This window comes from Natrix helvetica (assembly GCF_964273705.1).
Source record: "Natrix helvetica genome assembly, chromosome: 4".
NCBI lineage: Eukaryota > Metazoa > Chordata > Lepidosauria > Squamata > Natricidae > Natrix > Natrix helvetica.
The window spans coordinates 142800227-142944405 of NC_138550.1; the positions used below are offsets into that span (position 1 = coordinate 142800227).

General features: G+C 40.9%; 2 protein-coding genes across 2 annotated transcripts; both read right to left on the minus strand.

Moving 5' to 3' along the window:
• Positions 1-44781: 44781 nt before the first annotated feature.
• CDH17 (cadherin 17) lies at positions 44782-96307 on the minus strand. Its single transcript, XM_081952791.1, has 17 exons — positions 96210-96307; positions 80199-80306; positions 79867-80004; positions 76016-76154; positions 74311-74472; positions 72957-73159; positions 70412-70540; positions 69628-69778; positions 66811-67026; positions 65132-65208; positions 62244-62435; positions 60349-60593; positions 57618-57748; positions 55503-55727; positions 51809-51925; positions 51594-51707; positions 44782-45590 (listed from the first exon to the last, which is right to left on the minus strand). Exons 1-17 carry the CDS (start codon positions 96258-96260, stop codon positions 45484-45486), a joined length of 2505 nt encoding a protein of 834 aa, XP_081808917.1. The 5' UTR covers positions 96261-96307; the 3' UTR covers positions 44782-45483.
• Positions 96308-111343: 15036 nt separating this feature from the next.
• Positions 111344-124042, minus strand: GEM (GTP binding protein overexpressed in skeletal muscle). The gene is made up of 5 exons (XM_081953072.1): positions 123867-124042; positions 121526-121878; positions 117289-117365; positions 114592-114796; positions 111344-113596 (listed from the first exon to the last, which is right to left on the minus strand). The coding sequence occupies exons 2-5, from the start codon at positions 121866-121868 to the stop codon at positions 113319-113321; spliced, it is 903 nt and encodes a 300-aa protein (XP_081809198.1). The 5' UTR covers positions 121869-121878; positions 123867-124042; the 3' UTR covers positions 111344-113318.
• Positions 124043-144179: the final 20137 nt, after the last annotated feature.

Consider the following 144179-nt stretch of genomic DNA (forward strand, 5'->3'; position numbering starts at 1 on the left):
ATGAGAAAGTTAAACAACATCACTGTAGAACCAAACCACATTTTTAATGGCTTATGGCTTTGTTTATATCACAGACATCAAATATATTACTGTGAAATAGTATTATTTAGATATTGTTATGTTATGTACAGAGAGACCTGGGAGGTCATTCTTCCTTGTATGGAACAATTGATGGGAAGATTGTTATCCTATGCTAATTGTTTCAACAACATCTTATATCCATCTTCTAAAAGAGCTTTCATAATTCCTAGACTCAATGCTCCGCCCTTCATTTACTCAAAGGAAGATTTTGTGACACTCTTGTGGAAGAATATTTGCACATGCTCTTATCCTGCTTTTTTATTTGACAGGGAAAATAATATTTTATTAGAAGGGGAATGGCCTGGTAGGCAAATCGAGTATTTCCCCTTCTAACCATGATACTGCGCTATTAACCAATAACTGCCTTCTAACCTGCCTTCTAATCAATAACCATGCTACTGTGCTATTGGTTAAATACTATTGTTATATTAGATAATTGCACTTATGTTGACTTCTCTATTCTAATTTTATTGCATGTTGAAATGTTTGCATTTAATTAATTACATGCAGTCTTCGCAGATGATGATATGGTATATTATATATGCTATATGTATTAGAGAATGGACTATTCAATTCCTGTGTCATAAAAGATGATGGGTAAAGTGACCACATAGATACAGCCGTTTGGTTTTCCAGACAGCAATACTGGTTTGCTACTCCTACCTTAGGGGATTCTCTGACAATGTCTCATCCAGGACCAACCTAATTTAGGGTCCCAGCCTATCCAATCTTGACCTAATGCTGCAATCTATGGAGACTGTTGTTCCTTATATAAACTGGATATAAACTGGAATAATATATTATTAGAAGTAACTGTAATGCAAAGCATTATATAAGCCTTTGAGTTCTCCAGAATTGTTCAAAATACTTTTAAACTGTACTTGAAGAGTTCAAGTTCAGGTAAACTAAAAAAACCTGCCTTCCGGATTTATAATTTCCTTAGGAACTAGACATCAATCTTGTAATATGGCATGAGTGTCAATGAATATATAAAGTAAGGTTCAAACCTCACTCCAAATTGCCAAACTCATCCAAAATCTTGCATGTTTTTGTGAGATTCTACCTGTGCATGTAACAAATGATTATAGATGTTTTGTTATTTTTCAAGTACTCTAACTTTTAAAGATCAACAATACAGTTATATAATTTTTGCTGAAACCTGCAGTTGGAGTCTGCACTCACATAGCTCTCAGAGAAAAGACAAGACATACATGCAATGCATCACCTCCTCCTCCTCCTTGACCATAAGCCAATGGAAAGGAACACATACAATATCAAACAGCATGTGATTCAAGAAAGCAAAAAATAGCTGATTTATTATGGAGGTTACTGAACAAAACACAGGGTATCAATGACTGATTTCATGTAGTGTGCTCAATAATTGGCTATGAATTTGTGTTTGAATCCTCCCTGCTAGAGATGGGAGGCACAATTATATTCTGTTTAGTTGCTTTCAGCTCAAAATCTAACTACCTATGAAGATGAATGCAGTCCACCAATTGTGTATGTGGGCCTACACAGACAAATGAAGAAACTTCTTGTTTGTTGAACCAAAGAAAATGTGAAGTCCTTCGTGTTCTCTGAACTTGGTTGTTTGTTTGCAGACAATCCATTATCCAACTAGGTAACACCAGTTGATATGCTTTGTTTCTAGTAATGTAACAGCTACTATGTACAACAAATACAAGACTAGTACAGTGTATATATGAACACTAACTAGTAGTCAGAAAACACAATAAAAAGTCATTTATTTGACAACACATGGGCAGACTCATCCATAGTTTCAACTCGGAAACAGTAAGCATTCTAGACCAAACTAAATCCAAAAACATTTGGAAATTCCCAGAAGCCTGGCATTCTGACAAATCAACCATTGTAGACACATAGACATATACTAGATTCAAAAGAAGCAATAAAAAAATTTAAGAAGGAAGCAAAAAGCCCAAAACACATCCACTCCAGCAGTCATCATCTAAATAAGCAGACTCAAGCAGCAAAAAAATACCCTAATCAAGGAACTACAAAGGCAAAAACAAACATATTCCCACCAAAACTGGCAAGTCAAGCTACTACATGTAAACAGGGAGAAAACCCCATAATCATCTGCACGCAGACAACCAAGCTCAGAGAGCACCAAGGACTCCATAATTCAACCCTGAGCTACGTATATTCTCTTCAAAGAAGATGTACCAGGCATCTGACAAGCCATGATCCCCTGCTGCTGAGCTCCATTATCTTGGTGAGTCACTTGGGTTATAGAGCAGTCTTAAGGAAAATAAAATTTTAAAAAATGAGTTGTCAGGTTGCAAAAAATTAAAAACATACAAGTTGCTTGGCAAATCAATTTGAAAAACACTATGACTTGTTCACTGGAGCCTTGGCTTTGCCACTGTAATTAATTGTGTTATAAGAGGGTAAGTTGCTATAGACATTAAGTAGGCATCATTGCTTGTAAAGTGTAGAATCATCTCCCAGGAATCAGAATTCTGTGGATGAAAAATATGCCCCTTTGTTCTCAAGGACCGATATCATTGCCAATGTGCCACTACGCTTTCATTCTTTATCTGCTATCCACTGCCAGATAAAGTGAAGGAGTTTAAAAAGTGAAGGAGTTGATTTGATTAAAAGCCCCATTAGTATAATAGTTACAGTACATAGGAATGTGTGTAATGGTCATTTGAACTGCTATAGAGTACAAAACCATTCAAAATGGCCATTACAATGCATTACATGAATTGCTAGAAATAGAGAGACAGTCACAAAACATAATTAAGATTTAATTTCAAGAGACACTTGCCCATAGTCTGAGTAGCAGATCCTATTTGGATTTCTGCATATAAGAGCAATTAGACAATGAGTATACATGATGGGCCTTACTCATTGCTAGCTTCCTGCTTGTGACAATGTCAAACTGAACCTTGCCTGTCTTGTCATTTCTAGCTATTAAATGAACCCTAGGGAGTCACCAGCTATTGTTGAGTCAGCCGCCAATGACATTAGTTTTAGCAATTAATTTTGTCTCATAGCAAAACAAAATTAACATATCCTAGCACAGAAAGCATCTTTTCAAAAGTGAAGGACCTTTTGGGCAGTGTTGAGGATTCAGTAACCTGGTCCAGACAACAGATTATAGTCAACATATAAGTTTTTGTTTTCCTAATAATTCATACGGTATACGTTTCCTAACAATAATTTCCTAAAATTATTAGAAAAGCATAAAGCCATCTACAGTCTAATTAAGAAAATCAGGAGCCCAGTCAGTCCCTTCTCAATTTTATTTTCCAATAAAGATTCTGAAGTTAATATCAAAGCCGAAAGGATACAGTATTTGAAAACAAAAATGATATCAGATTTGCAATGATCTAGCTTACACCTTATAAAATTATCATTTTAAATTGTAAACAGGTGGATCAGAGAGTCTGGAAGGAGCCCAGAAGGTTATTTGTGAGTAACAAGCTTTGTGGGCCTCACGTTGTAGACTGTTATGTGTCATTAATGTTCTGTCTTGGTTGCATGATGGTCTTTAAGGGTGAACAAAGAACTTTTGCTACTCTTAATCCAAATAAAGAAAAAGGAAGATCATATCTGCATTACCAGGTGATGTTCTTCTCATCCACTACATTGAACTACAATGACATTCATTGTTGGCAAACGTTACCTTCTTGTTTCAGACTTCCATTGTCAACCAGATGTTACAATCTCTGACTAGCCAGAATATTTTTGATGTAATCCTTTGTTCATAGAATCATTGGATATAGAGATTGAAAGGATCTTGGAAGTGTCTATTCCTACATCTTGCCCATTATGTGAAACCAATATCTCCAAAAGATGACTATTCAGTCTCTGTTTAAGCACAAACATTCTCTGAAATGCTCCTAGTAATTTTATTGGTTATTCTTCTTTGCAGAATCTCCAGTTTGTCATGGGTCCTCATTTTACCCACTTCGGAAAGATGGAAGGCTGTGTTAACCTTGAGCAGGTGGGATTTGAACTGCCAAACTGCAGCTAGCAGTCAGCTGAAGTAGTCTGCAGTACTGCAATCTAACCACTGTGCCACCTCGGCTCTTTAGTTAGTTAGACCTGTGCTTATTTCATGTTATCTTAGCCTGCCACCTGCCTGAAGAAGTTAGTCTAGTTGTACTTGGAAAACATTCTTGAACTTTCTCAAACTGGAAAATAATATGGATAGAATAAGGGAGGTTGGGGGATCTTCTGCAATGTATTATGCTTGTATGATTTGTGCCAACTTTCTACAACTTGAAACTTTCCAGACACATGTGAGACCAACTCTCAGCATTTCCCACTAGCATGGCCAACTGCTTTAAGATTGAATAGTTAGGAGAGTTTTAGAAAAATGAGGCATGCAGGCCAGACCCTTGATGTCTCTGAGCTCTCCATACTGCATGGAAAGCAACATGCAGATGGTTTCTATTGCGATTGTCGGAAATCAAATGAACCTTCACATGATTGGCAAGCCGCCTTTCCTGGTTGCTCAAAGACTTTTCTACTTGCATGTGTAAAGAAAAAAGAAATAAATCTTTGGCACATCTTTTTGTGCAATACAAAGAATACAAGACTTAACAAGCTGTTGGGACATGTACAGACATTGGTGGCAACAGTAGCTTGCAAGGCCTTTGGCCTCTTTCATGTGTTTTCTGTAAGAGAGCATAAAATTAATTTTAAAATCTCCCAAATCCCTGTCCAATCTGATCCATTAGATCAAAGACAATTTGCTTTTGAAATTGTTTCTAAGGAGAAGAGAATTTCCGTGAAATGCTCATAGGGTGGAAACAAATGATTTTGCACTGCTTCCATTTAAAGGCTGCCAAGAGGGCTGGGTGGGATGGTGTGCAGTTTGTAACTCCGCATTTCTGTCTCCAGCAATCTGCAGCCAGTCTGTCCAATTTCTCACACTTGGATGAATCTGCGCAGGGGTAGGCTTCAAAAATTTTAGCAAGGGGTTCTCTGCCTGGTTGCTGGGTGTGCATGGCCATGGTGGGATTGACCTAGTCTGCTTCCTGCACCACGGTATGTGTGGGGCGGGGTTGCCCTCCCTGGGTTCCAGAGGACCACTGGAAGCCATAAACGGGCCCATTTCCAGCCCTCCCAAACTTCCGGTAGGCCCGTTTATCGTCCTCCCCGAGCCTCTGTGCATGCCCTGCACTTACCTGCATCCAAAGCAGTCTGCATGGGGACTCCTGGGAGGGGTAGGGTGGGTAGGGCCAGCCAGGAGTGGAGTTTGGGGGTTCTCTGAACTGCACAGAATCTTAGCTAGAGTTTCTCCCAAACCCTTGCAAACCCCCAGCAGGTCGCACCTTCTACAGGCATGTTTTCATTACATAATGCTTTTTGTTGCATTTATTTTCCATATTGGAAAATATCAGCAGCTAGAAAGGCCTCTGAGTGATGTAAACCTGTGTAACAGAAAACAGTGATACTGCTAATCATACCACCTACCACCTCCAAAAATAAACTATGTTCAAAAACACCACTCGTGACAAGGCAAATTCAACAGGAATTTTTGAGCGCCCTGGAAACGTAGGAAAAAAACAAGTCCCTTTCACACAGAGAGCACACTATTGAGAAACTGCAGGACAGTTTCAGTGGTGGGTTCCTACCGGTTCGCACCGGATCGCACGAACCGGTTGAAGACCGAACCCGGAAGTAACCGGACCCGGAAGTAACCGGGAACCGGCACCGGTCCTGTCACTTTATCCCCCTTGCCATCCCAACGGAGCTCGCTCGCTCCCCCGCCCGTCCGCACTAAGCTAGCTAGCCCAGCTAGCCGCTCATTGATTGGCTGGAGTTCAGCCAATCAGTGAGCGGGCTGGAGGCGACCCGTTTAAAAGCGGGTTGTCCTCCATTTCAAAACTCCCTTCTCTTCGCTGGGAGCTTGCTGCTTCCTTCAGGTAAGCAACTAAGCGCGAGGGGGGGCGGGAGGCTAGCTTCGGCGAGGAAAGGCCTCTAGGCCTTCCCTCGCTGAAGCGGCGGGCTGGCGTGGGCCGTGCGGGCGGTGGGCAGCTAGCTTCGCCCAGGAAAGGCCTCTGGGCCTTTCCGGGACGAAGCGCCGGGGTCGTGTGGAACGCGCGGCCGCCGGGAAGCTAGCTTCGCCCGGGAAAGGCCTCTGGGCCTTTCCGGGACCAAGCGCCGGGGTCGCGTGGAACGCGCGGCTGGCGGGAAGCTAGCTTCGCCCGGGAAAGGCCGCTGGGCCTTTCCGGGACGAAGCGCCGGCGTCGCGTGGAACGCGCGCCCGCCGGGAAGCTAGCTTCGCCCGGGAAAGGCCGCTGGGCCTTTCCGGGACGAAGCGCCGGCGTCGCGTGGAACGCGCGCCCGCCGGGAAGCTAGCTTCGCCCGGGAAAGGCCGCTGGGCCTTTCCGGGACGAAGCGCCGGCGTCGCGTGGAACGCGCGCCTGCCGGGAAGCTAGCTTCGCCCGGGAAAGGAAGCTGGGCCTTTCCGGGACGAAGCGCCGGCGTCGCATGGAACGCGCGGCCGCCGGGAAGCTAGCTTTGCCGAGGAAAGGCTCCTGGGCCTTTCCTTGATGAAGCACCGGGCTGGCGTGGGCAGCAAGCCTCTGCGAGGCTAGGCCAAAAGCCCCCCACCCTCCCCTCTCCAGCCTCGCCTGGCTGGCTAAGCCCTAAGCAGTCTTAAACAGTCTTACCTGTCCTCCTGCCTCTCTGCCTGTCTGCTGCCTGTTGCAGCATCGGAGAGCTGCTGATTCTGCCTGCTGGTAAGTAACCTGGTTTTTTTTCTTTTATTTTTTTAATGTATTTTAAAATAATATTTTATTTATTGTGCATAGAATTTTTTTAAATAATTTTACTTAAAAGTATTGAGTATAGAATATTTTAAAATGGTTTACTTCAATTTATTGTGTATGGATTCTTTTTTTAAATTGTCTCAGACTATTTTAAAAAAGATTCTATCCAAAATAAATTAAAATAAACCATTTTAAAATATTCTATACTCAATACTTTAAAATGTATTGTGTATAGAATTGTTTTAAATTGTTTTATTGTAATTTATTGTGTATTGAATGTTTTTAATGCTTTCATTTTAAATTATTGTGTGTGGAATAGTTTGAAATGGTTACAGTATAAATTATTGCTGGTGGAATAATGGTTACAGTTGGTACAATACCTTAAAATAGTTATAGTATAAATTATTGCTGGTGGAATACTTAACAATGGTTTTTAAGGATTTTTTTTTTATTTATAGAATATCTTTTTTAAATTATTGTTTGGGAATTTTTATGTTTTAATTGTTTATAAAATATATTTACTACAAGAAATGTTATTCCTTTTTGCAAATGTTTTCTCTGTGGTGCAATATGTTGCTTAAAAGTGTTCAGACCAGGTTTGTATATCTCAAAGTGGGTGCTTTTCTATGGGCAGGCCAGGTTTGCCACATTTAATGTGTTTCACCCTGGTTGTTTAGGTAATTCTGAGGTGGTTGCTGGTTCTGTGAGCTTCCTGGCACTGTCCTTTATAATTTCCCACAATGCCTTGATGGTTTTTATTCCAGTGGCTTTGTCTTTCCTGTCCTTAGGGTTAGGGGGGAAGAAACACTGGTTTCATTTGCAGTCTTTGGGGGGGGGGGACAAAAAGGAGAAAGAGGGAGGAGGTGGGGGAAAGTGGGATCCTTGCTGCTTTCTGAGCTTGGTGGTTTTTTTTACAGACATTTCACTACCAAACTAGGTAACATCATCAGTGCTAGATGGGGTTGTGGGGAAAGGAGGAGGAGGAGAAGTCGAAGGACAAAAAGGAAAAAGATAAGGAGGGAGAGGACTGTGGGGTCCTTTGGTGTTCTCTGAACCTGGTGGTTTTTAATTATTTTTAGGGAATTTTTATTTATTTATTGTTTATAGAATGTTTATTACAAGAAATGTTATTCCTTTTTGCAAATGTTTTATTTGTGATGCAATATGTTGCTTTTAAGTGTACAGGTTGGTGTATGGTATGTGTCTCAAGGTGGCTTCTTTTCTATGGGCAGGCCAGGTTGGTGCAAGGCAGCTTTGCCAGATTTTGTGTGTTTCTGTGTGATACCTGGTTGTTTAGGTAATTGTGAGGTGGTTGCTGGTTCTGTGAGCTTCCTGGCACTGTCCTTTATAATTTCCCACAATGCCTTGATGGTTTTTATTCCTGTGGCTTTGTCTTTCCTGTTCTTAGGGTTAGGGAAAAAAACTGGTTTCATCTGCAGTCTTTTGGGGGGGAATTGTTTTTTTTTTTGTGTGTGTGTGTGTTTTCCTGGCACTGTCATAGTTTGTGTTTGTGGGTATGTAATGTCCTGCAGTTATCTACACATTAATAATGATCAAGTACTAATAATATTTCCTTATACATTTTAATGACCTTTCCTTTCATAATTGGTGTTTTCTTTCATACTTTTAGATTTCTAATTGCTGTTTCTGTTAGTTAGCAATTGATAAAACAAATTCCACGTGAAAAAGTATTCAAAGCCTTCTTGGTTTTAATTGTCAATTTATTCATTCTTGCACATTCTAATATTTATTCATTTTCATATCTTTGTTTTTTCCACTGTTGTGCAAACACAATTCCAACAGCTGTTAACATGTGTAAAATTAAATATGTATTTATTCCCTTTGAAATACAAGTAGTAAGTAGTAAGCTACTTACCTTCTGTAAGTAGCTCTTTTATTGTTTTGTGTACTTATTTTAATCTTATTTAAGTAGTAAGTGCACAAAATAATAAATTTCCTTTTTTATATTTTCTTTTTGTAGATCATTCATTGGGGCAAAAAATTCAGTGACATTGTCTTGGCCACTCCCATCCGGTCACATGACTGCCAAGCCACTCCCACCCGGTCACATGGCCGGCAAGCCACTCCCACCAGGTCACATGGCTGGCAAGCCACTCCCACAAAGGAGGCCACACCCACAGAGTAGGTTCCAAAAATTTTTGAAACCCACCACTGGACAGTTTTCTCTGCACTGAGTCTCCCACCCAAGTCAGATCCAGAGGGTGGGATTTGTTTTTAGAACAGCCAGTTCTCACAATCCTCTTGACTCTTGGTTCTAGAGTTCACAGGATTAAGAATATGAGATGCACCTAAATATGAGTATAAACTGGGATTTTGCAAGATGTTGACTAATCCATGTTGAAGACATTTGTGGTACCATTGAAAAAATGCACATATACACTCATTTGAATAGTGGTAAGAATCAGGTTGAACATCAGGGAAAGCAGTTTTTGTACAAATCATCCAATAGGTTTCTTTGTTCCATGTTGCTTAAAGAGTGTTTGCAAAGACCTGTCACAAGACGCATTAGGAATGGTTTCTGCTGTTTGTCCTCCGACAGTATGGTTTTGATTTGGGAACACTCTGTGTTTATAGCTGTGAAAGTTTCCAAAGTTTGAGAATATTGAAAACAATCTTTAGTTATAAAACAATTATAACTGTATAGTTATAGTATAAAAACAATTATAAACTTCAGAAAAAGAATGGCTAGGTTTGTGGCACTGGAGAAACACATTAAAGCATGACTTGCAAGGCAAATGTTTTCATCCACAAAGAAAACACTGTCCACAGATTGTAGATGTTGTGGATTAAGTCCATTAAACTGCAACAACTAGGAATTGCAGAACTGAAATCCAATCCACCTGGGATTCATCACACAGAGAAAGTTGTGCCTCCCATAAAATAGATCAAAGCCTTTAAATCTTAATGTTGAAATTTATTAGATCAATCCACTATTTCCAGCAGATCTGATCCAATCTGGGTTATAGCTTAATTTAGGAGATGGTGAAGCTTCCATCTGTAGTAGATTTTTGTTAAGGAAGATTTCTGCTGTCAGGATTCAAGATAATAGAATTAGACCAAAACTCAGACTTATGATCCATATGCTACCCTCCAAGTCATTTTCTGAAAACTGTTATAATGCTGTTTGGGCACTGACAATACCGTCAGATCTCCAAAAAGAAGAGTGTTATACAGAGGTGGTATTCAGCAAGTTCTGACCAGTTCTGGAGAACCAGTAGCAAAAATTTTGAGTAGTTTGGAGAATCGGTAAATACCACCTCTGACTGGCTCTGCCCTCATCTATTCTCTGCCTCCCGAGTCCCAACTGATCAGGAGGAAATGGGGATTCTGCAGTAACCTTCCCCTGGAGTGAGGAGGGAATGGAGATTTTACAGTGTCCCTCCCCTGCCACGCCCACCAAGCCACGTCCACCAAGCCATGCCACGCCCACCAAGCCACACCCACAGAACCGGTAGTAAAAAAGTTTGAATCCCACCGCTGGTGATATAGTAATCTAAACAGCAGGTCTTCTGGCACTTGTCAGGCCTCACTATTTAGTCAATGCCCCAGGACTTCTCACACCAAACAGCACCAGCCTTGGGAACTCTTGCTTGCTCTTTCACTCTCTGGTGGTAGTTGCCTTTGAGATGGCACTGGACTCTCCAGGCACGGGCAGTGGAGGCTTAGGCAAGGAAAGTGGGAAAGGAGGCTAGACCTTCCAGAGAGGAGGGAAGGAGGAGGTAATTGAGGAGAGGGATTGGGTCATGCAACCCAATTGTGAAGATCTCTCTGTCAGTCAAGACAACATCACATAAGCAAATGTCTGTGGAGATTCTCAGTCATCCAGGTCACGGTTGTCCCAAAGGTGCTTTTGCAAAAGGTTACTGGGCTTTCTTAGAGGTTTTTTTTTCCTTTGAAAACATTTCACTCAAGAAATTTCTTCCGTTCTAAGAACTGAACTTCTTAGAGCTGAAGAAGCTTCTTGGATGAGAAGCAAAACATTTTCAAAGACGAAAACTAAGTCCAGTTGCCTTTGAAAAAAGTGCTTTTGGGTCATCAGATAAGCAAGCCTTTCTGAGGAAGGGGAGGGGAGGGGAGGGGAGGACAGGAAAGGGAAGGGAAGAAGGGAAGGGAAGGGAAGGAAAAGAAAGGAAATGGAAAGGAAAAGGGAAATGAAAAGAAAAGATAGTAAGATCTATCTGCTCACCAAGGATAGAGAAGAAAAATAAAGCAGGGTATAGGAAGTTCTAGAATGAGTGTCCTAGATTATATTAGGATAATATGATCAAGATAGGATCTTGAACAAATATTACATAATTCCCAGTAATAAAAGTATCAATGTTCTCTTGGCTAATGAAAAACACGTCAAGTTAAGTATCCAAAGTGAAATGATCTCTTCTCTTTCACAAGTAGCTATTTGGGAGTAATGTCTGTTATTATTACTGTTAAATAAATTTAATAGAGTATTATGATATTATTCATTTTCATCATTTTTGAAATACTTGACATTTTGTATGTCCAAGCTACCAAACTAATCCTCGTGTAGTATATGGGACATGTTGAGATCAGCTTTGGCCCAAAGTTCTAGACCATTTTATGATACGATGAATGAAAGTTGATGGTACCATTTTTCATTAGTTTGAAGCAGGAAACACACCATAACTGCAGTGAGAACAGATTGAACATAGAAGTCTACCTTATGAGAAAAAACATACAGAGAAAATCTTGTGGTATCAAGAGAATGCAAGCAAACAAAAATATGACTATTCTGTAGTAGTCTAACTAACTTCTTTATCCAGCTAATGCCTCCACATAAAGAGAACTTTCTAGTGCATGCACATTTCTCCTCTGCTTTGCTTCATCACTGGAGAAACTCGGTCCCAGCTATGACTCATGCTTGAAGTCTCCAAAATTTCATTTAGCTGTGAGCAAAAGCAAGTTAGGGATAAAACCGCCTTGCAGACCTCAAGGGTTACAGAGTGACAGGCTCTCCAAACTCTTCCTAAAAGCCCAAGGGACTGGGGGGGAATACACAAATCCCAAATGAAAATGTAATTTTAATCAGGGCTAATTCTCCGTATCATAAAACAAATTAAAAGTGCCCGTATATGAAAGGAGCTCTTAACTAACTCAAAACAAAGTGGCTCTCTAACTAAATCAAATCATTCTTCTAACGTGACAATGCCTTTTAAAGTAAGAGCAGTGGGCTGATTGCACGATATTAGTCCTGTTGACATTGTATGTTATGAAAGATACTCCACAGCAGGCTTATGTGATTCTTTGATCTAGACTACTGCAACGCTCTCTACATGGGGCTTCCCTTGGGACGCGCCCGAAGACTGCAGCTAGTCCAGAACGCAGCCGCGCGGGTAGTCATGGGGAGTACTAGGTACTCCCACGTAACACCTCTCCTGCGCGAGCTGCACTGGCTGCCTGTAGTCTTTCGGGTGCGTTTCAAGGTTTTGATCACCATCTTTAAAGCGCTCCATGGCATAGGGCCTAGTTACCTGCGGGATCGCATCCTCCCACATACATCCCTGCGGCCAATTCGCTCTCACAGGGAGGGCCTTCTCCTGGTGCCGTCCACGAGGCAATGCCAACGGGCGACACCGAGGAGTAGGGCCTTCTCTGTGATGGGCCCAACCCTCTGGAATGACCTCCCCCCCGACATTAGAACTACTACTGACCTCCGCTCCTTCCGACAGAAACTGAAGACACACCTGTTCCGACTGGCTGGTCTGGCATAATTTATAACGTCTACCTCCTGGCATACACATTCTTACTGGTTTTTAGAGGGATAGTGTTTTAAATTTGATATGATATTGGGATTTTAAATTTTTGTATCGATTTATTTATCTAGCTGTACAGTTTGGCATATTTTATCCTCCTCTTCACATGTATTTATGTAGTTATCACTATGTTTTAATTGTATTTTGATACGGACTGTACACCGCCCTGAGTCCCTTTCGGGAGAGGGGGCGGTATATAAACGCTAATAAATAATAATAATAATAATAATAATAATAATAATAATAATAATAATAATAGAGTAGGAAACCTAGTTTGACGTACACTCCAATCCTTCCAGTCCTAAGCCTATGTGTTCCTCTTAACAACATTCAAAATAATTTCATATCTGGGCAATTTGCAGCACAGGAGCCTTATGCACGCTTCAGTGTGCATAGGCCTTCAGTGCAGCCCACCACAGGCAACCAAAACTCCCTATTCCTGCTTCTTCTGTGCTGTTTCTATTGTCTGCCTACTTTCAATGATCGTACAACCATAAACTTCTCTACTGACATTATCACCCATCATTATCTGTATGCTGTCTCGCCATTTCCCTGATTCATCTTCTGTTGCGGCTACTATCATAACAGCCACCTTCATCTTAAAAGGCCTTCTTAATAGAATAGAATAAAATTCTTTATTGGCCAAGTGTGATTGGACATACAAGGAATTTGCCTTTGGTGCATGTGCTCTCAGTGTACATAAGGAGAATAAAAATACATTCATCAAGAATAAAAGATACAACACTTAGTGATCGTCAAGGTTACTAATAAGCTATCGAATTGTACTAGGAAACAATAAAAACAATATAAATTGAAAGATACAAGCAACATGGTTATAGTCATAAGTGGGGAGAGATAGATACTAGGAAGGAAGAGAAGAATTATAATAATACATTCTTGGTAAATTATTGACAGTGTTGTGGGAATTAGTTGTTAAGCAGAGTGATGGCATTCAGAGGAAAATCTGCCCATTTGTCTAGTTGTTCTGGTGTGCAGAGCCCTATAGCATCGTTTTGAGGGTAGAAGTTGAAATGCAAGACTAATAACCATTGATTGTTCAGTCAAAGATGCAGTTAAAGCAACAGAGAATAAATATACAGCAAAGCTTGTTTAAAATTCCACATAACAGCAAAATGCAAATATAATAAAAGCTTTCCCCTCCCCGCAATGGTATTTCCCTACAAAGTAAACAACAACAACAACAACAACAACAACAACAACAACAACAACAGAGCAGGAACCAGGTGAATTTCTCTGGAACTTATTCAGAGTTGATGGCTGTTATTGAAAAGTTCCACTTCTAAGTCATCACTTAGACAATATTGGTCTGACAGCCCTTTCAGATATTAGTCTTGGAACTTGGAATTAAAAATCTTGCCTCAGGATTTGGAAAGAAATATATGGGAAGAAGCATTCCTTCAGTTCAGTCCTTCTCAGATCATTCATCATCCAGATGTGTGCACATCAACTCCCAGAATTCTCAGCCATGATTAAAGTGGCTAAAGCGATTCCTGGGAACGGAAGTCCATGCATAGAAAAACATCCAATTTAGGGTGAAGCTGATTCAAATACCTCACCTTCAATCCCTACTGTATTATATAATTAATACTAACACTTGAAACAGAGAATAGAATTTGTTCTGAAAGCACAATAGCTTGAACCTGACAAAGATATTATTCCAACCTCCAATGTTTAGTCAGAAATCTAAAAACAACTGTTTGTGTATTTATCACTTTTTCCTGTGACCTTTTTTAGCAACCCGAATTGTGCATATCATCCCACTCCAATTCAAGCAAATATAAATACAATTTCTCTTCACACCAACTGACAGAATAAAGGTTTAATTAAATAAGGAGTGCTAACTAAGTGCAGTATCCTACAGGTTTTTTAATCCAGTTGGAAGATTCCACATATTCATCTGAACGCTCAAAAGAAAGGTGAAAACATGCCAAGATTGATGAACTTTCCCAACTATTTTATTATATTACTTTTTAAACTACCATTTGTATTCTTAATACTGCCAACTACTGAATGCCAATTTATAATTTCAGCACAAATAGCTTTTTTTTTTTAAAAAAATGACTTCTGTTTTTATTTTCTAGCAACCGCAAAACCTAATTTTTTTTTCTGCTTTCCTCTGTTCTGCCTTCCCGGTGTCACTTCTTAACAAGCTGAAAATATGTTCTCAGACCACCAAAGAATTACATTTTAATTTTTGTGAATAAATCAAGAAGACTGTGAGAATTTTTGTGCTCATTAATATTTCATTTCCTTGTGTTAAAGCAAGGGGAAGAGTCCAGCGGTGGGTTTCACATGTTGTTACCACTGTTTCACCCCCTGCGCACGCGCCTGCTTCACCCACATGCTCCCGCTTCATGGGCGCCCACGCACCTTCCAGGCATGCCTCTGGTCTTCTGCGCATGCAGCCAGCCTCAAAAACATGCCTAAATAGGATGGCATAGCGCCAGGGCAGATGGGCAGGTCCATCCATGATTTCCACTACCAGTTCAGACAAACCAGTCTGAACTGGCTGAATACCATCTTTGGACAAGTCCCCATAATTGTACATCTGTAGCAGCAGAATTTCACTGTTAGGTCATGTAGCTTGCAGAGAGAAACAGTGATGAATAAACATATGTGACATCATCTGTGACATCACCATCCAAATGACACCACTACATATTTGTGGCAGATATCTGACTATACAGTAACTATGTGATGGTGTCACTTGCATGGTGATGTTATAGTATACATTGGCATAACTCTAGTTTGCTGCAGAAACCACAATGTTGGATCTAATGCAATAGAACAGGGGTGTCAAACTCATGTGGTCACGGCAGCGTCACGTGACCTATCGGGATTATTTTCTCCTTCAATGAATTGGGTGTGGACGTGGCCATCATGTAATGCATCCAGCCCGTGGGCCTTGAATTTGACAGCCCTGCAATAGAATCTAACTTCAGTACCCAAATTATTTAATAACAATCATCAAAAATGAATCAAAATAGATTTGTTAGGAATATTGCAAAATAATTGATGAAGTCTTTTGCCATTCTCATCTCTTCATTTTTGGCAGGCACCAAAGACCAGGACCACAAGTGAAGTTCCAATTAAATCAATGTTTTATTAATCATGCCTATGCATAAGAATCTACCCAACTAATTGTTAGTACTATCTTGATGTTAAATAAGGGTCAACAAGAAAATGAAAGAAGAGTTTATTTGTTTATATCCCGCCTTTATTGGCCCAAAGTCATCCAATTTGCTTTCATGGCTGAGGCAGGAGTTGAACTCACAGTCTCTGACTTTCTAGCCTGGTCCTTGAACCATAGATCACATTAATTATATTACTTCATACTTCTCCTGACTGGAATTGAAAATACATTTTATGGGGAAGATATCAGAGGGGGGTGTGTGTGTGTGTGTGTGTGTGTGTGAGAGAGAGAGAGAGAGAGAGAGAGAGAGAGAGAGAGAGGGAGAGAGGGAGAGAGGGAGAGAGGGAGAGAGGGAGAGAGAATGAGTGTAATATATAGCTACTATACTCATTGCAGTTCACCTAACTTCTCAGTTTTAGCTTTCTAAATGTTTCAAACACAGAAATTGTCTCTGTGTTGTATTGTTATCTGAAGCATGTTTATCTGAATTACAATGGGGGATTCTAATATGCTGGATTTTCTCTAGTAAATTACTACCTTTTGAGGCAGAACCACAGGCTGTTGTAGTTGTGAAGATTACTGAAATCACGTCCCCTTATTTAAGTAGTTATCTTCTTTCACAGGAACATTTAAGCTTTTGAGGGTGACAAATTGGACATATCTAAGCATACATAAGCCAGTTCCAAACAGTTGTTTTAGTTGCATCAAAGTTCTTTCCAAAAGTAAACCCAAGGTTTTCTTTTTTAGCCTTTATGTTGTTTTCATTAGCAGTCAGGCTGCTTTAAAAAATAAACTCACTTACTGAAGTTGTTAGATCTGGGCAACGAGAGACAGACTGTGGACACGAAGTGACTTAACAGCTCTTTATTAATAGTAGTAGTGATCCAGCTTGCTCTGTGGTCGGAGGGTTCCCCTTTTATAGGGATCGGGTACGCCCCTCGACCAATCAGAACTATACCTGTTTCCCGCTGTAGCAGCGGACCAGAGGGGAGACTTACTACGATATATGCTAATATCTAACACCCCTCCCCTCCTAGATGGAACGTTGCGGTAGGTAACATAGTCTTTTAGGTATGTGGGTGTTTGTCTTGCTCGGGAGGAGCGTCGCAGTTCGGGTTGGCTAGAAGTGGTTGCAGGATCGGGTGCTTTTCCTGTTTCACGTTCGGGAGGTTTTGTGCCTTCGTTGCTAGGGCGTTCTGAAGTCTGCTCGGTTGCGTTGTCTGGGGTTTGCTCTGCTTCGTGCGTGTTTTCTTGTTCCCCGCTTGGTTCGCAGGTGTCGTAGTTTTCTATGATGGGGCTCTTGCGTGGCTGACTTTCTGTAGGTAGGAAAGTCTCGTCTTCGTTTCGAAGGTCTGAGTGTGCTAGGCGACCCCGAAGTTGATCGATGTGCCTTTTCCAGTTCCGCCCATCTTCTAGTTCCAGCAGATACAATCGTGGACCTGTGATGCCAATGACCTTTGCCGGCATCCACAATGTTCCCCCTGCATAGTTGTGGGCGTATACTGAATCCCCTATGCTGAAAGACCGAATTTTGCTTGTGGAGTCTGGGGGAGCTGTGGCAGAGTAATTTGGGTGAAGACGGTCCAGGTGAGACCATAGACGGCGGCCCATGAGTAGTTCAGCGGGACTCCTACCCGTCGTTGCGCTTGGGGTAATATGCTGAATTAGGAGGTAATGGTCAATGCGTGTTTGCCAATCACCTGGACCCATCCTAGCGAGGGCCTCTTTTGCGAATCGCACCATTCTCTCCGCCTGTCTGTTTGATGCCAGATGGAATGGCGCGACGAGGGCATGCCGAATTCCCTGACCTGCTAAAAACGTTTCGAAATGCATGGCCGTGAATTGGGGCCCGTTATCTGAGACTAGGAGGTCGGGCAGGCCATGAGTGGCGAAAAGTCGCCGTAGAACCTTAATGACTGCCTCTGCCGTGGTTGAAGTCATTAGGACTACATCTAGCCATTTTGAGTATGCATCCACAACTATAAGGAAAGTCTGACCTTGGAATGGCCCTGCGAAGTCGATGTGTATTCGCGACCAGGGTGCTTTAGGTTTCTTCCATTCTGTAGCGGGCGCTTCCGGGGGTGCTGGTCTCGATTCCTGGCATGGGTCGCAAGTGGCCACCCACTCCTCTATTTCTTTGTCCATGTTTGGCCACCAAACGTAACTTCTTGCTAACGCCTTCATTCTAACAATCCCCGGATGACCCACATGTAAAGCATCTAATACATTCCTACGTAAAACATACGGAATAACAACTCGATCCCCCCACAACAAACAACCTTGTAACACTGAGAGTGCGTCCCGTTTTGCCCAAAACATTTTGAATTCCGGGCCCACGTTTCCCTTCGGCCACCCCCTCCAAACCCAAGTTTGAACTTGCTTTATTACATTGTCTTTAGAGGAGAACCTTGCAACGTCGTATGAAGAAACCGGTCCAGAATCCAAACAGTCAATGAGCAATACCGGTACTTCTGGAGTGGGGTCTGGCAGAATGTCAGGTAATGGGCAACGGCTGAGTGCGTCTGCGTGTCCGAGAGTGGAGCCCGGTCGATGAATCAATTTGTATGAATACGCAGCCAGGAAAACAGTCCACCTGGTCATGCGTGGAGAAAGGGAGGCCGGGGTGGGGCGGTTTCCCGCCAAAAGTCCCAACAACGGTTTGTGATCTGTAATTAGTTCAAAATCGCGGCCGTAGAGGTATTCGTGGAAACGCTTTATTCCAGCTACAGCAGCCAGCGCTTCCCTGTCCATTTGGCTGTAATTCCTTTCGGCCGATGAAAGAGTTCTGGAGTAGAAGGCGATGGGTGCTTCTTTTCCGTCGGGCATCCTGTGGCTGAGGACTGCTCCAACTCCGAAGGGTGATGCGTCGCAGGTCAATACCAGCGGTAGGGTCTGGCTGTATTGGACAAGCAGTGAGTCAGTGGTGAGCAGGCGCTTTACCCCGGCGAAAGCTGCAGCTTCGGATCGTCCCCATTTCCATGGTGCGTTCCTCTGGAGTAAACGGTGTAGTGGCTCAGCAACGGTCGCCTTCTGCCTCAGAAAAACGCTGTAGAAGTTAAGTAATCCGAGGAAGGCCTGCAACTCGGTCTGATTTCGTGATGTGGGGGCGTCCTGGATCGCCTTAATTTTCTTTGAAGTGGGGTGTATTCCCTGACCATCGATTCTATAACCCAGGAATTCTACGCTAGGTACGTTAATTTGGCATTTTTCCTTTTTAAGGCGGAGACCCTTTTCTCTGATTCTGGCCAAAACAGTTCTGACTCTTTTATTTAATTGCTCCTCGTTTGCAGCGGACACCAAGATGTCGTCAAAATAGGGGACGACTCCCGGTATCCCTTGCAAAAGTCGTTCCATGACGCTCTGGAACAATCCTGGGGCAATGCTCACGCCGAATTGTAGCCGGTTGCATTTGAATGCTCCTCTATGCGTCACTATAGTTTGGGCCTCCGCTGTGGCGCTATCAACTGGCAGTTGCTGGTAAGCTTGTGCCATGTCTAACTTAGCAAATACCTTTCCTGGCCCCAACGAGTGCAATAAGTGCTGAACTACAGGCACAGGATATGCGCTCTGTTGTAGCGCGACATTAATTGTGCATTTATAGTCCGCGCAGATGCGGACTGATCCGTCTGGTTTGACTGGGGTCACGATGGGTGTTTCCCAGCGCGCGTGATCTACCGGCTCAAGGATTCCTTGCTCCACTAACTTATCTATTTCCTTATCTATTTTTGGGCGGAGTGCAAAAGGCACTCATCTCGGTTTAAGTCGGATTGGCGCCACTTTGGGGTCTAAACTGAATGATATTGGTTTACCCACATACTTACCAAGACCGGGGCTGAACACATCCTCGAACTCCTTAAAAATCTGTTCAGCGCTGCTGTTTCTCACGGCGTTGATTCCGGTGACTTCTAACCCCAGGGCTTCAAACCAATCAAGCCCCAGAAGGTTCTGTAATGGTGCGCTGGCGATGGTCACGGGCAGCTGGGCTTCGATGACCTTGAAACGGATGTGGAATGTGCCTTGGCCCACGATGGGGACTTGGTTCCCCTGGTAGTCTCGTAGCAGGACGTCTGGAGCGCGTAGTTGGCTCTTTCTGAGGCTAGGGATAGCCTGTTTCATGGATGCCCATGAAATAATCGTCAGGGTCGATCCTGTGTCAACTTCTAGCTCGCAGGGTGAGCCCTCCAAGAGGACTGTGACTCTCAGTCTTTTGGGCCGCTTAGGGCGGACCTGATGTATTGTGGTGAGATACGTTCGCAACTCCTCTCTCTGGGTCAACTCTATCTCATCGTCTACATCCTGAAAATACTCTCGTTGAGCGTCTTGATAGAACGCTCTTTCAGCTCTTTGTGTGTATTCTCTCTGGGGATACGCTCGCTCAGCTCCTTGTGAGTAATCTCTCTGGGGATACGCTCGCTCAGCTCTTTGGGAATTTTCTTTCTGGGTATACACTTGTGGATTTCTCTCTGGGCGCCCTTTCTGATTCCGCCAAGCCCCTGGGTTGGGCTTCTGTTGGCGGTACATGGGTGGCTGCCATGAGGCAGGGACTCCGCTCCGGCACACTCGTGCGATGTGCCCAAGTTTGTTGCAGTGCGAACAAACAACGTTCCTGAACCTACAAGTAGACCTGGGGTGATTCCCTCCGCAACTTGTGCAGGGCGGCAAGCGGGATCCGGGTCTCCCCCCAGGCCTCATGTGACTGCTCCGCATCAGGTGACTGTCCTCGAACTCGGGATCCTCGTAGGCGGGGCTTGTGTCCTCGTAATGAACTTTGGTGTGTCTTGGCGCTGGCTGGCCAGTGTTGAACCCGCGTTGAATTGTTTCCGCTGATCTGTCTGCTGCTTCTGAAGCTCTTGCCTCCTCGAGTACAATCTGTAGGCTTAAACTGGTTTTTGCTAACAGCCGCTTTTGTAGGGAAATGTCTCTCAGCCCGCTAACGAGTCGATCCATAATCTGCTCATCCAGGTCTCTGAATCCACAATGTGTGGCTGCTTTACGTAGGGCTGCAACATATTGGTTGATAGATTCTCCCGCCTTCTGGTTCCTCGTGTTGAACGCTTGGCGGCAAACATGGCGGGAGGGTTTTGGCGCGTAATGAGTCTGTAGAGCTTGTTGCAATGTCGCCCATGATACTGCCTGTATTGGAGTAGGCGCGGTGAGGTCTCTGGCCGTATTGAAGACTTCCTTTCCGCAGTAGCCGAGGAAAATGTTTTTCTTCCTTGCGTCGGTAATCCCCGTGTATTCGTTCGCTTCGAGGAAACACTCGAAACGAATCATGAAGGCTTCCCATTCGTCATTTGCTGGGTCGAAAGGAGCGGGGGGAGCATGCATCGCCATTTTCTCTGTTTGAATTTGCCGCGCTGCGGTGATCTGATATGGCGGCCGGAATTTCTGCCGAATTCCTGGGCTGGATCAAATCCGGAGATTCTGGAGGTAGCGTTCTTCATCCTATCTGCCTCTCGATCCCACCTTCGTCGCCAATGTTAGATCTGGGCAACGAGAGACAGACTGCGGACACGAAGTGACTTAACAGCTCTTTATTAATAGTAGTAGTGATCCAGCTTGCTCTGTGGTCAGAGGGTTCCCCTTTTATAGGGATCGGGTACGCCCCTCGACCAATCAGAACGATACCTGTTTCCCGCTGTAGCAGCGGACCAGAGGGGAGACTTACTACGATATATGCTAATATCTAACAGAAGTGGTATGATGAAGAAGGAAACAGAGCAAGGATGAACAATTCCCCTTGGATGCAAAGCCTGTGTGACTAACTATGAGTCTTGCTTCCTTTCTTCTGTGTAGTCTCAGGCAGCCTGAAATCAGATTTAGATTTAGAGGAGATCCGCCTGAAAGCCTTCCATGGAAACCCATATATTCGCCTTAGTTCTAGGTTGCTTCTCTCTTTGATTAATTTTTCAAAGGTTGGGCCTACTATTCCTAGATGGTTTTTTGGCCCTGCTGGGTCAATCCCAAGTGTTGCAATCTCAAAACTTCTAGAAGGTTGGAAAACCTTTGCTTTAGAATATAAAGAACGTTGAGTTCTCATGAGAGTATGGTCCCGGCATTGTCAGTAAATGGCTATGATTATCTGGATTTGAAAACTAAATGAGTTTGTTTCTCATTAGTGCTTGGATGGCAACCAGAGAATTGCAGGGTATTATAAATTAAAAACATACCAAAACAAAAACCCTGAAAGATAACATTTCCAGGTTGTTTTCCAACTGCATGGGTGCATCTATAAAGGTTAAAGGGCATGTCCACAAACTTTGACTTGAGGGAGGCTTGGCTTTGTTGTAAAAAGGAGAGTACGGCTTATGTTGCATGGATCCAGGTTTAACGTGGTGCATTCAATAAATGATATAAAACAAACTGTTGGAGGATATGTCCTTCTGGGTTCAGTTCCAAGTGAGGAAAAAGACACTGGAAACATGGAGGCTGCTTGGAAAGATGGTTTAATGATGAACAGGATCACGTGGCTTGAGCTCCTGAGCAGAAAAGGTGATCACATGCTTCAAGATGTTGGGTGAAGAAGAAAAGACGCCGAGATGCTGAAAGATCACTGGTTTTATGCCCTCTCTGGCCTTTGATCTTGATCTTGTATTCTGATTGTTTGTCAGACTCCCATGCAGGGTGCTAACTTCCTACAAAAACATAGTTCTATTACTCAACCAGCAGTTTTCTGCATAATGTATAAAAAAATCTTCTTGCACAATTTCTATGTGCAATTATACCTGATAAGAATTGGCAGTTTGTTTAGCCAGCATATTAATCATTCTGTTTGTTGTGCATCCAGCTCTTGAGAAAAAAAGGTCAGTTTGGCTGATCATAGAAAATATAAGTCCTATTTGTACATATAAAAAAAAATCAGTAGTTACTTTTTAATGAAGTTTGGGGTTTAACCAGTGTGCAATAAAAATTGGGTATGGAGCACTGCAAGTGTTTGTGCCTTTAGTCTCAATTTAATGCCACTGTCTACCAATGTGATGTTTTTCATCTAGCAAGCTGTCTCAACACTGCCGTGCATCTGGTATTTTTAAAGTTTAATGTCAAATTAACTGGCACAACTGAAACCAGACCTTGCAGTATCCAGGCAACGGTTCCAAAACAATGGTTAACAAGAGATTTCAATGTGTGAAACTGTATGCAGCAGAAAGAAAAGATGGCCTACATGACATATTTGTCTTCTTAGTCCTCTATGAACAAAGTTATACGTTTTTGTGCACCTGGAGTGAACTTTCCTACTTCTCTTCTGAACTGCAATACAACGTACCACAAAATGATTCCTGGCTCATGCTTTATGAGTGCCAAAGTGCTTTACAACAGGGGGCTCCAACCTTGGCAACTTTAAGACTTGTGGACTTCCACTCCCAGAATCCCTCAGCCAACTGGCTGAGGAACTCTGGGAGTTGAAGTCCACAAGTCTTAGAGTTGCTGGCTGAGGAACTCTGGGAAATGAAGTTCACAAGTCTTAAAGTTGCAAGGTTGGAGACCCTGTTTTACAAGCTTTCAACTGTACCAAACTAGGATCAGCTTTAAGATACATCCTGCAGAGGTTTATCTGCCTTTCTTTCACCTGGATCCATGCATGTTTCTCCAGGGTCTAGTATATCCATCCAAAATAGCAGCCCATTTCAATGTCAATGACAATGCATGAAAGAAAAGTGGACAGAAGCGCATGATCTTCCCCTGATTAAAAAAAAGGAAGGAGGGGCAATTTTTGAAGATGAAGAAAGTGTTCTTGATGTCCTGTATAGACATCAATTATAAGTGGGGTGTAGTAATTAAGGCATCAAGTTGCAAACCAGGAGACTGTTCTAATCCCACTTTAGGCATGAAAGTCGGTTGGCTTAATTTGGGTCAGTCACTCTCTTTCAGTCCAATCCAATTCACAAGGTTGTTTTTGTAGGGAAAATAGAAGGAGGAAGGAGTATTAGGTATCTATGGAGATTCTCAGCCACCTTTGGGACAAGTCATGATTGTCCCAAAGGTGCTTTTTCAAGAGGCAACTGGACTTTCTGGTTTTTCTTTTAAGATGTTTCACTCCTCAGCTTCCAGAGCTGAAGAAGCTTCTTGGATGAGAAGTGAAACGTCTTCAAAGAAAAACCAGAAAGTCCAGTTGCCTCCTGAAAAAGCACCTTTTGGGAGTATTAGGTATGTTCGCCACTTTGAATTACTTATAAAAAGAATAAAAATGAGTACAATAAATAGCAAGGAGAATGTCACAAGAAATAATGAATTTGAACTCATAAAAAATCAGGTTTTTCTCATATGTGTGGTACAATTATTCCAACTTTGACTTGTAGCAGCTCACATAAGTTTCTTTTTACTTCAGTCAAATGATACAGTTCTTCTAAATGAAGATACCAGGATTAAATCTAAGATTTGCATGAAATCCAAAAGAACATACGAAGCATTCTGCTGAATCAAGCCAATATTTGGTTAACCATAAATGTTTAGGAAGCTTAATAGCAGAACAAGTTAAGTGGTATTTAGGTATGCTGCCTATAATCAAAAAAGAAACAGAAAGCAATTATGACTAATAGCAACTGACAATCTACTCCTCCATGAATTTACCAATGTCTTTTTAGAACCATGCACATTTTATCACTTTTACCATCATTAAATAGTGTCTAAATAAAGAATGGTAGAGAAGTGAGTTCCTGCTCCAGCATCACACTACTATTTAGAAGACTCAGTCAGCTGGGGAAATAGCATGATGATGATCTTGAAAATTCTTCTGCTTTAAAATAAAAGATTTCCATGAAGTCATACAAAGATAAACAATAAGATAGCTCTTGTCCCTGGGCTCAAGGAGCAGCTGGAGCAGAAGCAGTAGGAGTCACTACTACAAGTGTTCCTAAACTGTACTATAACCCCATTCAAGTTAGAGGCGACAGTATGCCTGTTTTGACCAAGAAAGACTTAAAAAGGGATCAGGTAAAAGACCCTCTTTGTGGCCTGTCTGCGAGGGCCCTTAGAAGTGATCAGTGAGAACCTCTGCTAATTGACTCCCCAAGAGAAGCTTGGTTGTTGAATAAAGAGTGGGACCGGTTGCAGCTCCGGGGAGGTATGGTTTATTGGAAGAGTCCTTTGGATGGGCCCAAGGAAAAGTGGCAGCTGTTACTCCCAGGAAAATACATGAGAAGCAGTACTGATTGCGCTACACGATGAGCATGGGCGTCTGGAGCCCAAGAGGACCTTCAAATTAGTGAGAAATCAGTTCTACTGGCCTTGTATGAGGAAAGAGGTGGAGGACTACCGTAAACCCTGCCTGCGTTGTATCCAGCGAAAGACTCCACCTTGCAGGGCTGCATCGATGGGTCACTTGCAAAGTCATGGACCTGTAGATCTAGTTTGTGTCAACTTCTTGTGTCTGGAACAATGGTGGGTTGCAGGCAGTACACCCCGGTATGGGCGTACCGGAGCCAGCCCGGAGCACCGGATACCGTTCCGGTATGGTGCTCCAGAGGGCCCACCCGCCCAAACTCCTTACTGGTCTTTTAACTCTTCTGCACTTCCGCGCATGGCACATACAGCACCTGTGTGATGCTCCGCTGAGCAGCTGGAGTGCGCGGAGGCACTAAGATCCATGTGTGTGCTACGCATGTGTGCACGCGCGCTGTGTGTGTCCATGTGGATGCCGCCGGGCCCTTTCCAACCATACCAGTGGGAACGGGATCCAGAACCCACCACTGGTCTGGAACCTGACACAAGTGGACAGGGGAATGTATTGGTTGTGACTGATCATTCACTCGCTATGCCCGGACCTTCCCAACAAAAGGAGAGGAGAGAAGAGGATTCTGTGGGGCAAACAGAGGAATCCATGAAGGAGCAGAGACGGTGGAAGGAGAGCTCAGGAGGCCGTTCAAGAGAGGGAGAGAGGGAGAGAGAGAGAAAGGAAGAAGGGCTGACCAGCCACATGAATACCATTCCATTACATGACCCACCGGCTGGGAAAAGACTGACCATCAACCCACCACATGATCTGCCTGCTGAGAGGAGACTGACCCTACATGACCCAGGCCAGTAAAGGTGCCTGGGCGAGGGACCAGTGTGGACCGGTGGCCTTACCAAAAAGGGTCAGGAGAACCCAGACTCCAGTGGCCCTTTCAAGGGTAGCACTGCACTAGTCATTCTGATTATGTCTTAAACTCAGTTCACAATGTCCTCCTGATCCCTTCATCGCTTGTCTCTGCAGTTTTAAGTCTGCCCTTGTTGCCAACTTTCCTGATCCTGAAACCCTCTCATAATCTTCAGCACCCCGTGGTTCAACGAAGCAGATCTCCCTAACTTTTATTAAAATGTAAAGACAGAAATAAGGCTCCCCCACTGGCACTGGGCAATAACAAAGTGCAAGAGAGACTGGAGTGTAACCCATGGCAGATAACAAGCAAATTTTCTTGCTCTTGCAATGTGCAATATTATGTAGCTAAACAAGTTGGAAATCTTTTTTCCTGGAGAAGAGGAAATGCCTGCTTCTCTGATTTATTAAAAGGAGACAGAGTGAAAAGCTTGTTATGGAAACTAGGTATTTATTAGCGTAATAGAAAATGAATTCCAAATGTTGTAAGATCAGGACTGTTTTTATATTTGAATGTTGTTGTTGAACATGCTTTTTTTTTCTTTTCACTTGGCCAGAGGACTCCGAAAACCATTGAAGTGGAGTTCAGTGGGCCTCTCTAAAAGTGCCAAATGCTTTAAATCCAGCATTCCTCTTTCCTTTCCAGTTTCAATCATGCTCCTAAATTCCCTTTTATAGGGCTAGGCTGTCAAGAGCCACTTGGTTCCTTCTTTTGTGCGGTTCCACCCTTCCTTCCACTGGCCAACTTTTATCTTACAATAAAAAATTGTAAGTATGCATTCTGGAGTTTTGTCACCTAATAATTGGCCCGACTCTTTTTATCACAGATTATTTTAAACCAAGAAGAAACAGGATAGGAATATTTGGTAGAAATATTGGCATCAGTGGTGGGTTCCGGATCCCGTTCCAACGGGTACGGTTGGAACGGGCCCGGCGTCGCCCACATGGACGCACACAGCGTGAGCATTGTGCTCGCATACTCATACCTGCCTGTGACGCCTCCGCAAGCCTCTGTGACACTCCAGATGCTCGGTGGAGCGTTGCGCAGGTGCCGTATGCGCCATGCACATGCACGGAAGCGCCAAAGGCTTAAAAGTCAGGTAAGGAGCTTGGGCGGGCGGGTGGGCCCTCCGGAGCACTGGAATGGAATGGTACCTGGTGCTCCGGGCAGGCTCCGGTACGCCTGTACCGGGGCGTCCTGCCTGCAACCCACCACTGATTGGCATCCTGGTCTATGTCCGTTCCCTTGATTATAGCTTCTTATTTGTTGTCGTACCACAACGTTGTGTGCATCCAAGAACCTCTACAAATGAACTATAATTTTTAGAGGCGCAAAAAGAAAGAAAAACAATATGTGGCACATGAAAGATAATCATAGTAGCTGTAATTAATTTATTGCATTTAATTCTAATTACATTTGATATAAAGAGCCAGTAAGATGCAGTGGTTAAGGCACCAGGCTAGAAAACTGGAAACCATGAGTCTAAGTCCCACCTTAACCATGAATTTCAGCTTGGTGACTTCATGCCGTCTCAGCCCAACCCACTTCACGGAGTTGTTGTTCTGGGGAAAATAGGAGGCGGAAGGTGGGTTGGATATGTTCTCCACTTTATTTATAAAAATAATAATAATAAAGGTGGGATACAAATAAATAAATAGCAATAGCACTTAGACTTATATAGCCTTTCCTAGTGCATTACAGCCTTCTCTAAGCTGTTTACAGAATCAGCATATTGTCCCCAACAATCTGGGGTCCTCATTTTACCCACCTTGGAAGGATGGAAGGCTGAGTCAACCTTGAGCCCCCTGAGATTCTAACTGTCAGATTGCAGCCAGCTGGTAGGCAGCAGAAATAGCCTGCAGTACTGCACTCTAACCACTGCGCTATCAGGGCTCATAAATAAATAAATAAATAAATAATAAATAAATAAATAAATAAATAAATAAATAAATAAATAAATAAATAAATAAATAAATAAATAAATAAATAAATAAATAAAAAAATAAAAAAATAAATAAATAAATAAATAAATAAATAAATAAATAAATAAATAAATAAATAAATAAATAAAAGTAGATATATCACATATAGTTTTTACCCCACTTATTTTTGGGGGAGGGGCCCCAGTATTGCATATTTTGACTCTGTAGGTCCTGGAATATTCTAGATCAGCAACCCTCAACTTTTTCGGCACCAGGAACCAGTTTCTGTGGAAAGAGGTTTATCCGCAGATCAGATAATGGGGTGTGGTTTTGTATGCTGTCTGTATCCTGCAGATGGGGCTTTGCTTGTTTGTGTGCTCTGGTTGCTGGCATGCAGGGTTGGGGACCCCTGCTCTAGATCAATGTCCTGGAACAAAATATATATTGCTAGTCCTTGACGTATGACCACAATTGAGTCGTGCTCAATGTTATGACCTTTATGCCACAGTTGTTATGCAAATCACTGCAGTCATTAAGCAAATCCAGCTTATCGCATTGACTTTGCTTTTCAGAAACTGGTTAGGATCACAAACGGTGATCAAATGATCCCGGGGTGCTGCCACTGTTGTAAAAACATGCCAGTTGCCAAGCAACCCAATTCTGATCACGTGGCTGTAGGTAATGCTTGCAATGGTCATAAGTGCGAGGTGCAAGAAAGGGGAGGGACTTCCTGTTTCCTTTTGCACATCCAATCCCTATATTATTCAGAAATCTGTTTCAAAAGCTGTATGTCTAATGACCTGTTTCCCTTTTCAAAATATGTGACTCTCTGGCAAGCATAACTCATGCTTTGCAGAATCTACTTCAGTCTCGCACATAAAATGCAGCCAATAACGTCAGACAGTTCATTCAGACTTGGGATCATTCCCAGCATTATCTAAGACTGGCACAATGCTAATGGGAATTGTCTTGCATGACCCTAGAGGGACAAAAACATTAATAAACCCACCTGCTAAATAAACTCGCCTTTTTAAATGAAATCAAAAAGTATGAAGTCATCTGATTTCAAAACGCTCATCCCTCCGGGGATCAGAAGTAAGAAATGGCTCTCTCAGTAAGAACTGAAGGTCATAGCAGTATCTAGCAACTAAAGAGCAGTCTTTTTATTGGAATTTTATTTGTTAAGCATTGATGTCACCTCCTCCATGCCACATCTGTATATTTGTTTTGATTGTACCTCGCCCCGAGTCCCTTTGCGGAGAGGGGGCGACTGATAAGTCAAATAAATAAATAAATAGTCCTTTTCTTGCTAATTTGTCCTATATTTTTTCCTGTGTTTGTCTATGAATCCCGATAGCATAAGAGTAGGATGAGATATCAGCAGGGGTGAGCTTCAAAAATTTTAGCAAGGGATTCTCTGCCCAGTTGCTGGGTGGGCACTCCTATGATGGGCGTGGCCTAGTCTGTCTCCAGCACCATGGCGAGGGGGCTGTTTTTGCCCTCCCGAGGCTCCGGAGGCTTTCCTTGAGCCTCTGGGAGGGCAAAAACGGCCTCCCTAGGCTATGGAGGCTCTCTGGAAGCTGGAAATGGGCCCATATCTGGCCTTCCCGAACTTCCAATAGGCCCGTTTTTCGTCCTCTCCGAGCCTTTGTACATGCCCTGCACTTATCTGCATCCAAAACGGGCCGCATGGGGACTCCTGGGAGCGGTGGGGCGGGGTGGGCAGGGCCAGCCAGGAGTGGGATTTGGGGGTTCTCTGAACTGCACAGAATCTTAGTTAAAGGTTCTCCCAAACCCCTGTGAACCCCCAGCAGCCCACCCCTGGATCAGTAGTGCATACATTCACCATGTTGTTCTTCTCACCGGCCAATAAAGCCACCAAGTGGGATGTTTTCATGCTTTTGGATTCAAATCTTTTTTTTTTCATCCTTACCCAGAAAAACTGGAAACTCCAGAATACTCTTTATCTAATTAATCTGTGTATTCTATGGCTGAGCTATGGATTTTCCTCTTTTCTAGGCTGCGAAGCTTTCAAACGTCTGGGATCTGTTAAGCTTTGCCATCCATTATGTTGGAACCAAGGCAGAGAGTCAGTTTAGTCTAGTGGTTAAGGCACTAGGCTATATAAACCAGGAGCCTGAGTTCTAGTCCCACCTTAGGCATGAAAGCCTACTAAGCCACTCTGAGTCACTGTCTCTCAGCCCATGATGTTGGGCTCAGGTGACAAGCCAATCCGTCAATTCCCAATGATCAAACTTCAGTTGATCCCCCCAAAAATGGACCTTGCATTTGAAGGAAAAACTAGGAAGAAAAACAATGTTGGGGGCAAGGTCAGGTGACCAATGGGTGGGTGACAAAAGTGTCTATTGGCCATTTCATGCTGATGATATAACCATGCTGTCTTCTCTTTGGCTACTGGTTAGCCTCATCCATATACATTTGCTTTGGCCCAGAGGTGGGTTGCAAATCCCAGCGCTACCAGTTTGCTTGTGCTCACGCGCACACAACACTTCTGCGCATGTGCAGATGCATCCGGGCAGGTGGGTAGAGCCTCCCGCCACCACCACTACCGGTTTGCCCAACCCAGGCTGAACCAGGAGCAACCCACCTCTGCTGTGGCCGTAAAGAATTGGATGTTGCATTATGTTTAAACACCACTCTATCAGAAGTGTTGAACAGTGGAAGACTGAAGACTGCTTCGCTAGTAGTACTACTACAAATATGTTAAGATTATGACCCTTGACAGTTTAGCATACAAGTGAAATAGGTTAAAAAGCAAGATGACAAGACAAGTGTTCCCATTGCTCTATCTCAAAGAGAACACAGAGGAATCTGGGTGTCCAAATAGAAGTGTGGCTTAAGATTCAGTTTCTTTGTGATTTTAACAAAAAGAAATTAAAATTTTATTCAAATTGGAATCCTCTTTTATCCCCCAGTTGTTTATGAAAAATTGAATAAAGTAAAAAATAAAGTAAGATCAAGGAGAGGAGATGAGAAGTAAGGAAATGAGAGGAAAAGAAAAGTGCAACATTTAAGAACACAAAAAGAAATGAGCTATTTAAAGAAGCAATGACCCGTTTTTCTTACAAAAGTTTCGAATATATTTATAGTATTGTGACTCCTCCCTAGCTAGCTTACATTACATCAGGGGTGTCCAAACTTGGGAACTTTAAGACTTGTGGACTTCAACTCCCAGAATTCCCCAGCCAGCCAGCTGGGGAATTCTGGGAGTTGAAGACCACAAGTCTTAAAGTTCCCAAGTTTGGACACCCCTGCACTACATACTTCACTTCTTCCCATGTTCAACCATTTCCAATCAGCAAATTCAGAAACCATCATTTTTATCCGTTTTCAGCAAAAAGTCTAGAGTTTCCAACCTTAACCTTTAAGATGTGCGGACTTCAACTCCCAGAATTCCCCAGCCAGCCATACAGCCATATGAAATCCATACATCTTAAAGTTGCCAAGGTTGAAAAACTCCGCAGTAGGCATAGGATTGGAATCACTACTAAGGACAGGAAATATCACACCGGTATAATTTTCTGCTGACTCAACGATGAGTGAATAGTGCTAACACAGCAGGAGGAAAAGACCAAAAATGATGCACATCCTCAAAATACAAATGTTAAAACTCCAGATGCATAGATCACGTTGTCTACTTATAACTTACAGAGCAAAAACAAAGTTTGGAGTGCTAACTGCATTCTTTTAGGAAGCTCCATTTGTCTAGAAGATCTAACCATCCTTAGGACGAACTGTTTTTTCCCTTCCATCAAATAACCTCAAAAGGTCTCTGCAAACAGATGTATTCCAGTCTTATTTGTTCCTGTGGTGCATAAAAGAAGGCAACAGCATAACTTTAATGTGTTTTCAAGCATTCCAAAGATTATGTAATGGATAAAATTGAGCATGTTTCTATGAAATATGAGCAACAGTTCTAAACTCAATGACCTCTCCAGCTACAGTTGAAAGTGTTTATTATGCCAAAGAATATAAACATATTCTGGATTATGCTCTCCCACTGTGATTGATATCAAACTGAATGTTTGCTATAATTTGAGAAGAAAAACATTCCATGTAGGGTTGTCTTCTTCTTTTCTCTTATGTAATTAGTTCTGCTGTCTATTTTGTTATTATCTGATAATGTTTCATTTTTTGTCAGCATTATGATAAATCGAAAGGAATTAATAAAACGGGAGAGATGAATATGCTGCCCATAGATGTTCACATAATTTAAGTCTTCACCAGATCTGCCCTTAGAAAGGTATGGGTAGCTCCCATCAAAGTAAACAAATAGTTAATCAATATGTAGGAAAAGGCCATCACAGCTTTCTACTTTCTTAAGTAGTAACTTCCATCATAGCCAAGCATCCAAGAGCATGGGAAGCTGCCTACAGCTCATGCTACTGAAGGATACCCATCCTTGGTTTATAAATTACTCCATTCTATTTAGTTATATAGAAAACAAACAATTAGATAATATTTCTTTATTAGGGAGGCATTTATTTCATTGTTAGGGAAAGGGGGTGAAATATTGTGCCAGTAACATTTCAGAATAATGCCTGTAGGTCAGAAATATTACAGCCAGATGCTTGCACTAAAAGACTGTGAAACATAATTTGCATACACATTTAAACTAATGCAATACAATTCCTTCCTTCCTTCCTCCTTCCTTCCTCCTTCCTTCCTTCCTTCCTTTCTATCAATCTATCAATCTATCAATCTATCAATCTATCAATCTATCAATCTATCAATCTATCAATCTATCAATCTATCAATCTATCAATCTATCAATCTATCAATCTATCAATCTATCAATCTATCAATCTATCAATCTATCAATCTATCAATCTATCAATCTATCAATCTATCTATCTATCTTTCTTCTTCTTCTTTCTCCTCCTCCTCCTCCTCCTCCTCCTCCTCCTCCTCCTCCTCCTCCTCCTCCTCCTCCTCCTCTTCCTCCTCCTCCTCCTCCTCGTTTTTCTTCTCCTCTCTCACCCGCCCCCCTTTCATTCAGTTGTGTCCAGGTCTTGAAGACTGCTTCCTTCCTAAGGTTGAGAAAAAGCAGCTAGCCCAAGTTACTCAGCTTTGCACTTAAAACAGGTCCTCAAACTCACAAGCTTCCGGTTTGTAGCCTGATGCCTTCACTACTACTACACCAAATTGGTTCTCCAAACCCAAACATCTCAGAATAAATACCAAAATGTGTACTTGGGCCATTTTAGTCAGTCACACACCACTGTTGCATTTTTTATTCCACTGACTGAGTGGGCAATGCATCTTCTATTCTATAATCACAGCTGCTTTCCAGAACATTGCGTATTTTGTTTCCAAGAGAAAAGGAACCTTGCCTTTCTGTGCTTCTCACAAATTTCTTTCATTATTCAGTCAAGAAGGCTTTCTTCTTGGGAATCAGTGAAAATGTCCTTTAGCATTAATATTCATCAGAAATGAGCATGAAGTCCAGAAGTTTTCTTTGTTATGTAGTGGACAGAGAAGATGAGTCACTACTTGCATCTCCCTGTCCAAAATTTATATTCGGCAGCTTCTGTGCTCATTTCCTTCAATTAAGCTAATCACTACAAACACAATGCGCTAAATTGGCATGCAGATCACTTGCAATTGCCTCTGGTTAAGTTCCTTTGAGGTTCTAACAGGGGCATCCATAAGCATATAAAAAGAAATGCAAAACTTAAATGTGAAATAGTTCAAACTATATTTTGATACCTTCAAATTATCAGCATGTACTGACTTTCATTGTCAGTGCCTTTAAAGAATATTATAATTGTTTCTCCATGATATCACCTAAAAGGGGCATCATCTGAAATACTTCTATGAATGAAGCAGCTTCTACTGGACCAGATCTAGAAAAGCCTTGCAAAACTCCCATCATGCACCATTTTTAGGTTTTCCAGAATTTCCAGAATCCAGAATTCCAGATTGACCAAAGCCATGAGGGCAGTAGAGACCAATATCTGTAGAACCATCTGAGGATGGCCAGGGAGGGAGGGTGGGAGAAAGGGAAGGAGGGAGGGATTGGTTGACAAAACTAAGAGAAAGGATTCGTGTAAGAGATCCAAATGAATGTGGTCTAATCACATGGAGATAATTAATTGATTCAGCCAATCAGACTCCCAGATTATTGTTTTTGTGATCATCTCTTTAGGAAAAGATCTGTTTGGAACAAACGTGGGTTAAGCATAAGTTTGCTAATGCATACATATGAAAAGGGATTAATATAAAATCTAAAAGCAGGATTCATTTTATTATTCATTATGCAACACTGAACGAAAAGGTTAGAAGGATAATAAGACGTTCTGAATTGACCCAAACCATTTTTATAGCTATTAAAGAGAAACATTGCTATTAAAAATGGGGGTAGAAGATATTGTACAAAGTATATAGAAAGAAAACATTACAAAGGTTATGTAGCCAGAGAGAGTAAATTACAGTTAAAATTAAAAAGGCAAAGAAAATATATAATACAACAAGGAAATATTTTTTTAGAATACAGAAATTTGTTTTAAAAATGAGTTTAAAAAGTCTAAACAAGGAGCTTCCAGTGCGGTGAATAAAATTAAAAATTAAACTGAATAAATGATGTGGATGAAACTAATCTAAGAGAATTCTGGAAGAATTTTAGAAGTGTGTGAAAGAATGATGGGTGGAATTGACACAAATTCTATAAATTTTAGTGGCCAAGAAAATTAATCCTAAATAGAATGAGAAAAACAGGGTGGTTGCAGACTGGGAAAAAATTAAAATATGGATGTGACTTGATTATGGAATGGCTGTACTCTCCATTTAAATGTTTGTGAAGACTGACAATTCACAAGCGCTGGATACCCACTATGTCAAAAAATGGGTAATGGAAGACTGTCATTACCGGTTCCTTCTGCAAAGGGAGGGTGGCAGGAGTGAATGAAAAAACCTGCAGGGGAATTTATTTGTGAAGTGTGCCTGGGAAGCTAGCTGGATATTTTTGGGCCCGTCATTCTCTTTCAACCCAAACCACCTCGCAGTATTGTTGTTACAGAAAAAATAGTAAGAATATTGGGCATGTTAGTCATCTTGAGTAATGAATAAAAATAATAAAGGTAGGATTAAAACGAGAGAACAAGAGGTCAACATTAACGAAATGAATAGTCTGGAATTAAAGGACATTTTTCACCCACACGAAGCTGCAACATGAATGCAGTACATAAGAAATGGATATGGTTAAAAAAAGAAGAGGGATGATTCAGAATGAGTGTGAACAGAATATTAAAGTGAGTGACTATTGTCTTTAATCTGCGTGTCAACACTTAATTTAGAATTTGCGGGATGGATATGAAAGAACAATAACACTAAGGCAGATGCCAGAACAGTAATAAATCTTGAAAAAGATTTATTAAGAGATTACCCTTGAATATACATAGAGCAGGGGTGTCCAAACTTGGGAACTTTAAGACTTGTGGACTTCAACTCCCAGAATTGCCCAGCCAGGAGTTGAAGTCCACAAGTCTTAAAGTTCCCAAGTTTGGACACCCCTGACATAGAGCATCAGAAGCATACGTATGACTGCCTAGTGAGCCCAATTGGCAGACAAGTGTTTCAGAAGACAGCTTTGCTTTGCTTTGCTTTATTGTCATTGTACATATGTACACAGTATACACATACAACGAAATTCACATAACACCCAGCGACCAGGCCCAAAACACATAACAATCCCCATACACACCCCCACCCACCCAAAAAATTCCCCACCCCTAAACCACCCAAGCATCCACACAACAGACCAAGTAGTGCTGTCCAATAGCTCACTGACGGTGACCATTTAGTTCATTGTCGAGTGCAATTACAGCTTTGGGGATAAAAGCTATTCAGAAGACGGTGTGGTCCTAGTTTTAATGGTTCTGTAACCTCTGCCAGAAGGCAACAGTCTAAAAAGATTGTAAGCAGGATGGGAAGATTCTCTGAGAATGTTATGCAACTTCCTCAAACAGCGAGATGCGAAGATGTCATCTAGGGCTGGTAGCTGGAGCCCGGTGATATTCTGGGCAGTTTTAATGATTCTCTGTAGAGCTTTTTTATCCACTGCAGAGCTGCTCCCATGCCATGCAAGAATGGGACGCTCTCAATAGTGCTGCGAGAGTAGGACAAAAGTAGATGCTGAGATAGATTTATCTTCCTTAGCATTCTCAGGAAGTACGGCCTCTTCTGTGCCTTCTTCACAAGCATGTTAGCATTCATGGTCCATGAGAAGTATTCTGAGATATAAATGCCCAGAAATTTAAACCTACCAATCCTCTCCACCTCCTTGCCATTTATGTACAATGGTAAATGTACACCTCTCTTCCTCCTGAAAGAGGTTGCTTTCATCGGGCAAGTTTTCTAGCCCTACAACCTATCTTTCTCCCTCCACCCTCAAATGCTCAATTTAGGCATCAACAAAGGAAAATTAGGTATGAATGGGGATAACGTGTAGAGTAAGCATTGGATACCCCTATGTCAAAAAAGGGAAATAATTACATTTAACTGGGGTTGACGTTGGAAGTTTGATAACTCATAACTTGCCAGAGTAAGTAGAAAGACCTAGCTTATCGAAGCAGCTTCTCTTCCAGATGTTAATGAAAGATGCATGTTGGTCACAGAGCAGTGACCACTCCGAAAAGTACTGTAGCCCTATGGAGAAAATGAATGAAGATCAAATATAGGAAGGAAGTGTGAATGGATCATTAGGAAGAGGAAGACCAAGAAAGCACAGGTTGGATAGAACTGATACATCCTGAAAAAGAGAGAATGGCAATATATGAAGAGATGCTAGGGGTGTCCACAAAAATTGAGGGCCATGACAGGGGGATTTAAGCTGTACTATTTTTTATGTGCAACACATAAGAATAGAATAGAATAGAATAGAATAGAATAGAATAGAATAGAATAGAATAGAATAGAATTCTTTATTGGCCAAGCGTGACTGGACACACAAGGAAATTGTCTTTGGTGCATATGCTCTCAGTGTAAATAAACAGACAAGAGACTTTCATCAAGAATCATAAGGTACAACACTTAATGATAGTCATAGATAGTCAATGCGCATTTAAAAAATAGCCTAAGATTTGATTTCACTATCGTGTCTGCTATATCTGAGAAGTGTCTGCCAGGGAGTAATTAAGAATGACTTACTTAAAAAAAACTATAGAGAGAGAAAGTGAACTATGGTATATCAGTATGAACTTGCTTTAATTATGTTTCCTTTTTTTCCTGAAGTTTCCATAACATTATACCTATGTTAAAAGATAATAATGTAATGGCCATGTCTTTAGTAGAGAAGTGGATTGGAAAGGCAATGTCAAATTTTCTCTTTGATGTTGGTCTTACTCCAATAGGGAAGGAGTAATCCAACAACCCTGAACTCCAGGATGCATTGGAGATTGTCTTAACCAAGCAAATATTTCATTTATCTATTAGCATGGGGGGGGGGGGTTCTGCTTTTTGATCCAGGTTTCACAGCAAACAACAGAATGCAACAGCAGTACAGCCTCACTATAAGACAACATAATAAAAAAACAGCAATTAAAAAAGCACATTAAATTCTGAACGTCTGCAAAAGTAATATTGGTCAATTGGTTTTGTTCTATGTTATTTGCTATTAAGTATTAAATCGATTTAAACAACCACCCATCTCTCAGATACAATTCTGGCTGGCTAACAACACGTTAAAACAATATAAGGACAATGTCAACAAAGCATAAAAATGTATGATGGTTGAAATGAACACATGCAATAAATGTTTCACAGGACAATAACACTAATGGGCCTTCAAACCATCCACTCCATTCCCTGGAGCACATCCAGGTCTTCAGTGCTTTATAGAAGACCAGCAGGATCAAAGCCAATCTAATATCAGGATTATTGGGTTCAATAGTGAAGTTTAATCTGATGTCATTTTGCTTCTTCACACACCAATGGCACCTACCTATCAAATGGACAATGCCACATGATTTCCTTTGTCTGTTTTACTGATTGAGTCATAAAGCTGGATTCATGACTCAACCAGTAAATTTGTGTTATGCACAAATAACACTGAACCATAAACTATAGTTTACAAATAATGATAGCTGAGTTTATTCAGCCACCTAAACCCAAATTGAACTAGCCACCTTATAGACTTATATACAAGTCTCAACCTGTAGATTAATTGCCTGGGACAGATGAGATCTTGCTTGATATTTGAGCATTAAAGGAAGGGCAGTCTGTTATTTTTTGTGCCTTCTCCTCAACCATAGGTACAGTAGTGTATTTGTCACTCCCTCCCACAAAACATTGATGGCTGCAATGTTTGTCATGGCTAACTTTTCTATAGCTGTTGTTACAGTTTGACAGTTTGTTTTAAAAGGGCCCATTTCTAAGCGTAAGTATTTACATTTGAGGAGATTTTAAAAAGCCACGAAGCCCTGTTTCCTTTGGAGTTCAACTTTATCCAAACTTCATCTTCAGAAACATAGCTGGAAGTATAAACTAAGTAATCCTTCTTATCATGAGTGCAATGATGGAAGAGATGGGCTTTCAGTATTATTTATTTCCCCTTTATGCCTCTCCCCCCAAGGATTATTCACAAGTACCAGTTTATTTTGTGTTTAGTGTCTTACCATAATGAAGAATATTAAACACACTGGTAGATCATCAATAGACTACCATTCCCTTGTTACTTAGTCAATGTCAACCAGAAACCGTTATGACAAAGGTTTCATGTAGTTTTATGCCTCCACCCTGAACCCATCCTGTACCACAAGGGCAAAGATAACATTAATAACAGAATATATCTGGATTAAAGCATTAAAAATACATGACTCAGAGCAGCTTCATGACATCATTCATTTCTTCTTAGGAACTGAAGATAAGGAAAGTCGTCTTCTTTACACAACAGGGTAAAACTAACGTCTTCTACTTCAAATTAGGCAGTACAACTTATTAAAGTAACTACTACTGCCTGAGTTTACACAACATGCTAATAAATTTTTAACTCATTTTGCTAATTCAAAACAAACATCTTACTGTAGAACAGGGAAGAAGTGAATTCAGTCCTCAAAAATGACAACTAGATATTAGGACTGAGCTGAATGGAGAATTAATAATACTTATAATAATAAACACATTGCAATCAATAAAATAAGACCATTGATTTAAATAGAAGTTATTTACATTTGGCTAAGTCTGGATGCAAGCTGAAGCTTGATGCAAGTTCTTGCATCAAGAACTACCAAGATAAGTAATTTGGATAGTAAGTAAAGGTAAAGGTTCCCCTTGCACATACATGCTAGTCATTCCTGACTCTAGGGGGCGGTGCTCATCTCCATTTCGAAGCTGAAGAGTAAGTGCTGTCCAAAGACGTCTCCATGGTCATGTGGCCGGCATGACTAAAAACGCTGTTACCTTCCCACCAAAGGTGGTCCCTATTTTTCTACTTGCATTTTTACAAGCTTTCGAACTGCTAGGTTGGCAGAATTTGGGACAAGTAACAGGAGCTCACTCTGTTATGCGGAGCTAGGGATTTGAACCACCAAACTGCCAACCTTTCTGATTGATGTCTTAGCCATTGAGCTACCCTTCAATTTGCATAGTGAACTATCACAATTAACAGATGGGCTTTCAAAATTACTTGCCTCGGTGCAGTCTATCAGTTTCAAAACAACAACAACAACAACAACAACCAGTCCACATAAATACCTTCCTTTGACATCACTTGAACAACTAAGATCTTTTAGGATGGAGATTTTCAATCAGCAAGGTCTGCCAAATGCTGCACTTAGTGTAGTTGATGGATAATGGGTGACCTTCAAAGCTTGCATTCTCAACTTTTGGCAGCCATAAAAGTACATCCATCTGAGGATTTATTCTCCTTAATGCCAATATCAGGAGGAATTTTCTGACATGAGAACTATTAAACAATGACATAACCTCTCTCCTGCAGTTGTGACTACTCTGGCTCTGGAAGTTTTCAAGCAAAGATAAACAGTTATTTGTGGAGAACAGTATGAGAATTTCTAGCTGGGGAAAGGATTGGATTAGATCAGTACTTCTCAAACTTGGTGAGTTTATGGTAGGTAGACTTCAACTCCCATACTTCCCCAGCCAGCATAGGGAATGGATTAGTGGTGGGATTCAATTTTTTTTAGTACTGGTCCTGTGGGTGTGGCATGGCTTGGTGGGTGGGCAGGGCAAGGATATTGCAAAATGTCCATTCCATCACCACCCCACTACCCCGCTTTGCAACTCCGTTCTTCTGTGCTGGGCAACAGAAGAAGACCCAGCCAATCATCTGGGACTCGGAAGGCAGCAAATAGATGGGGGCGGAGCCAGCCAGAGTGGTATTTGCCAGTTCTCTGAACTATTCTAAATTTCCGCTACTGGTTCTCCAGAACCAGTCAGAACTGGCTGAATACCACCTCTGGAATGGACCAGATAGACCTTCTAATCCTATGATTCTAAGATTCTATTAACTTACCATACTTGTCGGAGTATAAGACGCACCAGAGTATAAGATGCACCAAGGTTTTGAAGTGGCAAATTTTTTTAAAAAAGGTTTTGCGCTCTGCAAACCTCCCAAAAATAGCCCGTTTTTTTTCCCCAAAAAGAAAAGGTCATGAATAGCCTTTAGGAAGCTTGTAGAGTGGTCCTATGGGGTGGGGTGGGGGCAAAAAGGAGCAAAACAATGGCCCATTTTTTGCTCATTTCTGCCCTTCCCAGCCCCCAGGAGCTCTCTGAAAACCTCCTAAAAGCTATGCACAACCATTTTGGTGAAGGAGGCAGGGTATCGGGAGGCGAAAAATGTATTCTTATGGGTGCATCTTATACACTGTATTATGACGCACCCACATTTTCAGCCTCTTTTTTGAGGGAAAAAGGTGTGTCTTATACTCCGAAAAATACGGTATATGGTGTAAATGCACAAAGCTTATCTTGGAATAAATTTTGTGGTTTCAAGCTATTATCCTAAATCTACTCAGGAGTAAACCTCATTTAAGTTAGTAGTAATAATTTGACCGCAATTGTATTTTTTTGTTTTTTATATTGATGTTCTAGGCATATCTATTCTTGTTTAACACAGGACTTATTCCCAAGTACATATACCCAAGATTGTTGCCTCTACTTTATAGCTTTCAAAATAAGCCTCAAAAATCTTCTGTGCAGTACTGTCATTTAATTTTCCCTCTCCCTTTCCCTGAAAAACGTTTGCTTCACATCTCTCATATTCTGTTGCTTCTTCCTTTGACTATTAGAATTCTTTCATAATATTTATATAAGCCTTTTCTGGCATTTCTCAAAAAGCATGGAATGCATGGTTTTTGAAGTGAGTTGATAACAACTGTGGGAAAAACAAAGTTATCCAGCAAATGGTACGCATTGTCTGTCGGAAAGATTCAGAAGAAGAAGAAGAAACTAGTCATTTTATTGGGCTCTCTGAAAATCAATGGTACGGTTTAAGAACTTAACAAAAAAAAAAATCCTAAATTATATATCCAATCTTTTATTTAACAATTGGAGTCTTCTGAGGATGTTGTAATCTAATTGTTCCATACGCTCAAAATAGGTACAATAAGCCTATCAAAAACGTAGCATGACTATTTTAAGCAAATGCCCATGTGCATGCACAAACATTTAAAGAGAAAAAATACTGCTACCAAATATATCTATGAAAGTTGGGAGGCTCTGGGAGTACAAAATCTGGATGAAGCTGATACTATTGTAGTCCCTTGGATTGTACACCTTTTCTGTGGGCCGATTAGAGAAATAAAGTTTTTTGATGCAGAGAAATACATTGCACTCTTGTCCCACCACAACGGTTATTAATAGGCAACGTTATATGATTAACCTTCTATTAAAAGCATAGATGTGTATTGTTGTTTACTAACCCAAATACAATCTTTTCCCTTTTAGCCATAGTTATACAGCAGGGGTGTCAAACTCAAGGCTCACGGGCCAGATTTGGCCCGTGGGGTGCTTAGAGCTGGCCCATGGAGGCACCCTGGGAACAGCAAAGGACTGGCCTGTGGTGCCTCTGCCAGCGAAAATGGAGCTCGGAAGGAGAAATGTTTCCACTTTTGCATTTGAGCATGCAAGAAGGGACAGGAAAGGAGAAAGGGAAAGAAGAAAGACAAAAACAAAAAGAAGGGAAGATGGGAAGAGAGCAAGGAAAGAAAAATAAGGAAAGAGGGGAAGGAAGAAGAAAGAAAAATGAAGAGGGAAGGAAAACGAAGAAAAGGAAGGAAGGAAGGAAGGAAGGAAGGAAGGAAGGAAGGAAGGAAGGAAGGAAGGAAGGAAGGAAGGAAGGAAGGAAGATTATAATGAGAGTGAAGGAGGATCTGAGGGAAGTCCTGCCTTAGCACTTGGCCACAACAGGTGCCCCCAACATCGTGATGTCGAGCAGGTCATGCCCCCCCATCCCTCTGAGATCAAACACAACCCTAATGGGGCCCTCAATGAAATTGAGTTTGACTTCCCTGCTATATAGCTTTCTTCAGAGTTCAAATGTGGTCTGAATTTATCGGGCTTTACAATGAACACTAATTAATTACACTTAATTCAGGCATATGGTAAATTCTAGAGTTAATATTTAAAGTTTGATGAGGAATGATCCAATTTACAATGGGGACTGGTTCTGTCTTTCTCTGTTGCCTTTGTGTCTAATAAAAGAAGCCCAAAGGCAAAGCTGTCTAAGAAAGGGAGTCATGGAACACATTCCCCAATGATTCCATCAGCAGGTTGGTTGGGCTATAATATTGTCCTTGGCAGAAAATCTGCAGTTAAGCTAAACTTAGAAAATAGCTAAAGTTTTTTAAAAAGGAATAAAAGTAGATCTCATAGGAAATTAAGTCTGGCATCCTATATTAAGGCAGTTGTTCTGACATTACTCCTTTCTTTAAAAGGCTATTAGCTATGCTACTTCAATGATCTGTAGATTCCAGTATTCCATGGTAGTTATGTTCTACCAGGGATGGGTTCCAGCAGTCGCTATTGCCGGTTTGCTCATGGCTGCGCCATGCACGCTTGATGTGGGATGCATGCACATGCGCAGTGCAATTTAAATTGCTCTACGCATGTGCAGGAGCAAAAACCAAGATGGAGAACTGGTTTGGGGACATGGCAGGCCTAGGTTGCTGCTGGTTCCAGAGACCCAGGCCATCAAACCATTACCAGTTAAAGCCGAACCGGGCCGAACTGGTAGGAACCCACCACTGTGTTCTATATATGTATCTTGTTGATGAAAGATATTTAAAGCAATCTAGCATAGAAAGACTTGACAATCCTCAGAAAAGCATTCCAAATCTGTATCTGAATTATTATTTTACTACCATATTTTTCTAAGTATAAGACGCAGTGGAGTATAAGACGCTCCAAGGTTTTGAAGAGGCAAATTTAAAAAAAAGGTTTTTGCACTCTGCAAACCTCCCCCCAAAAGGGCATGCATAGCCTTTAGGAGGCTTGTAGAGTGCTCCGGGGGGGGGGGGGGATGAGCAGAAAATGGCCTTGTAGAGTGCTCCTGGGGGCTGGGGAAGGGCAAAATTTAGCAAAAGAAGGTCCATTTTTCGTTCATTTCTGCTCTTCCCAGCCCCCAGGAGCATTCTGCAAGGCTCCTAAAGGCTATGCACGGCTATTTTGGTGAATGGGGTGGAGTTTCGGGAGGCAAAAAATGCTGTATTCAGTGCATAAGACGCACCCAGATTTTCAGCCTCTTTTTTGAGGAAAAAAGGTGCATCTTATACTCCGGAAAATATGGTATTTATCTGTGGGAGGCAACCCTAGTGTGACTTATCATCTTTTTTTTCCTATGTTTTTACTTGATGTGGAAACCAGTTGGCCTGAAAAATATGTACTGTCTTCACTGGTAACATTCATATGATCTCAGAAAAGTATACATGTAGCAATTTTCATGGATGACATGGGGGGGGGTGTTACCTGGCATATTTTGGGATAGTAACATACTTTACAGGAGCACTTTCTAATACTTTCTAAATTTGGCCTCAAAGACAAATCAGAACAATGAAAAGAGAGAAAGAAAGAGAGAAGATGGAAAATATTTGGACAAGATCTTGTGATACAGTATATCTAATCACCTTTCTTATTGCCATTTGAAGGAAGTTACTTCATTGGTTGTACAGTCGTTTTGATATTCCTTAATAACTATTAAGGATAAGAAGCTGTAAACTACAGACCTGAAGAATCACGTCCTGGTCTCTTCTACTTATCAGTTGTGAGAGGCTAAAGTACCCAGAAACAGTCCAGAATAGCTCATGTTATCAGGAAAAATATGACATAGTTCTAAAGAAATTTCACTTGCGGTTATCCCAAGGTTCAGTGCAATATAAAGTTAGGAGAACTCAAAATAGGCATATTAATTCCCTTTCATATTTGAATTTGTGTAAAATTGATAAGGCCATCAATAGAGAGCAAGCAGAGCCAAGGGAAAATGAAGTTTATCTTTTAACAGTCAATATTTATTAAAGGGGGTTAAGGAAAAATGACTAATTTCAGTGACATCATGGAAGATTACTTCAACATATGATTGCTGCAGCAAGATTACTATATACACAACAGCAGAAAGATTCAGCATTACCCCTCATAAAAGAATCATCATCTTCATTTAACAACCCCATAATCCCTTGTGGGGTGGAGTCTGGGCGACTAAATGGAGCTAGCAGGATGTTTTAATGGCCAGATGCCTTTCCTGTCACCAATGCGGAGTTTTGTTCAGCAGAAATATTCTCAGTGTGCCCAGAAAGAGAAATATCTATCTAGGATCAAACTGTCATGAAAGAATGACTGGTGAAATTGACAGAACCCACTGAGATTGTCAAATTGACATTTTTTTATTTGAGAAACTTCATTATTGGCATTCATAAACGACTGTAAATCCCCTTCCTTTTGTGTAAAAAATGAATTTTTTTATGACTTATGATTTTGATGGCTAGAAGGAATAGGATATAGAAAGAAAGGAATTACAGGTAATGACCACAATGGGACTGCCACGTTCATCACTAAGCAATACGGTCATTTAGTGAACCATGCCTGATTTGATGACTTTTTGTTTTTTGTTTTTGCTGAAGTTGCTAAGTGAATCACTGCAGTTATTAAGTAAATCCAGCTTCCTCCATTGTCTTCGTTTGACAGAAGCCCCGGGAAGGTTATAAATGTTGATCACATGGCCCAAGGACACTACAACCATCAAAATACATGTCAGTTGGCAAACACCCAAATGTTGATCATGTGACTGCAGAGATGATGTGACAGTCGTAAGTGTGAGGACCATTTGTAAGACTTTTTAAAGCACCAATCTGGCTTCAGAAGGTCATTAAGTATTGGTTGTGAGGAATACCTGTGTGATGAAATCCTGGAGAGAAAGGTTTGAATTGTATGTATAACTGACATGAGGAAGATTAAAAGCCATTTCTTTTATTTTTGCATGTGTGTGGGTGTGTCTGTCTGTCTGTCTGTCTGTCTGTATCTGTCTGTGTGCCTACATGTATTTTTTTCTTTTATTTTCTTTTTCTATCTTCTTTTCTCTTTTTTTTCCCTTTTCACATTTTTTCACTGTACTTTTTAAATGTATTTCTTGTTACCTATGTAGATTGTTTTAATAAAAAAACTTTTTTTTAAAAAAATAGGAGAGATCAACTATGACAACAGGAAAAACATGAATGTCCACTTTCATTTAATCCTTTAAGTCAAAGCTTCCAGTTCAGAGGTCCTGATGGCAACAGGGACAACGTTTTGCTCATTCTTCTTATTACGCTTGATGTGTAAAAACACCAGTCCCAGAATGATACCTAAACAAAGAAACAAACATGAAAACAAATTTAAATTTTATTCAACCCAGTTTTTCTCAAACTAGAACCCTCTAGATCCGTGATGGCAAACCTGTGACACGTGTGCCAGAGGTGGCATGCAGAGCCCTCTGTGGGCACATGCACTGTTGCCAGATGCTCTTCCAGGCTCCATCATGTGCATGGGTGCCAGACAGCTGGTTCATTGTGCATGAACACTGGCCAGCTGCTCTCTTTTGGGTTGCGGCACTCACAGGTGCGCCGGCCAACTGGTCTTCATGCATGTTCACACCGGAACCCAGAAGAAAACAGCTGGCTGGTGCGCATGCATGTGATGGAACCCGAAAGAGCAACTGGTCGCCATGCATATGCACACTGGCCAGCTCCTCTCTTCTGGGTTCTGCCACTCTGGCCTGCCCACATATGCATGTGCTCACGCCACACTCCAGTTTCAGCACTCGGTGTCAACCATCACTGCTCTAGTTGTATCCTGCCTTTTCCCCTGATAGTCTATGGTCTATGGTCTGTGCTGGCTGGGGATCATGGTTCTCGTCACCTAAGACATCTAAGAGGTGCTAGGTCCAGGAAAGTTGCTTTACGCAAAACCATATTTTGCAACCATGTCACAAACAAAATATTATTTCCACAGCGCTTATACTGTATGTGCTTACTCTATTAAAATCTCATTGTGTTCAACAGAGCTTATTCTCCATTAAGTGGGTCCCAAAATAACCTTAGCAATTGTCAGAGCTGCACAGATTTCAGGAAGGCACCTTTAATACTAATCTGGGACTAAATACAAAATCTTGGAAATGGTAGGAGGGATGTCTCCCTCCTGGTTCATTAAGACAGAGTCTGTCATTTCTTCCTAAATTTCTTGTAACTTGTGCGGAGCTTATGAGATACGCTGCCCATAAACCTGCCTTCTCTTTCCTGTGTTTTTCTGTCTAGTCTTCTTCCTTTCTCTTCCTCCAATTTCTCATAACAATGTAATCTTATTGTTTGTGTGTGCTGCTGCACACTGCTGTGAGCTGCCAAAAAGCCAACACAGTTCTAGGCTGCATAAACAGGGGGATAGAATCAAGATCATGTGAAGTGTTAACACCACTTTATAATGCCTTGGTAAGGCCACACTTGGAATACTACATTCAGTTTTGGTCATCATGATGTAGAAAAGATGTGGAGACTCTAGAAAGAGTGCAGAGAAGAGCAACAAAGATGATTAGGGGACTGGAGGCTAAAATATATGAAGAATGGTTGCAGGAACTGGGTATGTCTAGTTTAATGAAAAGAAGGACTAGGGGAGACATGATAGCAGTGTTCCAATATCTCAGGGGTTGCCACAAAGAAGAGGGAGTCAAACTATTCTCCAAGGCACCTGAGGGTAGAACAAGAAGCAATGGGTGGAAACTGATCAAGGAGAGAAGCAACTTGGAACTGAGGAGAAATTTCCTGACAGAACAATTAATCAGTGGAACAACTTGCCTCCAGAAGTTGTGAATGCCCCAACACTGGAAGTCTTTAAGAAGGTGTTGGATAGCCATTTGTCTGAAATGGTATAGGGTTTCCTGCCTAAGGCAGGGGGGTGGACTAGAAGACCTCCAAGGTCCCTTCCAACTCTGCTATTGTTTTGTATTGTATTATTAACAATCACTTGGGATTAATCTAAATGATATCAATGAGTGTTGTGTCCTAAGAATCTTATATTAAATGTACTATAATATGGTCTTAAGCCAGGGTTTGAATGGGTTCATATATTGCCCAAGTACATGGTACTCTCCAGACAAAGCTCAGAATCTTTTATATGGTTATTTTTGAAAACATATGAAGTCAACTCTCAATGATCAGTTTAATGCTTCCGAATGTAGTGGTGGGTTTCTCGGTTATTAGACAATTAATTACAACTAGGTAATTTTATTTTATTGTTCTTAATTTAAACATGAACCTAGTTAGCAGGCAGTCAAATCAGTAAGAAAACTACACCATAGCATCTTCTTCACCAAAGTTTCAAGGGCCTAGTGGGCCTGGAACTGTCCTCATTCAAACACAATTGTGTTCTACAACGGAGCAGTAATCCTTCCATGGAAATCAGCATCTGTCATTTTTTTCTACAACCAGCACAACTGTGAAGGCCATTTTGGGTTAATTAATAGCATTCTTTCATCAGTGTTACCATTTCTCCCATGAATGGCAGTCTACCCTAGTAATTACCTAGTAAAGTAATTGCCAAACACTTCCCAGGAGTCCAGATCTTATGCAGACCTGATAGTGACTAAAGGACAATGTCATGCAAATATCCACCACGACAGATGTACTATAGCAGTCATCTTTTAGACACCGAGTGCCCAAACTGCGCATGCATGCCCCAACTGAAAGATGCGCATGCATGTGCAGCAGAGATCAAAAAATCAGCTGGCTGGTGGGAGGTGGGGCATCCCAACACTGGCAGTGCGGCAAGAGATAAAATATTTTTCCTTTTGATTTTGTTTTGTCGTTTTTAGAGAAACAGAAGCTCACGAAGAAATGTCACAGAGATCTGACCTGGAATGACGATGCACATACTAGCAGAGAGGGCTCTGCATGTCACCTCTGGCACGCATGCCATAGATTCGCCATCACAGCACTATAATGTTGTGCCAGATTTACCCAGTTTTGCACCATAGATAAGATTGGCAGAAATAGCGAAAGATGTTCTTTTGGGTGTTTTCCTAAAGGCACCACATGTTCTCGGATGACTTGGGATCTTGAGTGCTTTTCCTGGTGACCTCCCATGACTCTGAATCCCTGACTCAGCAAGTACCTGAGGCAAGGAGAGCCATCTGCACAAATATTGTGTCTTCAGGGTCAACAATACTAGCGCTGTGTTCTGGAATTGCAGTTATTTTATCTGCATTTCTTGATGCCGTCAGCTTGTTGGCCAAGAGCCAAACTGTGAATCATTTACCCAGCGCAAGTGCCATTCAATAACGCAGAGTTGAGGAAAGTGGAAATATATCTCTTTATTTATGATAAAAAATAAGGGCCTCTCTGTTAGCAAAGAGCTGGGGGCAACACTGAGCAGGACTGCCATTCTATTTTTATGCCTCAGGACATAGGAAATTCAAAACAGAAATAAAATGGTTGGTTACAAATTTCTTAAAAAGACAGCATGTGTGTAAGTGACGCATGTTCAGCAAGGTAAGTACATGTGGACATCGTGATGTTCAGGTGTTCTTAGGTAAAGGTAAAGGTTCCCCTGGCACATATGTGCTAGTCGTTCCCGACTCTAGGGGGCGATGCTCATCTCTGTTTCAAACCTGAAGCGTCAGCGCCGTCCAAAGACGTCTCCGTGGTCATGTGGCCGGCATGACTAAATGCCGAAGGGGCACGGAACACTGTTACCTTCCCACCAAAGGTGGTTCCTATTTTTTCTACTTGCATTTTTACATGCTTTCGAACAGCTAGGTTGGCAGAAGCTGGGACAAGTAACAGGAGCTCACTCCGTTACACTGTGCTAGGGATTCAAACCACTGAACTGCTGACCTTTCTGATCAACAATCTAGCATTTTAGCTACTGAGCCACTGCTTCCCATGTTCCTAGCATGACTCCTACGCCATATAGACCTCTGCTTGTCCCTCAATGCAAGATGCAACAAGCTTTTAGGTACTGTCCTAACCACATCCTGTGCATCTAACTATGGTTTCTCTTTAGGGTCTGCTTTCAGCCTTCCTTATCAAGTGAGTAAATCTAACTAAGCTGCTGGCAGCTTCCTGTTCTGAGTTCCTACGCAGACAAGACAAAACCAGATTGAAAAAAAAATGAAAAGAATATTTTCCTTTTTCAAATGAAGTGCTTTCAAGATCGGGGTCTCGGGCCCTCAAGTTCATTGCTTTTGCTTATTTCTTGTAACTCTTGATGATTTCAAGAGTTCCTGGCCAAGAAATACAATAAAATGAGTCTATGGTTGTTCTTGCTTTCAAACATGGATTTGGCAACTGGATTTACCACTCAGGCAAATATTAAAGTAAGCCTGTTTTATGTAATTCATGAATTATAAATATTTTTCCTCTAAAAATCCAGACCTTGGCTCTCAATCTATTTTCACAAGTTCTATCTGTATAAAACATATCTATAGCCTAAATATTATTATTATTTATTCATATATTGAAAGGGCAAATTCTTTAATAGCACTATCAGTCATCCTGGCTACTTTAAGTGTTTTCAAATTCCCCAAGAATTCTCATTTCATCTCTAGGAAAGGGACGAAGTACAGCATATCCTACAACTATCAAACTGTCTTGTTCAGGCTAAACACAATAACTATTATCCAACTGTAGAAAGTTGGCACTTGGAGAATAAATTAATAGAGTCAAGATGAAACATTTAGACCACTACAGATATAAGCAAGATGTTACAATACAGAATAACAGAGTTGGAAAGACCCTATATTATTCTGGACCAATAGCTGTCCAATCTCTTCTTATCGCCTACCTGGCGTTATATGTTGTCCAGAAAATGCTATATTATTTTGCAAACATTGTATTGCAGTAATATCAGTTTTTTTCAATAGAAAAGAATACAGGTAGTCCTCCACTTACAAGAGTTCATTTAGTGACTGTTCAAAGTCACAACATTACCAGTGGTGGGTTGCTAATTTTTTTACCACCCCTTCAAGTACGGTCCCATGCGTGCTTGTGCGTGTGAAGCTTCTGCACATGCGCAGAAGCATCCAGGTGGGTGGGCGGAGCCTCCCGCCGTCGCTACTACGGGTTCGCCCGATCCGGGCCGAACCGGGAGCAACCCACCTCTGAACATCACTTTGAAAAGTGATTTATGACCGTTTTTCACAGTTACGACTTTTCCAGGACCCTGGTGATCATGTGATCAAAATTCAGATGCTTGGCAACTGGCTCATATTTATAACCATTGCTGTGCCTGAAGATCATATGATCCCCTTTTACGACTTTCTGTCAAGCAAAGGCAATGGGGAAGAGAGATTCACTTAACAACCGGGTTACTAACTTATCAACTACAGTCCTTCACTCAACAACTGAGGCAAAAAAGATCATAAAATGGGGGAAAGCTCACTTAACTAATGTTTCAATTAACAACTTAAATGTTGGGCTCAATTATGGTCATAAGTTAAGGACTACCTGTATATGAATCTCAGGGCTAAAAAGTGAAGTTCTTGTGCTCTCTGAGTCTGGTTGTTTGCTTGCCGATGTTTCACTACCAACTAGGTAACATCATCCGTGCTCAAACGGATGATGTTACCTAAATGAGTAATGAAACATCTGCTAGCAGACAACCAAGTTCAAAGAGCACCAAGAATTCCATATCAGCTTTTGCCACTTTATTGCTCTTGGATTCCTCCCGCAATTAGCATTGCCATTCCACAAAACAAAACAATGGGTTGAAACTCTAGTGTAGCTTCTAGTAATCAGACCTACTAACAACCATATGATTAAAACATATAAAGAACAGTTGCTGGAATTGGGTACATGTCGTATGTCTAGTTTGATGAAAAGAGATGACATGATAGCAGTGTTCCAATATCTCAGAGGTTGCCACAAAGAAGAGGGAATCAAGCAAGTCTTCAAAGCATCTGAGGGCAGGACAAGAAGCAATGGGTGGAAACTAATCAAGGAGAGAAGCAACTTAGAACTAAGGAGAAATTTCCTGACAGTTAGAACAATTAATCAGTGGAACAGCTTGCCTCCAGAAGTTGTGAATGCCCCAATACTGGAAGTCTTTAAGAAGATGTTGGATCGCTATTTGTCTGATACGATATAGGGTTTCCTGCCAAAACAGGGTGTTGGACTAGAAGACCATTAAGGTCCCTTCCAACTCTATTATTCTATTTTATTCTATTCTATATAAGCCTCATAGATATAAACTCATCTCTTGAGAGGTATATCAATGAATAATATAGGGTTTCCTGCATGAGCAGGAGGTTGGAGTAGAATACCTCCAAGGTCCCTTCCAGCTCTGTTAGTCCATATTCTGTATTTAATACAAACACTTACCTATAATTAGCAGGACACCAACAAGTATGCCAATTGTTGCTCCTACTGTTGGAAATGGATTTGGATTGTCGATTTCCATATAACACCTGTCATTGACACACCTGCACACATTCACTATAATAAAAAACATCCATCCATTATAAGACAAACTCTAGTATGTGCCATAATAAAAAGACAATTTTGAAAGCATAATGAGTAGCATTTTCGCTGTATACCTTTCAGGTTGACAACAGCTTTCATTGGTGGCCTTCCATTGTCACTAATTTCCAGAGGCACAACATAGACCTTTTCTTCAAGTTTCAAGTTCTTTGGGGTAATGCAACCATGTTTGCCTGGCAAAACAAATAGGATGATGATATTGTGATGATTATAATGATCATAATAATTAGCAAAAATTAAATAATTTAATTTAAAGAATTGAAGAATTAAAAGGTCTTCACTTTCTGGTCACATCCAAACAAATATAAAATCTTCACTGGCTCACTGATTACAATATGGCTGAATTCAGCACTCATTTAGTTATTTTTACATATAAAGATTTGTAGCCTATTGGAAGTCTATGAATCTTCCAATGCATATTTTTCACCCACATAAGTTTACAACGTTTAGATTTAGTACAATTGTTAAGTGTTTAAGAGAAAAGATAGAAAAAGAGATACAATATCAAAATATTTACAAAAACAATGACAAAAATATTTAATAATGTTTAATAAATATTATCAAACTAGTGGAAGCAGGATATTTTAACTTCTAAAATTGATGTTGTAGATTATCTATCATCTCTCTATCATCTATCTATCGATCATATATCTATATATCTATATCTATCTATCTATCATCTACATTATCTCTCACCTATCTGTCTGTCTGTCTGTCTGTCTGTCTATCTATCTATCTATCTATCTATCTATCTATCTATCATCTCCCTCTCTATCTATCATCTATCTATTTATCCATCATCTATCATATCTATCTATCTATCTATCTATCTATCTATCTATCTATCTATCTATCTATCTATCTATTTATCATTTATCTGTCTATCTATCATCTCTATCTATCATCTCTCTATCTCTCTATCATCTACCTCTCTATCTATCTATCTATCTATCTATCTAACTATCATATATCTATCTATCTATCTATCTATCTATCTATCTATCTATCTATCTATCTATCTATCTATCATCTCTCTATTTATCTAACTACAATCTATCTATCTATCTATCTATCTATCTATCTATCTATCTATCTATCTATATCTATCTATCTATCTATCTATTTATCTATCATCTATCTATCATCTCTCTATATCTCTCTATCTCTCTATCTATCATCTATCTATCTCTCTATCTCTCTATCTCTCTATCTCTCTATCTATCATCTATCTATCTCTCTATCTCTCTATCTATCATCTATCTATCTCTCTATCTCTCTATCTCTCTATCATCTATCTATCATGAGGGACTTTAAAGGTGATTACCGACACCTTGAATTGCACGTGGAAGCAAACCAGCAGCCAGTGCAGTTCACAGAGCAGGGGGTGTTACGTGGGCCGACCTTGAAACCCCAAGAACTGCTTGCACTGCCGCATTCTGCACCAGGTGTAGGTTCCAAATACTCTTCAGGGATAGCCCCATGTTGCAATCATCCAAACGTGAGCTAACTAGGGCCCGAATGTCTGAGCACAGGGACTCCTGAATGTCTAACCAATCGCTGCTAGTATGTCACACATGCATACACCAAACAAAACAGAAATCAAATCAAATCAAACCTTTATCGTCAATGTACAACATGTGTACAATGAAATTGAATGAGCCTCCCTTGGTGCAGCCCAAGGGAGGCTAATAATTATCTATCTCGCTCAAACCCCCATCTAGACTATCCTAAATAGTGGCACTTGATAGCAACACTGAGGTCGGGCGTTAAGTAGAACTACTTCAATCCTAGCCCCACTGCTGCCACTCAAAAAGACCACCTCACATCGTTCCCCAAGCACACAAGCCTTGGGGAATGGCACAATTGCCTTGCAACCCAGTGCTCCCCAGGGTTTGCCATGTGCCACTAACCTTAGTGTGGTAGTCTTTTTTCTGTTGACAGGCCCCTACTCAAGGCTGCTCCACGTGTCCCAAGGCTCTAGCTCCTTAAGCGACTATGGAGAATTATCTTCTGTGGCCTATGCAGCCTCCAAAAACTATGCAAAAGCACGCACCATTTGTGCACATTTGACCTTCCAGGGACCATGTTTGTGTGGCCCCTAAGGCCTTGAAAATTATATGCAAATGGGGTGTGCTTTTTGAGAAGAGCTGTCGGGTATGGTGAACACTGGCATGTCACCCAAAATGTCCTGGCATGTAATCTTTGGCACGGTGTCATAGGTTCACCATCCCTGGCATGAAAGGACATGATTCCTGCGTTATTGTCTAAGGTTTACAATGTTATCAGCAACATCTTGAATTGTGCTTCAACACAAGAGTTATCCAATGCAGCCTCAGAAGAACTGTGCAATATGGTTATGCTGGTGAACATCCACTATCATTCATGCAGATACACGTTGCCACCCACGTTGTGGACTTCAACTCCCAAAAATCGCCAGCCAGCATGGCTGGCTGGGGAACTCTGCAAGTTGAAGTCCACAAGTCTTAAAATTGCCAACTTTGAACACCCCTGATCTAAAGGCTCCTTGAAGGTAGTCCCAAGCAGAGTTGTAGCAATAATTAAATCTGGATGCATATAGTCCTTGACTTACCATCACAATTGAGCCCAAAATTTCTGTTGCTAAGTGAGAGAGTTGCCTCAGTCTACAATCTTTTTTGCCACACTAGTTAAGTGAATCACTGCTGGCTTCCCCATTGACTTTGCTTGTCAGAAGGTTGCAAAAGGGGATCGCATTGTCCCAGGATACTGCAACCGTCATAAATACATGCCAAATGCCAAGTATCCAAATTTTGATCACATGAACACGAGGAAACTGCAATGGTTGATGCTGTAACTTTGAACAGTCACTAAATGAACTGTTGTAAGTCTAGGACAGTGGTGGGTTACGACCGGTATGCCCCGGTACGGGCATACTGGTGCCTACTGGGAGCACCAGGTACCATTCCGGTACGGTGCTCTGGAGGGCCCGCCCGCCCGCACTCTTTACTAGTATTTGAGGTTTTCGGGGCTTCTGCACAAGCACACGGAGCATACGGCGCCTGTGCAATGCTCCACCAAGCAGCTGGAGCATCGTGGGCGGTAAGTATGCATGTGCATGCTGCATGTGTGTGCACGCATGCTGCGCCCATTCATGTGATGGACGCCCAGCCCCGTTGCACTGTACCGGTTGCAATGGGATCCAGAACCCCCTACTGGTCTAGTACTACCTGTATAACAGACATAGGTGTCACCCTGGGCAGTTCGGATCTTATCAGAAATGGGCCCAATTTAAAAGGGCAAAAGATGTTTTGGCTTTAACAGTAATCTCAGTTTTCAGACACAAAGCACAAATTCCTAACTTGATTCCTTAAGAGGACTATCCTAAGACAGTAAGAGATGCACTCACATATGTAAAAACCATAAGAAATAAATGTGTTCATTCAACTAGAAGAAAGTAAAAAGTAATTCAAATGTATCCTAAAACAAAGAAGATAAGAAATTCTAAATGAAGATTGTCTCCTGCTTAAAAGGGCCATGGTGGCGCAGTGGGTAGAATGTAGTATTGCAGGCTAATTCTGCTGATTGCCAGGGGTTTGATCCTCACCTGCTCAATGTTGACTCAGCCTTCCATCCTTTCGAAGTCGATAAAATGAGGACCCAGATTGTTGGGGGCAATATGTTGACTCTGTAAACCCCTTAGAGAAGGTTGTAAAGGACTGTGAAGCAATGTATAAGTCTAAGTGCTATTAGTGTTATCACAAACATACTTACTATCCACTTTAGAAATGATCCAGTTGTCCTCATACTTTCCGCCAATGAGGGAATATGTGAATTTTGGAATTCCTGAATCTAAATCAGCAACTTCAAATTTTGCACTCTTGTCTCCTTGGAGTGGGTGGCACAAGGACACAGCCTCGTTTACTAAATGCGGAGGATTATCATTGACATCTATGAGCTGCAGTATCAGTTGTGCAACACTGCTTTTCGGGGTACTGCCTGTACATTTGAATAGAGCAAGAGGATAATTTAAAACTTATTGTGAGAAAATTATAGCTGGTTGGTAATAGAATAAAATAGAATAGAATAACAGAATTGGAAGGGACATTGGAGGTGTTCTAGTCCAACCCCTTGCCTAGATAGGAAGCCCTATACCAGCGATGGCGAACCTTTTTTGGCTCGCGTGCCATAAGTGGGGGGAGTGCAGGGGGGTCATGTGCAGGCGTGCCACACCCATAATGCAATGTGCGACCCCCCAGTGCGCATGTGCGCACTACAGGTGCGACCCCCCCATTTTGCATGCTTTTTTGCCCTCCCCAGGCTCCAGAGGCTTTATAGGAGCATGGGGAGGGCAAAAACAGCCTCCCCCTCCGGAAACCCTCCGGAGGATTCAGGGACCTTCAGGAGGCTTCCCTGAAGCCTCCGAAGCAATCAAAGCGACCCTCCAAGCAAATCGGAGCTCGGAGGGTCATTTTAAGCGCTCCAAAGGCTTCAGGGACTTCAGGAGGCTTCCCTGAAGCTTTCGGAGCAGTCAAAATGACCCTCCGAGCAAACCGGAAGTGTTAAATATTCACTCTAGCTACCAGAGTTTCCACTCTGGTCCTCTGTTCCGGTGGGAACAGAGGTTTAATCCTATTGGCTAAGAGGTCTGACAGCTCCCTATAAAAGGGCTGCTGTCAAACCAAGCAGTTGCTGGATTGTACATACTTGTTCTTCTGTAATAAAGAGCTGTTGTTACGTTAAGCCTGTGTCTGCGTTCTCATTACCCGATCTAACAGGAAGTGACTTCCAGTTTGCTCGGAGGGTCGTTTTGAGTGCTCTGAAGGCTTCAGGGGCCTTGAGGAGGCTTCTCTGAAGCCTCGGGAGCAGTCAAAATGACCCTCCCAGCAAACAGGAAGTCTGTGCCCATAGGGCTGGTTTTTTGTGCTCCGAGGCTTCAGGGAAGCTCATGAAGCCTCCGGAAGGCCTCCGAGGGGGCGGGGGGGCTGTTTTCACCCTCCCCAGGCTCCTATAAAGCCTCTGGAGCCTGGGGAGGGCGAAAAATGGCTTTAAAGAAGGGTGAACTCAGCTGACAGGGCAGCGCCTCGCGTGCCCTGACAAATGGCTCCGCGTGCCACCTGTGGCACATGTGCCATAGGTTCGCCATCACTGCCCTATACCATTTCAAACAAATGGCTATCCAACATCTCCTTAAAGACTTCCAGTATTGGAGCATTCACAACTTCTGGAGGCAAGTGTTCCACCAATTAATTGTTCTAATTGTCAGGAAATTTCTCCTCAGTTCTAAGTTGTTTCTCTCCTTCACAAAAAAGAACAGAGCTAAGGGGCAGATTTCAAAATTTAGAAGTTGTTTTGTAGGCTGAAGGTAGTTGCTATGATCTTTATAGAAAAACATTTCTCTCTATCATTCTGGTACTGGAAATAATGAATAACCAATTTTGAGTTCATAATGGAGAAGAGGAGATCTGGTTTCATCTACAACCCCATTATAGCCAACTTGTCTTATTAAAGCTGTGAGTTACCCCATTTCAAGTTTATATGTTGCTAAAATACCTATCGAGAGAAGACCAAGACTGGTGCTACCACCTTCATCTCTTGGCATCAATGACATCCCAGTGCCCTGGTAAAGACTCCCAGTAGTGCACACATCTGATGTGGGCTGACTTTCCAGGCAGCACAAGTTGCCATGTTAAATATATATGTAATCTTAAAATATGTAATGTAACATTGACATGAATGTAAATAATTTTAAATAGTATAACTTGCTACTCCCAGCTACTGTTGTCATATATGGAGAAAGTCAAACATAGAACCTGATAGTAAGCACCTTGGCCAAGGCCCTTTCAAACAGCCAAGGTATCCTTGGAGGGTAAAGTTTTGCTTCCTTACTTTGTTCAGTTGCAACAATTTCTACTATGTAGGTACGGTTCTGTTCATAATCCAGTGGGGCAGCTGTATATATTTGTCCATTGTCAGGATCAATTTTCAGCCAATTCTTGTGAGTTTTCTTCAGCAAGTACCTTGCAACCAGGAAAATAAGACAAAAGAAACAAACTTAACCAAAAAGCATTGTGTTCAACAATAGCATGCATCAATATGTGCATTTTCTTTCCATCACTTTTAGAATCCTAACCCTGTTCATTGCCCATAAGAACAGATGAGCCATTTTTATTTGGCAAATGGTCTATCTATTTAAGCTGTCTACTCTACTCTCTTTTTTATTCTTCAAGTCAATATTGAATCCTGACAACTGCCTAGACAAAGTTTTCTTGGCATGATTCCAGAGGTGGTTGCCATTGCCTGCTTCCTAAGGTTAAGAGAGAGTGATTGACCAAGGTTATCCAGCTGGCTTTGTGCCTAAAGTGGGACTAGAATTCATGGTCTCCCAGTATCAGCAGCTCTACGGAGGAATTATTGAGTTTGTCATCTGCACCTCTATAAATGTCTGGTTTGATTCTGCAACCCAACAAGACAGACACAGACTAATCAGAACTGCAGAAAAAAAAATTACTGCCAACCTGCCTTCCGTTGAGGACTTGTACATTGCACAAGTCAAAAAGAGGGCCGTGAAAATTTTTTACAGACATCTTACATCCTGGACATAAAGTGTTTCAACTCCTACCCTCAAAACGGTGCTATAGAGCACTGCATACCAAGACTACTAGAGACAAGAACAGTTTTTTCCTGAACGCCATCACTCCGCTAAACAAATAATTCCCTCACCACTGTCAAACTATTCACTAAGGCTGCATTACTATTACTATTAGTCTTCTCATCATTCCTATCACCCATTTCCTCCCACTTATGACTGCAGGACTGTAACTTTGTTGCTTGTATCCTTATGATTTATATTGACACTGATATTGTTTCCTGTTTGCTTATTTGTACCCTATGACTATCATTAAGTGTTACACCTTATGATTCTTGATTAATGTATCTTGTCTTTTTATGTACACTGAAAGCATGCACACCAAAGACAAATTCCTTGTGTGTCCAATCACATTTGGCCAATAAAGAATTCTATTCTATTTTATTCTATTCTATTCTATTCGAGCCTGGTGCTTTATTCATAACTGTGACCACTATTGCATACCAAACTGTCTCTCAATCAAGCAACGTGTTTGGATTCATTTGTTCAACTTTCTTATCACAGGGAATCAATTTCCCACCTTTTGTTACAAATGTTTGATGTAAACAGGACAGAAGATGGGGGTACTGAAAAAAAATCAAGATAAAAGCCACAACTGGGCAATCAGACTCCTGCACCAAGAGACATTGCAGGAATGTGGCTATGATCTTGACTGTTTTTGATAACATTGAGTAGATGTTCACATTCTCCTCAAAGCCACATCAATTCTTTGTTGCAAAGAGAAGCTTCAGTGGATAACAGTTTTAAACAGGAAAAACAAGTGTTAGAAAAATTCTTCTACTACTCCAGTGAAATTCAGCATGAAGTATCAGGGGGAGATGTCCCGTCCCCCCAAAAAACCTTGGGTGCAACCCCAGGGTGGGTTCCTGCCAGTTCTAACCTCTTCTATAGAAGAGGTTCCACAAATCTACAGTGCCGTTTAGAACCGGTTCCAGCTCCCTCCCCCTGCCCGTCTGCACATCATCAAGATGAAGAGCGAGAGGAGGAATTATGGGAGTTGAAGTCCACAAGTCTTAAAGCTGTCAAGTTTGAACACCCTTGGGGTTTTTTTTCTAAAGGATTAGGGGTGCAAGGGTCTTGTAACTTGAGAGCTTTAAGACTTGTGTGCTTCAAATGCCAGAGTTTCTGAGCCAACATTTTGGTTGCTAAGCAAGAGTGTTGTTAAGTGAGTCACCACATTTTACAAGTTGGCCATGCCCATCCACTCACATGGCTGGCAAGACACTCCCACCCAGTCACATGGCCGGCAAGCCCCTCCTACCCAGTCACATGGCTGGCAAACCACTCCCACAAAGCAGGCCACACCTACAGAAGAGGTTCTAAAAAATGTGAAACCCACCACTGGTGCAACCCCTATTCAGAGTTCTTTCAAACATAATACATTTTTAATGTGGAGGAGATCTAACATGGCATTTAATCATATGTAGTATATTTAATTAATATAGTTATAGGGTTTTTGAACTAGGTTTGTATATGTTATACTGCTGAATTAAATATAAAGCCACTTTTTTCCTGTCCCATCACTCAAACATCAAGCCATAAGCATGAAAAAATGTATGCCCTCTAGATTCATATAAACCTACATGTTTATACATGTAGCTCTATGCTGGGTTTCTAATCTGGATTATGCCCTTTCTACCTACAGAAACTGACATCTTTATAATATACTTAGGTAATACAGGGGTTACTTTTGCACATGCTAAATTTGGTTCTTTTTAATCCTCGGTGGTGTTTTTCTGGATGAATGTCCTAGATTACAAGCCCAACCTTGTATCATGTTTTGGTGATACAATATTTTATGCTCATCCAAAAAATGCATGCAGTCAAGTTAAACAGGCTACGCAAATACAATATGACATTTTAGGAGGTTCTTTCAAGGCAAGAAAGCAGGAGAATCTTCTGGATTGGACTCAGCAATGCAATTAATACAACTCTCATTTCCCCCACCCCAAAATAGATTTTTGCCTTTACTTTATTGGGTATCCTTCTGGGTCAAAGGCTTTTACGGTTGTCACATTGGTACCAACGGTCACATTTTCATATAGTGCAACTATGTAGCTGGGACGGAGGAAAGCTGGCGGTTCTTCCACATTAGTAACATGAACCCGTAAGAAAGTAGATGAATTTGAACTGTACTTTATTCCAGCCACAAGAGGTTCCGGATTAGTAGCATTGATTGTAAGGTTATATACTGAATTTGTTTCAAAATCAAGACCCTACAAAAGCAAAGGACAAATTAAAACAGGGATAAAAACCCATCAGGAACTTACACCACATTATCTTCTTGAAATATATTTATAGCAGAGTTCCCCAACTTCCTATCCTCCAGGAAGGATTCTGGGACACTACAACTTTTCATCATCTGTAGCCAGGCCAACTCAAAGTAGACCCAAAGTAGACCCTGAACTAAACCCCCACTAGTTCACTAATCTGAGGGTAAGCTCAAATAAGGCTTTTCCCTCTTTGGTAGACCATGGAGAGCTTACCTGACAGCAGCAATTGAAACTGCACAATTCAGATACCCTGAACGATCATTGATTATTTACAACAAAACAGATCAAATGCATCTCAAATAGTTTTAAGGTCAGAATGCTATAGGGCCAAACATCTATTTATTTGCTTGCCTGCTTGTTTTTACTGGCAACTATTCTCTGTTTGGTTAGACATTGCCAGAAGAGAGGTCAAGTTTTTAGAAAGACCAATTCCATTTTCTGCAACCTAAGTTAGATTTGTCAGTTTTTTGGCTATCTGTCTACTTGTGGGAAGTGCCTGATATTGAGGTGTACAAGAAACACTTTCTCAGGACTGCACTATCTAGGCGAAACTATGGCAAGTGTGCCACAAGTGGCACGCAGAGCCCTCTCTGCGGGCACGTGAGTAGTCACCCAGCTCAAACTCCACTGCCCATGCCCATGCGCATCTGCATGCGCCTCCCACCAGCCAGCTGGTTTTCGGGTCTCTGCTGTGCATGTGCAGGGAGCTGGGATGCATGCAGGAGGCGTGCGTGCATGCAGGGGGGTGGATGGGCCTCATGCTTGCATGGATTGGGTTGTGTGCGCATGTACGGGTGCAGGGGGGAGTAGGGGAGTGCGGCATGGCCTATGGCCCGTTTTTGCTCTCAGGATGCTGCAGGGAGGCCTACTAGACCGAAAACAGGGCATGGGGGGTTGTTGTGTGCACATGCGTGGCGAGGGAAGCGCAGGGGGTCACACTCATATGCACAGGGGGTGGGACACATACATTGTATTATGGGTGCAGATGCGTGCACGCTTTCGGCACACGACAACAAAAAGATTACCCATCACTGATCTAGGGGATGAAGCTTTGATTGACTGAGTTTCTGAGTTTTCTCTTCAGTTCCCTCAAGGGAGCATGTGGCATCTCCATGTTTTCTCGGTATTCCAAGACAATAAGATAATATGGCTGTGTTTCATCTTTACCACAAGTAAAAATGTTTATCACCATGTCTGCCTTCAAAATAGTTGAGCTAGGAAGAAGAAACTGATTAATTGGGTAGACTTCTACGTGTATTGTTTTTAACTATTTTCCAAAATTCTGCAACTTCAGGTTTGGTAAGTGTGAAACCATTCATTGTGTCATTTAGCATTTTGGCCTTAAAACTCACAAGATCTCAAAGGAAAATAGAATCTCATAAGATTTTAATCTCTTGCAAAACTATAATATAAAATATAAAAAACATTTTCCTCCAATTTTCTTAAATTTGGAGGCTTTCTTAAATTTAGAGACATCCTACTGCTATTTGCTAATTAATGTAGCATTGTTCTTAGTCATTTCACTGCCTTGCCTTGAGGAAATGTTAATTAAATCTATGTAATATAACAATAAATGAAATGGCATTTGTTCACCTTGTTAATTATAATAGCTCCTTTATTTGTATCTGGATCAGTCAGTATTGTAAAACTATTATTTGGGTCACCCTTTGTGATGGTGTAAATAATCTGAGAACTTCCAGTGCCTATTTCATCAGCATCCGTGGCTTGTATTTCAAATATAAGAGATCCTTTTTTCTGATCTTCTGCAACAATCACAGTGCCATACTAGAAAGAAAAGAAAAATAAATATAAAACAATAGAACAGAAAAGAAGAAATAACATTTCTAAAAAGAACTAGCTATTTTTTCCCCAAAATTTTTATTGTTTTAATTAAACAAGAACACACAAAAAGAAACATCCTTCATTACCTCTTGTATAAAGCGTGTCGATTGGTTACAAAGAGATTTCGTGCGTTACTACCACAATCATTATTTATAAACAGGGATAAATATTCATATTGAATTGTACATTTTAAATCAAAAACCTTTGTGTATTTTACTATCAATGTACCACCATTGTCATTTAACTAGAATTATTTAAACGTGCTTTTATCTGGAATCATTTGTATTTAAAGATACAACCACCTACTGGCATTCATTAACTATTCCAATAAACCTCCAATAGTTACCCTTTTATAATCTGAAAGAACTAGCTATTTTGAAGAGAGCTTCATGATGTAATAACTTGAAATCATAATTTGCTGTTGCACAACATTCTAAGACCATCTCCAGACAGCCTCATTGCTTTGGTGGATAATGCTCCACTAAACATCTCCTCAGCCTGGCATTTTAAAGTTCTCCATCCTGAAAATGGTGTTTTCCCTCTTATTCATGCTCAGGATCTTCCATCAGGGCAACTCATGACACACAGAGAAGACGACTTTAGGTGACTTTAGGTTAGAGTTTACTGGTTGGCTCCAGTTGATTCAGCAAATGTGCTGTAGTAACCTCTTCTATCTAACCTCATGGTTCAGGATCTCTTCTATGATTCTCATTTAGATGCCAGGGTGCCTGAAATTGTGGCTCCTACATCTACCTTTATTTTTTTTTAATTATGAAAAGCCTTGTGATAGACTATCTTCCTCCAACACCTAAAAAGGTAAAGGTAAAGGTTCCCCTCACACATATGTGCTAGTTGTTCCTGACTCTAAGCTCATCTCCGTTTCAAAGCCGAAGAGTCAGCATTGTCCGAAGAAGTCTCTGTGATCATGTCGCCGGCATGACAAAATGCCGAAGGTGCACAGAATGCTGTTACCTTCCCACCAAAGGTGGGTCCCTATTTTTCTACTTGCATTTTTACATGCTTTCGAACTGCTAGGTTGGCAGAAGCTGGGACAATTAAAGTGAGTTCACTCCATTATGCAGCACTAGGGATTCAAACCGCTGAACTGCCGACCTTTCTGATCAACAAGCTCAGCGTCTTAGCCACTGAGCCATCGCGTCCATACAAAGGTAATTGAAAGCATAATAAAAGGTCTGTCTCTTCTGCTTTGTAATGTGGTGGAAAATTCCCTTTCCTATCCAATTGGTTCCTCCTTTTCCTCACATAATCACAATTCTCACACTGACATCCACAACAAAAAAACCCTTCTCAAACTCCAGCTGTTCACCAACAGTTTTGCAGTTTTCTAGGCTGCACAATTCCAACCAATCACCAGTTGGCAGCCAAGAAGCATAAATAACTCTTTGCTTCCACCTACAGTTTATAGATTGAATGCTTAACCAATCAAATGATAGTTATAAGGCAGAGATCCCCAAAACTTTCAGGCTTTATGGACCGGTGGCAGCAGTGGTGGTGGGGAGGGCATCGTTTTTTGTGCATGCCCTCTGCTTGCGCAAATGGAGTTTTGCACACTCGCCCACCACTTGCGCAGGCCAGATCGAGCCTCGTACCAGTATTGGTCAGCAGAACAGGAGTTGGGAACACCTGTTATAAAGATATTTTTAAAAATAAAAAGTTAACTGATAGGAAAGAAAAAAGATGAATGCAAGCAGTAATCAGAACATTGAGTGTGCCAGTTGGAGAATTTTCACATATTAGATGGTGATGCAATTTCAGCCGAGGGAACTACCAATCATAGCCTTTAAGTGGAATGTATATTAAAGCTGTATGGAAAGCAGCAGCATAGTATGGATCTTTTCAGGACTCATATAGTAAGCATATACTTCAATTTAGGTAACGGTTCCCCTCGCACATAAGTGTTAGTCGTTCCCAACTCTAGGGGGCAGTGCTCATCTCCGTTTCAAAGCCGAAGAGCCAGCGCTGTCCAAAGACGTCTCTGTGGTCATGTGGCCGGCATGACTCAACACCAAAGGCGCACGGAATGCTGTTACCTTCCCACCAAAGGTGGTTCCTATTTTTTATAATTTCATTTTTACGTGCTTTTGAACTGGTAGGTTGGCAGAAGCTGGGACAAATAACGGGAGCTCACTCCATTATGTAGTGCTAGGTATTCGAACTGCCAAACTGCTAACATTTCTGATCGACAAGCTCAGCGTTTTAGCCACTGAGCCACCGTGTCCACTTCAATTTAGGCAGTGTTAATCCTTACCAGTCTGGGATGAGAATAGGTCAAAGTAACTGTGTGGAGCCATTTTATGAAAAAATTAACAACATTTTTCCTTTGAGTTTCTTCTGAGCTCCAGTGCAGACTTTTGCAATCTGATTTCCTCCAGAAGTGTTAAGGATTACAACTTTCGAAATTCCCATTCAACATGTCTGTTGCTGGAAGTTCTGGGAACTGTAGTCCTAAAATATCTGGTTAGAATCGACTTGGGAAAGACTTACCTAACTAGCCACAGGTATGCAACAACAACATCTACATGCCAAGCAAATATCTCGGAAGAGGATACCGTCAAACCAAAAGTTTGATATTTTTCCAACGTCTTGTGAAGGCAAAACTAGATAACAAAGATACTCACATCTGATTTTTCAAATATTGGGATCTTATCATTGATGTCAATGACATGGATTTGCACTTCACATATAGTTGAGAAAACTACAAGGAAAAGGATATAAATCAAGTGAGAGCTGATTTGCACAGAACAAATTCTCAAACCTTTTACAATAGACGAGTCAGATATAACTAAAACATCCCACCGCAATTAATCCCTTCATAGGTATAGAATCAGGGGGAATCAGGCTCAAATTCACCCTAGCTCTGAAAGCTCAAGAATGAACTTTGAATCGGTCACTTCCACTTAGGCCACCTTACCAAAAGTTGCCATTATGGGATGTATGTGGGGAATCTGAGAAGCGAGTGATAATGTGCATTGCCTTGACTTCTTGTAGGAAAAGCAAGAAATACGTCTAACAAATAAGAATATAGGCAGTCCTCAGTTTACAGCCAATACTGAACCTGGAATTTAGTCATAAGTCTTGCCAGTCATTAAGTAGGTCATCACATGACGGACACAATTTTATGGCTTTTTGGGGGTGGTCTTAAAATGAATGCTGTGATTGTTAAGCAAACCCATTCCTCCTGGGAATGGGCTCTTTTTTCTTTTTTTGCCAAAAAAGGCAGAAGTAATTGCTGTTTTTGAAAAAAAAAACCTAAATTGCCTTCATGGGTATGCTGGACCCTGCTGGTGGCTGAGTACCCAAAGTGTGGCTATGTGACCATGGAGGGAGGGAGGGAGGGAGGGGCAGCCATCAGAACTTCGAATCATTTAGGTTTGGTTTCATTGCAATTTGAATAGTCGCTAAGCAACTGATCATAAGTCAAGGGCTGCCTGTACTAGAACTACTACTAGTAGTAGTTCAAGGGGAATAAAGGATTTAATGTTATTCCTTTATTTTAGAGCTTATGTCTGAATATTCACGTCTCCCACTCCAACATGGAAGGAAACTCCGATGCCAATTTTCAGCAATCTTGCCATGAAATTCACTAGCATGGTCAAAAGGTATTTGGGGGCTATAATAAGGAGTGCAGGGGCCTGGAGTTGCAGGTAGCGCTTCGGTCACAGTACCATCTAGGCAGCATATTGCCCTTTTCGACCTTATCTTATGGACACCTTCTTTTTAAAAGGAGCACATGAAAGATTTATAATTTTGCTTTTACATGTGTAGCTCTTGATCAAAAGAAAAATGGGGAAAAGGAGTGAAAAGGGATGGATGGAAGAAATGAAAGAAGTATAGATGAGAGAGTGTAGACCAGGGGTGTCATACTCAAGGACCAGGGGCCGGATCTAGCCCACAAGGTGCTTAGATCTAGTCCACGGGACCACCCTGGAAACAGTGAAGGATTGGCCCATGGTGCCTCTGCTAATAAAAATGGAGCTCGGGAGGGCTGCACACAGGTTCTCCCAAGCTTCGTTTTCACTGGCAGAGGGTTGCAGGAGGCTGTGGCAGCCGAAAATGGAGCTCAGGAGCCCATTTTCTCTGGCAGAGCAGTCCGGCCTCCCCAGGTGCCCCTGACACAAATGTCATTGAGGTGGCCACGTCCACCCTGGCCATGGCGACTCTGACACACACCACACACCCCAGAGGTCAAACACAACTCTGATGCGACCCTCAATAAAATTGGGTTTGACACCCTTGGTGTAGACTATCTTGTAATCCAGAGTATTTGGGGAATACATGTAATGTGTGATGCACTGACCTGAATCTGTCACGTTCACCTGCAAATAGTAAGTGTGGGCCATTTGTCTGTTTAATTTTGATTTCAATAAGTGGACTGACCCAGTTCCCAATTCGATACGGAAGAGGTTGTCTTGTGGGATTTTGGGGGACTGGTCCAAAAGGCTGAACTGCAGGCGAGAATTAAGAGTCCCCTTCTCGTCATTGTCTGAGGCAAGGACAATTCCTATTAAATTCCCTGTTGGTCACAGAAAAAACTGTAGTTAGACCAATAGCAAACAAGCATAGTAAAAAATAAAATAAATTACTTATACAAAGACAAACATAACTTTTGGGAATGGGCAAGGGAACTAACAGGATTCCTATATACACTGATTCTCAAATTCATGATACAGCTATTTGTGTGGAACATGATCTCCTAAAAACCTAACAAAAGGCAGTTGATCCAAAGATTAGCCACTGAAAAAGATTAGCGATGAGCAAAATAATGTTTTTTTCAACTTTATCCTTGCAGTGAGGGGGTTGCATGTATAAAGGACCTGTCTATACAGTAGCAGCTTGGAAAGCAAAATGCTTTAGCATCAATCTATATGCATAATTATTAATAGTACTAATATTAATATTAGCATTAATGAAAAGGGTGCCCACTGGGAGATGTGTTGAATGGAGCATGAGTGTTTAGGATTGACATTTGCTCATTGATTTAATGGCCTGTTGTTGGATCAATTTCAAGATTTTTTTAAAAAAATATATAGTAATTGCGAACTAGCAGAAAATGCAGCAGCCCAGTAGCCAACTACTGGAAGGAGGGTATGCAAAGCATTGCAGAAATTTGAACTTGTTATTAGAAAGGAATAAAGAACAGGAAACCACCCATTCTGGAAGATATAAAAATGGGTGAGGTTAGAAAACAGTGGTTTTGAAGCAGATCTGGAAGATGTAGGTTCAGGATACATTTTTAATCTGTCAAGAGGGGAGGGAAGGAGAGGAGGTGGTCACCTCATTTCTTTATTGAGGAAATGATGAATGAGCTATGTAGGCAATGAGTCAAGCACAAAGTATGCATTTACCCAGTGTTAATATATGGCCTCAATTCATACTTATCTTATCAAATCAGAGAACTGAGTATTTACTCGATCGTACTTTGATGAATAAACTAAAAGGGCACATTTCATATATCATGCTATGATATATGATTACTTATATTAACTGGTTGCTCTCAAGAGATTAAGCCATAAACTAGCCAATCCCATTAAGACATGACAACCCTACATGAATGCACACATGCAATTTTGGAAAAACTAAAATTTCTAAATAGCTGTTCTTCTCAGTACTACAGACACAAGGGTATGAAAGAGCCGCATATTGCTCTTTCATCCCTCTGCTGTGGCTCCCTGTCACCAGTCAGTTAAAGGAAAAAAGGACGACTCGCTAGGAGAAGACTCTATGGTGGGGGAACCAGACTTCTGGCCGGCATCCCTCTATGGTGGGGGAACCAGACTTCTGGTCGGTAAAAGGAAAAAGGATGCCATGCTAGGAGAAGACTCTATGGTGGGGGAACCAGACTTCTGGCCGGCTCCAGAATTGAACAGCGGGCTTCCGGTTAGGAGCTTTGTGGCTCTTTGAGGGTTTAATGTTGTCAACATCTGGTCTAATCCAGGTCCTGAGCTTGGGAACCAAGCACTAATTAATTCTTTGATAGGATGATACTAGGGGCAGTCTCATTTGAAATGTGCAGATTTTATTCTCAACAACTCCTAAATTATATATTTAGCGCCTCTCCTTAAATAGTTCATGCTGTAGAGTTTTTGGTGCTCTCTGAGCTGTTTGCTTTCAGATGTGTGAGTGTTCTTTTTTAAAATTTTACTAATACATTTTTTTCTTTAAAATACATAAGTGTTTAATAAACAGTGTATTGTTTGGATCAATTTGCTTATGCAAAGTATTAATGGTAATACTGGTAGTAATGATTAATAATAATAATAATAATAATAATAATAATAATAATAATAATAATAATAATAATAATAATAACTTTTATATAATGAAATGTTTGCATCATTTACTTATACATATCAGTAATCTTTCATCCTCTAATTTCTACCTCTTTTATCTAACCATTGATAAAACAAACCCTATGTTAAAAAATATTCTGTTTCTTCCTTATCTTTTATTATTAATGTCAGTCTAATATTTTTCTAATTATCTTTTCATCAGTTGTGAAGGTCAAGAGGAGCTGTAGGTGACTCTAAAAGAAAACATAAGAGGAAAGAAAGGGAAAACGAATGAATTGGAGATTCAAAAGGAAGTATCTACAATGGATTAAAGAAGCTCTGTAGCTTAAGAGGAGTTCAATGTGACTCTCAAAGAAATCAAAAGAAGATACAAATAGAAAACTCATGAATTGGAGATTCATTTTTCCAATATTGTGCAAATACAATTCTCGCTGCTGTCGGCACATGTATTCTTAAATATGTAATCCCTTTATTAGAATTTTTTGGTAATATACGTACCTAACAAAAACAGTTCTGGTTTTAAGTCTATGTGTTGTTTTATCATTTTCTCTAACCATGTATGTATTTTCAGATGCGTGAGTGTTGATGATGTTACCTAGTTGGGTATTGAAATGTCTGCAAGCAAACAGCCAACCTCAAAGACCACCAAGGATCTCACACTTCAACCCTGAGCTACACATACTCCCTTCTATTAGAACTTCTTATGCTATTCAAACTCATAAGAATTGATGGTGACATTAAACTGTATACTCATTTAACTACCAAAGAAGCTTTGCATTGAATTATTTTTACTCACACAGCCCATGAAATGCAATATTTCTTACCCACATCCTCATTTTCTTGAACTTCAAATTTAGTCAAAATTTCGTTACACACAGGTGGGTTGTCATTGATGTCTACAACACGGACTGAAACAATGAGTGGTTTGTCCAGCATTTCTCCCTCCTCATCGTTTGCAAGCACATAGAATGAATACTGAAATAGGATATATAATTAAACTGCAGGAATAATGAATACAGGCTTAAGGTATTACTAATGTAGTGCAAACTATGTTATCAGAGTTTTGCCCCATCTCGTATAAAACCCATTCAAGAGCAGCATAATGTAGTTGAAATGTTGATAATCTAATTGAAATCTAATAAGCTGAGTAAACAATAATTAATTTTAACAAAATTAATATAGAATGTGATGCTGATAATGAAATGCAACAGTGGTAGATTCCGGATCCCAGTGCAACTGGTACGGTGCAACGGGGCTGGGTGTCCACCACATGAATGCACGCATACACACGCAGCGCAGGTATGCATACTTCCCACCTGCAACACTCCAGCTGCTCGGCGGAGCGTCACACAAGTTCCGTACACTCCGTGCGCGGAAGCCCTAAACAGCTCAAATACCAGTAAGGAGAGTGGGCGTGCAGGTGGGCCCTCCGGAGCACCGTACCAGAACGGTACCTGCTGCTCCCCAGCAGGCACTGGTACGCCCATATTTGGGTGTACCACCTGCAACCCACCACTGAAATGCAAATAGAAAACCACCTGAAAGGCACTGTAGTTTAGCTTTCCCCTTATTTTAAACCATACCCGCTATCCACTTTCATGTACTTACGTAGTCTTTCTCTTCTCTGTCTAGTGGTTTAGTTACATAAACTGTTCCATTCTGATCAATTGTAAATGGAATAGAATGCTTTTCTTTCTCTTGAATTTTATATGTTGCATATGGATCGTTCCATTGTACCTATTACAATGTAAAAGTAATCAACAAGTATACAAATGAAAGTTTTGACCTGATAGATGGTTTAAAAAAAAATTTTCTCTCTTTAATGCAACTAAGATGTCAGAATTGCATTGTTAAGCAGTACAGTCATGTGACATCATGCTTTCCAACATGCTATTTAGCAATGCAAAATTCCTTTAGAGCGTAAGCTGCCCAGAGTTGCTTCAAAATGAGATGGGTGGCAAATAAATGTAATTCAATAACAATATTATTATTATTGTTGTTGTTGTTGTTGTTGTTGTTATTGAATTACATTTATTTGCCACCCATCTCATTTTGAAGCAACTCTGGGTAGCTTACGCTCTAAAGGAATTTTGCATTGCTAAAGAACATGTTGGAAAGCATCATCATCATCATCATCATCATCATCATCATCATCATCATCATCATCATAAAATATAATTATAATTCCAATTGCCATCATTAACCAAAGACTACCAATCAGTTACTTGGGGAGGAAAAACAGATCTATAAAATGCTTGGAAGGCATTTTGGTTTGGAAGGAATCTCAAGTAGGATCTTGACAACCTTGTATTTGGCCTACATTCTTTGCTCTCTTGCATTATCTTCCTCTGCTGCTTTTTGTAACTTCTTGCCTATTGAAGAGTTCTGGGAAAACAAAAGTTTTGTGCATGTTGATATTCTGGATGGGTATAAGAGATCACTCGGCTGAACCCGAGGGAATGGTCAAATGTGTCATGGGTTTGGAGTCATTATGTCTCAGTAAAAGACCTAAGTCCAGCCTCTTGAAGTCCATTGACATTTATCTGGTGCCTATCACTTTGATCATTAGTACATCAGATTCTTGTTAATAGGTAGAATGAAATAAACTCTTAATGCTTTTGAATTCTGTCCTGGCTCCTGATTTTCTGCACCTGACAATGAGTCTAAGGAATAGATTATTGCTCAGGGACTTACAAGATAATCATGACAAAGGCCTATGTAGAATAAGCACTGGCTATTACCTGGATGGAAGAACAGCAGAAAACACAATAGCCTAGAAGTTAAAAATTGGAAACTGCTTCTATTTTGGTGTTAAAACCATATTTGTACATCCATGAATTCACCCAGTTGGAACTCTCAACTCAAAGAAAATAATCATTTTAAAATAATAGAGATATAACCAGGTATGAATTTGTTGATATTCTTTTCCAATGGACTGACACATTTGCTTTTTAGGTTTTAGAGATTCAAATAAAGATTTCTATTATCTGGAGATAATATTTTAGGCCAAAGATTAACTTTCAGTATTCCTTTTTCTACTACTCACTGTAGCCAGTCAAATGCTTCTGAGCATCAAACAATCAACATGTCACTCAACATGATATCAATGTGATATAAACATGTTTCCATTACATATGACATTATCAGATTTATCTCTAGCAATGTTTGTATCCTCTTTATCAAAACTATCCAAGCTTATTATGACAACGGGCCATATTGTGGAGCATAAGGAAGTACTTCTTTTTCCTCTAGGGCAGTGATGGCGAACCTATGGCACATGTGCCACAGGTGGCACACGGAGCCATTTGTCAGGGCACGCGAGTTCACCCTTTTTTAAAGCCATTTTTCACCCTCCCCAGGCTCCAGAGGCTTTATGGGAGCCTGGAAAGGGTGAAAAGAGCCTCCCCCCCCTCCGGAGGCCCTCCAGAGGCTTCATGAGTTTCCCTGAAGCCTCCGGAGCGCAAAAAAATGGTCCTACGGACAAACTGGAAGTTCGGGAACGGACTTCCTGTTTGCTCGGAGGGTAGTTTTGACTGCTCCAGAGGCTTCAGGGAAGCCTCTTGAAGGTCCCTGAAGCCTTCGGAGCACTTAAAATGACCCTCTGAGCAAACAGGAAGTTCAGGGAAGCCTCCTGAAGGTCCCTGAAGCCTCCGGAGGGTTTCGAGGAGGGGGAGGCTATTTTCACTCTCCCCAGGCTCCTATAAAGCCTCTGGAGCCTGGGGAGGGCAAAAAAAGCATGGAGAAATGGGGGTTTGCGCCTGTAGGGCATGCATGCGCACTGGGGGGTTGCGCATTGCATTATGGGTGCGGCACGCCTGCACACGACCCCCCTGCACTCCCCCCTCATGTTTTTTGGCACATGAGCCAAAAAACGTTCGCCATCGCTGCTCTAGGGAATCTCCTGCCAACTAAATTAGATTGCAATATAAAATTCTTGCAATCATGGGTTTCCATTCCTTCTCTCTATAATTTTTCTTAAGGTAATCATTCTAATTATCCAAGGTCATATTTGCATGCTACAGTGACATTGCTCAATTGGATGCTATTGAGAAGTGGATATGCTGAATGGCCCAGTTGTAGCCTATGTGGTGGAAGTCAAAGGCTGTGTCTTTAATAATGGATGGTGAGTTGCCTGATCATTTTAGAAGCTTACTTTAGTGATGATCATGGGGTGTGGTTTTGTAGAGTTCTCCGGGAGCACCACTTCTGGAGGAGATTTCCAAAGGTTTTCCAAAACAGTGATCTTCACGTCAGCATTATCAGCAAAATGATTTGTGTCCTGGCTGCCTGCCATATCTTTTGCTCTCACCACAAGGAGAAAATCATTCCGTACTGCTGGATCCAAGTTGTCTTTTCCTGAAAACATAACAGAAAACAAAACTGGAAAATATGCACTCATTCTTTCTCCTACATTCTGAAACAATTACAACTCCCCTTCTTTAGCAATAACCCCATCACTTATCTTCTCATAAAGCTTGATTGTTACCATAATATTTATGTTTCTGAATAATGGCAGGTTCTGCTGTAACCCTGCTTCCCAAACACAGATATGTGAAAGTCAGTTTTACAAGTGATTGGTTTTCTTTCTTTCATCTCTTGTGCTAAAGTCTATCGAGGATCCCAAATACCAAGTAGCTACAGAAGACATTTTAGCATATAACAGCACAGGAATCTATTTCTGCTTCATTTATCTGCGGATTTCAATGATGTATGGTTGTGGAGGTTTTGGGAGGGTGTGGATCTTTAGTTTCTCTTCAGTTTGCATAAATATTTTGCATTTGCCATTCATCGTTTCCTCAGATACTACATCACATTTTCCCAGCAATACTTCTGAACCAAATGTTATGTAATGATTTCTTTATGTATCTTTCACATATATACACCAAACCCTATGTAGCCAGTAAAACATTGGGACCCCATTCTACATTTGGGAGGGGGGGATTTAAGCCTTCTAGGATTGGTTTTACTAGGAGTTTACTTGGGGATTTGGAGTCCATTTGGAAATGGTACGTTTCCCAAATGTGAGAAAATTAGATTAAGAAGTGTGAAAGACTATTGACTTTGACATGGCCATATGTTGCCAATGAAATCTAGGTTAAACTGTACAAGGCTTAATTATTTTCATCTACTATTTTGTTGATTTTTAATTAATAACAAAAAAGAGAAAAAAGCAAAACACAAAGTTAACAGTGTCAAAGAAAGGAAAACAATACACAAAAAGCACTCTAATGAAAATGTGCAAGAAATCCGATAAGAGAAAAAACATAATATATACCATTATAATACAAAGTAACAATTCTATATATACTCGTCTAATGCAAATATGATTCAAATATGTATATATTTCTAATACATGTGTATGACAATCTTTTTATGACCTGTCATGTTAGAGTCGGGAACAACTAGCACATATGTGTGAGGGGAACCTTTACCTTTGCTATTATGTATAAATGAGTGCCGTATTTCATTATACATTCTTAGCAACACTATGAAAAAAAGCTACCTACCAGCAGCGGTTGTAGAAATTGCTCCTGTAACATTGTCAATCTGAAAATACACCTCAGTGCCAGGAGTGCTGGGAAACTGATGAAGGATACTATATCTGAGCTGTCCATGTAAAGTGCTGGGATCATCGCGGTCAAAAGCAGTAACATACATGAAAGGCTTCCCTGTATGGTGGGGTTTTTTTAAAAGAAAAGAAACACAGTTTGGAAATGAAAAGTCTTACTCTGCACCAAAGAAGAATCACTGAGTTTCAACATACATGCCAATCTCTTTACATGGAACATCCTAAGCATAATTTATTTAGTTAGAAACATCAAGAAAAACCCTCCAGGTCAAGATTGGCTTTAGATATTTTAGCATTTTAAAGGGAGGGGGATTATCTTTTTCACATGGTTTTGATTTGTGAGACCCTGGGAACATTCCTTTCTTTTAATAACTTTTCACTGGCTCTCTTATTTTATATCCTTCACATGTCAACTGTTCCATCTTTTAGCCATTTTTCCCATCTGGTTCCTCAGCTTCATATTTCAAGAAACCCCAAAGTGGACACTAAGAAAAGTGGCTTAGGATAGATTGAATTAAGGCTACTTGGGAGGAAATTGGAATAGTACTACACTCTGCTCTTCAGTCAAAGTTGCAAAGGTATCTTTGGGGTTTCACCTAGATCCCTGAAATAGCTATGTAAATTTGGGGGGGGGGGACATGGCATTTAATTTTACTTGGTGCTTCCTCTTTAAAGATGTGCCCAATAAAAAAGCATCTAGGATGCTTCCTTGTGCTGTTGTTGGCCATTGTGAGAACAGAGTGCTAGATGGTTCAGAGGCCAAGAGTCTGATGCAGCAGGGCATTCCTTAAGATGGGCAAGACAAGATGCACTCCTATTTATGCCTAGGAAGGAAGGAAGGAAGGAAGGAAGGAAGGAAGGAAGGAAGGAAGGAAGGAAGGAAGGAAGGAAGGAAGGAAGGAAGGGGGAGGGGGAGAGATTGAGAGGGGGGAAGCAGAGGTGGTATTCAGCAGGTTCTGACCAGCTCTGGAGAACTGGCAGTGGAAATTTTGAGTAGTTCAGAGAACCGGTAAATACCACCTCTGATTTGCCCCGCCCTGCATCTATTCTCTGCCTCCCGAGTCCCAACTGATCAGGAGGGAATGGGGATTTTGCAGTAACCTTCCCCTGGAGTGGGGAGGGAATGGAGATTTTACAGTATCCTTCCCCTGCCACGCCCACCAAGCCATGCCCACTAAGCCACACCCACAGAAGCGGTAGTAAAAAATGTTGAATCCCACCACTGAACTTAGCCTGTTTGCCATAGTCTCCCGTGATTGCTTGGCAATACAATAGAGAGAAAGTAGTCCCAAAGGTGCTTTTTCAAGAGGCAACTAGACTTTCTGGGTTTTTTTCTTTTTGTTTGGAGACGTTTCACTTCACATTCAAGAAGCTTCTTCAGTTCTGACTGGATGGTGGGGAATGGACCATCCCGTCAGAGCTAAAGAAGCTTCTTGGATGAGAAGTGAAACCCCTTCAAAGAAAAAGATAAAACTAGAAAGTCCAATTGCCTCTTCAGAAAGCACCTTTTGGGGAAACCTTGATGACTGAGAATCTCCATAGACAGAGGGAAAGTAGCTTTTTATATTATATTCAGTTTCATGTTTAATATTTAAAATTTCTGGGAACCTCAAATATGTCAAAATAAATATGGAAACAAATACCTGGTCTGGAGCCTTGTCTAACTTCACCAGAGTAGACTTTTTTACTGAATTCAGGTGGGTTGTCATTGGTATCCACAACATTTATGGTGATAGAATAGGGGCCTTGCACCCTTTTGCCATTTTGATCTAGACCTTCCAACTAAATTGGGAGAGAGATGGAGAAAAACAGTATTAAAACAAAGCAACTGCCATAACACAATACACTGTCTCCTTCCTGTTTGAATTGGCTTGCTGGATTTCCTAGCCATATGCCTTCATGAAGTGTCAGCCAACAATTCTCATCATTCCCAATCAGTACGGCTCAAAATGATGGAAGCTGAGATCTAATGAATCTCACAGCCTTGGGGATTTCAATTCTGGGACTGCAGCTCCCAGAATTCCCTAGCCGGTATGGGGAATAATTAGCTAGTGATGGTTATAGATGTAGTAAAAATCATCTGGTATATATTTATGAAAGAGCGGGTGTGAATGATCCTTCAAAACACTGGATCTGCTTCTACATAGGCAGAAACGAAATAGGTTCATGGGGGTTTTGGAATAAAATCAGCACAAACCAGAACATTGATTTGTAAAAGATGCCCTGTGACAGGAAAAGGTACATAAGAAATAACCTCAAGGAAATTACTGCTAAAAATTTTATTTTTACAAAATGCCTGTGCATTAATGAATGTTGAAGATGTAAAAATGAATAGTATGTTTTGGATGAAAACTGGAGAATAACAGGAAAGAAACCAAATCAAAACAACATAATAGCTCACAGTACTGTATCACTGTTCTGATAACTTGTTGATCAGGAATTAAGACAATCAAGCATTGAAATGGCTGAATTAAAGAGAATAAAGGAGTTGTAGTAACATGTACCTGTCCATAGTTCAGGGAAGGTATAACAGGAAATCCCGGATAGGGCGCAATAGGTTGCTAAATAGAGTGTGTTTCTTTCTAAATGTACTTGGTGAGCCAAGTTCATTGAGCCACAGTGGCGCAGTGGTTAGGGTGCAGTACTGCAGGCTACTTCTGCTGCCTGCTAGCTGCCTGCAATTTGGCAGTTCAAATCCCACCAGGCTCAAGGTTGACTCAGCCTTCCATCCTTCCAAGGTAGGTAAAATGAGGACCCAGATTGTTGGGGACAATATGCTGATTCTGTAAACCACTTAGAGAGGGGCTGTAAAGCACTGTGAAACATTGTTGTTGTTGTTAGTTGTGAAGTTGTGTCCAACCCATCGCAACTCCATGGACAATGTTCCTCCAGGCCTTCCTGTCCTCTACCATCTCTGCAGTCCATTTAAGCCTACACCTACTGCTTCGGTGACTCCATCCAGCTACCACATTCTCTGTCATCCCATTCTTCTTTTGCCCTCAATCTTTCCCAGCATTAGGCTCTCATCCAGTGAGTCATCGTGAGAAAACCCCATGGAACATGAAGCAGAGTATAAGTCTAAGTACTATTGCTATTGTAGCAACTTCTGCTTTGTATTTACTTTTGTTCAAACAACTGTATTTCCTTCTTGCTTAATCAACTAAAATGTAAAGGCATACTGAGTAAATCGTTTGGGGTTCTTTCAGCTTTATAGGAAGACCCTCCTTTGTCCAGATCTGAATAGAAGTGTGACTCAGAGAGAATTGAATTCTGACTCTTTGTTCATGCTGGGCCACCCCTATACTCCTACTTAACAAACTAAGGCTAGATTTAAGGTAATTTGGAAGTCCCCATAATACTAAGCTATGTTTCTTTAACCTACACTCTCAGCTACAGTTACCTAAATTATCATTTATTTGGATCAAATCCGTACTTTTTATTTGGCGCATCAGAGATATCGACTAAGTCTGATTTATTTTGGTCATGTCATGCATGCAAATTCATTAGAGAAGGAGAAGCCAATGATGGTAGGAATGAAAGATTAAGATTCAGACTTAGAATAACTTTATTTTCACCTTGAATGTACACTAATCAGCATACATAAAAATGAAATTCCATTACATACAGTTCTCAAAGGGTCTCCACCTCTAATATACACTAGATGAGCAAGAAGAAAGGGCAAGCAAAGAACATGCTGGCTTGATAACATCAAAACTGATACAAAGATGAATATCCAACAACTGAAAGAAGCTGTGCTTGACAGGGTAGCATGAAGAGCACTTGCCTATAAAGTCACCAAGGGTTAGATATGACCGAATGGTTAAAACAACGACATGTGAACCATCACCATCACAAGCCACTCCTTGCTTCCTGAGTACTACCAATAACATCATCCTCTTCCCACTCCCAGCCCATTACAAATGCACAACTTGCCCATATTTTCACGTTTCAGTTCAACATTGCAGTTTTTTGACCTAGGAAAGTACTGATAGACTAGTTAAGCCAAGTTTACATTCCCTGCACAAATGGGAAGAGGAAGAAGAAGGAGAATGGCCAATCAGGTTTTGCAAGACCTATAGATTTGGAGCAAGTATCAGTCTGACCCCATGATTAATCCATTGTAATGCAGATTGAAATTTCTGAAGTGAGTTTAAGAAACAGGTGGGGAGAACACAGGAGACAAAAGCAAAATGGCTAGTTTCTCACTTGTTAACATAACTAATGTTACAATTCATTCCGGGGAGAGGGGGCGGTCTAGAAATTTAATAAATTATTATTATTTTCAAAATTTCTCACCTGCTTATTCCTAGTTTTGTCTGCTTCTTTCTGGTCAAGGATAAAACTAAGGTGATCAACAGGCTAAGAAAGCGGAATTTGTGAAATGGGTAATGGGTCTCCATTGAGCAACCTGGCAGTCCTCTCCCATTGTTATAAATAGCTTTTGTTTTCAATATCAGTGTTTCTAAGCTTCAACCACTTTATGATATATGGACGTCAACTCCCAGCATGGCTGGGGAATTTTGATAGTTGAAGTCCATGCAACTTGAAGCTGAGAAATACTGTTTCATGGGGAAATGAAATAGCCACAGAAAGGGTTGATTTGAGAAAGAGGAAGGGACCCATGTGGGAAGGAGAGAAATAGGTCATGATAAGTAGGGGAAGTAGATGAAAGTGGAATTAGAAGGATGGTAGAGAGCATTCAATTTATTTTACTTTTGCAAGCGTAGTTGATGTTATTTGCCTCTCAACCAATATTATTAAGTCTGTTGACAATAAATTGGACAGAGTACCCCAAACCACTTTATGTGGTTCAAGCCTTCCAGAATATGCTACTGGATATGCTACTTTCAATGGTAAACCATTAAACTAAGTGATATTTAGTTCTTTCTCTATAAATAGAGGTAACAATACCAGCATTTAACATACTTATTTTATTGGGGGGTTGGCACCCCAAACCAAAATACCCCAAGGATGACCAAAGTTTGCAGTCTTATCTTTTACAATATAATTACTATATTGTTGTTAAGTGCTCTGCCTGAAAGCCCCAAAAAAGCTTTTTGAATTGTCAACTTCCTACACTAATACCCACTCCTATTATGAATGCAATGGTTCTGAAAGGGGTAATATTACTTTGCATTTTTATATGGTTTATGATCTTTGATAAATTTAGGTTCTGAGATGTTAAAACGTTATACATGAATGATGACTTTTCTTTTAATTGTATTTCTCTTTCCAATTGTGGCGTATTGTGCTATATTTTTCTGTTCTTACCATTTTTGTTTTTCTTTAATATGTTGGTCATCATGTCTTGTACTACCAGATTAAAAACAGAATAAATAATCCATCCATCCATTCTTCCATAGAAACATAAGCATTGGACTAGAAGAAAGTTACCAGTTTGTTTTGTTTTTAATTATTATTGTTTTCATCTTAGAAGCCTTCACTAAATCTTTTGGGCAAAAAAACAGAACACTTAATATCACTTTTGGTTTACCTGTAATGTATATTGTGTCTTGTATTCCCGGTCTAGAGGTCCCTTGACAATCAGGACGGCATCTTTTGGTGTGACCTCTATGAGGTCATCTGTTTCACCGGTCAGTCTCACTCTGTAGGTAGGGGGTTGAAATGTAAACTGGTATAAAGAAAAAGAAGAAACTCAGAATTCCATTTTTTCTTATGTAAATCAAATCCCCCCCCCTCTTTCTTTTTTTGTTCTCCTCATTTTGTATGAAAATGGCAGCATGATTTATTTCGTCTTCATACACCTTCAATCGTATTTTTTTTCAGATTTGTTCCAAAGAAAGAGAACATTACAGTGGACATTACCATGTACAAATACTGTGGATCCGCTTTACCCTCCTCGACATAAAAAACTTTGTTCTCCAAAGGTCCAGTGATAGTCGATTGCACGGTACCTTCAAGAAGGTAAGCAACCTGCAAGGACAAGAAATGACAGAGTTTACTCATATTTTCTATATTAATTGATTACAAGGAGGTACGACGTCATTGCCAAAGCAGTTACATTCTTTGAAAATATAATAGAGGGAATAGCAGTACTTTTTTAACAATGGGGAATACATTTTCATTCCAAACAATTCAGCAGATAGCAGATAAGAGTGTTTTAGCATTCTACATTTATACTGAACACAGTAAATCCTGGCAGAAGTTTCTAAAAATCAAAATAATCAAGAAAGTCTAAAATATTTCCAGTTCAATTCCTAAAGTTGAGGAGGTAAAATCAAATTCAAAACATAAGTTTGACTTTAAATTTGAAGCATTAATAGTGAAATTGCAAAAATATAGTTTGATAATGTTGGAGTACTTTATCTGCAAATAGATCATCTGCATTTAAATTATTGAGGGTTGTATAAGGGGGTTTCTTTAGCCCCAAATCAGTTTATTCATATACATATACATACATATTTGTTTTCATAGATTTTCACGGGTGTAGGTATGCTGGTCTTGTCTCCCGAGGATGGCGAATGAGATCTCGCCAAAATGTTGCCAAGACAATCTCAATCTTAAACGGGAAAAGACCCGAATACAACAAGACCAGCATACATACATACACACACACACGCGCGCGCACACACACACACACACACTATCGTTTCAACATTATATTGCATTATTTCAACAACAGTAATAAATCTTGATTCCTGTGAGGTCTAATTAAGAATGGAAACATTAAAAAAAAAACCATTGATATCGCCTAACTCTACTTTTGTTGCTTAAATCTTAATCTATATATTATTCTGGATATATTGCTATCAGCTTCTCACAAAATAATTTTGGTTATTATGAATAAGCAGAGCTATTATGCAGACACTTCCTCTTGAATAATACAGTTCTACACATCTTCTTTTTTTTTTAAACAAAGTTTTATTGGTTTTTTTAGAAATTTACAGGGAAAAAGGTAATGGAAAGGTTGCAAATTTTGGCAGTTGCGATGTGCAGTAGGTGCCCCCTCCCTCCATACTCATAGTATATATTTACACAAAGTTCATTACTAAGTGGTAACATATAGTCAGCATGTGAATTCAGTTAATAATTTCGATCAGTTTATGTCAGGTAGATTTTCTTGTTCATTTTTGTGATCTGAGCTTTCTCGGTATTGCCCCATCTCCCCCCGCTGACAGAGCTCCGGCCCCTCCTGTGTCCTGCATGTCTGTTGTAGGATCATCTGGTTTTTCTAGGAGTGCTTTATTTTTTTCCATAAAGGCCTGCGCCTCTATGGGTGTATTAATTCTAACTCTTGTCTCCTCCCAGAATATTAGCATATCTTCAGGCATCAGCCATCTGAACCACACCCCCTTCTGGTATAATTTATTCGCTAATTGCGAATAGCTTTTTCTTTTTCCCCTCACTTTCTTGGGGATCTGTTTCAGAATGGTTATTTCCCTATCTTGGTATGTCAAAGCTTGCCCCCTTTGTGCGCTCAGAATTTCATCTCTTGTGCTTTTTCTGAGAAATTTAATGTGTACCTCTCTGGGTACGTTATGTGTTCTAGCATAAGCTGAGTTCACTCTATAAACCAAATCTATTTCCCACCCCAGTTCTACACATCTTCTTTTCTCACAAAATCATTCAACTTCCCAAGCCACCCAAGCTTTAGACCTCCAAGCTTTAGACATCTCCAGTGGTGGGATTCAGCCGGTTCGCACCAGTTCAGATGAACCGGTAGTTGGAAGGATCCCTTGGACCCATCCACTCTGCCCCGCCCCCCCAGGAGTCTCCACATGGCCCATTTTTCCAGGTAAGTGCAGGGGCTGTGCGGAAGGTCTGGGAGGGCAAAAATTGGGTCTTCCGGAAGTCTGAAACCGGGCCTGTTTCTAGCTTCCGGAGGGCCTCTGGAACCTGGGGAGGCCTTTTCTCAACTCCTGGAGTCTTGGGGAAGACTCCTGAGCCTCTGTAGGGTGAAAAACAGCCTACCAGAAGTCAGGAAGCAAAATGCTTCAGGAGCCCAGGGAGGTCATTTTTGCCTTCCCAGAGGCTCGGTGAAAGCCTCCGGAGCCTGGGGAAGGTGAAAATGCCCACTACCACCATGATGCTGGAAGCTGAGTAGGCCAAATTCACCATGGCCATGCTCACCCAACAACCGGGCAGAGAACCGGTTGCTAACATTTTAGAAGCCCACCACTGATCATCTCCCGTTTGAATTATTGCAATGTGCTATACGTGGAGCTGCCCTTGGAGACCATCTGGAAGCCGTACCCGATCCAGAATTTAGTGCAGAATCCACATGCAGTTTGATGTACCGCATGATTCAGCCAAGTAACACCACTGCTGAATGAACTGTACTGGTTTTCACTTGCTTTCCAGGTATAAATTAATGTGCTGTTTATCACACTAAAGCGCTAATGGGAAAGGGCCAGGTTACCTGCAGGACTGCCTCTTCCTGAAGGCCTCTGCTCTTCTAACTAGATTAGATAGGGTACATACTCCCCAGATCGCCTCCCTATTGTGTTTTGATGGGATCTTGTGGGCATGCCTTCTCAGAGACAGACCTTTGGAACAGCCTCCCACTAAAGGCCAGAGGATTCCTAGCCTGTTAGTCACAGACAACTATGAAGACCTAACTTTTTCCTCTAGCCTTGGGCTGGGATGGTTTAGCTGTGAAAATGTTTGGTATGTTTTAATTGCATTATATGGATTTTGGTAAGCCACCTAGATAAAAACGGCCCCCAAACAGCTGAAAAATGCCCCGAAAAAAAGCTGGGGGCAAGGCCAGCCAGTGGTGGGATTAGTCCAAACCAGTCAGAATTGCGAAATCCCACCTCTGCTTTTGAGGCAGGTAACTGGGAGATGGGGCTGGGTGTGATGAGTGATGTTAGGTTGGCCACACCCACCACAGTCACATGACCATCCGGCCTCACCTACCCAACTAGAGAACCGGTTGTTAAATTACTTAAATCCCACCACTGTTATACCTACACTCTAACATATAAATATTAATCCCTGTCCATCTTGAATAGGTAGCAGAAATAGGAAGCTTGAGAGTTCACAAGCCTGATACCGTATGGAACCAAACTATGGCTGGATCTGGATGTTCTGCTTCGGATACCATGAAGCCTCCTCCATGAAGGTAACAAGGAAAACAGGTCATGAAGAGGATGTGTAGCATCTCAGACAATCCGGAAGATCTTACTCAAGCATCTCTTATATGCCATGTCCTGGATAGACGGGAGTGGAGTGCCAATAATCTTTTCTGCCATCCTCACCGCTCTGTGTCTGCACCACCTTCCTGTCTGAAGCAGTAATGGTTCCAAACTAGACAGTAATGCAATATGACAGGGTGCTGCTGATCGCCCCTCTATAGTCCTGATGGCAAACCTATGGGATGTGTGCCACAGGTGGTACGTGGAGCCATTTCTGAAGGCACGTGAGGCATTGCCCTATCAGCTCCAGCGCACATGCAAGTGCTGACCAGCTGATTTTCAGCCTTGATTTTTCGCCATTTTTGCCCTCCAGAAGCTTCCCTGAAGCCTCTGGAGGGCAAAAACTGCCCAACACGCAATCCAGGAGTTTGGCGTTGGGCTATTTTTGCCCTCCTGAGTGAATCCTCCAGAGGGTGAAAAAACACCCAATGCGCAAACCGGAAGTTCAGGAACAGATTTTCGGTTTGCACGTTGGGCTGTTTTTCACCCTCCAGAGGCTCCTAGAAAGCATCTGGAGCCTGGGGAGGGCAAAAAATGGACCTAGTGGGCCCACCAGAAGTTGGAAAATGGGCCGTTTCTGGCCTCGGGAGGGCCTCGGGGTGGGCAGGGAGGCCATTTCCCTCCTCCCCAGGCTCCAAGAAAGCCATGCATGCATACGTGGGGTAGCGGGGGGAGGGGGTGCCATGTGCATATTTCAGGGGGCATGGCATGTAGGGCATAAAATTATGGGGGTGAGCATGCATGCGCATGCAATAGCACACAAGCATGCACGATAGCACACGCGCTCGTGCTTTTGGCACCCGAGGCGAAAAAGGTTTGCCATCACTGCTCTATCAAAAGTGGTAAGGACAGAGGGAGGAAGATGTACTTTTCTAATGTGACACCAAAAATGCAGGCACTGCTGAGCATGCTTTACCAGTGTCTTACTGTTGAGTGACCAAGCCAGCCTACTCATTAGCTGCACACTCAGAAATTTGCTATTGCTAACTACCTCCACAGGTGAATCATTTATACACAGAGGAGTGTGGCTGTGCCTGCCTTTTCTGAAATCGACAATGATCTCTTTAGTTTTTCCAATATTTAAAACAAGGCTGTTATTATTACACCAGTTCACCAAACCCTCTACCTTCTTGCAGTAAGCACCCTCATTGTCACCCAGTGTCATTGTATGAGATTAGTGGCCATAGAAGCCCTATAAATATGTAAGTACATGATCTTGATCTACCGTTTTTATTGCCCTATTGTATTCTGGGTTTGAATCTGATTAAAATTCCAGGTTCATGCATAATTTAGAGCTTCTTCTTACCTAAACCTACCTACAACACAGACATATACTGCCAGCACCTTTTTTCCCATTTTTATGCCTTGCTCCCATGAGCAACGGCCTTCAATTTGTCCCCAGTCCATGACTAAGACAGATTTTAGCTGTACTAATGTCTTCAGTGCTTAGCTATACTAATGTAAACAATACTTCCTTATTTACCATGGCACCTTTGATCCATACATTTCTTTCTTTTTCTACAGCTTCTTTCTCCAGTGTGGAAGACATAAGAAAAAGTTGCCCTTTGAACAGGGAGTACTATACTGCATATCATTCTGAGAACCACACCTAGAAAGGGACATTGGAAATGCTGGAACAAGATTTCTACTACCTGGATGACAAATGATTAAAGGATTCGGATATGAGATTATAACTACCAATATCTACAATATTGTCCCACACAAGAGGGGAGAGGCATCTTCCCTGCTATAACAGAGAGTAGAACAAAGACCAAAAGGTTGAAGTTCAGGAGATTCAGACTAACGTTTAGGAAGAATGTCTTGGTTAAGAGCTGTGAGCAATGGGAGAATATCTGTCTATAGACATTTCCAAGTAGAAGCAGAGAGGCTCTTATTGAGATGCTTTAGTGCAGTGGTCTCCAACCCTTCTGGCTATGTGGACCAACAGTGGCAGTGGTGTGTGGTGCTGCCAGAGGGGAGGGGATGGTTTCCCATATGCAACCTGTGCATGCGCAAAAAGAACTTTGGGCATTCACCTGATACTTGCACAGCCCGGTTTCTGACTGGTTGTGGTCCTGGGAGTCGGGGATCCATAGTTTAGTGAATTCCTGTACAGAGCTTGCAGTTAAACTCAATGGCCTCATTGTCCTGCCAATCCATATTTTCTGTGATTCCATGATTCAGAAAGCTTCTACATTATAGACTCTGAAAGTGCTAAACACCTACTGGACATCTATTAGTATGGAAGAAATGAGACAATGGTCTGTATTTTTTTCTTCCCTTTTATAACCAGTTTTGAAGGTATACCATGCCTCTGAATCTAATGAAAATAAAAACCTATTTTTCATCTTCAGGGCAATCTGATAAATAAAATCTGAGTCCAAAGGAGGAATGGGATACAGAAAGCACCTCAGAATTGAAGTTCTTGTATTCTTGGTTTTAGTTTCTTATCTAGATTATCTCAAAGAGCTGACATCTCCTTCGCTTCTACACTCCAATTCCCCGTGTTTTCAATGTTCAAGTTATATTTCAGTGTACCTTGAAATGATCATCTAATTCTGCTTTGGAAGCAAGCTATTGTTTGATTCCACAAACAAATGATCTCAGCCAGTGGTGGGATTCCAATTTTTTACTACCGGTTCTGTGGGCGTGCCTTGGTGTGCGTGGGAAAGGGGAAAGATACTGTAAAAATCTTCATTCCCTCCCTACTCCAGGGGAAGGTTACTGCAAAATCCCCATTCCCTCCCGAGCAGCTGGGACTCAGGAGGCAGAGAATAGATGGGGGAGGGGCCAGTCAGAGGTGGTATTTACCAATTCTCTGAACTAATCAAAATTTCCACTACCGGTTCCCCAAAACTGGTCAGAACTTGCTGAATACCACCTCTGATTTTAGTGCTGGAGTGAGGAAAACTTAGCTGATCTTAGCGCTGATCTTAGCGCTGGAGTGAGGATATGTTTCCAAGATAAATCCCCAATAGCTAATCCTACATTTAACCAGTCTAATTTCTCTCCTTTAATAAATCTAATTTGTATACTCTAGTTTAGGGCTTTTCAATTTGTTTCAGGTTGTAGAACCAATTAAAAATATTCCTGGAACTCTAATCTAATTTTAGAGACAGAAGACAGTCAATAAAACATTTGTTCATTTTAACTCTCTCCCTCCCCTATGAGAGGGAGAGATTTTGCAAGTGTTGCTTTTCCGAGAGGGATAGGAATTTCCCCCCCCCCTCCAATCTCAACTCTTCCAAAGGTTGAAACAAAGTCCTAGAAAAACTGCAATTCAGTCAATTGAATAAAGCAATAAAAGAGTTAAAAACTTACTTTCACTTCCCTTAAACAATGGGGAAAAATTTTTTTGACCACAATTGCGAGAGAAAGGATGGCTGAACTGACACTTCTTTAAAGTATGCATGGAAACTTTGGACTTGTTGCTTCCTGACCACCTATAAAGGCTGAGCCAAGATGGCCAACTTCCTCTTTCTTCTTTGTCTTTATGAATGAGATTCCTCCCTTGGAAGATTTTATGGCTCTGAACTAGTTTCCACCCCAGAGATCTCCAGGAGCCTCTCTAAATGCTTTTTTCCCTTGGATTTGGAATATTTTGATCTACTTATTTGATCTATTTCTGTATTAGAAGATTTCTTCCCTCTTGGATTTGCCTACTTTGTGATCTCTACTGGCTGTGCTTCCCTACAGATGCCATTTCTTTGTACAGATTAATAACTATTTCTGAGCTTCATGATAGGTCCAAAAAAGCTACCACCTGGCAAGGCTTCATTGGCCCCGACATCTTCCACGTCAAGTCCGATTGCGCAGCAGTCACAACTGGGGTCATTTCTACAACCTAAAGCCCCTGAAGAGAGTGCAAGGGATTTGTCTACTCACCAGATGCTTCCATCTATCTTAAAGGGACAGGACAAAATAAAAAAACAACTACAAGACTTAAATGATCAGCTCAGAGAAACGAAACAACAAGCCACACAGAATGAACAGAGAATAGGTGTACTGGAAGAGGGTGCGGTTGGGATGAGGGACGAGGTAAAGACAATTCAAAGGGGGAATGTAGAATTTGAAAACCACATGATAAAAATGGGATTTGAAAGGATGTCCTTTTTCCTTAGGTTCCAAAACCTGCCAGAAGTTGAGAATGAAGATCTTAAGGAGATTATGACCACAATATTAGCAGAATACATTAATAGAGATAAACAACAGCTTCGGTGGGACATTGACCTGATCTATAGGATTAACTCAGCCTATGCAAGAACACACAATGTTCCAAGGGAAGTTCATGTTAAATTTCTTAGAAAGACCACAAGAAATGAGGTCCTAGGAGCTCAAAGGGGAGGACCACTAAAATATAAAGATAAAGAAATAAGCATTCTTAAGCAGATCCCAAAGAATGTAAGAGATAGGAGGAAGAAATATTCCTCTTTAGCAAAAAAATTATATAATAAAGGGATCTGGTTTAGGTGGCTATTACCAGAAGGCATGTTGATTTTCTGGGAGGGCAGCAGAATAAGAATCAACATAGTTGTGGAGGCGGAGGCTTTCACTAAAAAATGTAATGCTCTCCTAGATGAAATGGGGGATGGTACACAAGAGACGAGGGAGGCAGGGGCTGAGGCTCTGCCAGCAGGCGGGGGGGGGGAGGATGTAACAATTAGAAGGCTCAGGTCACAAAAGTGATTTGAAACATTATTGCAATTGTTGTTACAATGTACTTTTACGGAAGTGATACAAAACAAAATGATTGAAACATACTGATGATTTAGTGTTAAACTCAAAACTGCTAATATCTATTCAAATGTTGAGGTTTTTCCTTTTAACTCTTGTTTTTAAAAGTTGTGAGACTTGGGGGGACTGCTCTCCCCCTCACGATGTAGCTGTCAAAATGTTATCACACCCCTTCGAACCCTTTTTCCTTGGAAAAATTGCAAAAATCAATAAAACTTGTTTAAAATTAAAAAAAAACATTTGTTCATTTTAAGTTATCTGTGCAAACGTATATATTACAGTTATTTGAATTTCACAAAAATAGTTCTCTTCTCTTTCTTATTGTCCCAGAAAGATCTTCCACTTAAGAAAAGTATGAAACGTAAGATACTTATTGCAAGATTAACGTTTCAATTATACAGAAATTGAAATTTGCATTACACAATTTCTTGGGGAATTAACATTTTCATCGAACAACCCCACATTCAACAACTGGGATGTAACACAACCCTGATTATCAAATAACTGCCTTTTCTTGCAACCCATTGAAATAATGTTTTCTGTCTTATGCCAGCTCATGTGCCTAGTTCACAAGCTAGTTGGTGCACTTCATTTCATTGTCAGCAAGTCCCTCTAATCCAGGCAGTGATTGTGAGCTATTGCAAAACAACAGAAAAGGCAGAGTTGAAAGGGATCTTGGACGTCTTCTAGTCTAACCCCCTGCTCAAGCAGGAAATGCTATAACATTTCAGACCAAGTATTGTCCAATCTCTTCGTAAAAACCTCCGCTCACAACTTCTGGAGGCTAGTCATTCCTCTGATTAATTGTTCTAGTTGTCAGGAAAGTTCTCCTTAGTTCTTCTCTCCTTGATTAGTTTCCATCCATTGCTTTTTGTCTGCCTTCAGGTGTTCTGGAGAATAGGTGGATTCTCTCTTCTTCGTGGCAGCCCCTTAGATAGACTGCTATCATGTCATCCCTAGTCCTTCTTTTCATTAAACTAGACATACCCAATTCCTACAGCTGTTCTTCATATGTTTTAGGGTCCAGTCCCCTAATCATCTTTGTTGCTCTTCTCTGAACACTTTCTAGAGGCATTAAAAAAAGTGGTACTAACATTTCATGTGATCTTCATTCTATCCCTCTATTAATGCAACCTAGGACTGTGTTGGCTTTTTGGAAGCTGCAGCACACTGCTGGCTCATATTGTTAAACCATTGTCCAGTAGGATACCCAGATCTCTCCCACAGTTACTAATATTTTTAACTGTGCATTTGTTTTTCCTTGCCTAAATGTAGAATTTTACTTTTCTCAGCACTGAATTTTGTTTTGTTAGATAGGGCCAATGTTCAAGTTGGTTGAGATCCTTCTGGATCTTGAGCTTATCTTCTGGAGTATTGGCTATGTCTGTCAGCTTGGTGTCATCTGCAAATTTGTTGAGTTTCTTTTCTATCCTTTTGTCTAAATTATTGCTGAAGATATTGTACTGGGTCTAAAATAGAACCTTGGGTTACCCCACTTCCTATTCCCCTCCTTATAGATGCAGTTCCATTAAGAGCTACATGTTGAGTGTGGTTGGTCAGCCAGGTACAAATCCATTCAGTGGTGATTCTATGTAACCCACATTTTTCTATCTTATCAAGTAATAGGTTGTAGTCTACTTTATCAAATGCCTTACTGAAGTCCCAGTAAATTATATCCACAACATTTCGCTAATCCACTAATTTTGCTACATAATCAAAGAATACAATAAGATTTGTCTAACATGAATTGTTTTTTTGACAACGTCATGTTGATTTCTGGGGATGACTTTGTTTGTTTCTAAGTGTTTGAAAATTCATTACTTGATTATCTTTTCCAGAATCTTCCAGGTATTGATGTCATACTGATAGGCCTGTAGTTTCCTGGATCCATTTCCCCCCTTTTTTTCATCAGCCCTTTTCCAGTCATCTGATAGTTCCCAGTGCTTCAGGATATGGTTCAGTGGTTCTGATATCATGTCTGCCAGTTTCTTAAGAACCTTGGGGTATAATCCATCTGGTCTTGGTGATTTGAACTCTAGATTGGATAGGTATTCTCTTCCCTTTTTCTTGCTTATTTTACTTGCATCCCTAATCTGCATTTTACAGTGCTTTATTTGATAGATTGGACTGTTTTTTTTTCTTTTTATGTAAAGGCAGATGCAAAAAATGAATTAAGCAGTTCTGTTTCTCTGTTTCCTGTCTTGTCAGTGGTCATTACCTCCCCCAGCCTTACTTATGTACTTACTTAATTACTTACTTACTTTGTGTGTTTGTTTATTACAAGTTGATCAGTGGAAAGGTAAAAACTAGCATTTAAAAAATGTTATCTGATAAAACAGTGTTTCTTTTAAGCATGTGAAATTCACAAGTGCTCTGGCACTTTCCTCTTCTAGCCCTAATAAGAAAAAATGATAAAGTGATGGTATATTTTTTCTAACCAATTCAAGAGGGGTGGGGTAAAAAATATGGAATTTTCTAATCAAGGCTCCAAGAAACATCCAGGCACAAGGATAAAGTGAAACAAAAAGGAGCTGAAATCAGGAATTCTTAAATTTTCACTCAGATAACACAAAAAATAAATAGCTAAAGGCTGTAGTACAGGGGGAAAAAACTCTTTGTTGTACTTTATGGGGACATATAATTCATTTAGAAAGATCAAAGTCTTCAACGTATTGCAAAGATCAAAGATTAAATTATATATCAAGGTGTCAACCCTTCCTAGACTGTTGGAGTAGTTTTGTGTGAGCTATAAAATATGACTCATAATGTAACATAGGAATAATAAAGGGTGGTTCCTTCAGATTTCTTCCTGTGTTCAATTTATTGAAAACTGGCTGCACAAGAGCTCTGCAAAGAAGAGTCTGAACATCTGCCGCAATATTGATTCAAAGTACTTGAACTATAACACTCATTCATATATAGTATCTGATGTTAGAGTGAAATTGGCCATCATGACACAGACATTCATATCATGTACCTAAGGGAAAAATTGAAGGTAATCGTCATCTATAAGATACAGGAAGTGTGCACAATCTTTATCATTTGGTGAGGGGACAGGTTGACTATGCTTTTGTCGGGATTTGTAAATTGTATGCCATAAAACCTTAGGGCTCCTTGAGAAATTGCTATGGTCTTCCAAAAGGTTAAAGGCAAAAAAAAAACAACGCTCACTTTTCTACAGTCAACTTTCTATTACTAGAGCTTTTTGCTTCCTGAATCAAGGCTCCAAGATTTTTCTTTTTTAATGAACGGATTCTGTAGCATGAAGTTGTTGAGAATCCTGCTTTGTGCAAATTAGGGAGTTCATATTTATCTATTGAGAAAAAGACAATGCCTGGAAATTCTCCTGCCATACCATGGCATAAAAGATGGAGATGGTGAAACAAGAACAGATAGGATTGGTGCTGAATGAATATGGATTGAATTCAAGAGAGTCACCATTATGAAAAATGTTAAGAGGTGGAAGGAACAGTAAACTTAAATAAATTGATCAAGTAGAAGGAGAAGACCAAAAAGCTGTGAGTGGATGGAATTTGCTATTCCTACATATATTTATTATATGATTTTATCCTCATCCATTCATGGTATTAGTAGAACACCTTTTGTTCTACAAATATCTCACCTTTGGGGGGGGGTGTAGGGCAACGTAGGAAGCAATGTACAGGTGTATGGAAACAAAAATGATTTACAAAGATGGAAATGTACAATATAGAAGTGTACTGAATGGTGTTGATAAGGTATGTTAGATTTAGTTTTGTTTCCCTTTTTATATTTTGTTCCTAATTTCTTTGGCTTACTGCTTCTTATACCTGCATTTTGCACTTACTTATTGATTGAATGATAGCTATATATAGATGCTTTAAGCAATACCATTGGTTTATGTGGAACCCCCACTCAAAGCATTGTATATACTACCCATCCTCCTTGCAGGTATAATAGATTTATGTGAATACAGAAAACAGAAGCCTTTTTTTTTAATAGTACGGTACATGTCCCTCATGCTATTCTATTTTGGGGTCAACAACTTTATGCAAAACCCAGAAATGGTGTAACAAATAGTAACCCATTTACTATTAAGAAGAATGAGATGATAAACGAAAAGAACCTGAAGCTAATTTATGCCAACAGTATACTTCTATTCTTTTCTGTTCTTGCAACCATCCTTTCTCTTTCTCTAATTGTTTGTTTATATATATCTGCAAACATCAAGAATCTTCAAAACTGTTCCTGATATTTTCCACTTGGCATGCAGAAAATACTATTTTGGCTTCCTTCAAATTTCCACCACAATAACATGTACACAATGATACCTAAGTACACTTGGGGACAGAGCATTTTGTTGCTTTCAAAGGGCTGGGAGTCTTAGAAATAAGAATCAGGACTCCTACCAAGTAGAGAAGAAACAGAACTCATTCTGCTTTCTTAGACAGGCCAACTGTCCGATCTAACTCTCTGTGCTTTACCCAGGCACTCCGAAAGCTTGACCTATTGCAACAATCATTAAATCTTCAAGAAGTTAAACATGTCAGGCAAAACTTCTGTCCCTGATGACTTCTACTAAACCTAACAGAATAAATGGAACCTAAATGTTTAGAAACATAATTCCTCTAATTACCTATTCCTAAGAGAAAACTTTATTTGTTTGCTTGTTTGTTTATCTATCACATTTATAGAGCTGCCCATCTCACATAGTGACTCCAGTGACATATATAGTAAACCCATCAAAGTACTTTAAAAACCAGCAACACAGGTTGCACAGGTACAGTATATGTGGTACCTTGTTCAATAATAGTAACTGTGAGAGGGATCTTGGAGTCCTAGTGGACAACCATTTAAATATGAGCCAGGAGTGCAGCAGCTGCCAAAAAAGCCAACACAGTTCTAGGCTACATAAAAGAGGGATAGAATCAAGATCACGTGAAGTGTTAATACCACTTTATAACACCTTGGTAAGGCCACACTTGGAATACTGCATTCAGTTTTGGTCGCCATGATTTTAAAAAGATGTGGAGACTCTAGAAAGAGTGCAGAGAAGAGCAACAAAGATGATTAGGGGACTGGAGACTAAAACATATGAAGAACGGTTGCAGAAACTGGGTATGTTTAGCTTAAGAGAAAGAAGGAGTAGGGGAAACATGATAGCATTGTTCCAATATCTCTGGGGTTGCCACAAAGAAGAGGGAGTCAAACTATTCTCCAAAGCACCTGAGGGCAGGACAAGAAGCAATGAGTGGAAACTAATCAAGGAAAAGCAACTTAGAACTGAGGAGAAATTTCCTGACAGTTAGAACAATTAACCAGTGGAACAGATATTGCCTCCCAAAGTTGTGAATGCTCCAACACTGGAAGTCTTTAAGAAGATGTTGGATACCCATTTGTCTGAAACAGTATAGGGCCGTGATGGCGAACCTATGGCACGCGTGCCACAAGTGGCACGCAGAGCCATTTGTCAGGGCACGCGAGGCGCTGCCCTGTCAGCTGGCCAGCGCGCATGCGCGCGCTGGCCAGCTGAGTTCACCTTTTTAAAAGCTATTTTTCGCCTTCCCCAGGCTCCAGAGGCTTTATAGGAGCCTGGGGAGGGCGAAAACAGCCTCCCCCGCCCCCCGGAGGCTTCCCTGATGCCTTCGGAGCACTTAAAATGACCCTCCGAGGGTGCTTTTAAGCGCTCCGAAGGCTTCAGGGAAGCCTTTGGACAGTCCCTGAAGCCTCCGGAGGGGCTCCAGGGTGTCGGGGGAGGCTCTTTTCGCCCTCCCCAGGCTCCTATAAAGCCCCTGGAACCTGGGGAGGGCAAAAAAAACATGTAAAAATGGGGGGGTCGAGCATTTTGTGCGCATGCGCACTGGGGAGGGTCGCACGTTGCATTATGGGTGCGGCACGCCCGCACTCGACCCCCCTGCGCTCCCCCCACTTGTGGCACGCGAGCCAAAAAAGGTTCGCCATCACTGGTATAGGGTTTCCGGCCTAGGCAGGAGGTTGGACTAGAAGGTCACTTCCAACTCTTATTCTTTTGTATTATAAATTAATTTAAATATAAAAAAGCAAACAAAAAATGACAAGAAAAACATACAAAAGAGGGAATTGAATAATTACCATATTGCCATCTAGTACACTTCACTCTACATTGAGTTTCCCAGCTAGTTGAAAGAATCATGTTTTAAGGGCCTTCCCAAAGGACAAAATAGGTTTGGGGCCCAGCCTCATGATATTGATGTTCCACGAGTTGGCAGTCACAACAGAAACATTTTTCCTTCTAAGTCCCATCTAACAAAAACCCCTGGCTGACAGGACCCACAACATGCCTCTCCTGCTGGACCTGCTGGGTGACATTACAGTCACACAGGTGCTGTTACAGGTCCAAACATTTCAAAAAGGATTAAATGGGTGTTTAACCTGTTCCAATGTCTAGTGGTGTGACAGCAGAGACTTCTCTCATGCCTGCCAAACTCCCTGTCTCACAAGACTTAAAACAAAATCCAGTTCTTTGATTTTTCATTAGAAATTGGCTTAGTAAAAAAACCAAAGTGATAGGCCATAAGATGATTTTTATTTCCAAGATTGTATCTGGGCTCCAACATGAACGCCATAGATTTTCTTAGTAAATTAAAATGTGGGGTGAAGGGGGTCTAGAGCCCAATGATTTGTCTCAGCTACTACTTGTCCAGGAAAAAAAAGGAGAAAATGAAGTTGATGGTGAGAACTATCTCTCCCCACCCATCCCCGCAGATGTCTTCTGATAAAAGGAATTTTTGATTGACTCCACCCTCCAAAGCTATTCCATGACAACCATTTTGCAAAAGTCCCCATAATATGTTCACAGATCCCCAAGGTTATTCATCAACCACCAATGTTTTGGGGCCTTCTGTTTGTATTCTTAAGATTCACAAGATCCATAAAGTTTATACATTCCAAAGTAGCAAACTATCCTCCCCAACCCAGTTGCCCATTCATTAGAGTGACTTAATTACTCTGATTAGTAGGAGCCACTGGGGTGGTTGTCTTGGAATGTTCCCAACTTCTAAAAAAGCAAAACATTTGCCCACCTCTGGCAAAGATATACATTTTGAATTAATACAATTTAAATAGAAATATATCGTGCCTCTCAGCATAATGGACAGTCTGTGAGCAGATGACCTCTGTTTGCCCTGCCTGTTTTCCAGTTTTTGAAGGTCAATGATATGTCTTCTGCTCTCCTTTCTTGTGGTTCAGACATGAACTGGGCAGTCCTTTAAATAAAGAGTTGGCTTCCATAAAAAAGGACAAACAGACATAATGCTTCCACAGCCATAAGTGGTACTTGCAATTTAGACACGGTCTAAGTCAGGGGTCCCCATCCGTGGCAACTTTAAGCCTGGTGGACTTAAAGTTGGCTGCGGAATTCTGGGAGTTGAAGTCTGCCAGGCTTAAAGTTGCCACGGTTGGAAACCCCTGGTCTAAATGTTAAACATATCTATCTCCCCCACCTGTTTTAAGAAAAGTGAAACCCACATACATTAAATGAAAATCAGAGGTAAATGAAAACAATATTCAAAATCTGAATGCAGAATGTTTCATATTTAATATGCCTTTTAGGTTATTCAACTTGTACATGCTGCTATTTATACATTATAACAAGGGAAATAGAATTTTACACATTAGAGAATGCACAGTAAATCCTAACAAGAGATAGAGTTATGAGCTACTGTGCATGGATCAAAAAAGCAGAAAATAAATCGCAGTTAATATACCCACACAAATAAAATGAAAGAAATGCTCAGAGACAGTATAACCAGTTGTGATTGGGGGGAAACTGAATAATGTGTTTGCCATAATTAGATTATGAACATTCTTTTAAAAAGCAAGCAATGTACTATTTTCCCTATCAATAATTGCCAATATAAAACAACTGTTTTCCAGTACATTCAAAATCAGGTTTATTAAAGGGAAATGAAAGCTTTTTGCCACTTACCTGGTGAAGACTTAGGAGACAGAGCAAATTAAGTCCATTTGGCTTAAACATCTTGATGAGGCTTCCTCTTTAGATTCCTATTAATAGTTGAAACAAATTTCTGAGCAGCGATTCAAAACTGTGTAAAAAATCTGATTCCAGCAAATATGTTATTCACGTCTGCTTTCAATTGTACCACCCTAGTTTCTTTGCTAGGCAGGAAACCTTTACAGGAATTTGTCTCTCTTTTGATTTGTTTTGATTTTCAGCATGGGATTTTTATTTTGAAATAAATACAGACAACAAAAAGGAAGTGAGAAGAAAGATACTTGAAAATACCATAAGATTATTACTGAAAGAGAAAAGGAAACCCTTTTGCTTTACACAACCCTGAGCAAACAATCTGGTTAGACCCAAAGTTTCTCTTTGTGTGACAAAGTAAGTGTTTTATACCTGAGAATTATCCTTGTAATAAGAGACTTGAAGAGAATTTTGGACTCAAACAATAGCCTGTCCTTCCTCTAAAGATAGAACATGGATACAAATTCTAATGGAAGGTAAGGGATGATTCTGTTTGAGACAAATAAGAAAAAAAAATCAAAGGGGAGTGGGCAGAAAGAGAGAAATATTTCTGGAAAAGGCAAAGTAATCCAAAATGGTGGAAAGGGAGGGACTACCACATACCGTATAATGGCGTTATCATAAATGTCTCTATAGCTGCTCACTGTTAATTTTATGAAACTGCCTTTCCAACATGGGGGAAGAAGATATTTATATTCAATCCACCCCACCTTTATGCTTTATACAGGTCTTTTTCATTTATTGTCAAGTTTTCCAATCAATCTATCACTGTCCTACTAATAGCAATATGAAATTTAACTCATACATAAAAAAGAAACATGATCTTAGATAAGTCAATGAAGAGTAAAACAAATACCTAGCAAAATGCACTTGACAACAAATGGCACATACACTGGAGAAGTGGCATATTTTACATCAGGTTGACAGAACAATCCAACAGGTATCAGGTACTATGTGAAACCTATGAAAGCTGGTAAAAAGATTATGTCTTACCTTGGAGGATAAAAATTTCAGATTGTTTTAAAATAACACCTGCTTGACTTCATCTCTCAATTCTCCAGGTAGTTTCTCAGACTATCTGGAGGCTTTTATGTGTAATCAAACATTAACTTTCTACAATGACAACCTTTAACATCAGGGTGTGGTTTACAACAGCAGCCATAGCAATAAAATATGAAAAAGCTAAGTACATTCTCCATGTGTCCTTCCATGCAAACATGACATTTTCCTTTAAAAAAATTATAGACATTGCCATCAAAAAAAATTCAGAAGGCGTAATTTTAATAGATTTGTTAAGTAACATAATTAACATAATAATTACCTCGGTTAATTTAAGCCAGGCTCCTGATATATTTGACTATAAGGCAATACCTGGAGAATAGTTCTTTAAACTCAAAGGCCCTGCTGGTAAAACAAATATGTGAGAGGTCCTAGGTGTTCTTTGAATTTTCTTGTTTTCTTGCAGACATTTCATTACCCAAATTAGGTAACTTCATTAGTGCTAGTAAGGAGTTTGTTCTCAGTTTATGTTCTACTGACTTGCCCTGTCAGTGTTGGTAAGAGTAGTCTTAGACATTGTTTAGTTGAGCTGTTAGCTTGTTTGGCAGTTTCTTGTTTGAGATATTGTTTACTTCTTGATTGTTGGTCTGATGTTAATCGTGGAGTTAATCTATGCTCATCTGGATGCTGATTGCTGGTGGGGAGGTATTCTGGTCTTTTTGCTCCCTTTTTGGCTTGTTGATTGTCTCTTTTGCCTAGTATGTAGATGTTGTTTATGTCTATGTGTCTATTGATGGCACACTATCAGATAAATATATCCCTCATTTAAACCTGAACACATAAGGGCTATCAAAAGACAATTCATAACATTAGATATGCAAAACTGCAGACAATTGTTTGTTACAATAGCCTTCAATATTGCGTGCTAAATGTTAGAAATGAATGAAACTCAACACTTCCGAAAATGAGTAATCCTTTTCCAAACTTGGCAAATAGGCTGAAAATTGCCTGGGTAAATGAATAGAAATAGGGTATATTCCTATTCCCAGGATAGCAGTCAGCAAGTAGACCAAAAAGCATTACAAAGAAAGTCCGTTTCTTTCCAGCTAAATAAAGCATTAGATACAATGAAATGCAAGATGATTTTTTTTTAAAAAAAAAGATTATTCAGAAGTGCTTTCTTCTGGGCAACAGCCTTTAATAAAGTTATTACATCACAGGCAGTTATTGCTCAGCAAAGAATCTAAACAATTTTAATCAGAATTATTCCTTTCAAATATGGCTCATTTTATTTCATCCTGATGGAAGTGATTAAAAAAAACCAATTATTTGCTGCAATATTGCCACATTGTATTTTCCAGTGGTATAGTGCTCCTGTTTCGTCTAATTGAAACTAACTTTACAAGTCTAAGTTATTTTATACCTTCCTGTTCATTACTGAATAATCTTGTAAAAATTTTCTCCTTAGTGCCAAACTCTAATTCTGGCAAAAGAAAGTAAATACAGAGACAATATTTTTTTTTCTTGCTGTTTGCACTGCATCGTACAACATCTTGAATCTCCAAACACCTATACAAGGGTCCTCTTTGTAGACTTCAGTTCAGCATTCATAGACACCTCTATAACTGTCTGGTTTGGCTCTACAACCAAACAAGACAGACACAGATTTCAATAGATAATTAGAAATGCAGAAAAAACAATTGCTACCAACCTGCCTTCCATTGAGGACCTACTGTATATACTGCACAAGTCAAAAAGATGGCTGTGAAAATATCTACAGACCCGTCACATCCTGGACATAAATTGTTTCAACTTCTACTCTGAAAATGACACTATAGTACACTATAGAACAACTAGACACAAGGAGTTGCCCCCCACCATGCCATCACTCTGCTAAACAACTAATTCCCATAACACTGTGAAACTATTTTCTAAGGCTGTATTACTATTATTATTCTCATCCTTCCTAGTACCTATTTCCTTTTCTACTTATGACTATAACTTTGTTACTTGTATCTTTATGATTTATATTGTTTATTAGTTCCTAGTATGATTTAAGTTGATTGCTTATTTAATATCCCATGACTAAGTGTTGTATCTTATGATTCATGATGACTGTATTTATGATGACTATGGTCATGATTTATCTTTTATGTATACTGAGAGCTTATGCACCGAAGACAAATCCCTTGTGTTTCCAATTTGCACTTGGCCAATAAAGAATTCTATTCGATTCTATTCTATTCTATTCTAAATATTCAGTTGTTTTATAGATAAAAGTATGATAGTTTTTAATGTTTAACATGTTTAAAAAGATGGCAGTAGAATAGCCTGCTTAATTTCATTTAAGTTCCCACATAACATTATGGAAGAACCAGGGAAAAGATATACAGCTTTTAATTTTGATTTTGGAGGGGGGGAAAACTACAACAATGGTTATTCTATTTATGCTGTGTGATCCTGGCTCCTTAGAGAACACAGATCACAATAGCTAAAGATGCACGCCTGCAACTAGGATCAAGTAGATTTATTGGGATTCCTCCCACCCACCCAAATCTCTTGCTCATCAGGTCAGGACACAGTGGGCTTCAAAATCCAAGAGATCTAATTTGAGTGTCCATATTAATTGTATTTTAGAAATTAGTTAGCTGAAACTGAAAGTGATGAAGGAATGTAATGTTAGGTTTCCATTTAGGACCACTAATGGGGCAAAAACAATTTTTACATGGGAACACAGCCCACTCTTCTCTAAGTAACAGCCCTCTGAAGAAAATTCACCTTCTGAAAGATTATTTAGTTGATAGAGGTAACATTCCATAATTAAAAGCAACTCCAGGGTATAGCAAAATAAATCAAAAGGCAAATACAAAGGAGACCATGGATATCAGGAAATAAAACTTAAAAAATAGTTCAAACGAAGCATTTTTATAGCTCCAAGTGAAAGAAAATTTGCAACCAAAAAAATCTCTTTCTCTCTCAGTGACATTTTTGAGTGTGAGTGATGGAAACCCACTGAGCAGTAAGATGTTTAATGCTTGAGTCAGTTTTTCCATATACAACTTTTCTCATGCTTATGTTTCCTCCGCTATCCATTAACTTTCTTCTTGCTTTTTTTCTTGCCTCAGTTGATCTCTGCTCTGTTAATGTTGCTCATTTCTCCATTTCTCTGGAATATCAGTGGTCTTCTCCCCTTTTATATCTATCTTTAGGATGAGTGGAAATGTGCCTAATTTTTGTTAGCTTATTAAGAAATAATGAGAAGCTTTTGCAAGCTACGAATTAGTTTAGACAGAGTTATTATTATGTCTTTGTCTGCTAGAAATAACACTCAGCCATGAGCTGTGGTGGTGCAGTGGTTAGAATGGTTAGAGTGCAGTACTGCAGATTACCTCTGCTGACTGCTGGCTGCAGTTCGGCAGTTCAAATCTCACCAGGCTCAAGGTTGACTCAGCCTTCCATTCTTCCCAAGTGGGTAAAATGAGGACCCAAATTGTCGGGGGCCAATATGCTGACTCTGTAAACTGCTTAGAGAGGGCTGTAAAGCAGCATATAAGTCTAAGTGTTATTGCTGCAAGGAAGGGCTAGAGGGGTCTACCACAAACCCTCTGTAGGCTGGTCACAAATGTCTCCCGTGTAGACTGGTTCATAGATTGTGGCTTTAACACTCAGCTAAGACACTTTGCAGACAAATGCATTACTGGAATCAAGGCAGGTAACATAATTAAATTAAGCAATGGTCAGATGAGTTCGAACAAGGTCATAGAGGAAAATAAAGCTCATTTTTAGCATAGTAAAAAGCACACTCCAGGATAGTCAAATTTTATGATAATGAAGTAGGATTAAATAAGTAATGGGGTATTAGGAGCCCTTGCTTTGTGTGCATGTGTGCCTATGATTAAAATTTTGTGACCAATCATTAATTCTCTTACTTTTGCTTCCCATATTAAATTGTATTTTAAAATGTGCCTGATTTCTGGTGTGCTCATCCTTATGCTTCTGTATAGAAATAAACAAGGTTTTGTTGTGCCTTGATTCTGTGTCCAAATTGTCTTCTTCAAACTGTACTTAGCCCATACTTATGGCCAACATATCAGTGGTGAACTCCAAGCTAATAGCTTTTCTACCTTAGGTGTGTATATAATGGTCCCAAATTGTATTCTTATTATTTGTAAAATATGATGCAACTGAGGAAGGGAGGTTCTTTTATTTATTCCTTTGAAATAGTGTAACCACTCTTCCTTCAATATGTAGTCACCATTTTAATTTTTTTTAAAATCACCCTTAATTTTTTAATAGGAGACTATTCCGACGATCAAATAGGTATGAAATAAAGACTGCAAGCATGAAAGAAAACAGAATTTATGGTGTTATGCGCTCAGTCCCCTCTTCTCCACGCAGGGAGAGGATTAAGGAGCAGAGCTGGCAGATTTAAATTTCATGGATGAAAGAGAGGTCAGAAGATTTACGATGCCTTATAAAATCTGTTTCATTTGAAAATATACAAGCAGATTATAGTGGAGGCAAACAGGCCTCTGCAGTCCATAGCTCAATGGCCGATTCTGCGTCAAACTTGGAAAAGAATATTTGGGTCAACCAACTTCAAGACCTCCCAGGTCGTATCCTACATGAAATGACATCCGGTCCTCCTGGCTGCTTCCAATTTCCAATGAAAAACTGAAATCAGGCTGTGGGCATAGCCACACATACTGTTTAGGCTACTCCTCTCCTCTTTTCCAGAAAAGCAATTGCAAAACATTTTCTCAACACTTCCCAATCTTCTTTCCATCTTCTGGAAGGGAAATATAGAAGAAGAAAAAGCCTTAGGAAATCCGGTACTACCCTTGTGGCACAGATGCCCTAGAAACCACAGCCTGTGTTCTTTTGTTGCAAGATCCAATCTGGTTTGGTCACCGGGACCACTGTGTGTTCTTTTGTATTGTCATTTCCACAGGGCAGTTTGATGTATCTGAGTGCTGAGGATGAAACTCCTGTTTCACATCTCAGATAAGTGGGAAAAGGTGAAAAGAACTGCGTGTGATCATGATAGAGAGATGTAAAAAGCTAAAGAAATATATGAAATTTTGCTGGGATTCCAATCATCAACATTCAACCAAAAAGCAAACTTATTATACTTTTACTATATCTATTGCAAGACTGAAAACAAAAGTTATCCTGTGTTTATTTACTAGAATCATATCCTACCTTTATTTTTGCACAGTTTAGGGTGGTGTTCTCCTCCTCCTGTTTTCCCCACAACACAACCCTATGTGATGCATTAAGACGAGAGAGGGAGTAGTTAGTCCAAAATCACCCAGCCGTCTTCCATGCTAAAGAAAGCTAACATTGGCTCTGACTTCTGCAAAACAGGCAATCCCACAGCCTGCAACAAATTCAAGAGCTGTAGACCAAACTGATAGGATCACTCAAGGCAACATAACAGGGAAATGTGTGCTTAGTCAGCATTGAATAAAAGTGCACACTAAGCGTGAGAGGAGGATGAACTGAGAGAGAGAAAGTCTTCTGTTGCCAGAAACCATTGCCAGCCAGTTCCAATGACTCAGAGGCAGGGGTGGTCTTCAAACATTTCAGCAATGGGTTCTCTACCTGGTTGCTGGGTGGGCGTGGCCATGGTGGGGGTGGCCTAGTCGACTTCCTGCACCACGGTGGGGGGCATTTTTGCCTTCCCCAGGCTCTGGAGGCTTTCCTCGAGCTTCTGGGAGGGCGAAAACTGCTTCCCTCAGGCTCCGAAGGCCTTCTGGGAGGCTCGTTTTTCTCCCTCCCCAAACCTCCGTGTGGGCCCTGCTCTTACCTCGCATCCAAAATGGGCTGCGTGGAGACTCCTGGGAGTGGCAAGGTGGGAGGGGGAGGACAGCCAGGGTGGGATATGGAGGTTCTCTGAACCGGCCATAACATTAGCTATGGGTTCTCCCAAACCCAGGCAACCCCATAGCAGCCCACCCCTGCTCAGAGGTAAGCCGGAATCTATCTTGTTTCTCTACACTTTTCTGTTACCCAATAAGTTATATAAATCAGTCAATAAATAAGTGGCTAAGGAATTACATAAATAAGTTAGGACTTAGTAATTACTAAGCCGTGGTGACAAAGTGGTTAGAATACGCCACCACAGCTGCATTCTAATTCTGCAACTGCCGGCCTTCAGCAGTTCAGTTCTCACTGTCAGAAGGTTGACTTAACCTTTCATCCTTCTTAGGTCAATAAAATGAGGACCCAGATTGTTGAGGGAAATATGCTGACTCTGTAAACCACTTAGATAGTGCTGTGAAGCAGCATATAAGTAAGTGTTATTGCTATTTCAGGCCATCAAGAAACCATCTAACTTTTTCTTACACCTGCTTGTATATACACAAACATACAGACCAGAAGGACCTCCTGCTGATATAAGCAGAGTTAGAAGGGATCTTGGAGGTCTTCTAGTCCAACCCCCTGATCAAGAAGGAGACCTAAACCATAATGAAGGACCTCAAGAGCTTTCTTTCAGTTTATACTGAGTCAAGAGTAGCTTGCAACATGCTGTTTGGGGCAAAAATGCCCAACTTGAAATGACAGGATTTCTTGGTGAGAGAAATCATCTTTGTGTGGAAAGTGCCAAGTTCAACTCCTGGCCTCTCCAGTCAAAATAATCCAATAGGAGGTCATGGGAAGCAGCCTCTGCAAGAAACTTCAGAAAGTTGCTAGAAATGTGGTATTTTGGAATGCAGTGGAATGCATCTCTGTGGACTTGTAAATAATTCATATACAGCAAACTATATAAACGCAGCTGTAGATAGGTTTTACAAGGACATTCTGTAAGTAGGATAAAAATGACTCCTTGAGACATATTGGGAAGGAGGAGATCTCACAAATGAAGGTGAATATATATGTCATGGGATAATGTTGCCAAATCCAATCTGGGTTGGTCCTGAAGACGGGCTCCAGCATGAGTCTGAAAGCTTGGAAGGCTAAACCTTTGGCCCCAGTGATCGACCCAGATTGGATCCTGCAGGAGAATTTTTTTCAGTACGGTGAGTTTGTTTAAGAGACAACTATTGAAAATGGATGGTGGTTTATAGAACCATTCATCTGGAGGTCCCAAAGTCCTTTTTTCAGGAGGCAATTGGACTTTCTAGTTTTTTCTTTGAAGATGTTTCGCTTCTCATCTAAGAAGCTTCTTCAGCTCTGACAGGACAGTGGAGAATGGAAGGATTTATATTCTTTGCAGACAGCTGGTCCTTTGCATCCTTTTAGAGGGTTGTTGAAGCACTTCGAGGTGTATTTGTGTCCTCAGGGTGACCTGAGTAGTGCTCCTGGTTCCTGTAGTCTGCACTTTTCCTCTGGAAATCCATTCCTACTACCACACCATTCCAAGGGTGTTCATCCCAAATTGGATAGTTAAAAGACTGTAGAGGTTCTCAGTCATTCAGGTCATGGTTGTCCCAAAGGTGCTTTTTCGGGAGGCAACTGGAATCTCTACAGACATGCACTGGAGAGTTCCTCAAACATCATCTAGTGCTATTCGCCTACTATGAGGGCAACAATAATAGGTAGCTACAGTATACAGCTTCTACTCAGAAATATCCAACAAAGAAGGTCTACCATTTTCCAAGGCAGTGTGTTCCACAATCAGCTGGTAATGCTGTTACTCAGAACAGGATAATATTGAAATGCATAGCCCTCCAGCATACAAAATATTGCTGTATGCACCTTCTGGCTTTCCTTACCAAGATCCATAATATGCTTGAGCTCTGGGAACCATAGCTCAGCAATAACTGGCAAACCATAGATTCCCCATCCAAAAATGGAGAAACATCTGTTCTGCTAGGGAGACAGTACCTGCAGGTCCTTGGGAGGTTTTCCTTGTTTGCTACGACCAAAATAAATAAATAAATCCCTACAATAGAGAAATTCTGCTATTGTGGAAATTTGGCATAGAAAATGTTTTAAAAAGAGTTTTGAATGTGAAAAATCTCAGAGGGGCCCACTGATGGATTAAGGGATAGAACAGCCCATTCTTGGTCTTATGTTTCTGGGGGACACACAGTCTCTTAATGTCAACGTACCACAATGTTGATTTTTTCCAATCATGAACCACTAAATAAATGTTAAGAAATTAGGGGACCACCCAGTTAACCAAACAATTCCTTCTATAGTTTTATCTTTAAGGGCATAGGAGTTCATGTTTTATTTTCCAATAAAAATTAATCCAAATTAAATATTTATTTTCTGCTTGATTTTATATCAATGCCAAGATTAGAATTCTTGGCACAAATTTTCCCAGGTATGTTTGTAAGTTTAAAATCTCTGAGGACTAAGGGGCTAGGGGTGAGTGGATCTTTATCCCAGTGAAATCCCATTTGTTGCATTGCAATATTTTCTATTTAGATTTTTCTTTTTAATGTTGCCTTAATGAAATTCCTGTTCCACTAAGCAACGCACACATAGATTTTTAGTAAGAAACTATATATTATTGTTACTTCTCTGAGTTGTAGTACATGGTTATTTACATTACCTTTTACTTTATACATATTTAACCCATTAGAACTTACACTGCTCCAAGCCATAAGGATCTTGAATGGCCTGTATGTTTTAGTAAACCACAAATCACAATTCAGTTATCCACTGATGGATATTAGGTTATGATGGATCACTAGTAGACATCTAACAGCAGTGTTCCGATATTTGAGGAGCTGCCACCCAAAAAAGCAGTTCAGCTTATTTTCCAAAGCACCAGAAGGCAAGACAAGAAACAATGGATGGAAATTAATCAAGGAGAGAACCAAGTTAGAACTAATGAGAAATTTCCTGACAGTGAGAACAATTAATCAGTAGAATGGCTTCCCTCTAGAAATTGTGAATGCTCCATCACTGGAAGTTTTTAAGAAGAGACTGGACAATCATTTTTCTGAAATGGTATATAGGGTTTCCTGCTTTGAGAAGGGTTAGGGTTAGGATTAGACCATCAAGGTTCCTTCCAATTCTGTTATTCTGTGATCTACGGACTGAGAGAAAGCGACTGAGCTAAAGCCGCCCAGCTGGCTTTCATGGCTAAGGTGGGATTAGAACTCAAAGTTTCTAGCATGGTGCCTTAACTACTAGAGCAAACTGACTTTTCATCATGGATTTGAGTTTCTTGTGCATCTGTTTTAAGGTATGTAAAAGCATTGCAGATATATTGCATGGTATAAGTTAAGGACTACCTGTAATTATCATAAATAAAAGCTGTTGTTTGATTTAGCTGAGGTTAGGCAAGGAAAATGAAAATCTGTCTTTAAGGCAGTATTTCTCAACTGCTGCACTTTTAACATGTTTGGACTTCACCTCCGCACATGGCTGGGTGTGGAATTCCGGGCACTGAAGTCCTACATTTTAAAGTTGTTGAAGTTGAAAAATATTGCTTTAAAAGAACCTTTCCCAAACCAGCATCATCTACTTTGAACTTCCAACATTCTTATCCTAAGTATTTCGGGATATTTCTAGGGAAACACTGCTGTGCTGTCACATTAATCTCCTGTACTATAATCTTTGTTGTAACTCACAAACATGCACTTCAAGGGAGTTTCAGAGTGAACTGTTGTGTCACATACTCTAGATTAGAACCACACCCACCCACAGGATGATACCTTTGAACAAGTTGTCATTCCTAGCCATATCTAGGACAAAAGTCACCATAACTCAGGCTGAGTGCCTCAATGACTCAGATACTGAAGAATCAATACAATACAATAGCAGAGTTGGAAGGGACCTTGGAGGTCTTCGAGTCCAACCCCCTACCTAGGCAGGAAACCCTATACTGTTTCAGACAAATGGCTATCCAACATCTTCTTAAAGACTTCCAGTGTTGGGGCATTCACAACTCTTGAAATTCATTTACTTGAAAGACATGGTCAGGTCAGGACTTCATGGTTTGGTTGGCCATTTCTAGTTACCCACCATTCAGAAAATATCTTGAGTTGATAAACTTCCCAGTAATTTGGCTTGTATTTTGCTTGTCTGCAAAAATAACCCACAGCAATCTGACTCATGGATAAGGTGGCTAAATCATAAGTTACGGTTTATATATCCAAAAGTAAAAATAAATAACACTAAAACAACCAAGTCACATCACAATCTAATATGTGATTAGATACGTGTACAATAGCACCACCTCACGCTTTCTATGGTAGATTTGTTCAACATTATGGCTGTTTAGATCTCCTAATTCCTAATTTGAAAAATAATGGCTTATTTTTTCATTTGGCTTATTGTATTTCACCAGAAACATATTGAAATATATTGAAGTATACCACCAGAAACATATTTAAAACTTATTGAAATCTGGAGAGCCTGTCAAATAGTTGATATACAAATCTTTTTTTAAAGGACTTGAGAAGACTCTGGAAAAGGAAATGGGTCTTAAAGGTAATTCTTGAAGGTAATTATTGAGATTATTCAAATTAGAGTTCTTAATAACTGTTTGTGATGGCAATCTCTCCTGCTCAAAAATATAACATAAATGGGTGCTGTGAAGTCCAGTTTGTTTGGAAGGGTTGGAGATATGATAACCCAATTGCTCTATCTCTCATCTTTTCTTCATAATCCTTCATTTCGAAGTGGCTTTGAGAGGAAAAAATTGCCTTCAAGCTATTTGTGCATAACATGATATTTGATTTTCATCTGAAAGCCTTTCTAAGTGGAAAAGTTGTTAAATAGAATGAGGTACATATTATACTGATATTAAAATACAGTTTCCCATTACTTTTAGGATGCTAAATGGTGTGTGTTTTAATATTCCGGGGCAAGTCAACAATCAACCCTTACTAAAGTAAATGCTAGAGAAAGAAAGCAAACAAAATAAGCATTTATATTTGGTAATTTCCTGTTAATTTCAATCCAAATCCATATTGCATTTATTTATTATTTATTTATTTTATTAAATTTATAGACCGCCCCCTCTCCCCAAAGGGACTCGGGGCGGTGTACAGACACCACATTAAAACCTAATATAAAATAGATACACTTAAAAACCAATTAAACTATAAGGCTGTACAGGGTAGTAAAAGTTAAAAATTAGCTTAAAACAGCCCCAAAAATTTAAAAGTACAGAATTGAGGGACTAGATCGGGATTAGGCCAGGCCCACTAAACTAAACAGGTGGGTCTTGAGCATCTTATGGAAGGAGCGGAGATCAGTGATTGTTCTGATGCATCCATCCCTCAGAAGATGCGTTATTCCTATTGTTAAGCTAATTCACTGAAAGAGTCATCTTATTTAGCAGCATATTTACACTTTATACATAATTTCTTCAGCCAGCTACTCTCACTTTGGTTTGGACTTTTCAATAAAACCATCATTTTTTCTCTTTTCTTACAAAAATTAATTATGTTAATTAATTTTGACAATGAGAACAATTAATCAGTGGAACGACTTGCCTCCAGAAGTTGTGGGTGCATCAACATTGGAGATGTTTAAGAAGAGACTGGATAATCATTTGTCTGAAATGGTATAGAGTTTTCTGTTTGAGCAGGGGGTTGGACTAGAAGACCTTCAAGATCCCCTCCAACTCTGTTATTCTGTTTGTTATTTTGTTTATAATTCACTTCACAGAGGCCAACAAACTAAGGCTCAATGAGCTCATGCTGCCTTGGAAAGTTTTTATTCCTGCATTTTGATAATAAATCTGTTGGTCTAAATCAGGGGTGTCCAAACTTGGGAACTTTAAGACTTGTGGACTTCAACTCCCAGAATTCCCCAGCCAGCATGGCTGGCTGGGGAATTCTGGGAGTTGAAGTCCACAAGTCTTAAAGTTCCCAAGTTTGGACACCCCTGGTCTAAATGTAGATATTTCGAGCCAGAAGAGCAACGGGATAGCTTCCCTCATCATGGCAAATGCTTTCATCTGTAGCTGATCTTCTCCATCAAGGAGAGGTGAAAAGATCACCAGGTTATCTGACCTAGAGATGAAGCTGTGTGAAAAAAAATGGCAAGTGAATGTATTTATCCAAATCCATATTTTGTTTTTCTGTCTACGAGATGAATTCAGGCTAGAAACTTTTAAGAAGCTGAGAGAAGAGGTTGAGTTTTCTTCCTAATATTGAATGTTAATAATATACTTTATTTTTATTTATTACTAAATTATATTTAATAATAAGCATGTTTATTTATTCCAGGTTCCTATGGAGTATAGATCTTTACAGCATCGGACTTTTCTTTCAACATCATATGAAATACATCCACAGCTGAGCGTCCTTTCAGCTTTTACCCAGTCACTTCATTCTTTTTGGTGCCACTAATACTAGCCCTCTGCTCTTCCCCAGTAGCATATTGACCTGAAGGCTCATCTTCCAGTCTCATATCTTTTTCCCTTTTGGTACTGTCCATGAGGATTTCATAGTAAAGATACTGGAGTGGATTATCATTTTCTTCTCCAGTGGATCACATTTTGTCGGAACACTCTCATATGACCTGTCCGTCTTGGGTGGCCCTGCACGGCATAGCTCATAGCTTCATTGAGCTACGCAAGCCCCTTCACCACACAAGGCAGTAATCCATGAAGGACTCACTGGAAAAGAGCCTAATGGTGGGAACGATTGCGGGCTAAAGAAGAAGGGGACAGTAGAGAATGAGGTAGCTGGATGGAGTCACTGAAGCACTTGGCACGAGTTTAAATGGACTCTGGGGGATGATAGAGGACAGGAAGGCCTGGAGGAACGTTGTCCATGGGGTCGCAGTGGGTCGGACATGACTTTGCAACTAACAACAAATGTTTATTTATTAAATTTATATGGCTGCCCAACTCACACAACAAGAAGCAATGGGTGGAAACGAATCAAGGAGAGAAGCAACTTAGAACTGAGGAGAAATTTCCTGACAGTTAGAACAATTAATCAGTGAAACAGATTGCCTCCAGAAGTTGTGAATGCCCCAACACTGGAAGTCTTTAAGAAGATGTTGGATAGCCATTTGTCTGAAATGGCATAGGGTTTCCTGCCAAGCAGGGGGTTGGACTAGAAGACCTCCAAGGTCCCTTCCAGTTCTGCTATTGTATGTATTGTATTGTATTGTATTGTATTGCATTGCATTGCATTGCATTGCATTGCATTGCATTGCATTGCATTGCATTGCATTGCATTGCATTGCATTGCATTGCATTGCATTGCATTGCATTGTATTGTATAACTTACAATATTAAAAACCAACAACATAAAAACCGATGAAACCCCACCCCAATCCACCCAATGGCAACAATATCATTATCAAATCAACCACTTGATCAGCTCCATCTCTATTCATGGTCCCCAGACCCACCTACATAACCATATCTTCAGAGTCTTTCAGAAAGGCAACAACTGGGAGCCAATTGTACTTCAAGAAAAATGATGTTCCACAGAGAAGGGGTCATCACCGAAATGGCCCCTTTTTATAGTCCCAGTAGAAGTACATTCCTAATAGATGGGACTTGCAACATACCCTGTCTTCCTGTTCTGGTGGGTTGAGTAGATGTAATAGGAAAGAAGCAGTCATAGTAGATAACAGATGTAAATGTGATAATTAAATAATTCACAGCATAAAATGAGCACAATATGTTAAGCTTGTTAGATGGAGCTCCTGTTACTTGCTTTTAGTGACTGAAAACTTTTGTTTAAATTCTTTTAGTTATTAAATTTATAAATTGTAAACTGAGAGTTCACAATTTAAGAAACAAATTACAAATATGAAGGGTTAAGTACACTGACCTATGTTTAAGAACTAGTGAATATATAAACTTCTTTTGTTAGATCAGTATGTTCAGGGGTGAAATTTAGCAGGTTCTGACAGATTCTAGAGAACCAGCAGCGGCAATTTTGAGTAGTTCAGAGAACTGGCAAATACCACCTCTGCCTGGCCCCAGAGTGGGGTGGGAATGGAGATTTTGCAATATCCTTCCCCTGCCACGCCCAACAAGCCATGCCCACAAAACTGGTAGTAAAAAAAAATGAATTTCACGACTGAGTTTGTTGATATTGTATTACATAAGTTAAAAAAAAAACAGATATTTTCCTGTGTGAATTAAACCTTCATCACACCATTAAAGAAGGAACATTTGAGATTTCATTTTAAAAGCAATGAAATATTTTATTGATTTTAAGGTATGTAAATAAATGTTGCTTAATCCAAAAGATAATAGAAAACAGTAATAAAAATCAACATTTTCTAAAGAAATCATTTAATAAATATATTTCAATGCTACATACTCCGCAGTCCTTCCAACTCTCCCTTCTTCGAGCTTATCTATTGCAAATATAATTAATAATTGAACAATAATAAATATAAAAGTAACATCATAAACAGTTGTTTTGAGCACAAACTGTCTTTTTGGTTTTTACTAAAGAAGCAATCCACCTTTTCAAAAATTTACATCTCACCCTTGAGTTTCAGTCTCAGGATCTACCATTCCTACCATAACATTGCTGTAGGGTGATACAAGCAAAAGTTGACTTGCAGTAATTTACAGCAAAAACTGAACTGAATTCAGACGGGAATTCCCTTTCACAAGTGAGCTAATGTCCTCTCCTTTCCTGAGTATGTCTGGCTTTATCATGCTGTTTTTAGGAATTCTGAATGGCTCTAGAGAGAAATAAGAAAATATTTATTCTATAATTATGTGATTAAAATTCCCAACATTCTTTATTATCGGTATTCAGACTAATTCTCCATATTGGTGCACAACAACCTAAGCATCTTTAGATAATTAACCCTACCATATTAAGGAGTGCCAGTTTGATGCAGTGATTAAGGCACCAGCTAGAAATTGAGAATCTGTCCCACCTTAGATACATAGACAGCTGGGTGATCTTGGCCAATCACTCTCTCTCAGCCCTTGGAAGGAAGCAATGGCATATCACTTCCAAAATCCTGCCAAGAAAAATGAAGGGACCTTTTTCTGACAGTCCCCAGGAGTCAATGCTGACGCAAAGGCACATGTGAGCATTTTCTGCCTGTCTCTTCAGTGGACAGGGTCCCCATTACTTAAATGGTGCTATGGCATAGCAATTGCTGGTTTGTGATCAATGGTGGGTTCCTACCAGTTCGGACCGGTTCAGCCGAACCGGTAGCGGTTTGGTGGCCTGGGTTGCTGGAACCGACAGCAACCCAGGTCTGCTACGACCCCGAACCAGTTCTCCAGTCAGCGTCATTGGTGCCGCCATCTTGTTTTTCAGTTCTGAGCGTGCGCAGAACAATATTAATTGCAGTGTGCATGCGTGCGCAGCACACATCAAGCACGCGTGCACAAAGTGCGCACATGAGCAAACCAGCAGGAGTGCCAGTCAGAACCCACCCCTGTTGGTGATGGATGTGCTTTTATTTCAGAGGTAGCCATTGCTTTGATGGTTTCGCTTGGCAGTGAGGAGGCAATAATACGAAAGCCAAGAAGAATTGAATTTGATATCAGATCTGCTGCAATGCCTGCCTACTTTATCTTTTAGAATCTCAGGCTGTAAAGCATCATGCCAGGGGCAATTAGGAAGATGATCAGAATATAAATGGACATAGGACCAATAAAATAGGAAGTGAATGGATTTAGAATTGGGACAGTGTTGACTTCATAACAATACGCATCAGCGGGTGGCTGGCTTTATCATTCCTAGTGATCTGAGCATCTGATTATTCTGCTGATGCTGCTGATATCTATCTAGCCAGATGCAACAGATGATATTGTAAGAATAAGACTTAGCAGTGCACACTTAAGAAAAGCAACTGGTTGGTTAGGAAGAAGGCAACTTTAGAGGTTCCCCTTTCCAGGTTGTGTTTTTTTCAGGCTCATCTCACTATATTGTTTGGAATGTTCTTTCCCAGAGCATAAAAAATGCTGTTCCCAATCCAGTACGCTCAGATAAACCAAACATGTAGGTGACATTCCTTCTTCCATGCGTGAGGACATGCTTGCTGTATTGCAGGCATGCCCCATCACAGTAATCACAATTGTGATTCCAGATCAGCTCTGTTGACCAATCTAATATAGGTTGGTTCTTCTCAGTTCTGGAGATTATGTGGCATATTTGTGATCGATAAAAGTCTAGATGTGTCCCCAAGTTCCTAAAGGACAGAGAGATCATGGCAAGATTTGGACTTCAGCTTGAAAGCCATATTCTTGTTTTTTCGGGCCACAATCTTCCCCCAGAATCGCCTCGCCTTCTTGGGGATGGTCTCTTTCCTCTTTTGATATGCCAGCCTCTTCTCGTTCTTCTCTCTGCTGTCCCTTCTCAGGCGAACTTGACGCACAATGCCTTCAAACAGCTCCCTGACATTATGCTGTACAGCTGCTGAGGTCTCAATGAACTTACAATCAAACACAACGGCACAGGCTCGGCCCTCTGCAAAACATTTGAAGACAAAATAATTCAGAAGTATTACTAGAAAGCAGTGAACTAAGTTCTTCAAACTTTTAAGATATGTCGACTTCAATTCCCAGAATCCCCCAGAAAGCAAAACACTGACTTAAAAGATAAAATGTCTACTTGGATGAAGTTTGTTTCAGTAGCGCCACTTCACTACAGGTAGTCCTTGACTTACGACCACAATTGAGCCCAAAATTTCTGTTGCTAACTGAGACAGTTGTTAAGTGAGTTTTGCCCCATTTTATGATCTTGCTTGCCACGGTCGCTAAGTGAACCACGGCAATTGTTAAGTTAGTCGTAAATCTGGCTTCCCCATTGACTTTGCTCGCTCAGAAGGTTGAAAAAGATGATCCTATGATCCTGGGACATAAATATGAACCAGTTGCCAAGCATCTGAATTTTGATCATGTGACCAATGGTGATAAGTGTGAAAAACAGTCAGAAGTCACTTTTTTCAGTGCCGTTGTAACTTCAAATGGTCGCTAAACGAACTGCTGCAAGTCGAGGACTGCCTGTGTTGTCAATGAATTCTCTTTTGGAATTCGAAACACCTCCACCATCCCCACTCATCATGTGCAAGCAAGTCATAATGTAGATAAGTGGTGGGTTACGGATCCTGTCGCAACCGGTACGCTGCAACAGGGCCGGATGTCCACCTCGGGCACACGCACTGTGTATGCGTGCACACGCGACCACCCTGCAACACCCCAGCTGCGAGGTTGCACAGGCACCGTACGCTGTGGTGCGTGCACAATTGGCCTGTTTGCCTCAAAAAGAGGTAAGGAACACGGGCGGGTGAGTGGGCCCACTGAAACACCGTTCCAGTATGGTGGCCGCTACTCCCAGCTGCCACCAGTATGCCCGTACCGGGCTGTACCGCCCGGCACCTACCACTGATGTAGATACAGTATGCCTACAAGTACAGCATCTAAAGAGCTGAAGCAGAAATATTCGAAGAGAAACATCCTTACCTGAAACAGAAACTTCACGGCGCCTTACGAGATCACTTTTGTTGCCCACTAAAATAATAGGAAGGTCCTCCATCTGCCGTGCCCTGCGGAGCCGAATCCTTAGCTCAGATGCTCTTTCGAAGCTTGCTCGGTCCGTGATGGAATAGACAATTACATATGCATCTCCAACTTTCATGCACTGATCTTGGAGCCATCCGTTTTCATTCTACTCAAATAAAGAGAGATCTGGAGTCAGAAGTTTAGGCTTCACACGCCTGGAAGCCCATCATCTACAGGAGAAAAGCTAAATGTTGCTGGTTACGCTAATCATAAAGCTTTCATTGTTTTAAATGCATTGTTTGTATTCGTAATCAAGCATTGTATTGCAAAGTCTCTTGCATATACAATTTGCTTTTTATTTGCAAAATCTCTTTTTCACCAAATTCAGACAGGTAAAATGCATTCGGTACCTCAGTGGTATTCAATTTAACTGGGGTTCTATCTTACGGTTGGAATTTTGAAAGCATTTGAGGGGCACACACACAGAATGGCTACTGTGGAAGACTCACTTATTACTAAAATTGCTTTGATTTCCAAAGTATTTCTGTGTGTTCACTAGCAGTACTCCTTGCTCTTCTAGCAATGCATGTATACAAAATAATCAGTGAATTGGATCCAGATGTAGATATGTATAATAGTTGGTATAAATGGCCTTCCTTGCCCTCATCATCAAATCATCCCTATAAACCCCTGAAAATGTTCTGCTTGTGGATGGAATAACACTCATTTAGAAAAGAATCTCTTCCTCTTTACAGTTTACACTATATCACTTTCCATTCCCTGAATTCTCATACATTCTGTTTAGCATGTGGGAATGGACAGCGATAGAGAGGACCTTGATTCTACTACCTTACTAAATGCCCCCAGATCTTAATCCAAGTATTTGTTTATAGGGACTTAAATTGCAACCCATAGCCAATTAAATGGACTCCTTGAATATGCAACTAGCCAAGACCAGTTCAGAAAAACAATTAGACTATGGTCCTACAAATGTCACTCCTTGCTTTCCAACATGAATGGGAATATAATTTAAAGAATTACAATATGGATCAAAACATGCCACTGCAAATATTGACTGTTTCCCCATTGCAGAGTCTAGGGAAGTGATAAGTGTAGCGAACAGGAAGCCACTAGGAAATCTCAGGAATACAGGCTGGCCAAAGCATCCCAGAAGTATAAAACAAGTGGAAATTTGCCTGGCTCTTATTCATAGCTATGGCACACCTCCAATTTGAGGCCATGGTGATTTATTAGCTTAGTAATAAATAAAAGAGTTTATAAGCTTTAACTTTAGCCAGAATTATTAGTTGTGTCGTGTCTGCTAGAAGTAACATTTATTTAACACCTGCAAGTAAGAGCTAGAAAGATCCACTCTGACCTCAAATGTCTCCTATATAGACTAACTAACAGATTGTGGCTTTGACACTCAGCTAAGATATGTTGCAAGCAAACCCATTACTGGAATCAAATAAGGCAACACGATATTTAGCTTAAGCAATGGTTGTAGAGGTGTCCAGACAAACGTATAGAGGTAAATAAAGCTCATTATTAGCATATTAAAAATCCACCCAACGGTAGTGAATTTATATGATAAGTAGAATTAAATAAATAATGGAGTATTGTGGGATGGCTTTGTTTTGTGCACATGTGTGACTGTCATGTGACTTTGTAACCAATCAGGGATTCTCTTACTTTTGTTCCCTCTATTAAATTGACTGTGCCTGATTTTTGGGGCGCTCCTTTGGCAAAAGCCCAGGAGCATCCCTTCTTCTTTTTCTGTAGACCAATAAAAGAGTTTTGTATTTCTTTGATCCTATCTGGACATTGGCTTTTTCACACCAGGTTCCCATATCTAGCCAGCTTTCTGGACAACAGAATGAATGGCAAATTGTTTCTGTATGGACCCAGGTAGTGGTCAGTTTGACAGAATTTTTGCTTTTACCTCTAATATTTACTCTGAGTTCAATCTTAATTTATACAAAGTTGTGTATCAAAACAGGGATAAGCAAAGTAGTTTTCAATTTGCAAATGCAAGATTGTAACTACATATACACCCGTGTGCGAATGCACCCCAATACACCAAATATCAAGCAGTAGTACTTAAAAGTATTTTTTTAAAAAAAACAAACTTGTTTGTAGTCTGCTGGAAAGCAGGGAGGGAACCAGCCATTTCCAAATTGGGGGGAAAAAATCCATAGGCCCTGGTGCTGTGTCAAAAAATAGCAGTCTGATCTTAGTTAAAACTGAGAGATGGGTATTCAAAACTGGTCTCAAAGTTCTTAACTAGGCACTTTGTGCCATCACAACCTTCAAGCACAGCAAAATAAGTACTTTCAAGCTTTCAGCCAACACACACACACACAGACAGAGATTATCCAATCTAACAGCTGTGCATTTAATTGTTTAGTGCAGTCTCTCCTTGTGCACAAAGTAAAACTCATCCACAAAGTAACTGATGGCCACAGAGGTTTCCTGAAGTTTGGCTTCTGAATATTTCTAACTGTGCTTGCTACTAAATTTAGGGACTTTTTTTAAAAAAAAGAATGCATTTATGTAACTATGTATTTCGCTCATCAAAATTAAAGAATGAGAATATACACCTGAACACATAGAGGGCAATAAAAACTTCTGCCTGACAAAATGGTTTTTGCACACTACCTTGTTTTCCCAGACATCCAAAAGCATGATGTTTGCACTTTCGCCATCCACCTGCAAAGTTCGTTCGTAGGTGTCTTCTAGAACGGAGAACACAAAAATATTCGACATTCTTTTAGTTTTCCTTTTCACTTGATAACAAAGAGTTTAATGCTAAGGTTTAAGGTTCAAGGTTTATTTGGATTTATATGCCGCCCTTCTCCAAAGGACTCAGGGCGGCGTACAACATTAAAAACAAATTTCAAAATTTCAAATTTTTAATTTGTTAGCCGCTCCCTCTCCACAGGGGACTCGGGGCGGCGTACAATAAAAAATATACATGCATACATATAGACATATAGATACACACATATACATACATATACATACATGGAGGAGGTAGTAATCAAACATATATCACATTAATAATAATAATAATAATAATAATAGAAAATTAAAATTAGCCATTAAAATCCCATGATAAAATACAATTTAAAAGGACTGTCAGGAGGAGGATACACATCACAAAAGTTAAAAAAAGATTAAACCCAATTCCAAAAAGACCAAATCGATTTTTTTTAAAAAAGAAACAGTACATTTAAAATAAATTAAAATTAACATTAACATTAACAGGCCAGGCCGGCTTAGGCAAAGTAAAAGTTAGAAAGGTGAAAGATTCCCTCTTTGGCAGAAATTAAATAAATCATCCGTACGCTGTTGATTGTGGATGCCATACCAAAAAATAAGAGACAACATTAAACTACTTCAGGTAGGAATAATTAGGTAAACTTTTTAAGTTTAACAAAACTCTTCATCAATTGTACGTCTCCATTATAACCAACAAAATGTGCTCTATGTAACAATCAAGAATAAAACACTTTTTCTGCATTGGCAGCCATACCTAACACTTGAGTAGCCAACAAAGAGATACATACAAGTATCTGGAGATGGGGATACAATAAATCAACTTTAAATTTCATATTATTCACATTTAATTAGAATTAAATGCAGTGTCTAGAACCCCTATTTAAGCATGCGATGATGTTTTCTTCAATTCCATTTTTTTTAAAAAGACCATGATTAAAGAAACATTTGGAGGAGGCCTCTGCCTGTCAATTTTTTGTATATTGGACTCCAGGGTTCATACTAACTGATGTCTGATACAAGATAAGGCATGATTTTCAATTGATTCTTTCACAGTGAGAAAAATTATTTCAGGATTTTTTTCCGGTTTCATTTGAACTAAATAATCTAAAGATACCAACTCAGAAAATATAGATTCACTGCTGCATCTGTAATTGTAATTGTTAATTTTAATCTAATTTTTAAAATGTTATTGTTCATATTAATTGGGTTAATTTTGGATACTCTATCTAATTTCTTTTTTAACTTTTGTAATATGTGTTTTTTTTAATGTTGTACGCCACCCTGAGTCCTTTGGGAGAAGGGCGGCATATAAATCCAATAAACAAACAACAAACAAACAAAGCATCTATCAACAGGGCAGCTAAATCTATTTTGACTGTATTTCATGTGTGTTCTTTCCATTCCAGACCATCACACCAGACAAATGTTAGGGAAAAAAACCTTGTTACATCTGACATTCATATATCAGGCTCTGGCAAAGATCTGAACTTTTCCATGAGTTCCAGAATTGTATCATTTCCATGGTAGAAAAAAAAAAAGATGAAGTCTACAAGAAAAATGATTGCATTGACTTTTTGCTGGAGTTCTCTTTCTCCTAAGTAGGACAAGAAGAGTAGAAAGAAGATCCAAAAGGAAAAAATAAATAAAGCAAACATGATCCTTTGACCCCCGTGGGAGCTGCAGGCAGTCCTGGAGACTCCAGTTAGGCTTAGTAATGGAAAATATTTGTTTTCACTCAATTTATGGGTGAACAGGCATTACAGCTGCAAGCAACTTAAGACAGCTTCATTTTGGAGCAAAAGTACATAGATTCAAGGGGTGGCTTTTTGAGAAAAAGTTTGGCTGTTCCTACATAGAGTACCAACAAATTAGCAATCCTCTTCCTTGTATTTTAATTACATTTTTTATGCTTCTTAAAGGAGCATAAACACAAGGGTGTTAAAATCCCTGATAGAGCAAAAGATTGCATGTGTTTGCCTTTGATCTACTTTGTAGCAACTTTCCCAAAGTGTAAAATCCTCCAGATGTGTTAGGACTACAATTCCGAGAACCCCAACATCTTTCTGTTCTAAAACAAATGCTCAGAAGGTTCCAGTTCCATATTGCAGTGAAGATGGTGCAAAAAGATCCCTCAAATCTTGGGTTCCTCTCCATCTTCTTGAATTTCTCACTCCCAATTCCAAATGTAATTAATTTTGAAATCAGATTCTGAAGAGATACTTTTTAATCACATACACCCCACCTATAGTTCCATAAGTTTCAATATAAATTACTCATGGAATAAATAAAGTGCTATTGAATTATTTAGGCTATTATTATTGCAGTGCCAATCTGTAAAAGTTAAAAATGATGCCCACCCACCACAAAAGAAAAATAGGACTTCATTTTAAAAGTGAATTATTAGAAGAGGAATGCACAGTGTACGCTATGCTGTACATCCTTTTTCTAATGAAAGGAGAATTTGAAATGTAATATAAATAGTGACTTATTGAAATAATCCAACGATGCTTTAAAAGCTGCAGACCAGAGGTGGGTTGCTACCGATTTGCACCAGTTCAGGCGAACTGGTAGTGGAAATTGGAACTGGGTCGCCGAACTGGTAGGGACGGCAGGCTGCCCAGCCCCCAATTCGGTTCCCCAGTCACCCATGCCGTGCGGGAATGGTTTTTAGTCATTTTTTTAATGTGCTGTGCATGTTCAGAACAGTTTACAGGCAACTGTGTATGTGCAAGCAATGTGCGGCGGGCGGGTGCAAGTGAGCAGTGCACGTGCAAAGGACGTGCAAAGCGAACTAGCAGTAACGCTGGCAGGAACTCACCCCTGCTGCAGACCAATTAATTGGGGCTATCTTTTATTTAATCAAAAGGCAAATCAATACAGCCTCCTCCAACCTGGTGCCTTCAGGAATGTTGAAGTACAATACCCATCATACTTAACCAAAGAATGGCTGATTAGGATTATTAGGGTTGTAGTCCAACACAGCCGGAGGATAGCAGGTTAAGGAAAACTGAAATAAGTGAATAACTTCAGCAAGTCTAATTTATTTTAAAAAATCTTACAGTGTACTCTAATGCAGAGTTATTTGAAAGTGGGTCTTATACTTTATTTAAGTCAGTATGTTCTCATTTCCATTGTTCCAACCTTAAAATTCTCTGTTTGCTACATTTGATTTTGAAGGACATTTCTAGCTAGACATATATAAAGTTGCGCTACAATAGTGCAATACTTGGCATGTCTACTCAAATATTGGCTCGTTGAGGTTGATTGTGCCATAATCCCAGGTACATGCAAGGGGAAATTTAAAATTCACGCCTAAATGTAATGCTTGCAATGCTTTTTTAACAGCAACTCTAATGTTGCTTGTTTCCAATAACTTGTCCAAATCCTGGGACAGTTTGCTTAATAGAAATGTTTAAAAAGTATTTTAGCTCCAAGTTTGTCTTCTGAGCTGATCTCATTTCTTTATTTCAAATGAGATTAATAATAATGTGTAGAAATTTTACTTTTCTCATATGAATACATTTCTTAAACCTATCAACTGCTTCCATACCATTATTCTAATTTGTATATCACCTTTTTCAATAACGTGTATCATTTGAAAACTCATTAATGATGTGTCTTGGTTGAATTGAAAATATGATGAAGTAGCTGGAATTCTGCACATGTTGAATGTTTATGAAAATTGTCCAGAAGCACTAACTCCTTCGTAGCAAGAATCAGTAGCTTTTATAATCATCTCCCTTAAGATACATGATATTAATGGAAGATTATGTATCCAAAAATGAAACATAAGCATTTTGGTAGATTTATCGGGGGGGAAACCCAACAGTTTTGATTTCTCTTTATTTCTCATTTTGCACATTCATTAAAAAAAGGAAAACATAATTAAATTAAGTTGGCATTCCAATGCAAACTCAAAATAGCTCCCAGCTGACTCTGCCATCTTCCTTAATAGAGAACCACACTCTGAAATCACTTTGGAGGCCACAGCATTATGACTTTAAGATCAGGAACTCTGAATTTATGTGTTTTATTTTTGCTTGCTCCCAAAGGCCTCTCACCCAAAAAGTTTTAACTAAACCTGGAAGGGGGGGGCAAGGAATAAAACACCTACCTCCCAGAAGTTCACAATCACTGTCCAGGCTGTCGTGCACACCTGCAAAGACACTTGCAATGGTAGTTTTGCCAACTCCTTGTTCCCCTATGAGAACCACTCGGTAGAAGATGTTTCCTGACTCCGTGGAGATGACAGAATCAGAGGACTCCGATGACCAGCTCTTGCGGCAATACTCTTCATGGTTGAGCGTGTACCTTTTCTGACGGTTTGCCTCTTGGGTTTCTTTCTGCACTACCAGATGCTTCCCGTCTGTTGGAATGCTCCAACGTTGTTGCTGAGGTTGCAAGGCGCCACAACTACTGGCACTGTTGCGACGCATGGTGACGTTGTTCAGGGTCATGGCTCTATCCCTTCAAGACTAGAAAACAGCAATGGCGAAATGGTAAACAACACAAGTACCAGTAGGTTGCATACATTGTCTGCCTGACATGGGGAATGCCCGCAAGGTAAACCCTTGGTGAGCATGCCTGAAGGGTCTGCGACAACTCGGCATGGCCAACTCGCTACGGCCAACTTGCCATGGCCAACTCGCTGTGGCACAACTCGCCATGGCTAACACACCATAAGACAAGAGCAGGGATGAAATTCAGCAGGTTCTGACAGGTTCTGGAGAACCGGTAGCGGAAATTTTGAGTAGTTCGGAGAACCGGCAAATGCCACCTCTGGCTGGCCCCAGAGTGGGAAGGGAATGGAGATTTTGCAATATCCTTCCCCTAGGAATGGAGATTTTGCAGTATCCTTCCCTTGCCACACCCACAGAACCAGTAGTAAAAAAAAATTGAATTTCACCACTGGACAAGAGTTAGACTAATAGTGAAGAAATGGTGGAATAAAATCATTAAAGAAAGGACGCCAAAGGATGCCAATTAAATTGAACTGTTGAATTGTCCCGCAGCGAATCGGAGAAAATAGGAGAAAAATGCTCATAGCAGGGGAAATTCCTCCTTAAGAGGCAACTGAGGGCTTGGGAAGTGTAACAACTGCTCACCAATTAAAAAAAAATACTTCAAATTTGAATTCAAAACCTGGTTTGTTTCCTCCACCTGATCATGTGGTCTGTGGATGGCCATTGCTGTCAGTAAGAGTGCAGACCGAGTGGCAGAACGGTGCCATCTGAAAAAGCCATCCAAAGCAACCAAGAAACATGGTTTGCTGCATAGGAGAGCCCTTAATAGAAATCTACTCATCCTGGAGGAAGATGCCAAGACATTCACCTTTGACAATCCTGTTCCCTGTACTCCTGAAAAGCAGCCCTTCAACCACAAGTGGGCAACCAGGGGCTACAGAAGAAAGAAGGGACATCTAACGATCTTTAAGAAACAGTAAAAGCATACCTAAGTTCCTTCCTTTTTCCCTTAAAGGATCAGTTAACAAAGAGCAAATCCTCTTATGTGGATGAGAAAATAGTTCAAAAGTGTACCCATGCTATGTTTGTGGTGTAAGAATTCCCTTTTACTGTAAAAGGCTGTAATTCATCTCAAGAGCACCAAGCCAGGACTACCCCCCCTTGCCTATGGATAGTTTATAACTTTGCAGGATGGATTGTTCAGCATGGGTAAGAAACAATGCTACGAGGCAATTCTTGAGAACCAGAAACTTTTGCAGCTGCCATTTTTCAGGAAAGTTGCCTTGATGCTCACCAGCTCTGGTCATGACAGCTATTTAGACATTTGGCTTATTCAGGCTAAAGTCTGGTTCTTGGTTCTTTCTCAGCTGACACCACACCTTTAGAAGCTAACACACAGAAGGGAAGAGAAGGCTAATGGCCCTTTCCCAAAGTGAACCTAAGAGCAGCATTTGCAGAACTGTTCTCCTTCAAAGTGAGCATTTGGTCCATCATTCAGTCCCATGAACGGGAATCCCGCCGCTTTGGAACGAAGGCATGCAAGCAAAAGTAGCCAAGGATGTTCTACCTAACATTCAAGACGCAAACATTTCTCTGTCGTTTGCAACTCCCTGCAAAAGCCCCAAACTTGAGATGCCCAAGGAATGCCACACAGAAAAGCACATACAAAATGAGGCTCTCCGTTTTCTGCCCCGCTCACAGGAACTTTCTGAAGCAAGAATAGCATCAAACTCCTGCATATCGAATACACTTCTAGTCAACAATAATCCTTCTTAGAAACAGACAGAATCAAATCCTTTTCTATAGCAAGTTTTTTTCTCACTGTGTGCAACGAACTGGGCAGTTAATACTATTTCCTCAATGAAGAAATGCAGCTAGTTTGGATGCAACTTTTAACTTCTATTAACTTTTTTCTTTTTGCTCTCTATATACAAGTCTGCTTTGGTGCTTAAAAGAAAGCTTATTAATTTGTTCTTGGTAAAGAAACACTACCTTGCTGGATGGTTGGTTGGTTCGCAGCCAGGCGATGATCTTGATCAGACTCTCTTAGTTCTCAAAGTATGGAACCCCAGGCAAATCTCCCACAGAAAATCCTTCATCTGCTCAAAGACTGCCTCCCTTAATTCTTTCTCAACAAACCTGGTTTATATTAAGCCCATCTGATCAGAGACAGGGCTTTTCCGTGACGTCATTGCTCTGTCCACCCAAGAGCCAGCCCCCATCTGTACGGAAGCAGGCATGCAGAAAAGAGGGAAGGAGGGAGAGAGGAAGAAAGAAGTTACTGATGCTAACAAAGTGGCTGGTGTGTGGTTAAGTTTCTTTCTTTTGCTCTTCTTTAAATCTTCATTATGCTTTTTAAGAGCGATTCTGCAAAAGAAAAGCACACATGCACACAACTCCTTTCTTGGGGGGGGGCGTGGAATGCCACTGAAATGAACCATCTGTTTGAATCCTTTTGGGTTCATTAATGCAAGCAATGTTGCACGAATCTTAATTGCCTGGAGGTTGTGCTGTAGGGGGAAATCACTCTCTTTCAAACATGGGCAAGCTATTTACTCACAAATACCTCCAGGTGTCCTTTGTTTAACTTTATTTTTTTTAAAAAAAATATCAGGGAAAGTGATATACTGCAAAACAAAATTTCAGTCTCTGGCATCTTATTTACTTGAAGAAAAATCTTGTGACCACAATATTCCCATTGGGATGATAAGGATGCTTGCCTTTGGGTATCTGCATGCATCCTAATCTCAAAATATTTACTTACTACAAATTGCATTAAATCTTTATTATGGTCATACACCAGCATAAGGAAGGTGGGGGTGGTACAGACATTAGAAAAACATAAAGGATACAAAAGAGTAGAAATAAAAGTCTTAAAGAATTATGGAAGGCTAGACGCTATACAGGCACTCTTTATTTAGTGACTGCCTCGTTCAGAGACCATTCATGTTTAGGATGATGATGAAAAGCAAACTTTACAACCGATCCTCACATTTCCAGTCTCTGCATATATGTGAGCTGAAGGAGAGCTGAAGTAACATTGTAAGCACAGTCACAGAATTTACTTAGCTTAATTTAACAACTTAGTTGCCAGTCCCAATTGGGATCATTAAACAAGGACTTCCTGAAAATGATACATTAGTTAAAAACTAAAAGTACGGTATATATAGAAAGCAGGGGTAGGAGCATTAATTGGATGTGGGCAGCATATAAGCTTAATATGTGGATGACTATATCAAGTTAGAATGCACTCTAATACAGCAAAGTAGACGCTCATTAAATATGGTTTATAGGTTAGGTCATCCTCCGATGAACTTACTTCTGCCAAAGTTATGTACGGTATTTATTATAAATCTGTTAAATCTTGCATCTATTCATGCAATACTACCCAGATAGTTGGGCGCAATATGCCAATAAGGCTTACACTGTAAACCATGGGTGTCAAACTCAAGGCCTGCGGGCCGCACGCATCCGGCCTGCAGGGTACTTAGATCTGGCCTGCGGGGCCACGCTGGAAACAGTGAAGGACTGGCTCTCGGTGCCTCTGCCGGCAAAAGTGGAATTCACGTGGCTACACAGCTCTCCCAACTGCACGGCCCTCCTGACCTCCGTTTTTGCTGGCAGTGGGTTGCAGGACATCATCACAGCCTCCCAAGCTCCATTTTGGGCCACCACAGGTTGCCCCCAACACGAGTTGACCGCGCCTATCTGGCTCACAACCCTGATGCGGCCCTCAATGAAATCGAGTTTGACACCCCTGTTGTAAATCAACCAGAGAGTGCTGTAAAGCATTATGGGGCAGTATAGAAGTCTGCATGCTCTTGCTATTTGTTTCATCAAATAGCATTGGTTTTTATAAAAAACAAAAAACAAAGGTTATGCTGCGCTAAGAAATCATATTGCTCAAAGAGCGCTCGGTTCTTTGACTAACTTTATAGCAGGCTATATTTCTGGCTGTGCTCAATTTCCCAGACATTTCCTGGCTGGCTGGCAGCTGGATTGTCTTGTTCTGCACTTTCTGTTAATCTGGGTCTTCTTGAATGATTTCCCCATCCAATGTTGAACAGCACAGGGAGCCAAGCTTTGCATCAAAAGAGGCACGAGGTTTACAAGCACTTAGGTCGCTAAGAGATGGAAGAATACATTGGAGGAGAAGATGGGAATTGTACTAAACATTTCCAGAAATTACACAGCAGTTTACAGATTGCAGTTTGGGAAACATCAATCTGCACATTAAGTTAAAAGCACAACCTCTCCTTGAGCCTTTTGACTATAAAAGAAACCGAGTGATGGACAGGTCCAATCTGACACTCAAGGATGAGGAGTGGGAAGGAGTAACCACCCCTGTGCAAACATCACCAAATCTGCTATTACCTGATACGTAGGTTTGTTTCTTATACAGGTAATCCTCGACTTACGACCACAATTGAGCCGCAGATTTCTGTTGCTAAGTGAGACATTTGATAAGTGAATTTTGCAACCTTTCTTCAATTCAAGTCAATTCAAACCTTTATTGTCAGAGTACAACATGTGTACAATGAGATTCGCTCAGCCTCCCTTCGTGCTCCCCCCTCTGACACAATACAACTCACAGTGAAAGACACCCCCCCCCCAAAAAAAATCCTATCCCAGTGAATCCTACTAACAAACACTCAGTCCTACTGCACCATGATGTGAACCAATGGTGGGATACGACCGGTACACCCCAGTATGGGCATACCGGTGCCTGCTGGGAGCACCAGGTACTGTTCCGGTATGGTGCTCTGGAGGGCCCACCCTCCCGCCTGTCCTCCTTGCCAGTATTTGAGTCGATCAGGGCTTCTGCACATGTGCACAGAGGTACAGTGCCTGTGTGATGCTCCGCCGAGCAGCTGGAGTGTCGCGGGAAGTAAGTATGCATGTGCGCGCTACGCACGTGCTGCGCATGTCCATGTGATGGACGCACGGCCCCGTTGCACCATACCAGTTGCAATGGGATCCGGAACCCATCACTGATGTGAACTTATTGCACATTGCACCGGCCCCACAAGTCAACCGTACTATGTTGTTGTAGAGTTATGTTTCATTCAGCAGTCTGACAGGTCATGGATAAAAACTGTTCTTCAGCCTGTTTGTGCGCCAGCCTCTGCTTCTAGCTCTCCTTCCAGATGGTAGGAGAATAAAGAAGGATGTCAGCATTCCAAATATCATTCAGAAATAAATCAGAGTCCAAGGCAGAACTATCCTTGAACTTCCAATTTAATAAGAGAGACATGTTGCCACAGATGTGCCAGGGTAGACCAGGGTGTGAGTCGTCCCTGAGGATTTTCCTCACTCGCCTAAGGCAGTGAGCCCTTGCCACAATTGTTAAGTGAATCACTGCAGTTCTTAAGTTAGTAACATGGTTGCTAAGTGAATCTGGCCTTCTCATTGACTTTGCTTGTCAGGAGGTTTCAAAAGATAATCACTAGATCTTAGGATACTGCAATGGTCATAAACGTGAGCCAGTTGCCAATTTTGTCTGAGTTTTGATCATATGTCCATGGGGATGCTGCAACGGTTGTAAGTGTGAAAAATGATATTTCACTTTTTTCAGTGCTGTTGTAACTTTGAACAGTCACTAAATGAACTGTTGTAAATTGAGGATTACCTGTACACTGCTACGCCATTTAATAACAGTTGTTTTGACTCAAGTAAAGTTGGGTTGGGTTCACACATGCTTTGCCCAAACCAATGCTATGGCTAAAGTGGCCCAGGAAAACCTATTTTCCCCTTCCCAAAATAGTACTACCAAAAGTCACCCAATGAAACTGAATCCTGAAAGAATTAGGACGTGTGAACTTTGGAATTTGCTTCCCTGAGATTTGATGCTGGCTATCAACTTGACTAATTCATGGAGAAAAACCCTTGCTACTAGCTTTGATGCAGTGTAGCAGCCTTTGAAGCCATCCGCTGAGAGACTGGAGGGGGCTTCCTTGTGCTGTTGTTGGCCACTGTGAGAACAGAGTGCTAGATGGTTCAGAGGCCAGGAGTCTGATGAAGCAGGGCATTGCTTAAGATGGGCAAGACAAGATGCACTCCTATTTAAGCCTAGAAAGGGAGGAAGGGAGGAAGAAAGGAAGAGAGGAAGGGAGGGAGGGAGGGAGGAAGGGAGGAAGAAGGGAGGAAGGAAGGAAGGGGGAGGGAAGAGATTGAGAGAGGAGGGAAACAGAGGTGGTATTCAGCAGGTTCTGACCAGTTCTGGAGAACCGGTAGTGGAAATTTTGAGTAGTTCGGAGAACCAGTAAATACCACCTCTGACTGACCCCGCCCCCATTTATTATCTACCTCCCGAGTCCCAGCTGATTAGGAGGAAATGGGGATTTTGCAGTAACCTTCCCCTGGAGTGGGGAGGGAATGGAGATTTTACAATATCTTTCCCGTGTCACACCCACCAAGTCACACCCAACATGCCACACCATGCCACGCCCACCAAGCCACAGCCACAGAACTGGTAGCAAAAATTTCGAATCCCACCACTGGGGGGAAGGGGAATAGAGGAGAGGAGAGGCAAAGGAAGGGAAGGGCAAGTTTTAATGCTTATTGGCCCAGCTATGAACTGGTAAAAGTACAGTGTGGAAAGGAGTCCTCTCACGTATATCTTGATCCCAGGCATGTTGGCTCTGGAATAAATTTCACTGGTTGGGTTCACACCGCACACCAAATCCAACTTCATGATACACAGCATATGCTTTGACCTTATGTACCGTGACTTCATTTTAGGAAGACTTTCAAAACAAACTCAAGCAAAAAATATTTGCTAAAGTCCAAACAGTGCATGAGATAGATATAGGCGTCTCAGATTTGCAGGATAGCCAAGAAATACAAAACCATAATAATAGATGTTTTAGGGAACTATATTAGCTAGATGAAAACTGGAAGTACCAATAATATTGCTGGAAGTTTAGGAGGACAGAAATATTTGCCATAAATAAGAACTAACTCTTGGAGTATTTGGACAAATGCACAAATCCAAGAATTTCTAAGATTCGAAAGAATTCGTGCCCAGGCATACCCTAATTCTTTTGGCTGAATAGACATAGTTAAGGAATGTTTCCATATGCTGTCTTTATATATGGAGTCTCCCACAGGAGAAATATTCTCAAACGAAGAAACCTTCAGATTACTCTTGAACTGACATGTCTCCGTTAGCCAAAACAATAACAATGAGAATATGGGAAACTAGTAATCATGGGTCAAACCTAAGGATTTCTTTAAAAAAAAAAAAAGTTTTATTGGTTTTTTAAAACATTTATAAGGAAAAGGGTAAGTGGAATGGTTACAAATTTTGGCAGTTGCAAGTGTGGCAGACGCCCCCTCCCTCCAAACTCATAGGATACATCTAAATATAAAACATTAATACATAATCATAAAAAATCAGCATATTAATTCTAGAAAAAATAGTTTTCAATCAGTTTATATAGTTATGATATATAGTCTAGATATAATTTCATTATTACTTTCGGTCTGTTTATAACATTGTGGTTTTCTTATTCATTTTTGTGATCTGAGCTTTCTTGGTGTTGCCCCTTCACCCCCCGCTGGCAGAGCTCCGGCCCCTCCCGTGTCCTGTGTGACCATTGTGGTGTCTTCTGTTTTTTCTAGGTTCGCTTTATTTTTTTCCATAAAGGCCTGTGCCTCTATGGGTGTATTGATTCTGATTCTTGTCTCCTCCCAGAATATCAGCATACCTTCAGGCATCAACCATCTAAACCACACCCCCTTCTGGTATAGTTTATTCGCCAATTGCGAATAGTTTTTCCTTTTCTCCCTAATTTTTTTGGGGATCTGCTTCAGGATGGTTATCTCCCTGTCATGATATGTCAATGTTTGCCCCCTTTGTACACCCAGAATTTCATCTCTTGTGCTTTTCCTAAGGAATTTAATATGAACCTCCCTGGGTACATTGTGTGTTCTGGCATATGCTGAATTCACTCTATAGACCAGATCTATCTCCCATTCCATCTGCTGTTTATCTTTGTGTATGTATTCAGCTAAAATATTAGTCATAATGTCCCTTATATTTTCCCCATCTGCTTGTATTACATTTTGAAATCTAAGATAAAAGGACATTCTCTCAAACTCTGTTTTCATTTGTTGGATATCAAGTTCTTTGTTTCCCTTCTGTAAAGCCTCTACCCCCCCCTCTCGCCTCAGCCACCCCACCCTCCACAAGGTCCAGTCTCTGTGAGTTCTTATAAATTTGGACTTGATTCTCTTTAATTTCTTCCTTCATTTCTTTTAATTGTTTCTTAATTTCTTCCTGGCCCTGTATGAGTTGCTGGAGCATTTGTTGCAAATCCATCTCTGTACTCTTAGGTTGCATCAGTTCTGTAATCTTTGACTGTGTGGCAGGACTGGATGTTGCAGATGTCGGTGCAGAAGTAGCAAAGCCAGGTTTTTCAGGGGGTGGTCTTTTTGGAGACATGGTTTATAAAACAAAGAGATCAGTCAGTGTAGAGACTGGGCAGCTGGAGAAGTAGAGCAGGCAGATGAGTCCAGAAGGCAGAAGATCCAAACAGGTGGGAGTTTCTTTAGTCAATCTAGCAATAGATGAAAGTTTTTTTCTCCAAAGAGTTCAGGAAATAACAATCCACAAGAGATTCCTCTGGGTGACACGGAGACAAAGACCGGAAGCCTGAATTTTAAAGGTGGAGTCAGGTTTCACAGTTCATGAAGACAACGGAAGTGTGCCATCTTGCCCTGCCAGCTTTGGGCTCAGAGGCATAGGAAAAATTTTAAAAGTTCACAAAGTTCTCAGGTCATCAATAAGTTCTGGAACTAAGTCCCATGAAAAACACTTTTACTGGGGTGAGGCATCATTAGTTGGCTCTCCCCCCTCCTCCTTCCCCTGGGGGCGAGAGCAAAATTTTTACAAGCTGCTTGTCCAAGGGGGGGGGAATCCCCCTCCCCTCCAGCCGCTCCTCCAAGAATAAATCCGAAAGATGAACTTTTAAAATTGCTGAAAAGTCCATCAACTCAAAAGTAAGGGGATGAAGAGAGGAAGCATCTCACCGCACCGCCGCTGCTTCCTTCAGTTTTGCGTTCTCCGATCAGCATAGAGCGAGACGCAGGCGCGCCCTCCGAAATTGCTCCCCGGTGCCTGGAGCAAAGCGGAGAAGCCCCCACCAGCCGCCGCCGGTGCCAGAGCCTTCCGCGAGCCGCTCCCTCGGCAGGACGCCTCTCCGGGGCATCCTGTGCCCCCCCGAGGACGGGGGAAGCCCACCGAAGAGCGGGAGCGGGCAAAGTTCTTGCCCGTTGCCGTAGCCGCCGGAACCGGAAGTCAAACCTAAGGATTTCTTGTGGTGCAATTAAAATTGGACTACAATGTCTCATCATGAGTTCCTGAAGGAAATATGAGATATAAATCAAATAATCAACAATATAGGAGCTACTTTCCCCAAAAAGGAAAGAAAAATCAAGCCAAAAGGAAAACGAGCACAGCTTCTGAGTCAATCCAATTAATGTAAGAATAATCACATAAATGAATTGACAATTACAGGATTGTTTTACTTATGATAAAGTAGTTATTTCATCACTAAAAATAATCACACTAACAATTAGTCAATCACACACAGTATATTTTTACAGTAACTAGCAGCAGTCTGGTGAATCAAACCGAAAAAGGCCCAAAACAGTAACAGGTTTGATATGCCTATTTAATATGGCTAACCTTTTTTAAAAAATCAATCAACGTCTGGCTGGATACAATACAATACAATAGTAGAGTTGGAAGGGACCTTGGAGGTCTTCAAGTCCAAGCCCCTGCCTAGGCAGGAAACCCTATACCGTTTCAGGCAAATGGCTATCCAACATCTTCTTAAAGACTTCCAGTGTTGGGACATTCACAACGTCTGGATTCCACTGATTAATTGTTCTAACTGTCAGGAAATTTCTCCTCAGTTCTAAGTTGCTTCTCTCCTTGATTAGTTTCCACCCATTGCTTCTTGTTCTACCCTCAGGTGCCTTGAAAAATAGTTTGACTCCCTCTTCTTTGTGGCAACCCCTGAGATATTGGAACACTGCTATCATGTCTCCCCTAGTCCTTCTTTCTCTTAAGCTAAACATACCCAGTTCCTGCAACCGTTCTTCATATGTTTTAGTCTCCAGTCCCCTAATCATCTTTGTTGCTCTTCTCTGCACTCTTTCTAGAGTCTCCACATCTTTTCTACATCGTGGCGACCAAAACTGAATGCAGTATTCCAAGTGTGGCCTCACCAAGGCATTATAAAGCGGCATCAACACTTCACGTGATCTTGATTCTATCCCTCTGTTGATGCAGCCTAGGACTGCGTCCTAGGATCAAATAGTGTAATGAGCAACATTTTAAAAGATCACATAGAAGAGGAAACAGGATGCGCTGGGCAATTAATTACATCATTTAATCACTTTGTAATTGGCCTTTTTACAGGACACTTAAACTAATCAACCCCACCCCTTGGACTTCCTAAAGCATGGTTTTGCAACCTGCTATCACAGTAACCACTATCTCAGAGTAACAGTACTGAAAGTCAATATTTTGGAAATTCAGTGCCCACACTTATTATTTTCGGAAGTGTCTGACATCCAGTGAGCCCTTCTGCCAGAAAAATAACATCATCATCCACCTCTCCACCATTGGCCAGGTAGTCGTAGAAACCATTCTGGTACCAACCAGTGTTTGGGAGATATGCTAAATGTTGTCGGGTTTCTTGTAACTGAATGTAGGTCGAAGGTTTGCTTGAGAAACGTAATGGAGAGACTTGTTTGGACTACTTTCTATCCCCAGTTAGTGTTCTTGGGAGGACTAACTGGGCATTTTCACTTTTGGCTGGACTGTGCTGTTTTGCACAACATGGATAACCAGGTAAGCATAGTTAACCCCAAATAAAACATTTCTAGATGGATTAAAAATAATTCTCTTTTGTATGACGGCTGACTGAGTGATGTATTTGCATAACACGCATACCCCAGCAGTGTCCCAATTAAATATGCCATGTAAAACATGCTAAGGTTATGCTGGTAAACAGAAGCAGAGGGTGATTTTATGTTTATCTGGCAGCACCTGGCAGCAACTCCTTAAATCAAATGAAAATGTAAGGAAGAGAACCAGTTAGGTGTAGTGGTTAATGACACTAGACTAGAAACCAGAACTCTGTGCATTTTAGTGCTGCCTTAGTCATAAAGCCAACCAGGTGTCCTTGAGCCTGTCATTCTCTCTCTCAGTCTTGAATGAAGGCAATGGCAAACCACTTCCAAAAAATGTTGCTAAGAAAACTTCAGGAAGTTGTCTGTGTAATCATTAGGAGTCATGGATGACTCAAAGGCATGCTTTCTCTATCTCACACATACACACACAGCATCATCAACAGTTGTGATGTGAGTACCACCAACTGCTCTGAATCACTTTTTCCCCCTTTGAATCTATGGTTCAAAAAGTCAGCAGGCATTTTTTATTGCATTTATGTGGTGCGTTTCATCCAGGTTCTCAATATATTCAGTATGTAAATGAGTTCCCACTCATTTTATGCTCACAACTCTGTAGAGTGAGGCATCCTGAGAAGGACACTATGGCCCAAAGGCATCCAGTGAGTGACACCTTGAATTTGGTTCGCTTCGATCCAAACCTGACACTTTAACCATGGCTACTAATTTCTGTCATTAAAACAAACCTTTGACCTACATTCTAAGGCTAGAGAGCTTAGGCCCCTTACAATGCTCAAGACTGAAGCAATTTATGATCCTGTTAGGAATTAGAAAAGGAATCACCCAGCTGAACTAGCTAACAACAGATACTCTGGAAACACAGTTTGATTCATTTTAAACAACTTTGTCAGACAATAAATAGTAAAATGTATCACAGATATAATTCGGGGAACTTCATCTAGCCTTATGATCTAATAGAGATTGTAGCCTTTAAAGACTCCCCCAACCACAAACACTGATCCTGTTACAAGATAGATGGGAAAATATTTTGATCTCCTAGTTACAACCTGGCACCTGTATCATCTAACTCCAAACTATCATCCCTCCTAATCTTTATAGGCTATTAGATACTTTCCTGATACTTTCTTTTTTTTTCCAGCCACCCCTCCAAAAAAAACCATTTAAACAGCTTACTTGGACTTATAGCCTGCCAAATATACTGGATTTCAAGCCTATTTAAAGGCCTTAGCCAGGCCAACTAGCATTGCCAGAAGCTGAAAAACAGCACATCTGGAGGACAGAAGTTGGAAAGAATCGACTTGTAATTGTATGTTTGTATAAAATAAAAGCATTAGACAAGATCACTTTTTTTAATATCAGCCCCAACAGCAATGTCTCAAGCATGCCATATGTTAACCTAGTGTAGAGCTCTTTGGTGGCATTGGAGTGGATTTGGAGAATAGCGAAACTGAGCACACACTGAAAGCCCCGTTGGAAGAAATGTCTTTCTGGGTTCAGTTCCAAATGGGGAGAAAGACACTGGAAAGACTGCTTGGAAAGATGGTTTTTGATGGTTTGGGGTCCTGGGGAAAAGTGGAAGAGATGCTGAGAGTGCCCTGGTTTTATGCCCTCTCTGGTCTTTTGAATTTGAGCTTGTATTCTGATTGGTTGTCAGACTCCCATGGGACCATGCAGGGGCAACTCTGTAGGCTTTCCTGAGTCCCAGGCTTGGTTGAGTCTTGCTGGGTGATGTAATCTTCCCAGGTGCCATGTGGTGAGATGGGTAGAGGGCAGGGATGGGTTCCGGTTTCTGCTACTGCCGTTTTGCTCAGGGACGTGCTTCAAGCTACAGGCACATGCGCAGTAGTAAAAACAATGCTTCTGGCGCATGCACAGAAGCAAAAAGCAAGATGGTGGCGCCATAGGCACTGCTGATAAAACCAGTCTAGGGGCGTGGCAGGCCGAATTACTACCTACTCACCCAAACCAGTCCGAAACAGTAGGAACCCACCTCTGGTAGAGGGCTAATCCTATTATGTCCTGAGGGTCATGTCTTAATCCCATCACCCTGGAGCTGAAATGGGGGCAGGAACTTGCAGGAAGCTGCTTTGTCTTTAAAAGATGTTTCTTCTTTTCTCATCCACGGAAACATAATATTCTGCCTTTTTAATATTTCCTGGAATAGTTCATTCTTCTAGGAGAGGTGTGGCTGCTAACTTCCTACAGCCCAATCCCAGATTATTATAGAATAGAAGCACAAACTGCAGCAAAAGAAAGCTGGGTTTCTCAGCAGCATAGCCAGTATCCACCAAATCAAGAGAAAGTCTAGTGATTTCAAGGGATGTTAATATGAAACAGCACTTTGATAAAGTTTTCTTCATTACTTTTTGTTAAGGTCCAAGTGAAATTAAAGGCACCCCCTCCAAACACACTTCATGTGACATTTTGATTTTGAAATAGTGTTAAAAACTCAGGAAAAACCCGATCATTCAACAAAGAGTCTAAAGGAATAAAGACGTTCTCTGATGCCAGTGCTTAAAACATTGTGAGTATTGTTACAGGCACGCACCCAACTTCCAAACAGTGAAAACTGCCAGGGGTGCCATGGCTTGCCCAGGATTATGTCCTTGTGAGGAAATAATTCAAGGCTAATACTGCGCTAAACACATACACAAGCAGACAGAAGGCATATTGTAAGTGGTTTGCAGCATTAACCTTCCAACCAATTCCTGTTCCTATCAGATATATTAAATCAAAGATATTTAATATATCTGATAGAGCAATATATCCTTTCAGATATATTAAATCATTAACCCTCCAATTAATTCCTGTTCCTATCAGATATATTGAGTCATATATAATTTCTTATCAGATAGATTAAATCAACGGATATATTCCTGTTCCTATATTAAATCAGAAAAAAATGCCAGTTATCTTCCTTCTCTCCATTCCATACTGAATTGTCTCTTCCTTACCCATCTCTCTCCAAAAATATGCACACAGGTACAGTTGCATGTACCTGCAGCCACCTAATGAGAAGGAAGGACTCACTGGAGAAGAGCCTAATGCTGGGAAAGACTGAGGGCTAAAGAAGAAGGGGACGACAGAGAATGAGGTGGCTGGATGGAGTCACTGAAGCAGTAGGCATGAGCTTAAATGGACTCCAGAGGAGGGTAGAGGACAAGAAGGCCTGGAGGAACATTCTCCATGGGGTTGCTGTGGGTCGGACACAACTTCATAACAACACATCTGCACAACCCTCGTCCCCTCCCTCCCTTAGGATTTTGGAAGCAGGAAAGTTTTGTTGCAAAAAATGACAAGCTTAGACTTCTCAGGCTTAGACTTCTAGGAGGAGTTTATTTGGCAGCCAGGTTCAGAAAGTTAGCCCATGGTTAGCATTGCAAGTTCTGAACAGCCTTCATTATCGAAGCACGCATTCTTATACATTCTCAAAAGTGGCACAACATGGAAACACTTAACTCATTTCTTATTGGTCATTTTGGGGGGAAAGCCTTATAAGTAGATGGGGTCTTACTTCTCCTTTTGTCTTGGGACACAGGTACAGACTACGTTACGAACTTTAACTGAACCTTGTGGTTTTGGACTTTTGACAAAGGGAAGTTTGCTGGAACATTTTGTGGTTGAGGGCTGATGACATTCCCCTCTCCCTTTAAGCAAGCTTCTAACTGTCCCTTTAGCCACGTCTGTGTTTTTATATTTCAATCCATATTTTATTCTACTTTAGTTTGGTTTTGGTTTTGTTAAAAAAAGATGTATTCTCAGAAAAAGTTGATAATAACCATGAATGAACAATAATTACCAGTTATGGAATGAATGCTCAATTTGAACATTAATAAAAGATACCACAGAGAATCTGTATGGTGTAGTGGTGAAGGCATCAAACTATAAATGAGGAACATATGAGGCCTAGTTCTGCCTTAGGCACAAGGGCAGCTGGTCTACCTCGGGCCAGTCATTCTCTCTCAGCCTTACAAAGGAGGCAATGACAATACTTCACTGAATGTTGCCAAAGCAATCTTGCCAGATGCTGCCCAAGTAGCATCTAACCGTGTAATTGCAAATCAATTCTTGTCAGCAAAAAGAAAACCCTATTATTATTTCAGATTTGCATTTTGCTGTTTCTCTCCAGAAGTTCAAGGCAACATGTGTAATATTTCCTCCCTGCAAAAAAACAGCCCTATTAAATAGATCAGAGGAGAGATCATAATTGGCAGATACTTACACATGCTAATATGTGCATAATAAGTAATACTTTCTTGGCCAATGGGGGATTTTAGTCTGCAATCCCTAGTCTTATGCCAACACCGTAAAACAGCTGCATCACATTGTTTCTTAAGATTACATGCTCTCCTTCCCTTAAATCCAACTGTGAAGTTCTCTCCAAAACCCCAGAAAAATGTAGTAATGTTATGATAGACTTAATTCCATTAAATCTAGATGAATGTGGTACCAATACAAACATTCTCACTCAGTTATAGAATACACCTAAAATGGTGTTGATGTGGATATCCAGGATTTGCATTCTGAAAGCCCTAGAATGAAGAAACCATACCAACTTTTAACTTGAAAACATTTGAAAAATGCCAACTCGACAAAGATTTACTAATGCAATGGGGAAATTTATTCTTAACCATTATTGTTGTCTTGATCTCTGTCACTCTACACTTTATTAAAATTGCCTGTCAACATCCCCTCTATGCAGAATATTAGTATAGTATCATTCTGAATCCTCTTAGCTAGTAGAAACTTTTCTTATTCTGAGTGATCTTTGGTCCTCCAAGATATTACTAATAATAAAAACTCTAAATACCATAACAAAATCAATATAATAGCAATATAATTTCCCGGTTGCTGAGGAGCAACCTCAATCACTCCTGACAAACTGAATTAATAGGATTTCTCAGGATTATTTGCACAACAGTAAGAATTGGGATAACAAAATTAGAGTAGTAAGAAAACTTCAGAGAGGGTTTAGATATTAATTCTTTCTTTGTCTTTGTCTTCAATTTCAACCTCTATTGTTTAAATTTCAGCAATCCAAAAGTTTGCCAGGAGTTGTTTCAGCATTTATCAACATCCCAAAGCATGTCACATAATTACCATTTTTAAGCAGACTTTTACAGCTACTGAATACAGTGGCTTATCATATTACATCACCAATGATATGATCCTTTCACTCAGACTTTCACTACCCGAATGTTTCCAGAAATTCTAGATCAGTGATGACAAACCATTTAGGCACAGAGTGCCCAAACCAGAAGGAGTGCCCCAGAGAGCTGGAAATTTGATAACCAGCTGGCCGGCACTCATTCGCACGTCGGAAACCAGACGAACAGCTGGCCGGCACGCATTTGTGCGTAGGAAACCAGACAAACAGCTGGCCGGCACTCATTCGCACGTCAGAAACCAGACAAACAGCTGGCCGGCACTCATTCGCACGTCAGAAACCAGGCAAACAGCTGGCCGGCACTCATTCGCACGTCAGAAACCAGACAAACAGCTGGCCGGCGCTCATTCGCACGTCAGAAACCAGACGAACGGCTGGCCGGCACGCATTCGTGCATCAGAAACCAGACAAACAGCTGGCCGGCGCTCATTCGCACGTCAGAAACCAGACGAACAGCTGGCCGGCACTCATTCGCACGTCAGAAACCAGACAAACAGCTGGCCGGGACGCATTTGTGCGTCAGAAACCAGACGAACGGCTGGCCGGCACGCATTTGTGCGTAGGAAACCAGACAAACAGCTGGCTGGCACTCATTCGCACATCAGAAACCAGACGAACAGCTGTCTGGCACTCATTTGCGCCTTGGAAACCAGACAAAAAGCTGGCTGGCACTCATACGCCTCGGAAACCAGACTAACAGCTGGCCGGCATGCATTTGCACATCGGAAACCAGATGAACAGCTGGCTGGCACTCATTCGTGCCTTGGAAACCAGACGAACAGCTGGCCATCACTCATTCACACATTGGAAACCAGACGAACAGCTGGCCGGCACTCATGTGTGCCTTGGAAACCAGACGAACAGCTGGCCATCACTCATTCACACATTGGAAACCAGACGAACAGCTGGTCGGCACTCATGCGTGCCTTGGAAACCAGACGAACAGCTGGCCGTCATGCATTCGTGCCTTGGAAACCAGAAGAACAGCTGGCCAACAGACATTTGCTCCTCAGAAACCAGACGAACAGCTGGTCGGCACTCATGCCTGCCTTGGAAACCAGACAAACAGCTGGCCAGCACTCATTCACACATTGGAAACCAGACAAACAGCTGGTCGGCACTCATGCGTGCCTTGGAAACCAGACAAACAGCTGGCCGGCATGCATTCGCACATTGGAAACCAGATGAACAGCTGGCCAGCACTGATTCGCGTGTCGGAAACCAGACCAATAGCTGGCTGGCATGCATTCATGCCTTGGAAACCAGACGAACAGCTGGCCGGTACTCCTGCGCGCCTTGGAAATCAGACAAACGGCTGGCCAGCACGCATTCGTGCCTTGGAAACCAGAGAACAGCTAGCCGGCACGCATTCGCGCATTGGAAACCAGATGAACAGCTGGCCAGCACTCATTCGCGCATTATAAACCAGACGAACGGCTGGCCAGCACCCATTCGCACATTGGAAAACAGGCAAACAGCTGGCCGGCACTCATGCACGCATCGGAAACCCGATGACCAGCTGGCTGAGTTGGGGCACAGAAAGGGCTCTGCATGCCACCTCTGGTATTGATGCCATAGGTTCATCTTCATGGCTCTAGATCAAGACTCTCACCATCCCTGCCCATAGCAGTGAGGATGATGGGAATTATAATTCAATGACATCTGCAGATATAAGTAGATAAGATTGTGTAAAACTATTTACACAAACTTTTTTTTTTTTTGTAAATTACATGTTTAGGGGATAAAGTATCTAACATTACTATAAATTACTACCCCATCACAGCGTGTGGTAATTAACTAACATTACTACAAATATTATTTTGAGAAAAAAGATTTCAGGAGCTAAATTTTGAGACCCTTGTCAGTGGTGAGATTCAATTTTTTTTTACTTCCGGTTCTGTGGGCGTGGCTTAGTGGACTTGGGAGGCAGAGAATAGATGGGGGTCGGGATAGTCAGAGGTGGTATTTACCGGTTCTCCGAACTACTCAAAATTTCCGCTACCAGTTCTCCAGAACTGGTCAGAACCTGCTGAATACCACCTCTGCTCCAAATGTGTGGACTTCAAATTCCAGAATTCTCAGCAACAGCCATCCTAGATGATGAATTCTGGAAAGTCCATACATTCAGAGAGCATCCACTTTGGAGAAGGCTGCATTAAGGAACCACTGTTGCTCTGGAATTATGTAATATCGGCTGGATACCTTTGCCTATGTTGAGCTAGGTATTAAAATCTATTAGGATAATAATGTTCTACAAGATGTAGCCTGACAACTGTGTTAAACTACAATTCTCCTCCTTCTTGTGGTAGTTGTAGATTTTGGATATTGAAGTCCAATACAGGGTAGATACTTGTCCATTATCTTCTCTTGTTTTTAACGTTCCCGCAAGGCCAAAGCTATCATTAGGAATCATTAGAGTAGGGCTGTCAAACTCAATTTCATTGAGGGCCGTATCAGGGTTGTGTTTTACCTTGGGGGAGCGGGTTGGAGGGGTCAGAGTGGGTATGGCCAGCTCGATGTCACTCCTGTTGGGGGTGCCTGAGTTGGCCCAAGCACTCTGCCAGTGAAAACAGTCTTCCACGCTCCGTTTTCAGCTGCCACGGCCTCCTGCAACCCTCTGCCACTAAACGGAGCAGCAACGTTTTCGTGGCAGCCGAAAAAGGAGCTTGGGAGCCCGTTTTTGCTAGCAGAAGCACCAAGGGCCAGTCCTTCACTGTTTCCAGGGTGGCCCTGCAGGCCATATCTAAGTACCCTGTGACCCACCTCAGCAAGTTTGAAACCCCTGAATTAGAGTACAAATGTTATCACTCCATTCAAACTGCCTACTGGTTTTCCTTCATCTTGTCTTTCACATGCAACTTTTCTCCCTGATTCTTTAGCACTCAAGTGAGTGCGGGGGGGGGGGAGCCAAGCGCTCAGAAGGAGGCCAAGGTATTTTGACAGCAGCAATTCACCTTCCTTTTCTGGAAGTGTCTGGGGAACTCCAGCTACAGATTTACTGTAGTCTGCAGAATGGGCTCACACTGGCTGCTATCTTGCCAGAATGTTTGTTTCAATAATCCCACAAACTGTAAATATTAGACAGTTGGCATTGCTGGCTAGAAAAACAAGATGAAACATGACCTAGTTTAAAATTTGAATGCTCCTTTTGAATCAGTAACAAGTTTTCAGGAAGATTTTTGTGATCCTGACCAGGCAAGTCATTGTAGGAAGTTAGCACCCGCCCCTCTCCTAAAAGAATGAAATATCCTAGGAAATATTGAAAAGGCAGAATATTATATTTCCCTGGATAAGAAATGGAGAAACATGTTTTTAGGCAGGAAACAGACTCACTCTTAATAGCCCCCACCTTTCTCATTGGGCCATTAAACTGCCTGAGCCAGTTTATTCTACATAACAAAGATATCCCCCACTTCAGCTCCAGGGTGATAGGATTAAGACATGATAGTATTAATCCTTTACCCATCTCACCACAGGGCACCCGGGAAGAAGCAATGCTCAACCAAACATGGACTCAAAACACAGCCTATACTAGAGAGTTGCCCCTGTACGGCCCCATGGGAGTCTGACAACCAATCAGAATACATTTCTTACACAGGAACAGGAAACAGAGAGGTAGAGTAGAAAAAACCCAGGAACTCTCAGCAAGCTCTTCTCCTTTTTCTTCTTCGCTCAACATCTTGAAGCATGTGATCACCTTTTCCCCCAGGACCTCAAACCATGTGGTCGTGTCCACCATTAAACCATCTTTCCAAGCATGTCTTCCAACATCATAAAACACGAACTCCGTCATGGTCATTATCCACGACCAACTCAGCCATCTTATTCATATCTCAGAGCTTTGTTGTAGGAAGTTCCATGCAGAGATATACTGAACAGTGGACAATTATGTCTATTTCTAATTCAGTTTCAAATAGAGATCCCTCAATTTCTACAATTCTTTATCCATTTCAGTTCTGAAGGAATCGTTATTCTTTGACAGAAAGGCATAAAGATGTACCCCTGAATTATTAAAAAGAAATCTCTGGATCAGACCCCAAAGATTATGGTCTGCAATTAAGCAGCCTTCGAAAGGGTTAGGCAGCCTTTGTCATCATCACCTAGCCAAGTGCATTTTGGGGAAACAATTGAAGAAAATTAATTTCCTGCTTTCATCATGGCCAGATATTTTAGGCAAGTCCTCAATGACAAATACAGAGCAAGAGCTGACTTCTACTGTTGCTCCTCAGAAGTTGACTTTTTCAAAGATAAGTGGCTGCTGAGCAATGGTTTTCTTTAAAATTAGCAGGCTTGCAAGAGGTAACTTCTAGCTGATCCTGTTTGATCACAAACAATTTAAGCAGGGTTTAATGATGAGAACTTTGATAGGAGGTTGCTACGAAATCCCAAGTTATCAGGAGTGGAGTTCAACTTGAGGGAATCCTAGGAATCTTGGTAAATAATCAATAGTAGAACTGACTTCCAAAAATTTAGATAGAGAGCCTCAATCTTTCCTTTTCCCCCCCAAATAATTTTATTAATACAATTCATAAATACAAACCACAAAAAATGCAACTCTCATCAAATTCTTGCTGCATGGTCCCAAAAATTATATACAGTATTTTAAAACTTTTAAAATCAAACTTACACCTCTTTTACACCTCAGCAATTAATTTTCCCAAATGGCCAGATGAGAAAATGGGAACTGTTGTGGAAGGCTGTTAGCCTATCTTGGGGCTACTTATGGCCCAGATTCAAAGTTCCACAGTTGCTCTCCTGCAGTCACATGACCGAACATCAGGCACTTATCAAGTGGGCTGCATCTATAGCTGTTTGCATGCTCTGCAGTCACTTAACCATCACTTTACGATGGTTTTGCAAAAACCAGCATTTACTTCCTGTTTTTGGAAAAAGACTGCCATATTCGCTTAACGACTGCCACAAAAAAGATTGTTTTAGACCAGAAAAAAGGTCATTTTGTGGGGCAGATTGTGGACTGGGTCTCCATTACAATTGTAGTTCAAGGACTTGCTGTACTTCCCAGTCTAGTCTAGATTTTCTGAGGATTTCCGATTCACATGCCAACAAGCATTTTAAGAGCAACCAAAATTAGATAACTCTGATTGCAATGCTAAACTTTCTTGTAGGTTTTTATATGACTCCACATGTACCAGCATACTTATATTTGTTTTCATTGTCTCTGGGGTAACTAAAGGCACTCCTGGTTATTTTATCTTAACAGTTTGAGGGATTTCGGCCTGGAATTCCCCATGTAATTATAGTACTGATACCAAGCGTAGAGCACTATTACCTAATGCATAAGATATGAACAGCATTACTTAGCCAAGAGGGGGTATTCTCTTTGTTACCGTTCAAAGGGTCAAATGAGTGTACATGTGAATCACATCATATATCCAATAGGATATTCACATTAATTTTGAGCTTGTGAGTTTGCAAGAGTTGAAAGGGATGTTGATTCATTTCAATCAGAAAAGCAATCTGCATCCACAGAGTGACATATATTGCCTTCGAAATATTACCTCTGGCTTTTAAGTTCTGAGGCAGCAATAATAGAGGAGGCGACAGTGCAACTTAACGTTTATTAACAGTAGAACTTCTGACAGAACGGAACAGCAAAACCCCCGCCTGACAGCTATTTATACGGATAGCAGTCAGACGGGGAACCAACGAGAGAGCTGTATTGTTCCTGCCGGCCGGCCGGCGCTTCTGGACCAATCAGAGGCATTTCGGACAGCGCCATCTGCTGGCCGCGCCGGTTGGAACACAACACGCCTTTCCCCTGGACTGAACAAACGTAGTCTCGGAGATATCCGGGGCGTCTGCGCACGGGCTGGGATCTTCTTTCCAAGGGTGTGTCTGTCGCGAAGGAGGAGAGCCGAGCCCATTGTGCTGATGCGTCGGCGCTGAAGGCCCAATCCCGAACATGGTGCCAGCTTCCAAAGGTAAGGCAACCAACGAGAACGCAATGGGTGGCGCGGACTCGGAGCTAGGTCTTTTGTGAGTGTCTGGCCGGCAGGTGGCGTTGGTAGGGTCTGGTCGTCTTGGTTGCACCGACGTAGCTGGTCTATATGCCACCGCCAATGTCTTCCATCGTCGAGGAGGACCCTGTAGGAACAGGGCCCCGTTATCTCCGTGATGCGACCCGGTAACCATTTTGGGTCACCCGCAAAATTCCTGACAAAAACCCCCTCCCC

Excerpts from the sequence above, each read along its gene's own strand:
- CDH17 (XM_081952791.1), bottom strand. The coding sequence starts at position 96,260 with ATGTTTAAGCCAAATGGACTTAATTTGCTCTGTCTCCTAAGTCTTCAC. Across the intron at positions 65,209-66,810 it reads GGTGAACGTGACAGATTCAG|TTTTCTCAACTATATGTGAA; the intron begins GTCAGTGCATCA and ends TTTTCCTTGTAG. Across the intron at positions 62,436-65,131 it reads CAATATTTGAAAAATCAGAT|TATGGCACTGTGATTGTTGC; the intron begins GTGAGTATCTTT and ends TTTTCTTTCTAG.
- GEM (XM_081953072.1), bottom strand. The coding sequence starts at position 121,868 with ATGACCCTGAACAACGTCACCATGCGTCGCAACAGTGCCAGTAGTTGT. Across the intron at positions 117,366-121,525 it reads TGATTGTGAACTTCTGGGAG|AAGACACCTACGAACGAACT; the intron begins GTAGGTGTTTTA and ends TCTCCGTTCTAG. Across the intron at positions 113,597-114,591 it reads CCGTGAAGTTTCTGTTTCAG|AGGGCCGAGCCTGTGCCGTT; the intron begins GTAAGGATGTTT and ends AATGTTTTGCAG.